The following is a 144,179-nucleotide window of genomic DNA, read 5'->3' on the forward strand; positions in this document are numbered from 1 at the left end:
TATCCCAAAATCAAGACTCGCATGTATCCACAGAATAGGGGATATGTGTCTGATCTCTGAGAACTCCAACAATCAGCTCCATATAAAGAAAATTGGACTTGAGTTGATAGCCAAGAGCTGCACTCCTCAGCTTGCATGACTAACAATATCTATTCAAATACGTGACACAGAAGTCCATTTCAAATGACCCCCAGCAATCAAACCACTTACCACCTATACTGTGGATAGGCAATACATTTTGGCACCGATTCATCAAGATTGGCATTGTTCACACTGGTCTTGACGGGGTGGTGTGCTGGAGTCGGACGAGTGGTGTACATCTGTGTGCTCCTTGCCACAAATTCTACTCCAGTACCCGCTGAAGTAAGTTTTATGGCGTAGTGAACGCCGCCGCTTGTCATGAATTTGCTGAGCGATAATCGCCACACCCCTGTTGGAGGTGGGTGAAAATGGCTTAAGAATGCTAAAAGTGGAAACATTTCAGGGAAGGCTTCAATTGAGCCAAATTTTTGCAACTTTTCAAAGCTTTTTATGCCAGAATACTGCCATCAAAGCTTTGATGAATAGGGGCCTTTGTTTCGGGTAAAACACTTAACTTGATAAATTTCACTTTATATATTAAAAAAAGAAAAAAAACAACTTTAGGAGACTGCACTCATTTTGCACCAGTGTTATGGTGTATATTAAAAAAAATCAAAGTTTGCTGCACAAACATCATGTTTGTGACTTTTTACTCATTGCCAATTTTGAAAACTGCAAAAGTGGGCAGCAGCCATTGTGAAAAATACTGCCGAGACTGGTGCCAAGTGCAGCACACATCCGTGCCCACTCATGGCAGGCATAGTATTACATTTTTGTGCCCCACACTTTATACATTTGGTATATTTTACACCAGCACTAGATCAATATTGGCCTATGAGATGCCAGACTTCTCAATCTTCGATTCCTCATTTTCCAGATCTTTAGTTTGCCTTCAGTGGATTTCCGTATACATCCATAGGCCATCCGTGGTAATGGAAACAAAGTATAGAATGGCTGCACTATCACAATCATATGTGAAACATTTTTCAACTGGTCATAAATGAAAATATTTTAGCTGTCGTGCAGCGAGTGCGAAGAATCGGGGCCAATTCATCTAATCATATTTTTCATCCACATTGGGGCCACATGTTCCAGCCACACGTGTAGCTGGGAAGAGGGGTCTAGATCTCTCTCCTTTTCTGACCCTTTGGTCAAACCCAACTCAGTCTACATGAATGGAAAGTAAATGAATATATCCAGTTAAGTGCACTGGAATAAGGCACACACGGGAAAGAAAAACCTTTTTACTACCTTTATTAAGAACGTCCCTCACAGGTTGCTTTCCCACACTGCAGGACAAGGACACAGGTTTCAGGGCAAGTTGTAGTGCACCAAGCGTGGGCCAGATCATACACAAAAACATACAAATGTTAACACAACCAATACCAAATCTTCTTGAATTGTAAGGTTAATTGAAGAAATCTGATTTCAGACAGGTATTGCAAGGGACAATAGGAATATAAACAGGTCTTGTCTGTTTGGCCACAAAGTCTTATTAAGATCGACCTTAGGAAACTAAAAAGCTTCGACTTTGGCTGCTACCCAGTTTTTCTGCCATGTTATGCAGTAATAATTTGCCACTGAACCAGGTGGCATTCCTTGCATTATCTAATGGCAGCCATGGTACTTACCCAGCCTAGAAAAAACAATGATTGCATATGACAGAGTCTTATGAGTAAGCTAAGGGGTCTGGGAAACAAGGCAGATGATTCCTTCAGTTCTTCTCCTTCAATATTTGCGTAAATGAAGGTGTCAGGAAACATAACTTGATGTGGGACATGGTTGTCGTGCTAGTACGTTACACGTCCATTAGTGGTGAACCAATTAATCAGTTGGGACAACGAATATTCAAAAGGCCTAAAATAACACTGAGCGTTCAGCCTAGGCGATGGCTCCAGTGAGCGCCGATGCCAGATCAAAGAAAACTAATAAATACGCATAATGTTTGGCCTTTCCTTAGTGTTTACATAAGAAAAAGAAAAGCTTTCCCAAATGACAAGGTCTTCATTTACCCCACCTCCGGGATCCAGTGCAGAATATGGAGAAAATAACCACAGAAAAGAAGATACCGCTCAGATGAAGTCTGTGTACGGGCAGCTAGCGTCGGTCAAGTTTACAGTTGCGAAAAGCATGGGCACAGGGGCTCCAGAACCAGAAGTCTATGTCTACTAAGAGGTGCAGAACAGTGTCAGCAGGTTGATCCCTTTTTCAGTGTTCAGTTTCTAAATCTTTTCCTATTCATTCACTGGAGCTAATTAAGGCTGTATGTGATGTCCTGCAAAAAAAAAAAAGTTACCAAACTGATTGTGCCATCCAGTCACTAGGGTGAATACAAATAATGCCCAGTTTACTGTACGAGAACATTGATCTATGCAGAGAAGGCCCATAGAAGAACACGGCAGTCCGTACGTGGGCATTTGCTGTGAATCGGCCATCAGCAATACTCACGGACCCCTAATGACATCTAATGATAGGTAGAACGTGAGGATCGATCTGAGATAGTCTTGAAGGTGCAGGATCTGCTTGATCAGACGTCTTACATGGTACAGTGCATGAGTCTATTTACACATATTACATACAAAATACAAATATTATATAAATATATTTGCAGAGAATCTAGTACTTGGCTGCACTGCTTACACGAGGAAGATTGGACACGGCTCCAGAAAATTTCCTAAGATGCGGCCCTTCAATTCACACAGAACCGGTCATAGATATCTCATAACGTGGGGGATTGTATCAGAAAGTCAGAATCCATAAGACAGGATTTATCAGACGTACTGGGAGAGTAAAAAATTCTAACGTGTCCGACAACGTGATCATGTGCGCAGCGGATCCTCTACAGGGGAAGATGATATGTACATGACAGTCTTCAGCGTCCAGGGAATTTCATTTAAGAACTCGCTCGTACTCAATCCAGAATAAAATTTCCAGCAAAAAGATCATATTTACAACCCAAAGGGAGGAAAAAAAGAATATTAAAAGTCAAATCAAAGAGGAAGCTCAACTTCTACAGCCACGAGTGGACTGTGATGGCCTTTGTAGGAGTAGACCCAACTACAACCACGTAATGCCCCATCCAGCAAAGAAAGAGGCAAGGAACTATAGAACAAGTCTGATCCTCCCGGCACCAGTATGAACGTCATCTGCTCCTGGGCTTTGAGCCTCCTCTTACAGTACAAATCATAGACTAGAGAAAGACCCCAGCACTTGGCACGTTTCATTCCATTCTTCTGTCTATCCAGGCCACAGGTTACAGGGTCTCACCAAAATGATCTTTTCTGTATTCAGCTGCATCCACTTGTCCATCGTTTTCATCATCTACATAAAGCATAAATATATGTTAATTTCCTCCAAAATAAATTAAGTATTAAAATGCTAGAAATGCAAAAGTCCCATGCAAAAACTAATGAAAGCGAACACTATTTTATCTGACCTATAGTAGACTAATAAAGGGCGATGTGTGGGATCAGCGAGGCAGCATGCAAATATGTTTGGGCTACTTACAAGGTGAGGTTTTTGGAGTAGAAACCCTTTAAGGCTTTGCCAACACAACGTCACCCAAAAGCTGGCTGAAAAGTGACCCATAAAATGAACATAATACACAGCAATATCAACATGGCAGTGCTGTGTCTTGAGCCACTTTTTTTTTTTTTTTTTACCGCTTCAGGGTTTGCTGAAACAAATGATCAGGCAGTTGCTTTGTATACTTAACAGTATAGTGTAAAAGCGGACATTGTGGCAGAGCCGCCATTAGAAAGACGACACGGCCGCCGATCCGCCTCAGGAAAGCAATGATCGGTACTGCAGCAAAATGCTGCTGTGCACCTGCCTCAAATCTATAATCAAAACTCAGGTTTTTTCAACACCTTGTTTTTTGGGAGAGTTTTTGCTCCAAAACCTCATGGGGGGGAAAAAGAAAAAAAAAAAAAAATCAGCATGAACATAGTCTAGGAAGCGAGCAACGGTACTGGATCTCCATGCTCCTATAGTCACTAGAATATTTTATACACCAATGGTCCATAGTAAAGATTGACTAGATCATATGTCCCTGCAGATCAGAACTGTCAATGGGATTAGAAATTCCCATGAGACAAAGTGGAAAAGCCTTAGTTCTAGAGACACCATCTCCGGTCCATCTTGGGCATCAGTTGTCGTAGGAGTACATGTATTGTACATTTGCCCAGTTAGCCAGAGCAAGTGACCAGCATGAATGCTACCACTAAGTGCAGATGGCCGCATTTAACAGTAATGCCCAGACCGAACCACGATCAGTCTTAGATGCCATTATAAACAGATGCTCATGTTTTAAGAAAAGGGCTTGTATTCATTGAACAACTATGGGTTATTCAGCATCTCTGAACACAGATCTTTCTCCTCGGTTGCGGTGCAGAACGATGTATGCGCTCAGACACAATATCGCGCTACCCATTTTCTGATTGGATGAAGGAGATTCTTATATATCCAGACTGCATAAGACAAGATGGCTCATGTTATTGTTCACTTCCAACACTCTAAACCTGAGTCTCCACACGCCCCTCAGTCTTTGGATATAAAAGTCAATTGTACGTGACAGGAATGCCTGTGTTCACTACCCATTTTATTTTTACCTTCCAGCCCCCAAGTTTGCCCAACATGTGGCTGCATCAATATTCTTTACACATGCAGCTGAGACTTGGCCCACCTTGATGGCCAATAGCCCCACGAAATTTTTTCTCGATTGTGCGCCCATTATCTGGCCACAGGTGAGCAAAGCTTCTTCCATGCTGTGCCCTCACTTTCTTGCCTTACCCTTAAAGGGAATTGTCAGTACCATCAACCCTCCTAAGCAGTCTATAAGGGCATGCAGGTCGTAGGAAAATTAATAAAATGCTACCTTAAGATCTGCAATCTGATGTCTTACGCCAGAGAAATCCAGGATTTTCTTATATGTAAATGAGCTGTTAAGATCTATGGGTCGGACACTGATCTGCATGAGAATCGGCCTCCAGATATTATTTATAATAAAAAGGGATCGTTACCAGTGTGAGACAAGTGACTAACACAGAACAGGAGAACTGAACTTTGTCTCCTTACATACTCATTTGCTGCAGCTCTCACAGCTCTGCTGTATTACAGCACTGTCTGACTGCGAGCTGGAAGCGGAGAGGAACCTACAGATGTGTCAGGTATAATCACACACAGCTCTGCAGCGAGATCAGGAGAGGAGAGAGCAGCCATTACACATCACACTGGTAACTCCACTTCATGTAAAATAATCTCTGGAGGTAGATTCTCAGGGAGCATGATCTAGGTCCGGCCCATAGCCTGAAACAGCTCATTAACATACAAGAAAATGTGGATTTCTCTGTAATAAGACATTGGATCACAGATATCAAGGTATCATTTTATGCAGTTTCCTATGTATTGCATGCCCATACAGACTGCTCAAGAGCATTGATCTTACAGACAGATTCCCTTTAAATATGAGAAAATCAGGAATTGTCACTTTGGAATTGTCCTATGTAATTTCCTCATGAGCTGTTGGTGATACTTGAAGCTTGGAGTAAAGTGACCCCAACTTTTGCCAATTTTACACATCAGTGCTTCATGGTCCTTTCATCAGCTGCAATGCACAGACTAACCGTGGGCGTCCTGACCTCAACTCAATAGTCTTGTGAGAGACCAGCGGCCAGTCCGTGCATTGCACTCCAAGTGCAGACCGCAAAACACAGATGTGCAAGTCCGGCCTTAGAGGATCTGTGTTTTTCTTATTTACGTACTTATATATGCGAGGGGCTGAACGTCAACTTGGACTTAGAAGTGTCAAATCTGAGAGAGTCAAAAGGCTATAATTCACCCCAAATACCTGGAATATGATGGACTAAACACCCAGCCCATATTAGCCTACACCACCAAACAGAACTTCTTCTCCCTAGGAGCAGCCATATCATGCCTTCCTTTACCTGAATGTATTCCTAACCCACCAGACACCGGCCTGTTGCAGAATATGCTTCACACGGGTTAGTCTGCAATCAGATGAGAATATGGTAGCACTTTATGGGGGACCTAGCCCTCAACTCCTAAAAACTATATTGATTCATTCTTAAGCTGCTTTTATATTCCACAGACCTTTGACCATTGTATGTAAAAGGCTAAAAGTATGCACAATAAAAAAAGAAAAGGTTTACTGGATAAATAAACCTGTCATCAGATTCACGCTCCCCGGGGGAGACGACTGACTAGTCTCAGATCTTTAAAGTATATTTTCCCTGAAATGCCAGTGTCTCTAAAAAGTAAACCGCGCAGCCAGGATTTGATCCATGGTTTAGGCCACATGAATCAGATGACAGGTTCCCTTTAAATGCCACAACTTTCTCAGGTTTAGGCTACTCCTGTCATCTGTGAAACTACCCCTCCTCCATTATGGCTAGGACCACATTAAAGCATGTAATTTTATTTCTTACACCTTCAGAGCTGGACAAATACCGGGAGTTATAAACAGACCCCTTTCCAATTTGAAAAATCTGGAACACTCGGCCAAGCATGCAGGTTTTTGGTGGAGTCGGGAGAAACAGACGGGAAAAATGCAGATGGCCAACACCTATCTTACAGGAGTTTCCAGGCAATAAGCGTCTTCAGCCTATCAGCTTGCACTAGGTGAAATAAATAAACAGCGGTTATTCACCCTCCTCTGCTCCAGTGCGGCTTCTTCGCTGCTGCGCTGGTCTTTGTCGACAGGCTGCAGCGGTGATGTCATGATTATAGCTCAATCACTGAGCACGGTCACTCTGACAATTAAAGCTGTTGAGCTCAGTGATTAGCCGCAGCGGTGATGTGCTAGGCAGATGTAACTTTACTGCTGCAGCCTGTCAACAAAGACCAGAGGAGAGGTGGAGAGGGAGCGGTGGAGAGGGAGCGCTGGAGAGGTAGAGAGGGAGCGGTGGAGAGGGAGCGCTGGAGAGGGAGAGGTGGAGAGGGAGCGGTGGAGAGGGAGCGGTGGAGAGGTAGAGAGGGAGCGCTGGAGAGGGAGCGGTGGAGAGGGAGCGCTGGAGAGGGAGCGCTGGAGAGGGAGAGGTGGAGAGGGAGCGGTGGAGAGGGAGCGGTGGAGAGGGAGCGGTAGAGAGGGAGAGGTGGAGAGGTAGAGAGGGAGCGCTGGAGAGGTAGAGAGGGAGAGGTGGAGAGGGAGCGCTGGAGAGAGCGCTGGAGAGGGAGAGGTGGAGAGGGAGAGGTGGAGAGGGAGAGGTGGAGAGAGCCCTGGAGAGGTGGAGACGGAACGCTGGAGCAGAGGAGGGCAAATATCAACTTTTTATTATTTCAACCAAGCACAAGCAAACAGGATGATGAAACTTATTCTTGTCCTGTGAAACCCCTTTTCAGGATTTCTAAACAAAAAAAAGGCCCCAAATGGCTACAAAGGTGAACATAAACTAAATTTGGTGAACATAACGTTTGGCTCTTTATTATTGCCCCATATAAAAGCTATTTAAAATGACTTGTCCAAACCCATATCCTACGCAAAAAGTAATAATTGGTGACACGTTAGGAAAAGCCTTCTTATTAATTATTGTGCACATTCTCTTTGTAACACTATGGCGAACTGTTATCACAGCAAGCACGCGCAATGCTAAGTAACGCGATTAGCTCCGACGGCAGATACTTCATGCTGTTTCTAATGAAAGCAGAGAAAGATGGAATGGCTCTACCACCACAAACCAGACGAGCCCTTTACACACGACGGATGCCGGGGAGTAAAATACAACATATGGAGATTAGCAGTAATATAGAAAGAGAGAAGAAACATGCAGCCTAATACTAAACGTGCAGAGCAGCACACCTTACAAGGTACACCTAGGCAGCCGGTAGTGGAGAATTCATGCATAGAGATCGGGCATGCAGAACGAAGCACAACACGCCACAGTCATCCAATGTCTCCAGCAATAAATGTATTGAAAGCCATAGCTGTGAAACGGTTATAAATAGCAGACGCTCTTGTGCCGGGAGCCACGTGACGTGGATAATCCGGAGCTCAATTGTATAGAACATGGGGATAATTTGACGCAGGCAGAGCCCACGCTCACCTTGTACGTCTTCTTCTCCCCCATCACCATCCTCTTCCTCATTGTAGGCCAGCTCTGCCTGCTTGTCTGCCTCGTACTCACCCACGTTACCATCATCCCCGTTATAATCTGCCACTTTAGAACCATGTTGACCATCTACGGGGGATTCATTCTCATCAAAAAACCGACCTGGGAAGTCGGGAGTGGGAAGGAGCAAAAGAAAGGGAAAGAAGGGCAGGAGAGAAGAAAGGAAAATGTGAGAAAATTAGGAAACATCAGTAAAGACCGGACAGGACTTTATCCCAAAGAGTCATGTGAAGATCACTGCGCTTGTCGAAGCAATGCCGAGACTAAAAATGAGCAGTAAAGTCCCGTCCCACCGCTTCAGCGAAGAACACTCCACTGGTCCGATAAGGAGAAGGGATAATGTCACTGGGGTCAGCAAGCAGCAGCACTCAAGTTGTTGCGAAACTACAACTCACATCATAATAATCATCTTTATTTTTATATAGCGCTAACATATTCCGCAGCGCTTTACAGTTTGCACACATTATCATTGTTGTCCCCAATAGGGCTCACAGTCTAAATTATCATGTCCTAACAGCCTGCTGGGAGTAGCAATTTTATAAAAATTGGGGTGTCGCTAGTTGCCAGCCTCCCCAAGTTTAGCATAAAATAGCATTCTGAAACTAATTCATTACTTACATGAAATAAGACAAGCACAAAATACTACAATAGTGTAAAATTACACAAAAAAAGTGATCATTCAGTTCCAAAAAAGAAAAAGAAAGAAAAAAATTATATTGAAATCAATTGAAACAGCAAAGAGGTTAGTTGTAGATAGTGGGGACTCTAGATGGGGTGCATGCCCAAACAAAGAAAAAAAAAAAAAAGGACACACGCATGGCAAATTAACATGTGGATCATGCATTAATGGTATGTGCACACGTTTAGGATTTCTTGCAGAAATTTCTTGACAAAAAAAACGGACATTTCTGCCAGAAATCCGCATGCGTTTTTTTGCGTGTTTTTTCCCCGGAGCTTTACCAATGCATAAAATAGCGGGAAAAACGCGAAAAATACGCAAAATTAATGAACATGCTGCTTTTTTTACCGCAATGCGTTTTTTTTCACGGAAAAAAACGCATCATGAGCACAAAAATTGCGGAATACATTCTAAATTAGGATGCATATGTATGCGTTTTTTATGCATTTTTATAGTGAAAAAAACGTGAAAAATCCTGAACGTATGCAGGCTGTGCCGCCACAGACTGCTTAAAGGGGTTGTATCGCAAGAGACTTGGTATAACCGACCACCAGTGAGTGGGGGCTGGTGGAGCATGGGATAGCTCTCTCCATTCACTGCTGTGGGCGTCCTCCTGAATACAGCAACTCCTATAATAATGAATGGAGACCGAGACTGAACGTGCGCTACCACCCTCCACTCAATCCTGGGACGGAGGATCGGGAGACCCCTATTCTGGAAATAAGTGTGAGTAACTGAGATGGAACCAGCCGATATCCGACATTTATGGCAGATCAATCGGATATGCAATAATTGTCTATTGGGAGATGATCCCTAATTAATATATAAAAAGTTCTATTCTAAAATAGCAGTGTATAAATGATGAATGTCAGGCAGCAAGCACTGAGGATCTGTCGGCACTACCAAAATGTTTGTTTTAGTAGATGCTTGTATTCTCCATAACAAGATTTGTGGAGCATCTTTTCTTCGATCTGGATTGTGGGTTCCTCTGTTTATTCACGCCGTGTGTGTCTCCTTGGGGGAGTGTCCCTTACCAGTCTATTGCTGTCCAATCAACACTGTGGGAATGGACACGCCCCTTTGATAAAAAACAGGATTTTTGGTTGCTTACCGTAAAATCTGTTTCTTGAAGCCTCCATTGGGGGACACAGGAACCATGGGTGTATGCTGCTGCCACTAGGAGGCTGACATTATGCAAATAAAAAAGTTAGCTCCTCCTCTGCAGTGTACACCCCACCGACTGGCATTAAACTCTTCAGTTAGTGAGAAAGCAGTAGGAGAAAGAACAAGGTTGAAAAACCATAACCACAAACTTGAGAACTGTAAACGTGAGAACAGTCAGAGAACATATAACAAAAACATTGGGAGGGAGCTGTGTCCCCCAATGGAGGCTTCAAGAAACAGATTTTACGGTAAGCAACCAAAAATCCTGTTTTCTTTATCGCCTCTCATTGGGGGACACAGGAACCATGGGACGTCCCAAAGCAGTCCCAAGGGCGGGAAAAACAGACTTCTATCAGGTCAGAGGACTCACCACTGCCGCCTGCAGGATCCTTCTGCCTAGGCTGGCATCCGCCGATGCGTAGGTATGGATCTTGTAAAATTTGGCGAACGTGTGGATGGAAGACCAAGTTGCCGCTTTGCAAAGCTGTAGGGCGGAAGCCCTGTGGTGCACCGCCCAGGAGGCGCCGACTGCCCGGGTAGAGTGAGCCTTAATCCCAGGAGGGGGCACTCTGTTCTTGACCCGGTAAGCCTCCAAAATTGCCATTCTGATCCAGCGAGCAATAGTCGCTTTAGAAGCCGGCTGGCCTCTGCGCGTGCCATCAGGAATGACGAAAAAGGAATCCGTCTTCCGGAAAGTGGACGTTCTGTCCAGATAGATCCTCACAGCCCTGACAAGGTCCAGCTTGTTCAACGATCGCTCCAGAGGATGAGTCGGAGCTGGACAAAAGGAAGGTAGAACGATGTCTTCGTTGAGGTGGAAGGTGGAAACCACCTTAGGAAGAAAAGAAGGTGGGGGCCGGAAGACCACCTTGCCTGGTGAATGACCAAAAACGGAGGACGGCAAGACAGGGCTGCCAGCTCGGAAACGCGGCGAATGGACGTGATGGCAACAAGAAAGGCCACCTTCCATGATAAAACTGATAGAGGAATCTCCCTAAGAGGTTCAAAGGGAGAAACCTTCAGAACGTCCAGTACCAGGTTTAGGTCCCATGCCTCCACAGGGGCCCTGTACGGTGGGACGGCGTGGGCTACCCCTGAAAGAAGGTCTTAACCTGTGGCCGAGAGGCCAAGGTCTTCTGAAAGAGGATGGAAAGCGCAGAGACCTGACCCTTCAGGGAACTAAGAGCCAGGCCCGAATCCAGTCCTGCCTGAAGGAAGGCCAAAAGAGAAGGCAGGGAAAAAACCATAGGCGGAACGCGGTTGGACTCGCACCAACGGAAGTAGGCCTTCCAGGTGCGGTAGTAGATCCTGGAAGACGAAGGCTTCCGAGCCTGAATCATGGTGTGAATCACCCGGTCCGAAAGGCCGGACACTCTTAGAACCGCGGTCTCAACAGCCACGCCGTTAAACTGAGCGACCGAGAATTCGGGTGGCAGATCGGACCCTGGGACAGCAGATCGGGCCTGTCTGGAAGGCGCCAGGGAGCGTCCGCGTGAAGGTTGACGAGCTCCGCGAACCAAGCTCTCCTGGGCCAATCCGGGGCGATCAGGATGACCGGCACCCCTTCTGCTTTGATCTTCTTCAACAGTTTGGGAAGTAATGGAAGGGGTGGGAACAGGTAGGGCAGCTCGAACTGTGACCAAGGAATGGCCAGAGCATCGACGCCCACTGCGAGAGGATCGCGGGACCTGGAGACGAACTGCGGAACCTTCCTGTTGACTCGAGACGCCGTGAGATCCACATCTGGAGTTCCCCATCGAAGACAAATCTGATGGAATACCTCCGGATGCAAGGACCATTCCCCTGCCGCGAGGCCCTCGCGGCTGAGGAAGTCGGCGGCCCAGTTTTCCATGCCGGGGATATGCACCGCGGATATCACCGGAACCGTTGCCTCTGCCCAAAGGAGGATCTTGGATCCCTCGGCAAGGGCCAAGGAGCTCCGAGTCCCCCCCTGATGGTTGACATATGCCACAGCCGTGGCATTGTCCGTCTGGATCCGGACTGGAAGGCCCCTGAGGATCCTTTCCCAGTGGCGGAGGGACAGAAAGATGGCCCGAATTTCGAGGACGTTGATTGGCAGAGATGATTCCTGCGGCGACCAACGGCCCTGAACCGTCAGGTGGAGAAAAACCGCACCCCAGCCGATCAGGCTGGCGTCCGTTGTCACCACCTGCCAGTGTACTGGAAGGAAGGACCTGCCCTGGGAGATGAGAGGTGACGTCAGCCACCAGTTGAGAGAACGCCTGATCCGAAAGGAGAGTCTGATCCATCGATCCAGGGAGAAGACCGACCTGTCCCACTGAGACAGAATTGCTTGCTGAAGGGGTCGCGAATGGAATTGGGCGAAGGGAATCGCTTCCAATGTAGCTACCATCCTCCCCAGAACCTTCATGGCCGAACGGAGGGAGGGAGGTCGAGGACCCTGGAGCAAGCGTATGTCCCGACAAAGAGTGGATCTCTTGTCTTTGGGAAGGAAGACTCTGCTCTGACGAGTGTCGAAAAGCATGCCCAGAAAGAGGATGCGCTGAGAAGGTTCACCAGCCACCCGAAACGGGCTAAGGTGTCGAGAACAATGGACAGGCTTTCGTGGGCCTGAGCAAAGGACGGAGCCTTGATGAGGATCTCGTCGAGATATGGAAATAGGACCAAGCCTCTAACTCTCAAGATGGCCATCAGCGCCGCCATGATCTTCGTGAACACTCTCAGCGCGGTTGCGAGACCGAACGGCAGGGCGACGAACTGAAAATGATCTCGTTGCACTGCGAAGCGCAGGAAACTGTGATGTCCGGGAAATATCGGGACATGGAGGTAGGCGTCCTGGATATCTATTGAGCATAGAAACTCCTGAGCCTCCATGGAAGCAATTACTGAACGAAGGGATTCCATCCTGAAGTGTCTCAGGCGAACTCTCCTGTTCAGCAATTTGAGGTCCAGAATGGGGCGAACTTTGCCATCTTTTTTCGGTACCACAAAAAGATTCGAGTAGAAACCCGTGAAGCGTTCTTTTTCTGGGACGGGAACGATTACCCCGGATTTGAGCACAGAAGCGATGGCTGAGAAGAAGCCCGGAACTAGAGCGGGGTCTCTTGGAGGACGGGATTGGAAGAAACGATCCCGAGGTCGGGAAGCGAACTCTATTTTGTATCCCGAGGATACAACTTCCCTGACCCATGCATCCTCTACTGCGGAAATCCAGATGTCCCTGAAAAGGAGAAGACGGCCGCCCGATCTGGGAGTTGGGCTGGAGTCTTGCCGAGAGTCATGCCGAGGTGGATCTTCCAGTCCTGGGCCTGGAGGATCTACCCTGGGAGAAACAAGGACGCCAGGACGGAGTGGGCCTAAAGGACACCGCCTTCTTCTCTTGACGTGCCTGTGGCCTCTGTTGCTGCTGGGAAAAGGAGTTTGACGCAGCAAAGCGCCGAAAAGGCCGAAAAGAACGAAACTGTCGTCTAGGAGGAGGGCGACGAGGCTTAGCCTGGGGGAGAATAGAACTTGTACCCCCGGGTGCGTCCTTAATTATTTGGTCCAGCTGGGAACCAAAGAGACGAGAGCCCTGGAAGGGAAGACTAGTGAGGGACTTTTTGGAGGACAAGTCCGCCTGCCAGGCCTTGAGCCAAACGGTCCGGCGGATGGCAACGGCATTGCTGGAAGCTTGAGCCGCACAAGACGCGACATCCAGGGAGGCGGAAACCAGGTATTCACCAGCGTGGGAAATCTGGTTGGCAAGTTCCGCTAATTGCGCGGGAGGCGCCCCGTCCAGGATACCTCGCCGAAGATCCTTGGCCCATTTTGAAATGGATTTTGAAGCCCAAGTAAACGCAAAAGCTGGACATAGAGCCGCTGAAGCCGCTTCAAAAGCAGATTTCGCGAAGGATTCTATAACTATCGTTAGAATCCTTCAGAGATGCTCCGCCGGACAGAGGAAGCACCGTGTTGGTGGACAGCCTGGACACAGGTGGATCCACCGAGGGAGAGACCGTCCAATTGGCGGTAAGTTCTGGAGAAAAAGGATATAGCACACCCAGGCGTTTTCCCCTCTGAAAACGCCTAGTGGGGTTCTCTCTCTCTCTGGACAAGATTTCCTCGTATTCAGGATGAGGAGCGAAAAATTTAGAAGGTGGTTTGGCCCGTCTAAACGAAACCGCCTGATCTGCGGGTTCCGTAGAGGGATCCTTGATGCCACAGGTTTGGTTTATTGCCCCAATGAGGTTCTGTACTGTCTCACTCATGGTGGCGATTTGGTTAGGATCCAGCTCCGAAATATCCTCTGAAGGCGCATCAGATAATGCCTCGCCTGACTCAGGGGAGGAGGATCGGTGGGACACCAATCGCGGGGGAGGGCCAAGCGGCGAAATGGAGCGCGAAGAGGACTCAGACCGACGTTCCTGTCTGGACCTTTTGTGGCTTATCAAGGAGGGCTCGGGCGGCGGTTCCTGCGACCCGCTGGCCACTGCAGGGGTCACCGATCCAGCGCGGACACTAGGGTTTGAGATACCCGTGTTAAATCGGCCACCGATTGTGACAGAGAGGCGGCCCAGCCTGGGATGGGGGGATCACTCTCGGGCGGAACAGCCGGGGGATCCTGGGCGGTGGGAACAATCGGGTTGCTGCAGGACTGACACAGCGGGGAGGACTGACCTGAGGGAAGTTTGCTGTTACAGGACGAACATGCAAAGTACGTGACTAAGGCAGAAGATGAAGAAGTCGGAGGACGAGAGCGGCCCCCTTTAGAGTTAGACATTTTGAAGAGGTCCCTGAAGAAAATGCCAGCAGGTTAGGGGACAGTGGGGCAGAGGAGGGTGTCAGTCTGCAGTGCAGAGCTACTCACGGCAGACGAAAAACCCCGGATACCAGGAGCTGCAGGCCTGGAGGAAGATGCTGTGGATCCCCAGTGCAGATGGCGTGCTGTGTTCCCAGAAAGAGCGCTCTGCGAAGTTCCCCCGGCGCAGGTGCGTGGCATGATGAAGAAAACGCGTGCCCTGAGCGTCCAGCAGCGGCGTGGAGGAAGGGGCGGAGCCAGCCGAGATGGCGCCGGTGGGTGGGGAATGCAGGGCAGAGTTTGTCGGGCGGGAGAAAGCCCGCCCAATGATACCGGAAGTGGGCGGAGCGCATCACCGGAAGTAGGCCCCGGGGAAAGCCGGGGCCTAAATTAGAAGCCGCTGACCGCAGAAAAGGTGGTTATCGGCGGTGCGGCGCAAAAAAAAACAGTGCGGGCGCCGCTCGGCTGATAGGCGCGGCAGCCGCCGCAGGAAAGGGGGAGCGCCGATGCCGGCGCCGGAAGTAGGCCCCGGGAAGAGCCGGGGCCTGTATTAGAAGCCGGCGGCCGCTGGAGAGGACCGCGGCCGCGCGTCACCTCCCAAGGTACGGCCGCCGGGGAAAACGATGCGGCTGCCTGAAGGGGGCCGCGCCGCAAAGATTAAAAGGATGCGGCCGCAGGTGAGGCAGTGCGACTGCCTGTAAAAACGCGCCGCGGTGGGAGACAGCGCAGTCGGTCATCAAGACCACCGCAAAGATAGGGAAGCAATGGGGCCTAAGTGTCGCCCAGTGCTGCGGTGGGTCTGCAGAAAAAGGTGCGGCCGCAGGTTGAGAAGTGCGGCCGCAGAAATAGCGGTGCGGCTGCCAGTAAGGCGCCGCGCTGCTCAGAAGGAAAGCTGCGCAGGAAATGTAGGGAATCCACAGAGCCCCATAGGAGGAGTAGCGACTGATAGGGAGCACAAATACTCACCTAACTTCCCACGCTGTCGGTACTAACCTTAAAAAAGTGGAAGGTATTAGACGTCCGTGTAGGTGGTGACGGACGTCCTCGTCTCCTCCGACCGACAGGCTCTGGTGGGCGAGTGGGTGGGGGACGGAGCCAGGACCTGACTTCTGAGCACGCTTGTGTGCTAGGCTCTTGGTCCTGGAGAGGGATCTATGAGGATACGGGGTGGCAGTACACGCCGTACTCATAGTCCATAATGTGGGACTACAGGAGTGACTGCTCACCCTGTATCCCATCCGGAGAACCTGAAAGAAAAAACGACGCACATTGAGGTAGATAAGGGTTTAATGAAAGACCCGTGTCCACCTCCTACTGACACTAAGCTAAACTGGAGAGTTTAATGCCAGTCGGTGGGGTGTACACTGCAGAGGAGGAGCTAACTTTTTTATTTGCATAGTGTCAGCCTCCTAGTGGCAGCAGCATACACCCATGGTTCCTGTGTCCCCCAATGAGAGGCGATAAAGAAAGAATGATAACACCCAGTTGTCGATGTGTTCATATATGCAGATCTAAGAAAAGATGCTGCAGAATGGTTATAATATGAGGAGTACAGGTATTTATGGAAGGAAAGCGGTCAGGAAAGGGGACGTGTCCTTTTAGGCATTTTAGCAGCAGGATTGTGAGCTAGGAGACGTTCTGTAATGAGAAGCATCATAGGATGACGGCTACAATTGGTTAATTTAGATCAAGAGTAAACAATGGCGAGTATGTACAATACTGGGAAAAGGTGAGAAAAAACCAGCACGTCCTTCATCCCAGATCTCCACTATTACTACGTAATGCAAGGACTACACGGACCAGAGCCTGCACTGTGGTAGAGAATCATCAGGATTGGAGCTCTGCATGAACACGAGCCTCCCGGTAAAATGCCGGTCTCCACTGCCAATCCCACACTGCTGGACGCACCATAGTGTTAATAAGAAATTTTGCTGGTTTACACCCGGGAACCTGTTGGACGACATTCTCATGGAGAGCGGAGGTCCCGCAGTGATATCCACCCCAGTAATGGCCGCTGTGTAGATCATTGCGAAGAGGGTGCAGGAGAGCCGCACACTTCACTCTGGGGGGGGGGGGGGGGGACTGACTACGGGTATTAAACATCCACTGATCGGGCTACATGTTAAAGGCCAATTTACAGAGGCCAACCACATGCGTATACAGAACCATCAGTAACAGATCGATCCATGCACATAGGCTGCCAGGAGTCGGACTGTGCAAACCAAGCACAGGCACTCGGTGCACTCTTGGCAGGGCCAAACATTAAAGTGCGCCTTCCCACCTTCTTGTTTTCCATCTCTCTGCCCTTTTCTGGCTCTGTAAAAGCAATCAAAGCTGTCAAAGAAGAGAGGTTAAAGGTGGGATAGAGGGAAAAGAGCAGGTGGAAAGGTGCAGTTCAATGTTTGGCCCCGCCATGGTGCACAGAGCACCTGTGCTTGGTGTGAACAGTCATTCTGTGCTGATGGTGACTATACAGATCTCAGTAATATAAACCCCATTATCTCAGAGCAGCCTCACCTAGCAGCTTCTTTCTGGTTCTGGTTTCTCAAACCCTCCTCAAGCTGCTGACATGTCAAAAAAATGGAGTTTCTACGTGTCAGCATTCTGCTAGGTGTGAATACTGACCGAGGCCACCACTGCCGGCATTAGTGAATGCACGCTGCCTACATCACCTATATGGAGACCTAGCTTCATTACAATCAAATATCTTATTCATTTTTCTCTTTTTTACGAAGTGGGAGAAAGGATCTGAGAGGGTGGAGGAACTGTATAATTAACAAAAAAAAACGTGGCATAATGAAAGGGCTCATGGATTTATGTGGTGTCTGATCTGGTGAGGACTTCTTCCCATGACAGAATGTCTCCTCACCAGCGACATCCGGAAAAGTCACCTTTTGATTCTGTAGTAAACATGGCATCAGTTTCCATTAATCTGCCATGCTGATAACTGCAGCGTGCCAGCGTAACTCCACACTCCATCTATTATTTCTACACACCTAAATTATTAATGAAGAGAGGCCAAAAGTTTAATTAACCACCTCAAGGCATGTGTTATATAAGTAGCTATCGTCAGGATGTGATGAAAATGAAACAGAGGCGAGGAGCTATGGACTGCATAACAATATACACCCGCAGCCATAACATTACAACCACAGTGTAGGATCCCCCAGGTACGGACCCCTGGAGGTGCCCTGTGGGATCTGACACCATGATCTTAGCTGCAGGGTTTCCTCAACTTCTTAAATGGGCAAAAATTGCAAAGTGCTTGTAAAAACAAACATCTGTGCAATTTAACTCTTATTAAAAATCCAGAAGAGAGGGACTTTACATTGAAGAGTTTAGTGCTCGTTGCCCAGATTCGGCCACCCCGGCAGCCTACCAGAGGTGGGTAGTTGCTTAGGCAACTCCACGTACCCAATGTCACCCTTGCAAGTACCTCAGGTCCTTACACTTGCCTATTTGCATTAAACATTGATCCCAACTTATCAGGACTGGTGTTGTTCAGGCCGGTGTTGAGGAGTTGTGATGGAGTCAGGAGCATCTGACAAGTGGCACGCGCCTCTGTCCTGGACTGGAGTAAGATTTGTCATGAATTGGATGAGCAGGGTCGCCATGCCCTATATGCGCTCACTTTGTCAGAGCTGAGCGAAAATGGTTTGACAACCCCAAAAGTCTCGATATTTAGTGCAACCTTGTGTAGTGCCTAAATTTTGCAATTTTTCAAAAACAGAATTCTGGAGTAAAACCTTTGATGAATTGGCTCAATCTACTTCAATACCGGGCTGTTCACTTGCTGCCTCGTGTGCAACTCCGGCTGCCCTAATAAATGGTATCCCCTTCACCTGGCAGTGGTGTTAATGTCATGGTGGATCAGTGCACATCACATCTTATGTGGATTGTATACAATATTTAGGAAGAGCATGTAACAGGGGGTCACCAATTTGGGGTTTGTTCACCTGCACATATCTTTTTGTATTTTAGCAGGGTGATTTTGTATTTTACTGAGCAAATGTTACACTGTAGTTTTAAAGTTTAAAGTCTGAAGGTAGACAAAGGGGTTTTCCCATTAACAAAGTATATATTAATCAATACATCCTGGAATAAAAATAATTTCAACAATTGGATGTGTTTAAAAATATTGCTCCTGTGCTGAGATAATCTTATAAATGTGCCCCTGCTGTGTACTGTGTAATGGCTGTGTCTGACCGTACAGGGACATGGTCTGATCATACTACATCTCCTGGGCAGGGAGGAGAGAGAAAAAATATAGACAGGACAGCATGGTGATACCGCTGCTGCTTTCTGTGAGCTAAAACATGTCTTTGTCTGTAAGAAATGTTTTACCTCACAGAAAGAATCAGCTGTGATCCGGTGCTGTCCTGTCTGTATATTTTTTTGCCTCCTCCCTGCCCAGGAGCTGTGGTATGATCAGACCATGTCCCTGTACGGTCAGACACAGGCATTACACAGTGCACAGCAGGGACACATTTATAAGATTATCTCAGCACAGGAACATTTTATTTAAACACATCCAATTGTGGAAATTATTATTAATCAAAGATGTATTGATTATAATCAACCCCTGCAAGTCCATCGAGTTCAATCTATAACTTAATGTATTGATCCAGAGCAAGACAGCAAGACACAAATAGCTCCATATTACGGGATGAACTCCTTCATACAGCAATCAGACTAGTTCTCTGGATCAATAGTCCATCACAGAATCTAGTGCCCAGAACATGTATGATATTCGACAAGAAAAGAGTCCAGGCCCTTTATGGACTACTGAATCCACCACAGCAACACTATGTGGCAGAGCTGAACATTCACACTGAGGATATCCAGCTATACATTTCTTTTGTTCTTTTTTTTTTCTTGGTTTCCTACTTAATGGAGTTGTGGTTTTTGCAAACGTTGAGGAATTTGCCTGAGCGATATAACATTATGCCAACACTACCGTGAAGGCCTCCATTCCTATTGTAGACACGACCATTATGACTGACCCCATTTACTTCAGGGCTCCGGGTTTTTTTTACAGCAAGTATGTTGTATAATTCTGCAGTTTATACTATTCCAGCCGGCAACAACATGGGACCCCGCAGTGAGAAAAGCCCTGAACCCGACATGGATAACACTAATTCATAGTGCATCCGAATTCACAAACCTCCAGAGATTAGGAGTTTATGGCTACACATGTATGATAAATACCCGGCCATAAATGGGTGGGTGGGGTTGTCAAGGAAAGCGGCACTTTACTCCATACAGGGAAGGCCCAAATCTGCAATATTATTACATCACTAAGTGGACTTATAGATAATCTAGATATAATTAATTCTTCTCTACATAGAAGATTTGTGCCTGTACCTCCTTTAGGTTCCCAAACCCAGGCAGAGCGCACTTAACTGTTAACTGTTCTGTCGCTTGGGTGCGTTGAAGCACAGTCAGGGTATGTGCACACGTCAGGATTTCTTGCAGAAATTTTCCTGCCAAAAACCGGACATTTCTGCCAGGAATCCGCATGCGTTTTTACCGCGATTTTGACGCGTTTTTTGTGCGTTTTTCCCCAAATGCATAGAATTGCGGGAAAAACCAGAAAATCTGCAAAAATAATGAACATGCTCATTTTTTTACCGCGATGCGTTTTTTTTGCGGAAAAAAACGCATCCATGTGCACATAACATGCAGAATGCATTCTAAATGATAGAATGCATAATGTATGCGCTTTTAATGAGTTTTTATAGCGTTTTTACTGCGAAAAAACCGCGAAAAAACCTGAACGTGTGCACACAGCCTTAGCGTTAAAGGGAACCCGTCACCCCAAAAATCGAAGGTGAGCTAAGCCCACCGGCATCAGGGGCTTATCTACAGCATTCTGTAATGCTATAGATAAGCCCCCAATGTAATCTGAAAGATGGGAAAAAGAGGTTAGATTATACTCACCTGGGTCAGTGGTTCGATCCGATGGGCGTTGCGGTCCGGTCCGGCGCCTCTCATCTTCTTACGATGACGTCCTCTTCTTGTCTTCACGCCGCGGCTCCGGTGCAGGCGTACTTTGTCTGCCCTGTTGGGGGCAGAGCAAAGTATTGCAGTGCGCAGGCGCTGCAGTACTGTGCTCTGCCCTCAACAGGGCAGACAAAGTACGCCTGCGCCGGAGCCGTGGCGTGAAGACAAGAAGAGGACGCCATGGAATGAAGATGGGAGGCCCCAGAATGGACCACGACACCCAGAATTCTGTAGATAAGCCCATGATGCCGGTGGGCTTAGCTCACCTTTGATTTTTGGGGTGACAGGTTCCCTTTAAACTTTTCAAAAACCTGACCTGCACATCCAAACAGACTGAGTGTGAACAGGTGCTGAACCCAGAGTCGCCAACTCGTATATAGTTAAATAAATAGGGCAGCACACTGCAGCGCCAAAACATGCAAACTTGAAAAAACGAAATTTGAACTGCATTACTGCACTAGAAATATGAAAAATGAGAGCTTTTAGCGCACAAAAATGGCCATTTTTATGTGCTAAAAGCTCTCATTTTTCATATTTCTAGTGCAGTAATGCAGTTCAAATTTCGTTTTTTCAAGTTTGCATGTTTTGGCGCTGCAGTGTGCTGCCCTATTTATTTAACTATATACGAGTTGGCGACTCTGGGTTCAGCACCTGTTCACACTCAGTCTATGTTTGGATGTGCAGGTCAGGTTTTTGAAATGCATTCTCTAGCCTTCTGATCGTGCACTCCCCGCCTCCTAGCTTCAGGTGTTTTAATTATAGTAGGTCCAATACCCCTCCACATAGAGAGAGAATTTGAGTCCAAGAAGAGGTTTTTACATGTACCCATTCAGATGGAGACGTTTATTCTCAGTGAGGTAGGTCAAACGTAGGACCTCGTATAAGAGAGATGCCTTAACGTGGCTACGAGGTACACATAAAATTGGCCATTTTTGTGCGCTAAAAGCTCTCATTTTTCATATTTCTAGTGCAGTAATGCAGTTCAAATTTCGTTTTTTCAAGTTTGCATGTTTTGGCGCTGCAGTGTGCTGCCCTATTTATTTAACTAGGTTCCCTTTAAACAGCCGCCATCCACAGAAGGCATCCACCTCTCCCCGCTGTATTCATTTTAATAGATTAAATAAAGGAGTGTTTTAATTTTGATGGTGAGTGCCACCTTTTTTCTTCTTTTTTGGACATTATTTGATTGATTATCCCTGTTTGGTGTGCAACCGTATTCCTATAGTTGTCCGATGTTCAGCAATACAGGTAGAAGTTGAATTACAGCTGTAACAATCACAGAGGGAGGTGCTGGCAATACATTCTCCTTTACAAAGGTGCAGCCGTGGGGACTCTGACAGGTCACTGCTGCATCTGCAATACCCAGTGCTATATAAGTGAGTAAAATAAAGAAATCTCTGTATAAACATTAGGTGTAATACCAGCACACACCACAGGATGGCAGCACATCCCTCTGCCACAACTTGTTAGGTTTCCTACTGTCTTATGAAGCCAATATTTTACATTTCTACTATAGATGACAATGCTGAAGAATAACAATTAAAAACACAATGAATAGCAAAGATTACAAATGACATTGATCGCAATTATTATTATTATTTTTTTTTTTTACGTTTCATTAAACGCTATTGCTGTCCTTTCTGTTATAGATGGCTGGATTGTAGTGATCACATGAGGATTTCCTAAGGAAGCCATGATATACTCACTCTGCTTAATATTGGGGAATATCATGGACTTCTGCTCTTTCAGGATTGGCTTCGGAGGCTGCTGGACCAAGTGCACAGCGATGTCTTCAATGGGGGACACAGAATCCTTATTGGCGCCAGGAGGAAGATACTTAGCTATGGCAGAAGCGAAAACACCAATTACGACCATGCCCCTTGTACCCCAGATAGGTGTGCCATAGGAAACCTGCAGTGATTTCACAAGGAGCGGACAGTTCTCTGGACTTGGTATTCTAATAAATACTTAGTTACAATTCTGCATCAGCTTGCTTTAGATTTCCGACTACGTTTACTCCATTATTCCTCCTGGAAATGTAGAGAGACTAGTTGTTACAATATCCCCTTAGGCCGGTTTCACACGTCAGTGGCTCACTGACACTGACTCACGTAGACACATTGAAATCAATGTGTCTCTGCACATGTCAGCGTGTTTTCACGGACCGTGTGTCCGAGTGCAAAACACGGAGACATGTCAGTGTTCGTGGGAGCGCACGGATTACATGGACCCATTAAAGTAAATGGGTCTGTGTAAAACACGTTGTCCGTGTGCAGTCCATGTGCCGTGCAGGAGACAGCGCTACAGTAAGCGCTGTCCCCCCCACGTGGTGCTGAAGCCGCCATTCATATCTTCTCTCCAGCAGCGTTCGCTGCAGAGAAGATATGAAAAATCCTTTTTTTTTTTTTCTTGTTAAAAATAAAGATCCCTGTCTCCAACCCCCTCCCACCCCCTGTGCGCCCGCCCGCTGTTAATAAAATACTCACCCGCTCCCTCGCAGCGTCCTCTCCGCGCCGCACCTTCTCCTGTATGAGCGGTCACATGGGGCCGCCCATTACAGTCATGAATATGCGGCTCCACCTCCCATAAGGATGGAGCCACATATTCATTACTGTAATGGGCGGCCCCACGTGACCGCTCATACAGGAGAAAGTGCGGCACAGAGAGGACGCTGCGAGGGAGCGGGTGAGTATTTTATTAACAGCAGGCGGGCGCACAGGGGGTGGGAGGGGAAGGCTGACAGGGATCTTTATTTTTAACACGAAAAAAGAGAAAGAAAAAAAAAAGGATTTTTCATATCTTCTCTGCAGCGAACGCTGCTGGAGAGAAGATATGAATGGCGGCTTCAGCACCAGATGCAGGGGACAGCGCTTATCTCTAGCGCTGTCTCCTGCACGCTCCGTGTGGTACCCAGTCGGCACACCGGCAGCACACGTGTGCCACATATACGCACGGACACGGATAATTCCGGTACCAATTTTTCCGGTACCGGAATTATCTGGACGTGTGAGACTGACCTTACAATGAGAATAGTTACACCAAGCTGTCAATGTATTCTAACATTTTCAGGAGGAATAACGGGAATGGCACAATAATAACAGATAGATGTGAGGATCCAGAATAATGATTTTATGGGAAATACACGTTTCTACTAGAGCAGACTTGTCAGAAGAGTGGCCAGGTCTTTCAGCAGTCCTGCAATAAGAATACAGAGCTGAGAGACATTACCAGATTATTTGATTTCTCCCCCTCGGGAATTACTTACAAGTTCTCGTCTTCTTCCACACAAAGCCTAAAATCTGAAATCAACTACGCTTTCACCCCAATTATCCCAATTTAAAAAAAAAAAAAAAAAAAATGGAAATTGCAGATAAGATATAGGTACGACCACGTAACGTATGAACGACTATGGGGGTTTTCGATGTGAAACGTGGCCACACTCATCAGTCCAGTTCACGGGTATCATGGCCCAAGCAAATCCCTACCTTGGTCTTTTGCAATAGCGTCCGGCTGCAATGAAGGTTGTATGTCAGACTCCCCAATTTGATTTACCAGCACACCAAACTCTACTTTCTTCTCTGCTACATAAAGGACATGAATGAATAAGTGACTGCAAAGAGGACAACAGATGGAAACGTCAACCCCCATTTTGTTCTCCTTAGACTCACCGGTGGGGACTGCGTCTGGTTTCGCTGGCTCACTGTCTTCTATTTCTGGCATTCCTGCATCCCCTCCTGCTTTGGCAGCATCTACGGTACAACATTCATAGTCAGAATTAGAGGTGGGCGGATACCTGGATGTTCGGGTTCAGCTGAACAGTTACAAAAAGTTTGGGTTCGGGTACCAGAAAAACTTTCATGGTGCTAGAGGGGATCTCACCGAGGTCACGACATTTCAGCCCAGCTGGGAACTCGGCCTCAGTGACCAGAGGTAATCTCCATGATGTCACCGCCGGTCACTGAGGCTGCACTCGCAGCAGCTCAGTCACCAGTAGTTCTCAGCCTGGACAGTTGCATCTTGGCACCGTCCAGGTTGAAAACTATTTCTCCCCCAGACATGGATTACAGTGTGGGACAGAACAAACGAAAAGGTGAGGGATATTGTTGTTTTTTATTTTCGTTTTATTACAGGAGATGAGGGATTCAGTGGAATCAGTCATTAGATGAGTATAACTGTCTGTTATTTTTAAAGGGAACCCGTCACCCCGTTTTTTCAAGATGATATAAAAATAGCGCTAAATAGGGGCAGAGATGTGCTTTAAATTAGTGTATTTTTGGAGCCTTTATTCTCCACCTATGCTGCCGAAATACCTTTGTAAAGTCGCCGTTTTGGGCTGTCAGTCACGCTGGTCTGGTCATATGGGCGTGGGCGTGCAGATAGTACTTCTCGGCTTCCCGGGCTTCCGGAAAATGGCCGCGGGTTGCCGCGCGTGCGCAGATGGAGATCGCGGCGACCATTTTCCTGAAGCCCCGGGAAGCCGAGAAGTACCATCTGCGCACGCGCGGCCTCACAAAGATCTTTGTGAGGCCGCGCCCACCGATAAACCGCGGAATAGCGCAGATCGCGCTCTTTTCCTTCACTTGCACACTGGATTCGCCTGTTGGGCATGCACACACCACTACGCCACCAACGGAGATCTGGGGGAGAAACAGCGCTGTCACCACGCCCATATGACCAGACCAGCGTGAGTGACAGCCCAAAACGGCGACTTTACAAAGGTATTTCGGCAGCATAGGTGGGGAATAAAAGCTCCAAAAATACACTAATTTAAAGCACAGCTCTGCCCCTATTTAGCGCTATTTTTATATCATCTTGAAAAAACGGGGTGACAGGTTCCCTTTAAATAAAAAAGTAAAACTGTGTTTTGTTTAGATTTCAAATAAAATACTTTATTCTGTCTGAGTCTTTATTTACCATACAACTATAGGATTAGTAATGGATAGGTGTCTTAGGCTATATTCACACTTTGCGGATTTTGCTGCGGATCCGCAGCGGATTTGACCGCTGCGGATCCGCAGCAGTTTCCCATGAGTTTACATTTCAATGTAAACCTATGGGAAACAAAAAACGCTGTGCACATGCTGCAGAAAAATCCGCGCGGAAACGCTGCGGATTACATTCCGCAGCATGTCACTTCTTTTCTGCGGATTTTCAGCTGCTCCAATAGAAAACTGCAGTTGAAAATCCGCAGAAGAAAACGCAGTAAAAACCGCGATAAATCCGCAGTAAAAACCGCGATGGGTTTTCACTGCGGATTTTGCAATTCCGCTGCGGAAAAATCCGCAGTGGAATCTGCAAAGTGTGCACATAGCCTTATAGACGCCTATTGTATTGTCTATAAGACACCCATCCATTACTAACAATACAAAGGTGACATCAACCCCACAAATATGAACCCCACTTGTCACCGCTACAGGGCAAGTTGGAACACCTAGGCAAAGCGCCAGAATTGGCACATCTAATAAATGCTATCTTTATGTTGGGGGGGGGGGGGGGGGACAATATCCATGGCCCCTTACCAGCCTGAGAATACCAGCCCACAGCTGTCTGTTTTAGGAGGACTGGTTGTTAAAAATGGGGGGGACCCCACACTGTTTTTTTAAATTATTTAAACAATTTAAAAAAAAAAAACACAGCCTGGGGACCCCTCTGTTTTTGATAACCAGCCTTGCTGAAGCGGACAGCTGTGAGAGCTTATATTTTGCGGAAGCAGTTGTACTTTTGAACGACATCATTGGTTTTAGCATGTCGTGTACTCGATAATGGGAAAAAATTCCAAGTGAGGTGAAATTGCAAAAAAGTGCAATCCCACACTTGTTTTTTTGTTTGCCTCTTTTTTGCAAGGTTCACTAAATGCTAAAACGGACCTGCCATTATGATTCTCCAGGTCATTACGAGTTCATAGACACCAAACATGACTAGGTTATTTTTTATCTAAGTGCTGGAAAAAAATTCCAAAGTTTGCGAAACAAAAAAAAAAAAAAATTTAACAATTTTCTGATACCCGTAGCTTCATTTTTCATGATCTGGGGTTGGGTGAGGGCTTAGTTTTTGCGCACTGAGCTGACGTTTTTCATTATACCAATTTGGTGCAGATACGTTCTTTTGATCGCCCATTATTGCATTTTAATGCAATGTCGCAGTGACCCCAAAAAAAAATAATAATAATAAATCACTTGCCACCCAGAGGGTTTTTTTTCCAAGATGAAAAGGTGAACATCCCATTTATTTGTGCATCCAGTTCAAAGATTTTAAACGTTTTCGGTCAAATCACAAGACCTTCATCAGAAATATCTTTAACAAAACTGGAAGCATTAAACAAGGGGGTATATGAGCCTAGGCAACCCGGGATGGAGAGCGCACCTGGAACGTCTCAGGGATCCTGAAAGGAGAGAGAAGGCGTATATCCGCCGCTACATATGGCGCTTGAAGACATCAGGTCCGTCGCGCCGTGTGGAGTGTTTCCGGGGGCCGCTTTTGTTAAAGATATTTCTGATGAAGGTCTTGTGATTTGACCAAAAAAGTTTAAAATCTTTGAACTGGATGCACAAATAAATGGGATGTTCACCTTTTCATCTTGGAAAAAAAACCTGAGTGCCAAGTGATTTATAGTTAACGGGCTGGAAACCTGACTTGTGCACCACACAGGATCCTTGAGTGCCGTGTGTTTTGTCTTTACCAAAAAAAAAAAAAAAAGTCATTCTGGCGTTTTGACTTTTTTTTTTTTTTTTTTATCACTACTCCATTTTGCGATCAGGTTAATCCTTTTTTTTTTATTGATAGATCAGGCAATTCTGAACGCGGCGATACCAAATATGTGTAGGTTTGATTTATTTATTTTTTTCATATTTTTAAAAACTTTTTTTTATTTTTTATTTTGGCATGCTTCAATAGTCTCCATGGGAGGCTAGAAGCTGCCACAACTTGATCGGCTCTGCTACATAGAGGCGATGCTTAGATCGCCCCTATGTAGCAGAATTACTGCATTGCTATGAGCGCCGACCACTGGGTGGCGCTCGTAGCAATCCGGCCTCAACAACCATAGAGGTCCCGAGCAGACCTCTGGTTGTTATGCTGCCGCACCGATGACCCCCGATCACGTGACAGGGGTCACCGTTGCGTGCATTTCCGGCCACATGGCTGGAAGCGCTTGTTAAATGCCACTGTCAGTTTGACAGCGGCATCTAACTAGTTAATAGGTGCGGGCAGATCGTGATTCCACCCGCGCCTATTGCGGGCACATGTCAGCTGTTCAAAACAGCTGACATGTCCCGGCTTTGATGCGGGCTCACCACCGGAGCAACATCAAAGCGGGGGTTCTGCCTTCGGATGTTTGATTCCATCCGAGGGCAGAAAGGGGTTAATTATTTACAGCGCAGGTGACTGCTAATGAATGCTCCCATCCGCCGCTCCTGCTCTCACTGTTGTTAGCGGCAGCAGGTGTCGGCTGATGGGAGCAGTAGTCCCATCGGCTGACACCAGTGACCGGAGATAAACTTTATACTTCCGATCACAGCTGAGCGCTCATGCGGTCTTCTGACAGCGTGAGAACTGCAGCTCTCTGACCGGCGTGGAGGATTTCACCGTTGATCAGAAGCGGTGTTTGCCGCTACTTCCTGATGAAGTCTGTGTTCGGTGTCCGTGCCTGAACTGTAGGTGTTCCGTACGGATGATGAACTTTACTGTTCGGGTTTGCCCATGACAAGTTTTTGCTACCTTAGATAATTTCTTAAATTGATTGTCCAGGTTTGGGATCAAAGAGTCCTCACAGTGTGTGCATTGGACACGGTCAGGATTCTCTGGTGCTGACGGCAAGAGCAGAAGGTCATGTGAGCGCAAGTATGTGAACGTCATACATGTGTTCATGCGCTGACTAGAAGTGCTCCGTCTCACTTCATTCACTTGTACTGAGTGAGGTTGAACACATGTAGTCAGAATGTAGAAGAAAATTTTCCGGCTATCGTCGTGGCCACCAGAGAATCCCAACAGCATGGTATGTGCACACGGAGTATTCCTAAGTCTGCAGTCATCCGAAACATGGACAGTCCCTTTAATGCATGGTGTATATTGAGAGATAGTTTAACTAGAGCATCTACAAAGACTCACAAGGACCTAGCACACTGAAATGAGCAGAACTGTGTAATGGTGGTGCTGTGCAAGCTCCAGCAATCCCATGGAGAATGACTGGAGATATCCCAAATATATAGGATATCTTCCAAACTGTGTAGAAACTCTTTAAACACTCACTGTCGGATTCCCTCAAACATGACATCTGCTAGGGCAGGGGTGTCAAACTGCATTCCTCGAGGGCTGCAAACAAGTCATGTTTTCAGGATTTCCTTGTACTGCACAGGTGATAATTTAATCACCTACACAAATAATGAGTTGGTGATTAAATTATCACCTGTGCAGTACAAGGAAATCCTGAAAACATGACCTGTTTGCAGAACTCGAGGAATGCAGTTTGACACCTCTGTGCTAGGGTTCCTGGCAGAACACTGGGATTACTTTATTGATGGGGGACCATTCTAACAGGAAAAGATTGTCCTTTAAATGGGAAACTCAGCAATGAAGGGTATAGCCTATATTCTCCATGCAAAGTAATTGGCTGAATAAATTTGTCCGCAGGAAGGTCAGCAAACTACTCAGTGTTCTATCCCTTACTATTCAGAGTGTACCCCCAATGAATCTCTCCCACTGCTGACATCAGCCATGCAGATGCCCCTGTATTCTGGGTGGCACAGATGCCACGCGAGTACCATGGCCATGTCCTTTTCACCTTCTCAGACCAGATGGAAGAGACTATGTGGGCATAGACTTTACAATTACATATCAGGAGCCTACAAATTCTACCTAGAAATGTTGTGGAGAAAGTATAATAGTATCGCCCAAAGCCAAGAATGATTCCTGCCCACATGGAGGTGTGATAAACCCTCATAAATAAGCAAATCAGGAACTATGCAGGTTATTTTACCTCTGTCAAAGTGTAGGCGGTTACTAGAAGGGTCCTCCATACGGTCTTCTTTGGCTATGCTGGCTATTGTGTGCGCATTGTTCTCAGCCGGGGTGTCACCTGCTGCCGCCTTGTTGGACGACTTCTCTGCCTCCTCCTACAGGGAAGGATACAAGGTTTAGTCTACACCATGGGGCTGATGTATGATCGGTTCACGTTCACAAGTTTCCAGAAAATATTCAATCTAATCTCCAAGTGATTATGAACCTACAAGGAAAATAAATGGGGAGAACGCTTTTTTATTGTTATCTATCGCTTTTTGGAAAGTGGTCACTTAATGAAATACATTTATTGCTCACTGTATTCTCTCTAGTGTTTGTGTTTTATTCCATTTCAAAAGAGGAAAAAATATAATAAAGAGGTTTTTCATTTAAAAATTATCCGATTAAAAATAAAAAAAAAAACTAGAAATTATGCGGAAAAGTCAATAGATGCCACAGATTTATGTACTAGCCCTTCCTGGGGATCCGCACCAGACATTTCCAACATTTGTACAGAACCTGACCTGCAATGTGAGTTTTTAAAGGGAGTCTGTCACCCCTAAAATCATATATGAGCTGTGGCCACCGGCATCAGGGGCTTATCTACAGCATTCTGTAATGCATTCTGTAATGCTGAAGATAAGCCCCCAATGTAACCTGAAAGATGACAAAGGTTATATTATACTCACCCAGGGGTGGTTCGATCCGATGGGCGTCGCGGTCCGGTCCAGCGCCTCCTATCTTCATCAGATGACGTCCTCTTCTGGTCTTCACGACGCGGCTTCGGCGCAGGCGTACTTTGACTGCCCTGTTGAGGGCAGAGTAAAGTACTGCAGTGCGCGGGCGTCGGGCCTCTCTGATCTTTCCCGGCACCTGCGCACTGCAGTACGTTGCTCTGCCCTCAACTGGGCAGATAAAGTACGACTGTGCCGGAGCCGTAGCAAGAAGACAAGAAGAGGACGTCATCTGATGAAGCTAGGAGGCCCCGGACTGCGATGCCCATCAGATCGGACCGCCCCTGGGAGAGTATAATATAACCTATTTTTCTCATCTTTCAGGATACATTGGGGGCTTATCTACAGCATTACAGAATGCATTACAGAATGCTGTAGATAAGCCCCTGATGCCGGTGGCAGCAGCTCATATACGATTTTGGGGTGACACTCCCTTTAAATCTATGTGTCTACTAGTGATGAGTGAACATGCTGAGATAAGGCGTTATCAGGCCATGCTCGTGTGCCGAGTGTCTTCGATGTGCTCGAATATGTTCTGGTCCCCGCGGCTGCATGTCTCGCAGCTAATTTCACATGTGTACAAAAAAAAAAAAAACATCAGTTCCATTCAGAAAGCTTGGATAATTTTTTTTCTCATTTGTCATCTGTGTGCAGTAAGATTTTTCAGCAGCAGTCAATATTTTATAAGACCATTTACAGCTTCCCATGTGAAAGAATTGCAATGTATCTGTAAAAATACTGATGTTATAACTAGTGATGTGCGAGTGTGCTCGTTACTCGGGTTTTCCTCGGGGATTACGTATGTTTGTGTCCCCGCAGCTGCATGATTTGCGGCTGCTAGACACCTTGAATACATGTGTGGATTCCCTAGCAACCAGGCAACCGCTGCATGTGTTCAGGCTGTCTAGCAGCCGCAAATCATGCAGCTGCGGGGACACAAACATAATATACGAGCACGCCCAAAATACTCGGAGAATAACACCTGAGCATGCTCAGAAAACCCGAGTAACGAGTACGCTCGCTCATCACTAGTTATAACCAATTTTGTTTTGGTGCACACAGACTTCAATGGGTGAGTCTCAACACATGGAAGAAAGTCGTGCATGGTGAGATTTTTTTTTTTTTTTTTGCACACACAGATTTGGGCAGTGATAAAAATTGCTCATCTGCCCTGCCCAATTGTATAAAATTGGTCCGAGTTTCTTCATGGTCAGCACTTAGACCAAAAATATGGTTCTGTGAACCTGCCCTTACAGAGGAGAGCACCACGGCTTAGGATATCCATATCATGTAATCGATATAAAGAACAGGGGTGGTCTTCATTGGAAAACTTTCTTAAAGAGGGGTCCACTAATTTTACATTGATGACCTATGCTAAGGATAGGTCATCAATGTCTGATCGCCTGGGGTCCGACACCCAGCACTCCTGCCGCTCAGCCGTGCTCGGTGTCGGCGGCCACCAGTCGGAAGTACTTACTTGCCGAGCTGCAAGGTCATCAATGTCATAGTAGTGGATAACCTCTTTAATAATAGCTGCAATGGAAAACATTTAGCTACTAATATTTCAGCCACTAATAGAATTCTCTAACATTTTATCCAAAGTTAGTGTATGTAAAGAGGACGTCTTTTCTCCAGCAAATTGTGCCTGGAATCCATCTTAACAAAGCACCGTGAAACTGCTGCAAAAATGAACATAATGCACAGCAATGCAAAAGTCACATTGCTGTACACATGCTCAGTCTTTTCGGGTTCAGAAGCAGTTCAAGGGACTGACAGCCCAGAATGACTGTTCACACCAATCATTTATACACACCTTCCCACCTGCTTGTTTTCTGGCTTCATAGAGCTCTAGAAGGGTGGAAATAGATGGAAACCAAGCAGGTGAGGAGGTGTATGGAGATGATCGGCCCTGCCGTGAAGCATCGAGCGCCTGGACTCGGTTTGAACAGTCATTTTGTCCTTTTAAAAGAAGTAGCATGTTCATTCTTCACTAGTTATAGTTGAAGTACAGAGAAGGAAAAAAAAAAGTGTGCCAGCAGCGTCAGGAAAAAAAGGCTGTCAGCTTGTTCCTGGTGCAGAATCACATAGGAAAACCTGATCAGGTTAAAGATGTTGTGTGCACAAAGCCCAAGTTGAATTTCCTTAACCCCTTCATGACCGGGGGATTTTTCATTTTTCCGTGTTCGTTTTTCACTCCCCTCCTTCCCAGAGCCATAACTTTTTTATTTTTCCGTCAATTTGGCCATGTGAGGGCTTATTTTTTGCGGGACGAGTTGTACTTTTGAACGACATCATTGGTTTTAGCATGTCGTGTACTAGAAAACGGGAAAAAAATTCCAAGTGCGGTGAAATTGCAAAAAAAGTGCAATCCCACATTGGTTTTTTGTTTGGCTTTTTTGCTAGGTTCACTAAATGCTAAAACTGACCTGCCATTATGATTCTCCAGGTCAGTACGATTTCATAGACACCTAACATGACTAGGTTATTTTTTATCTAAGTGGTGAAAAAAAATTCCAAACTTTGCTAAAAAAAAAAAAAAAAAAAAAAAAATGGCGCCATTTTCCGATACTCGTAGCGTCTCCATTTTTCGTGCTCTGGGGTCGGTTGAGGGCTTATTTATTGCGTGCCGAGATGACGTTCTTAATGATAGCATTTCGGTGCAGATACGTTCTTTTGATCGCCCGTTATTGCATTTTAATGCAATGTCGCGGCGACCAAAAAAACGTAATTCTGGCGTTTCGAGTTTTTTTCCCGCTACGCTGTTTAGCGATCAGGTTAATACTTTTTTTTATTTGATAGATCGGGCGATTCTGAGCGCGGCGATACCAAATATGCGTAGATTTGATATTTTTTTTATTGATTTATTTTGATTGGGGCGAAAGGGGGGTGATTTAAACTTTTATGTTTTTTTTATTTTTTTCACATTTTTTTAAACTTTTTTTTTTAACTTTTGCCATGCTTCAATAGCCTCCATGAGAGGCTAGAAGCAGGCACAACCCGATCGGCTCTGCTACATAGCAGCGATCTGCTGATCGCTGCTATGTAGCAGAATTGCACGTGTGCTGTGAGCGCCGACCACAGGGTGGCGCTCACAGCGACGGGCAATCAGTAACCATAGAGGTCTCAAGGACTTCTATGGTTACAATATACAAGCATCGCCGACCCCCGATCATGTGACGGGGGTCGGCGATGACGTCATTTCCGGCCGCCCGGCCGAAAGCGGTAGTTAAATGCCGCTGTCTGCGTTTGACAGCGGCATTTAACTAGTTAATAGGTGCGGGCAGATCGCGATTCTGCCCGCGCCTATTACGGGCACATGTCAGCTGTTCAAAACAGCTGACATGTCCCGGCTTTGGTGCGGGCTCACCGCGGAGCCCTGCATCAAAGCAGGGGAGCCGGCATCGGACGGTATAGTACGTCCGATGCCGGTAAGGGGTTAAAGGGAAGCCATCATCATAAAATGACCTATTATTTATATCAGGGGTTATATTTTTACATATCACAATTTGTATGAAAGATAAAAAAAATGTTGCGGTTTTCACATTGGCCAATGGGGCTTTTTTTTTTAACTTCTTTTTGTTTCAGAAAATAACACTTACCACAATGGTCGGATATGTTTTGTACTCAATTGTCTAAATAGACTGTGAAAAGGAGATTGAACGTGCGGGAGCGGGGTCAGCCGGGACATCGCCGACTAAGGATCCTGTGTCACCAGCTGTATATAGAGGGGCTACTTGTCATTGTGGAACTGACTGACCCCTTACGTAGTAGGAATACATGGGTCTACATGTCGTTATCCCGCCGTCCGCCCACCTTGTCTGTGTCCGTCTGCTGCAGTCTCTGGACGCTCTCTTCGTGTTTGCGCTTCTGATCCGCCAGCTGCTTGGCGCACTGTTGACTAATATGAACATCACAGAATGAGTGGATCAGCTAATGCCCAGGACCACCAGCTAACTGCGAGCGCTGCAGAAAAAGCCGCGTGCCAACCTCTCGTCCTTCAGCGCCTTCTGCAGCAGGGTGGTATTGTTCTTGTACTCGTGCAGCTGATCCTCCTGTCGCAGAAAATCTTGACGATGCTCATGTAACTGTCCTGTAAGAGCAGGACCATATTACAGCGGGGAGTGGTAGAAAGACACAATATTCCTATTACAGCAGTTAGCAGGACAGGTCATTAATATCTCTAAAGGGATCCTGACCCAACAGCTGAGCCATGCTGCCCGGCCCATAGGCACTGGCTGTACGATCTCAGCCAGGTATGTCTCACTCTGAAATGGGGCAGCGTTTTGGAGAAAAACCATACTTTAAAAGCCACACGGGAGGCTAGTCAGACAAGTCAGCCGCTCCCTGCCTGTTCCCCTGGAGCGACAGGTCTTTCTCTATACACACATGCATGGAGACACCCGACACTCACACTCATGGGGAGTCCGACTGGTCTCCTGTGCAACTCTGGGGCTTTTAAAGTATCTTTTCCTCTGCAAGCAGTGCCTGATACATGCTGCCTGTGGGAGAAGTAACTGCTGTCAAGTTCCCTTTAAGTCTGGAAAATTCCTTTAAAAGTGTTTTGAAAACTCAATAGGGAATATCAAAAGAAGAGTATTTGCCATCTATTAATAAATTGTGGAGCTTCTGTGTAGCATATACAGGTGTTTCTCACAGAATTAGAATATCATCAATAAGTTAATTTCAGTTCTTCAATACAAAAAGTGAAACTCATTATATAGAGCCACTACAAACAGAGGGATCTATTTCAAGTGTTTATTTCTGTTAATGTTGATGATTATGGCTTACAGCCAATGAAAACCCAAAAGTCATTATCTCATTAAATTGGAATACTTTATAACACCAGCTTGAAACAATGATTTTAAAAATTGAAAATGTTGGCGTACTGAAATATATATTCAGTAAATGCACTCAATACTTGGTTGGGGCTCCTTTGGGATCAATTACTTCATCAGTGTGGTGTGGTATGGAGGCGATCAGCCTGTGGCACTCCTGAGGTGTTATGGAAGCCCAGGTTGCTTTGATAGCAGCCTTCAGCTCGTCTGCATTGTTGGGTCCAGTGTCTCATCTTCCTGTTGATAATCCCTCAGATTCTCTATGGAGTAAAGGTCAGGTGAGTTTGCTGGCCAACCAAGCACAGTGATACTGTTGTTTATAAACCAGGTATTGGTACTTTTGGCAGTGTGGACAGGTGCCAAGCCCTGCTGGAGAATGAAATTTCCATCTCCAAAAAAGCTTGTCAGCAGAGGGAAGCATGAAGTGTTCTAAAATTTCCTGGTAGACGGCTGCGCTGACTTTGGTCTTGATAAAACACAGTGGACCTACACCAGCAGATGACATGGCTCCCCAAACCATCACGGATTGTGGAAACTTCACACTAGACCTCAAGCAGTTTGGATTGTGGCCTCTCCACTCTTCCCCCAGACTCTAGGACCTTGATTTCCAAGGTCTAGTGTGAACTTTCCACAAGCAGTGATGGTTTGGGGAGCCATGTCATCTGCTGGTGTAGGTCCACTGTGTTTTATCAAGACCAAAGTTAGCGCAGACGTCTACCAGGAAATGTTAGAGCACTTCATGCTTCCCTCTGCCGACAAAGCTTTTTGTAGATGGAAATTTAATTCTCCAGCAGGACTTGGCCCCTGTCCACACTGCCAAAAGTACCAATACCTGGTTTAAAAACAACAGTATCACTGTGCTTGATTGGCCAGCAAACTCGCCTGACCTTAACCCCATAGAGAGTCTATGGGGTATTGTCAAGAGGAAGATGAGAGACATCAGACCGAACAATACAGACATGCTGAAGGCTGCTATCAAAGCAACCTGGGCTTCCATAACACCTCAGCAGTGCCACAGGCTGATCGCCTCCATAAGTCAATACTGACCCTTTAACAAGCCTTGCCACATGACATAAGACTTTTAGGGTTGCTACATCTAGTAGGTAGCACTAGAGTTCTAGTCCTCTTCCTCTCTAAAGAGGCTATTTGGCTATATGTAATTTCCCAGAGGAGAATGCATGGCCTTTAAGTCTTGGCACGCTTTGTAATGACCATCATGTAATGCGTCACTTTCTCCTGTGGGGGAGCTGTTGGGTAATGGAGCCCATGCTGCTCGGATCTGTGCAGATTACATCTGATCCCAGGTAGGATACATTGCCCATTTTCTAGAGGTCTAACAAATGCTTTGTCGGAAAGGTCAGCCTTACTTTAGCTTCGTTTCAGCTGATATGAATTCGTGACAAAATGTACAATTGGCGGACAAAGTTGAGCATGATGGACCTAGGACTTTTCTCAACCTTTATAACTATATAATATGTCCTAAGAGTCCCTGTCTGACACCTACAGAACCTTTCCGCGTGATTCTGAGACTAGGCAGGTGGTGAACATTCGATGATGGCACAGTGAAACAGTGTCTGTCCTGTATACCCACACTAGACTGACAGACATTCATATGGCAGTGCCAGGGCATACAAACATCTCTTACCCTTCAGACGAGTGATGTCTGCCATCTGGAGCGACACGTTGGCCAGCAGCTTCTCCTAGAAAACACACAGATAATATTTACACAATGCAGCGGGTGCTGCGCCGTGATTAATCGGCTGCTGAGGGATTCTCCGCGCTGCAGCTCACAAATTAATGCGCTTGTTAAATGTGCGGCAACATGGGAACATACAAAGGCTGATTACTGACAATGGCGTGCATCCAGTTGCGGCACATTAAGCACGGCACACGGCCATGACTGCGCAGATTACGGCTGTATACACACCAAAATCGTGCTCCGTCAGTAGCATAACGTTATCTGCTTCTGACCAAGGAAGGGTTATTGCTTACAGAAACAAGTAGCTGAGTGACCCCCAGCGATACCAAGATTGGGACCCTGCAGCCCGTCTTGAATGGAGCAGAGGAGGCGCACATACTCAACCACTTCTCCATTCATTGCCAATGGGACTGATGGAAAAAGCATGGTGCTTTCTCTGACAATCCTATAGTCAGTGAATGGAGCAATTGCGCATTGACGAAAGAAGGAGATGCATAGAGGCTCCAGAGCCCCAATCATGGAAGGGGGAGGGGGGGGGGGGGGATTGGAAATCAACCCTTACCCATATTTTGGAGCAAAAAATATTATAAGACCATCTTATTGCTGGAGGAACACTGAAGATACATACACACATTTTATTACCGTATATACATTTTACACATATGTATATGTTTTATACACATAGAATAAACAAGAAGTCATCACACTGATATAGGAATATCAAAAAAGTGAACAAAGGCTCTTTGGAGCGGAGACTGCTTTTTTTGCACATATGGGAAATTAAAAGCTTATTCACTTTTTTTTTTTTACATTCCTACCATGTGCTGCCTCATTTACATATAACTGTGTGTGTACATAGAATTTGTGTGTCTATACAGAGATCTAGCCACACACATATAGATCTTAGGGGATCAAAGAGCACAAGGCTTTGTAAGAAAGTAAATGGTGCAGGTTGTGTCTATTGTTGGTCTGCTCACGTGCGGTAAATGTCTGTACGTGGGTAAGGTTCGGGGGACCTTCATGGTCTAATTTTAGCTGCTTCACCTCAAAACACAAAGAAAGCTTGAAAATACGTTTGCATGCGTTTTTTGCCTGTGTTTGCGTTTATGCGCATGTGTTCGATATTTCCAGGAGGGCATGTCTCAATCAGTTCCTGGACATGCGCCGTCCAAAGCACGCAAGCGCATTGAACACATGCATACGCAAGGACACCTGCATGCATGCGTTCCCATAGACAGTAATGCGGTTTTTTAATACACTCATCCGCATGCCTGCGCATATTTGACGCTTCCAAAAATGCAACATGTTGCGTTCGCCGGACCCCGCTGCACACCAAGAAACGACGCATGCGAACTGATGCAAACGCATGTCCCTGCGTACACCATGTTAAAGATAAGTACGCATGCGGATTTGTGCGGATGATACGCTGAGCACAGAGACGCATATGTGAAACCACCCTTACTGAACGGGGCAGATTTATCAATACTAATGCTTTTTGGCCAATACACCTGCCGAAGCATGGCATTAAAAAGACCGCCTATCACAATATACATGCCGGCCAGCGGTCGTTAGAGAACCGGTTTATTACACAGGCCGATGTGATAGGACCTGTGTTGCCAAGAACAATTTACAGAAGGCGACGTGTGGCCAAGAACGATGGTCTTTTAGCCAAAGCAAAAGATCATTTCACCTGATGAATGTGTGATTTGCTCATTGGTTAAGTGATTGGCAGCCTATTTATAATGCCTGATCAAGATAATTGTGCAAATGCACCTCAAGACAGTGATTAGCTGGGTTTACACCACCCGACAATGCTGCACTCCATGACCGCCGATCGGCTACTTGTTTGCTGTCATTAGTTTGATAGCCTGATTACACAGGCAGATCACCTTTACCATGCACACGGAACGATCAGTGAGAGATCATGCTTTCAGCATAAGTCGTCTTTGCTCTCGGCAGCGCATTGTCCTGGTTACACAGGATTACTGTATACCATACTATTATATAACGTGTTGATTGGCAAGGTATGTAATATACAAATACCTATCTATAGCCATCATCGCAACGCTAATTTTACTGCAAATGCAAGGCTATAGAATAATGCAAAGCCAATGAACTTCTGAAAGACCCCGGGTCAGATCTCCATGGAGTGTAGGTTCTTGGTACTGATTTTTAATTAATACAGTCATGGGGATCAGGGCTGTGGAGTCGGGAGCCCATTTTGGTGGCGTCGCAGTCATGGAAATTGAGGAGTCGGAGGTTCGGCTTACCGACTCCACAGCCCTGATGAGAATGGGAGCTTGAAGGGGTTATACACGACTGACATAGGAAATTAGTTGATGTTGTATATCACTGAATCCTTGCCTGAAGGGTAGTTTGCAGCCCAAAACGTTGCACTTTTTTACATTGATGGTAAAATACTTTTGACTGACAATTGAAAACACCCAACGCAGAGGAGAGGGGTTAATAAGGTACAAGCACCATAAGGTATACACACCACACAGATGACCTCTGCGACCCTTGACAATCAGCCCATGTAAAAGGGGAACAGCATATGTAAAAAATAAATCACACTCTTCCATTTCAGGGTGTATGTTTTTTGGAAACAGTAACAGGTTAATAAGATATGGAATATCTGAAGTTACACAATAAGAAATAAGCAGAAATACTGCTTGGAAAAGCAAATCTACAAACCACCCAATCTTCTTACTGAGCGGCTGGGAGAAGGGAGATTACGGGTGAGAAGATGCAGGATCAGCTCCAAGTCATGAACTATTGATGTGAGCATTAATATCAGAAGCCAGGAGACGGCTCTGGGTGGAGTGTGAGCACTGGATGAGGATACTTAGTGGGTTTAGCAATGTCCGCTACATCCACTGCTAGGATGTGCACAAACCTTAGAAAATCAGACTCCTAAGGCTGTGTGCACACGTTGAGGTTTTTTCGCGTTTTTTCCCGATAAAAACGCTATAAAACCGCAAAAAAACCGCATACAATAAGCATCCCATCATTTAGAATGAATTCCGCATGTTTTGTGCACATGATGCGTTTTTTTTCCGCGAAAAAAAAACGCATCGCGGCAAAAAACGCAGCATGTTCATAAATTTTCCGGTTTTTTTTGCGGATTTCTGTTGTGAATTCTGTGGCAGAGCTCCCTCCTGTGGTCATAAGTGGTACTTCGGCTGATTCTCTCTGGGAGCTTCAGTTTGTGGAGGAAACTGGTACTGCTGCTTCTGAGTTTCCTCCCTCAGGTGATCTGGTGAGGTCGTTAGGTGCTTCTCTACTTAACCCCACCTAATGCTTTGATTCATGCTTCCTGTCAATGTTCCAGTGTTGGACTTGTGTTTCTCTGGATCATTCCTGTGGCCTGCTGCTCTGCATAGCTAAGTGCTTCTTTGCTATTTTTTCTGTCCAGCTTGTCTATTTGTTTTGCTGGAAGCTCTGGGACGCAGAGGGTGTACCTCCGTGCCGTTAGTTCGGTACGGAGGGTCTTTTTGCCCCTTTGCGTGGTTTTCTTTAGGGTTTTGTGTAGACCGCAAAGTTATCTTTCCTATCCTCGTTCTGTCTAGAATATCGGGCCTCACTTTGCTGAATCTATTTCATCCCTACGTTTGTCTTTTCATCTTACTCACAGTCATTATATGTGGGGGGCTGCCTTTTCCTTTGGGGTATTTCTCTGAGGCAAGGTAGGCTTATTTTTTCTATCTTCAGGCTAGTTAGTTTCTCAGGCTGTGCCGAGTTGCATAGGTAGCGTTAGGCGCAATCCACGGCTGCCTCTAGTTGTGTTTGGAGAGGATCAGGGATTGCGGTCTGCAGAGTTCCCACGTCTCAGAGCTCGTTCTATTATTTTGGGTTATTGTCAGATCACTGTATGTGCTCTGACCTCCATGTCCATTGTGATACTGAATTGCCTTTCATAACAGTACAGGAAGCCCAAAGTACTAATGATTCTCAATAGAGGGAAAAAAGAAGTTCTGAGACCATTTTTTTTTCTTGGCTTTGTGTTTTGTCTTTTTTTTCCCCTAGACATTTGGGTGGTTCAGTACACAGGTGTAGCGATGGACATTAGAAGTCTGTCTTCATTTGTGGATCAGCTCTCGGCAAGAGTACAAAAGATTCAAGACACTATTGATCAGAAATCTATGTTAGAACCAAGAATTCCTATTCCTGATTTGTTTTTTGGAGATAGAACTAAGTTTCTGAGTTTCAAAATTGTAAGTTATTTCTGGCCTTGAAACCTCGTTCCATTGGTGATCCAGTTCAACAGGTTTTCATTATTATTTCTTTTTTGCGCGGCGACCCTCAGGACTGGGCATTTTCTCTTGCGCCAGGAGATCCTGCATTGAGTAATATCAATGCGTTTTTCCTGGCGCTCGGATTGCTGTACGATGAGCCTAATTCAGTGGATCAGGCAGAAAAGAATTTGCTGGCTCTTTGTCAGGGTCAGGATGAGAGAGGTATATTGCCAGAAATTTAGAAAATGGTCAGTGCTCACTCAATGGAATGAATCTGCGCTGGCAGCTATGTTCAGAAAGGGTCTCTCTGAAGCCCTTAAGGATGTCATGGTGGGATTTCCTATGCCTGCTGGTTTGAATGAGTATGTCTTTGGCTATTCAGATCGGTCGACGCTTGCGTGAGCGTAAATCTGTGCACCATTTGGCGGTATTACCTGAGCTTAAACCTGAGCCTATGCAGTGCGATAGGACTTTGACCAGAGTTGAACGGCAAGAACACAGACGTCTGAATGGGCTGTGTTTCTACTGTGGTGATTCCACTCATGCCATCTCTGATTGTCCTAAGCGCACTAAGCGGTTCGCTAGGTCTGCCACCATTGGTACGGTACAGTCAAAATTTCTTCTGTCCGTTACCTTGATCTGCTCTTTGTGTTCGTATTCTGTCATGGTGTTTGTGGATTCAGGAGCTGCTCTGAATTTGATGGACTTGGAATATGCTAAGCGTTGTGGGTTTTTCTTGGAGCCCTTGCAGTGTCCTATTCCATTGAGAGGTATTGATGCTACGCCTTTGGCCAAGAATAAGCCTCAATACTGGACCCAGCTGACCATGTGCATGGCTCCTGCACATCAGGAGGATATTCGCTTTCTGGTGTTGCATAATCTGCATGATGTGGTCGTGTTGGGGTTGCCATGGCTACAAGCCCATAATCCAGTATTGGATTGGAAATCCATGTCGGTGTCCAGCTGGGGTTGTCAGGGGTTACATGGTGATGTTCCATTTTTGTCAATTTCGTCATCCACCCCTTCTGAGGTTCCAGAGTTCTTGTCTGATTACCGGGATGTATTTGATGAGCCCAAGTCCGATGCCCTACCTCCGCATAGGGATTGTGATTGTGCTATCAATTTGATTCCTGGTGGTAAATTCCCAAAAGGTCGACTGTTTAATTTATCCGTGCCTGAGCACACCGCTATGCGCAGTTATGTGAAGGAATCCCTGGAGAAGGGGCATATTCGCCCGTCATCGTCGCCATTAGGAGCAGGGTTCTTTTTTGTAGCCAAAAAGGATGGTTCGCTGAGACCTTGTATAGATTATCGCCTTCTTAATAAGATCACTGTTAAATTTCAGTACCCCTTGCCTTTGTTATCCGATTTGTTTGCTCGGATTAAGGGGGCTAGTTGGTTCACCAAGATTGATCTTCGTGGTGCGTATAATCTGGTGCGAATCAGGCGAGGCGATGAATGGAAAACTGCATTTAATACGCCCGAGGGTCATTTTGAGTATCTAGTGATGCCATTCGGACTTGCCAATGCTCCATCAGTGTTTCAGTCCTTTATGCATGACATCTTCCGAGAGTACCTGGATAAATTCCTGATTGTGTACTTGGATGACATTTTGATCTTCTCGGATGATTGGGAGTCTCATGTGAAACAGGTCAGAATGGTTTTTCAGGTCCTGCGTGCTAACTCTTTGTTTGTGAAGGGATCAAAGTGTCTCTTTGGTGTGCAGAAGGTTTCATTTTTGGGGTTCATCTTTTCCCCTTCTACTATCGAGATGGATCCTGTTAAGGTCCAAGCCATCCATGATTGGACTCAGCTGACATCTCTGAAAAGTCTGCAAAAGTTTCTGGGCTTTGCTAATTTTTATCGTCGCTTCATCTGCAATTTTTCTAGTATTGCCAAACCATTGACCGATTTGACCAAGAAGGGTGCTGATTTGGTCAATTGGTCTTCTGCTGCTGTGGAAGCTTTTCAAGAGTTGAAGTGTCGTTTTTCTTCTGCCCCTGTGTTGTGTCAACCTGATGTTTCTCTTCCGTTCCAGGTCGAGGTTGATGCTTCTGAGATTGGAGCAGGGGCTGTTTTGTCGCAGAGAGGTTCTGATTGTTCAGTGATGAAACCGTGCGCTTTTTTTTCCAGGAAGTTTTCGCCTGCTGAGCGGAATTATGATGTGGGCAACCGAGAGTTGCTGGCCATGAAGTGGGCATTCGAGGAGTGGCGTCATTGGCTTGAAGGAGCTAAGCATCACGTGGTGGTATTGACTGATCATAAGAACCTGACTTATCTCGAGTCTGCTAAGCGTTTGAATCCTAGACAGGCTCGTTGGTCGCTGTTTTTCGCCCGTTTTGACTTTGTGATTTCGTACCTTCCGGGCTCTAAAAATGTGAAGGCGGATGCTCTGTCTAGGAGTTTTGTGCCCGACTCTCCGGGTTTATCTGAGCCGGCGGGTATCCTCAAGGAAGGAGTAATTGTGTCTGCCATCTCCCCTGATTTGCGGCGGGTGCTGCAAAAATTTCAGGCTAATAAACCTGATCGTTGTCCAGCGGAGAAACTGTTTGTCCCTGATAGGTGGACAAATAAAGTGATCTCTGAGGTTCATTGTTCGGTGTTGGCTGGTCATCCTGGAATCTTTGGTACCAGAGAGTTAGTGGCTAGATCCTTTTGGTGGCCGTCTCTGTCGCGGGATGTGCGTACTTTTGTGCAGTCCTGTGGGATTTGTGCTCGGGCTAAGCCCTGCTGTTCTCGTGCCAGTGGGTTGCTTTTGCCCTTGCCGGTCCCGAAGAGACCTTGGACACATATCTCTATGGATTTTGTTTCAGATCTTCCCCTCTCTCAAAAGATGTCAGTCATTTGGGTGGTCTGTGATCGCTTTTTTAAGATGGTCCATCTGGTACCCTTGTCCAAGTTGCCTTCCTCCTCTGATTTGGTGCCATTGTTCTTCCAGCATGTGGTTCGTTTGCATGGCATTCCAGAGAATATCGTTTCTGACAGAGGTTCCCAGTTTGTTTCGAGGTTTTGGCGAGCCTTTTGTGGTAGGATGGGCATTGACTTGTCTTTTTCCTCGGCTTTTCATCCTCAGACTAATGGCCAGACCGAACGAACTAATCAGACCTTGGAAACCTATCTGAGATGCTTTGTTTCTGCCGATCAGGATGACTGGGTGTCCTTTTTGCCTTTGGCTGAGTTCGCCCTTAATAATCGGGCCAGCTCGGCTACCTTGGTTTCGCCATTTTTCTGCAATTCTGCGTTCCATCCTCGTTTCTCTTCAGGACAGGTTGAGTCTTCGGACTGTCCTGGTGTGGATACTGTGGTGGACAGGTTGCAGCAGATTTGGACTCATGTAGTGGACAATTTGACCTTGTCCCAGGAGAAGGCTCAACGTTTCGCTAATCGCAGACGCCGTGTGGGTCCCCGACTTCGTGTTGGGGATCTGGTTTGGTTATCTTCTCGTCATATTCCTATGAAGGTTTCCTCTCCGAAGTTTAAACCTCGTTTCATTGGTCCTTATAGGATTTCTGAGGTTATTAATCCTGTGTCTTTTCGTCTGACCCTCCCAGATTCTTTTTTCATACATAACGTCTTCCATAGGTCATTGTTGCGGAGATATGTGGCACCTATGGTTCCATCTGTTGACCCTCCTGCCCCGGTTTTGGTGGAGGGGGAATTGGAGTATATTGTGGAGAAGATTTTGGATTCTCGTGTTTCAAGACGGGAACTCCAGTATCTGGTTAAATGGAAGGGTTATGCTCAGGAGGATAATTCCTGGGTTTTTGCCTCTGATGTCCATGCTCCCGATCTTGTTCGTGCCTTTCATGTGGCTCATCCTGGTCGGCCTGGGGGCTCTGGTGAGGGTTCGGTGACCCCTCCTCAAGGGGGGGGTACTGTTGTGAATTCTGTGGCAGAGCTCCCTCCTGTGGTCATAAGTGGTACTTCGGCTGATTCTCTCTGGGAGCTTCCGTTTGTGGAGGAAACTGGTACTGCTGCTTCTGAGTTTCCTCCCTCAGGTGATCTGGTGAGGTCGTTAGGTGCTTCTCTACTTAACCCCACCTAATGCTTTGATTCATGCTTCCTGTCAATGTTCCAGTGTTGGACTTGTGTTTCTCTGGATCATTCCTGTGGCCTGCTGCTCTGCATAGCTGAGTGCTTCTTTGCCATTTGTTGCTATTTTTTCTGTCCAGCTTGTCTATTTGTTTTGCTGGAAGCTCTGGGACGCAAAGGGTGTACCTCCGTGCCGTTAGTTCGGTACGGAGGGTCTTTTTGCCCCTTTGCGTGGTTTTCTTTAGGGTTTTGTGTAGACCGCAAAGTTATCTTTCCTATCCTCGTTCTGTCTAGAATATCGGGCCTCACTTTGCTGAATCTATTTCATCCCTACGTTTGTCTTTTCATCTTACTCACAGTCATTATATGTGGGGGGCTGCCTTTTCCTTTGGGGTATTTCTCTGAGGCAAGGTAGGCTTATTTTTTCTATCTTCAGGCTAGTTAGTTTCTCAGGCTGTGCCGAGTTGCATAGGTAGCGTTAGGCGCAATCCACGGCTGCCTCTAGTTGTGTTTGGAGAGGATCAGGGATTGCGGTCTGCAGAGTTCCCACGTCTCAGAGCTCGTTCTATTATTTTGGGTTATTGTCAGATCACTGTATGTGCTCTGACCTCCATGTCCATTGTGATACTGAATTGCCTTTCATAACAGATTTCCCACTCCAAAACGCATTGGGAAGTGTCCGGGAAAAAACGCGGCAAAAACCGCGGCAAAAACGCACGCGGTTTTCTTGCGGATTTCTTGCAGAAAATGTCCGGAATTCTCAGGAATTTTCTGCAAGAAATCCTGAACGTGTGCACATAGCCTAAGGGTACGTGTCTACGTTCAGGATGGCCGGCGGTTTTGATGGAGCGGCAAACTCGCTCCGCCCCCTTCTGGAGACGCGATAATGCCGGATGTGTTCATTGCACACATCTTGAATCATTGCACCCCACACATAGGGCCCTGTGTTATACCTTGCAGCGGCGCCGCAAGGTAAACGGACATACTGCAATCTAAAAAGACGCGCCGCATGTCCGGAATCGCAGGGCCACCGGATGCGTGTTACCACGCATAGTGAAGATGGGATTTCATTAAATCCCCTCCACTATGCTGTAACATCTGGACGCTGCGTTTCCTGAACGTGGAAACATACCCCAAGGATCCATCCACTGAAAGATTATCATGCACAAGCCTTCTGTCACAATAATCAGGCTGCCGATCCCTGACAAGCAAAACACCAGCAATGCTCCAAACGCTTGTTTCATGACAATCGTGCAGTCCAAGTCCTGTTTACACAGACAGATTACCGCTACTATACTACCACCAATCAGTAAGCCTATTCTTATCGGCAGTCATTTAATAACCTGTTTACACACGCAGACCGCAAGGACAACAATCTGTAATAGATCATCAGTGCATGTTTACACAGCACCATGCACCGCTGAGAACGAGTGTCTTGTTCATTTATCGGGTGATCAGTGGCCTGTGTACACTGATCAGAGACCATTGTTGCTGTGGTCTGCAATATAAACAGGGAGGCTACTTTCTCAAGATGAGCACCAGGACTTTTAAGGACCAGAATCCCAACCAGCTTCACAATTTTTGTTTTTTGCCCTGTGATTGATCACAGAGCAGTCAAACACAGTGACCAAGTTCTCCCCAGCTGCTTTCTCCTTACTTGTGAGCTACAATTGGAATTTCTTGCTGATCAGGAACGTCTGTATCTGCTGACTAATGTCGATACCTGCTTTGTTTGGCTAATGTTTAGAGAACAAGTCTTGGAGGTCTAGGAGTTGCTGGAGACTCCTTACTTCTGAGATGTGGAAAATGATTTCCAATGAAATTATCACTTCTGGTGGGTCCACCAGTGGCTTCCACTCAACATTGTGGAACTGAATGTGGTCAACTATGACCAGTCTCACCTGGAGCCCCCGCTCTGCAATGCCTCTATCAGATGTCAATGGACTGTTCACATGTCTGTGTATCATGGAGACGTCCATGTTTGTTTGGAGTCAATAATTAAAATTACCCATACAAGTCTAAGGATCGGTGAAAAGTCACCGACCACACAGTGATGGCTTCCCCGTGAAATCAGTGTGCGGTCCATTTTTAACATTGTAATGAGCAGAAGTTCTGCATTTTATGCCCATATGATAAAATCACTGATGGTAAAAACGGACACTGACCAAACACTGACGAAAATCTGATACAAATCAATGATTAACCTTGGTCCGCTCTTTTGCATATCAGAAAAATCACTGATGTCTGAATGAGGCCTCAGGATAATAGAACATTTAATGCATTATTCCCCCCCAAAAAATAAATTATATTGCATCTATAGGATACTAAATTACTGATCGCTGAGTGTCCAACCACTGGGACTCCGAGCAATCCTGAGAGAGGGGCTCTGGAACCCAATCTTGAATGCATGGAGGTGCACATACTCCGCTTCCGATCTATTCAACGTCAATGTTACTGCCAGAGAAAGCAGCGTGCGCTACCCGACTTCCAGCAGTCCAACGGACCATGAATGGAGCAGAAGTTAAGGATGTTCATTCTTGTTGGAGCTGTAACACCCCCTTTCAGGGTTTCACAGTAAAACAACTCGAGATCAATGGAGGTCTCAGCGGTTGGATCCCCAGCAATCACCTTTTTTATTGGAAATAACCCTTTAAAACAGACCCAAACAGGAGGCCACCATTTTGAAGTCTCCGATGACCTCCCCATTGCCCTCAGTTTCATTTCCCCTTGTTATTTTTTGTGAATTGATATGAAAAAAGATGAAAAAAATCCCTTCCAAAGCCAGCCTTGTGAAACAATAAATGCAGCTTCGTATTTGCCTTATCCAGCATTTGTCAAAGCTGCAAGCACGGCATTAGTCATTGTGATGTATTGACCTTTATTGTATGAAAATACAAATTGCCTTTACCTTTTATGAGGCAGCTTAGATACTGCGCCACAGCTGGGAAGTAAATGATCTGTCAACATTTCTGGCACACAAACAAATTTCATTCCAAAAAGTGGATTTTGCAAGTTAAGTTTACCTTAAATTCATATTCAGAATTTTTTTTTGCCGTTTCCCCATTCGTTTCTCTAGATCTATTAGTTTTCCCTTCAACTCCACGGTAAGCAGACACTAGCTATGACATCTATTATACATAGCACTCATAGAAAAATGAAGATGCTATTCCCCCAATCACTCTGTAGTTTACTCTCAGAAGTAACAGTGGCGGACAGTGGACAGAAGTACAGAGCAGTGTAACTGTGAATCCAGCTGTGAGGAGATAAAACACTAGAAAGCAGCAGAAGTATCTGTGTCTCAAGGTGGCGCTATAAATAAAGCTGGGGAGGCAGGGGCTTGGGAAGTGCTCCAAACACACCCAGAGCATTTCAACCTCATGAATATGGAATAAAACGTGGATTTTCAGTTAGGGCTCAGAGGATTAAAGGTACAGATTTGCTTTACCTTTAAAAGGCTACAAGACCATATAAGTGGTGTGAGGTGGTTGATTCAGGATAACTATGATTGATGACAAATATATTGTCAGTTTTCAGTGCCAGGCTGGAGGGTCGCATTAAGCGAACGGATAGGGATGCCCAGGTGAGACGCTGTTACCATATACTACACAATATGAGAATAATTATGGTGCAGGGATAAAGAAAAAATACTTTAGTAAGTGAATAAAAGCTTCTTTGTGCTGCTTGAATGGTAGGAAAAAAAAAAGATGATTGTGAAGCATTATGGCGCTGTACAAAAGGAATTTAATATTTATTCATGAAGTCCTGAGTCCTGTTGTAACCCGGATTACACCAGTGTAATAATACCTGCCGGATAGACACGTTTATCTAGGTACAATCTTAGAGCACTTTTCCCAGGGCTGTAAATGGCTAAATACTGGTTAGAAAACCTGTTATGTTGACCCAGCCACGTCCAACGCATTAGAAAACAGACATGAATCATATTATGGAGCTTTTTATAGAAGCCTTTGCATGTATAATATTCTGTATATATAGATGGGGCAGTTCAGGTGGCACATTCAGTCTCCCCTAGCTTCGGATAAGCACTACATATCTAGCAGCTACACGGCACTTTTAGAAGCACTGTCACTTTATTAACTTTACTAACTCTGTTACCTTTCGACACCATCTCTTCTACTCTCATATTAATACGAGGAACTGGCTGTCAGTATGTGCACCTATATGTATTGTACTAGATGGTGGCCCGATTCTAACACATTGGGTATTCTACAATATGTATGTAGTTTATTTATGAAGTTTTCAGAATAATGCAATTTATACACAGGATTCGGCCGGCCCCGACCAATTAGCGAAGCGTGGTTCAAATTCCGCGCCAATTCGCGGGCGGACTGAGACTGTCGCTGATTGGTAGCGGCCGGGCGTGACCAATCAGTGAAGCCAGGGCCTGGTCCAGGTTTTTGAGGGCCCCGGGAGAAAGTCTCAGTGGGCCCCCCTCTTTAACGCATACCACGATTCATGATGCACAGATACAGCAGATAAATATAGCACAGCCAAGTAGCGTATAACAGCCACGTAGTATATACAGTTGTGGCCAAAAGTATTGACACCTCTGCAATTCTGTCAGATAATACTCAGTTTCTTCCCCAAAATGATTGCAAACAAAAATTCTTTGTTATCATCTTCATTTAATTTGCCTTAACCCCTTCATGACCCAGCCTATTTTGACCTTAAAGACCTTGCCGTTTTTTGCAATTCTGACCAGTGTCCCTTTATGAGGTAATAACTCAGGAACGCTTCAACGGATCCTAGCGGTTCTGAGAATGTTTTTTCGTGACATATTGGGCTTCATGTTAGTGGTAAATTTAGGTCAATAAATTCTGCGTTTATTTGTGATAAAAACGGAAATTTGGCAAAAATTTAGAAAATTTTGCAATTTTCACATTTTGAATTTTTATTCTGTTAAACCAGAGAGTTATGTGACACAAAATAGTTAATAAATAACATTTCCCACATGTATACTTTACATCAGCACAATTTTGGAAATAAATTTTTTTTTTTGCTAAGAAGTTATAAGGGTTAAAATTTGACCAGCGATTTCTCATTTTTACAACGAAATTTACAAAACCATTTTTTTTAGGGACCACCTCACATTTGAAGTCAGTTTGAGGGGTCTATATGGCTGAAAATACCCAAAAGTGACACCATTCTAAAAAATGCACCCCTCAAGGTATTCAAAACCACATTCAAGAAGTTTATTAACCCTTCAGGTACTTCACAGCAGCAAAAGCAACATGGAAGGAAAAAATGAACATTTAACTTTTTAGTCACAAAAATTATCTTTTAGCAACAATTTTTTTTATTTTCCCAATGGTAAAAGGAGAAACTGAACCACAAAAGTTGTTGTCCAATTTGTCCTGAGTACACTGATACCTCATATGTTGGGGTAAACCACTGTTTGGGCGCACGGCAGGGCTTGGAAGGGAAGGAGCGCCATTTGACTTTTTGAATGAAAAATTGGCTCCACTCTTTAGCGGACACCATGTCACGTTTGGAGAGCCCCCGTGTGCCTAAAAATTGGAGCTCCCCCACAAGTGATCCCATTTTGGAAACTAGACGCCCCACGGAACTTATCTAGATGCATATTGAGCACTTTAAACCCCCAGGTGCTTCACAGAAGTTTATAACGCAGAGCCATGAAAATAAAAAATAATTTTTCTTTCCTCAAAAATGATTTTTTAGCCTGGAATTTCCTATTTTGCCAAGGGTAATTGGAGAAATTGGACCCCAAATGTTCTTCTCCAGTTTGTCCTGAGTATGCTGATACCCCATATGTGGGGGTAAACCACTGTTTGGGCGCACGGCAGGGCTCGGAAGGGAAGGCACGCCATTTGGCTTTTTAAATGGAAAATTAGCTCCAATCATTAGCGGACACCATGTCACGTTTGGAGAGCCCCTGTATGCCTAAACATTGGAGATCCCCCACAAATGACCCCATTTTGGAAACTAGACCCCCAAAGGAACTAATCTAGATGTGTGGTGAGGACTTTGAACCCCCAAGTGCTTCACAGAAGTTTATAACGCAGAGCCATGAAAATAAAAAAAAAATATTTTCTCAAAAATGATCTTTTAGCCTGCAATTTTTTATTTTCCCAAGGGTAACAGGAGAAATTTGACCCCAAAAGTTGTCCAGTTTCTCCTGAGTACGCTGATACCCCATATGTGGAGGTAAACCACTGTTTGGGCACATGCCGGGGCTTGGAAGTGAAGTAGTGATGTTTTGAAATGCAGACTTTGATGGAATGCTCTGTGGGCGTCACGTTGCGTTTCCAGAGCCCCTGATGTGGCTAAACAGTAGAAACCCCCCACAAGTGACCCCATTTTAGAAACTAGACCCCCCCAAGGAACTTATCTAGATATGTGGTTAGCACTTTGAACCCCCAAGTGCTTCACAGACGTTTACAACGCAGAGCCGTGAAAATAAAAAATCATTTTTCTTTCCTCAAAAATGATGTTTTAGCAAGCATTTTTTTATTTTCACAAGGGTAATAGGAGAAATTGGACCCCAGTAATTGTTGCGCAGTTTATCCTGAGTATGCTGGTACCCCATATGTGGGGGTAAACCACTGTTTGGGCACACGTCGGGGCTCGGAATTGAGGGAGCACCATTTGACTTTTTGAATACAAGATTGGCTGGAATCAATGGTGGCGCCATGTTGCGTTTGGAGACTCCTGATGTGCCTAAACAGTGGTAACCCCTCAATTCTACCTCCAACACTAACCCCCCCACACCCCTAACCCTAATCCCAACTGTAGCCATAACCCTAATCACAACCCTAACCACAACCCTAATTCCAACCCTAACCCTAAGGCTATGTGCCCACGTTGCGGATTCGTGTGAGATATTTCAGCATCATTTTTGAAAAATCCGCGGGTAAAAGGCACTGCCTTTTACCTGCGGATTTTCCGCGAATTTCCAGTGTTTTTTGTGCGGATTTCATCTGCGGATTCCGCACGGTATTTTCCGCACCATGGGCACAGCGGATTTGGTTTTCCATAGGTTTACATGGTACTGTAAACCTGATGGAACACTGCTGCAAATCCGCAGCGGCCAATCCGCTGCGGATCCGCAGCCAAATCCGCACCGTGTGCACATAGCCTAATTCTAAAGGTATGTGCACACGCTGCGGAAAACGCTGCGGATCCGCAGCAGTTTCCCATGAGTTTACAGTTCAATGTAAACCTATGGGAAACAAAAATCGCTGTACACATGCTGCGGAAAAACTGCACGGAAACGCAGCGGTTTACATTCCGCAGCATGTCACTTCTTTCTGCGGATTCCGCAGCGGTTTTACAACTGCTCCAATAGAAAACCGCAGTTGTAAAACCGCAGTGAAATGCGCAGAAAAAACATGGTAAATCCGCCATAAATCCGCAGCGGTTTAGCACTGCAGATTTATCAAATCCGCAGCGGAAAAATCCGCAGAGGACCAGAATACGTGTGCACATACCGAAACCCTAACCCTAGGCCTAACCCTAGCTCTAACCCTAACCCTATTCTAACATTAGTGGGGAAAAAAAATTCTTTTTTTTTTTAATTGTCCCTACCTATGTGGCTGACAAAGGGGGGGGGGGGGGTCATTTATCATTTTTTTTATTTTGATCACTGGGATAGATTATATCTCAGTGATCAAAATGCACTTTGAACGAATCTGCCGGCCGGCAGATTCGGCGGGCGCACTGCGCATGCGCCCACCATTTTGGAAGATGGCGGCGCCCAGGGAGAAGACGGACGGACCCCGGCAGGATCGGTAAGTATGATGGGGTAGGGGGGGGAGCACGGTGGGGGGGGGGGGGGGGAATCGGAGCATGGGGGGGTGGATCGGAACGCGGGAGGGGGTCGAACGGAGCACGGGGGGTGGAACGGAGCACGGGGGGCGGTGGAACAGAGCACGGGGGGTGGAACGGAGCACGGGGGGGTGGATCGGAGTGCAGGGGGGGTGATTGGAGCACGGGAAGGGTGATTGGAGCACGGGGGTGAGCGGACAAGACCACAGGGGGGAGCGGAGCACAGGACGGAGGGGAGCGGGCAGTGTACCGGACAGATCGGAGGGCTGGGGGGGCGATCGGTGGGGTGGGGTGGGGGCACATTAGTATTTCCAGCCATGGCCGATGATATTGTAGCATCGGCCATGGCTGGATTGTAATATTTCACCCATTATAATAGGTGAAATATTACAAATCGCTCTGATTGGCTGTTGAAAGTGAAACTGCCAATCAGAGCGATCGTAGCCACGGGGGGGTGAAGCCACCCCCCCTGGGCTAAACTACCATTCCCCCTGTCCCTGCAGATCGGGTGAAATGGGAGTTAACCCTTTCACCCGATCTGCAGGGACGCGATCTTTCCATGACGCCACATGGGCGTCATGGGTCGGATTGGCACCGACTTTCATGACGCCTACATGGCGTCATGGGTCGGGAAGGGGTTAAATGAAAAAACACAAAAATAATTGTCCTAAAGCCAAATTGGATAGAATTCCACATCAAACATAAAAAAGGGGGTGGACAAAAGTATAGACACTGTTCGAAAAATCATGTGATGCTTCTCTAATTTGTGTAATTAACAGCACCTGTAACTTACCTGTGGCACCTAACAGGTGTTGGCAATAACGGAAATCACACTTGCAGCCAGTTGACATGGATTAAAGTTGACTCAACCTCTGTCCTGTGTCCTTGTGTGTACCACTGAGCATGGAGAAGAGAAAGAAGACCAAAGAACTGTCTGAGGACTTGAGAAACCAAATTGTGAAGAAGCATGAGCAATCTCAAGGCTACAAGTCCATCTCCAAAGACCTGAATGTTCCTGTGTCTACTGTGCGCAGTGTCATCAAGAAGTTTAAAGCCAATGGCACTGTGGCTAACCTCCCTAGATGTGGACGGAAAAGAAAAATTGACAAGAGATTTCAACGCAAAATTGTGCGGATGTTGGATAAAGAACCTCGACTAACATCCAAACAAGTTCAAGCTGCCCTGCAGTCCGAGGGTACAACAGTGTCAACCCGTACTATCCGTCAGCGTCTGAATGAAAAGGGACTGTATGGTAGGAGACCCAGGAAGACCCCACTTCTTACCCCGAGACATAAAAAAGCCAGGCTGGAGTTTGCCAAAACTTACATGAAAAAGCCTAAAACGTTTTGGAAGAATGTTCTCTGGTCAGATGAGACAAAAGTAGAGCTTTTTGGGCAAAGGCATCAACATAGAGTTTACAGGAGAAAAAAAAGAGGCATTCAAAGAAAAGAACACTGTCCCTACAGTCAAACATGGCGGAGGTTCCCTGATGTTTTGGGGTTGCTTTGCTGCCTCTGGCACTGGACTGCTTGATCGTGCGCATGGCATTATGAAGTCTGAAGACTACCAACTAATTTTGCAGCATAATGTAGGGCCCAGTGCGAGAAAGCTGGGTCTCCCTCAGAGGTCATGGTTCTTCCAGCAGGACAATGACCCAAAACACACTTCAAAAAGCACTAGAAAATGGTTTGAGAGAAAGCACTGGAGCCTTCTAAGGTGGCCAGCAATGAGTCCAGACCTGAATCCCATAGATCACCTGTGGAGAGATCTAAAAATAGAATTATTCTTACCGTTAATTCGGTTTCTAGGAACCTTCCACGACGGCATATGGAGGTTGTCTCTTTGCCCTAATGGGGAACAGGAAACACAGAGAGGTTTAAAAGGACCTCCCACCTGCCAGTGACTTACAACTGAACCCATAGCACCGGTTTACCTTCCGAATCCCAGAACTAATCCAGGAATATATATCGGGTGGGAAATTAGTGCCGTCGTGGAAGGTTCCTAGAAACCGAATTAACGGTAAGAATAATTCTATTTTCTCTAGTCACCTTCCACGACGGCATATGGAGGAATACCAACTAATTTGGCACTAGGGAGGGACAACGGCCTGCAGAACTTTACGGCCGAAGACTAAGTCCTTATTGGACAATACATCTAATCTGTAATGTTTAGAGAAAGTATGAAGTGAAGACCACGTTGCTGCCCTGCAGATCTGCTCTGGGGATGCACCTGCTCTTTCTGCCCAGGAGACTGACGTAGATCTTGTTGAATGGGCCTTGATCCCTACTGGAGGTATTTTGTTTTGAGCAAGGTAGGCTTCCGTTATAGCCTTTTTGATCCATGTAGCAATGGTACTTTTAGCTACTTTTTTACCCTTATTTTGCCCAGAGGGATGGACAAAGAGGTTATGATCGATTCTGAAAGCACGGGTCTGATCTAAATATTGCAGCACAATACGTCGGACGTCCAGAGTGTTGAATCTTCTTTCTTCCGAATTTGCAGGACTATGGCAAAAGGTTGGTAGAACAATCTCTTGGGAACGATGAAAATCAGAGACTACCTTTGGAAGAAAAGAAGGATCTAGACGAAGTACTATTGAGTCATCTCTCACTAGAAGATACGGCTCTCTTATAGATAAGGCTTGTAGTTCACCCACTCTTCTAGCCGAAGTTATGGCTACCAAAAACACAGTTTTGTATGCAAGATTTTGAAGAGAGCAGGAGGAAAAAGGTTCAAAAGGCGGGCCTGTAAGACCTTGAAGCACCACATTCAGATCCCATGGGGGAACTATTATCTGTTTTCTAGGATTCATCCTAGTTGCTGATGTTAAAAATCTTTTGATCCAGCGATGGCCTGCTAGATCTTGATCAAAAAAGGAGCTAAGTGCCGAGACCTGGACTCTGAGAGTACTGGGCCTAAGACCCATTCCTAAGCCTTTTTGCAAAAAATCTAAGATGTTAGGTATATTAGGCTTGAGAGGGTCTGGAAGGTTAGGTAGACAAAAAGACGAAAACTTTTTCCAGATTTTGTTGTAGATGGCGTTGGTTACTGGCTTTCTCGATTTTTGGAGAGTAGCTATGACAGAGTCCGATAGTCCTTTTGCTTTCAAGACCTGGGCTTCAGTAACCACGCCGCTAAATTCCATTTCTGAGGGTCTGCGTGGAGAATAGGACCCTGAGAGAGGAGATCGTTTTTTAGAGGTAACATTACTGGTCCATCCACTTGTAGTTGGATGATCAAGTTGAACCAACTTCTTTTGGGCCAAAAAGGGGCTATCAGGATAGTCGGAGTTCCTTCTATTCGTATCTTCCTTAGAACCTTTGCCAGGATTGGGATTGGTGGAAATGCGTAGACAAGCTGGAAGTGCCAATCTTGGACTAGGGCATCCACTCCTCTGGGATTGCCTCTTGGGTTCAAGGAAAAAAAGGTTTTGACTTTTGCGTTCTGGTGAGAGGCAAAGAGGTCGACTTCTGGAAGACCCCACTTTTGTACTAGCATATTGAACGTTTGAAGGTCCAGGCTCCACTCGCCAGGATGAATGTCCTGGCGACTCAGGTAGTCTGCTTGAATATTTGCAGTCCCTTTTAGATGAATTGCTGTCAGTGACAGTAAGTGTTTCTCGGCCCAATAAAAAATTCGAGCGGAGATCTTTTTCAAACTGAGGAATTTTGTGCCGCCCTGACGCCTGATATGCGCCACCGTGGTCATGTTGTCTGAATAGATCTGGACATGTTGACCGGAAATCTGACGGCTTGCTGCTAACAGGGCCTCTTCCACAGCTTTGAGTTCTCTGAAATTTGACAATTTCTCGCTGATCGACTGGTTCCAAAGACCTTGGTAAGGAACATGATTTACTATGGCTCCCCAGCCTCTCCTGCTGGCATCTGTCTTGATCGTAGTTATCGGGAGCTGAATCCAGCTCACCCCCTTCAGGAGGTTTCTGGAATTCATCCACCATGTTAAGGATGCTTTCACTCGACCTGGTGTGTGAATCCTTCTTGTTAGAGTGCCAGGTTGACCATCCCACCTGTCTAGAATGTGGGTTTGGAGAATTCTGGAGTGAGCTTGAGCCCAAGCCACTGATTGTATACAGGCTGTCATTGAGCCTAAGAGAGACATTCCTTCTCGAAGAGTAGGACATCTCATCTCCTTGAATTTTCTGACTTTTGCTACTAATGGTAGCCTGTGATCGTCTGGGAGAAAGGACATCTGTTTTGTTGAGTCCAGAACCACCCCCAAGAACTTTCTGGTTCTTGAGGGTTGAAGCTGAGACTTCTTCATGTTTGGAATCCAACCCAGAGACTTCAATATCTCCAAAGTGGTTGACACATGGGATATCAGGGTCATCTCGGTGGGGGCAACTACCAGTAGATCGTCCAAGTAGGGCACTATACAGACACCTTGACTCCGGATAAATGACACTGCCTCTGCCATGATCTTGGAGAATACCCTTGGTGCTGAGGAAATGCCGAAGGGAAGGACTCCATACTGATAGTGCTCCACTCGATGACTCCCCCGTATCGCAAACCTGAGGTATTTTCTGTGTCTCGGGTGGATAGGAATGTGAAAATATGCATCCCTTAGGTCGATGGTTGCCATAAAGGACTGATGTCCTATCAGAGGAATTGCAGATCTTACAGACTCCATCTTGAACTTGCGATATTTCACATGTCGGTTTAGACCTTTTAGGTTTATAATAATTCTTACGTCCCCTGAGGGTTTGGGTACTAAGAATAGACGGGAATAATGTCCTTTTCCTTGTTCCAGATGTGGAACTGGTGAGATCACATTTGATTTCATAAGGTCTCTTGAAGACGTAAGGGTAGTAACTTTCAGACCCTGAGGGGGGGAAGAAATTAACTCTATTAATAGGCCCTCCTTGATGACATTGAGGACCCAGTGGGAACTGGTGATATTTTCCCACTGACCCACATATTTTGAGAGTCTCCCCCCTACCGGGTCGGAGTCATTGCTTGTCCTGTTGGGACTGTTGCTGCTGCTGCTGGGGGACAAAAATATTTTTCCCTCTACCTTTGGCGTAACTCCACCTGCCGGTTTTGCCTTTCCCTCTTTGAGGGGGCTGAGACTGTGGGGCACGAAAAAACCGTTTTCTCGGTTGTTTTTGCTCCGGGAGTGCCTTTTTCTTGTCAGTAGCCTTGTCAAGAATATCGTCTAAGGCTGGACCGAAAACATAATCTCCCTTAAAAGGTATAGCACACAACTTGGCTTTTGAAGTGATATCACCGCTCCATATTTTAAGCCAGAGGGCTCTTCTAGCAGAGTTGGAGAGTACGAGAGATCTGGCGGCCACTCTAACAGATTCCAGAGAAGCGTCAGCCAGAAACCCAGAGGCTCTATGCAGGATGGGAAGTGAATCTAATAATTCACCTCTCGGGGTACCCTGAGATATATGAGACTCTAATTTCTCCAACCAGCAGGAGAGGGCCCTGGCAACACAAGTGGAAGCGACATTGGCCTTAAGGATAGACGTTGAAGTTTCCCAAGACTTTTTTAGGAGGCTTTCAATCTTTCTGTCCATAGGATCCTTTAATTGTGAGGAATCCTCAAAAGGGAGTGCTGTTCTTTTGGCGACTCTAGCCACCTGCACATCCACCTTTGGAATGTCCAATTTGATTACTTCACCCTCTAGAGGAAATCTATGCTTCATTTCTGCAGGGGTAGTGAGGCGTTTCTCAGGCTGTTCCCATTCCTGATTAACCATACTAACAATGTTAGCGTGCACCGGGAACCCCACTCTTTTCTCCGATCTGAGTCCGCCAAACATCTGATCCTGTACGGACTGTGGCTCATATTCCTCTTCTATGCCCATAGTATTACGGACAGCAGATACTAAATCCTCAATGTAATCTGAGGAAAAGAGGTATTTCCTGACCTCAGCTTTAGGTGATACAGGATCTTCCCAGCCCACAGATGAAGTATGGGAGAGGTCTGAATCAGAGTCTGATTCGACCGCCTGAATTTTTCTCTTTTTAGCTGGGGAATGCGGCGGCGGAGGTGGAGGTGGAGGAGTAGTAAAAGCTGCTAACGAAGATTGCACCTCCTGTTTTACTAAGGAGCGAATTTCATCCAGCAGAGATGGTTGCTCAGCTTTTACAATCTTGTCAGTACATGGCTGGCAGAGTCTTTTGTCCCAGTTAAGAGGGAATTTAGTAGAACAGACTGGGCACTTCTTTTTAATAGCGGCTTTAGGGGCAGACTTCTCTCCCTGAAATGACAAGGGAGAGGGGAGTGAGGACATTAAACCCCCTATAGGTACTACCTCCCGGATCCTATCCCTGCAAAACACTTACTGTAGCAGGGGTAGCGCTGGGCTCCGCAGATGCAGGGCACAAGGAACCATCCATACTGGGAAAATTAGTCTTACCTCAGTGGTGGTTCAGCAGGGTTTAAGAACGCTGTCCGCACCTGCCTCCAGCAATCAGCAGTTCACCCTCCCCCTCCGGGATCCATGTGAGGGGACGCCATCAGTCCGACACGCCGGCCGGCGAACCCGGAAGAAGCGGCTTCCAGGAGAACGAGGGACCGGAAGTGACGCGCGAGACCGCCGACGTCACATCCAGAACGCCGAGCCGGCAATGGAGGGGGAGAACGCCGAGCAGCTCATGGAGGAGCCCGGCGAGGGATCCCAGGCCTGCTTTGCCCTCGTGGGGGCGCGGGAAGGCCGGGAGGGGGTCCCTGAGGCACCTGCATAGCAGGACGACGGGAGCAGCAGGGGAGGAGGCGGAACGCGACCACCAGCTCCCCGGCTACAACAGGCAGAGCCTGCACAAAGGTACCGCAGTCGCCGGCCACAACAGCACCTGGAGACCTCTCCCTGTCCCATGGGGAACAGGAAAGACACTGGCAGGTGGGAGGTGGGAGGTCCTTTTAAACCTCTCTGTGTTTCCTGTTCCCCATTGGGGCAAAGAGACAACCTCCATATGCCGTCGTGGAAGGTGACTAGAGAAAATGGCAGTTTGGAGAAGGCACCCTTCAAATATCAGGGACCTGAAGCAGTTTGCCAAAGAAGAATGGTCTAAAATTCCAGCAGAGCATTGTAAGAAACTCATTGATGGTTACCGGAAGCGGTTGGTCGCAGTTATTTTGGCTAAAGGTTGTGCAACCAAGTATTAGGCTGAGGGTGCCAATACTTTTGTCTGGCCCATTTTTGGAGTGGTGTGTGCAATGATCAATGTTTTGCTTTTTGCTTCATTCTCTTTTGTGTTTTTTCATTTAAGGCAAATTAAATGAAGATAATAATACCAAAGAATTTGTGATTGTAATCATTTTCAGGAAGAAACCGAGCATTATCTGACAGAATTGCAGGGGTGTTAATACTTTTGTCCACAACTGTAGCACAGCCCACATAGTACATAGCACAGCCCACATAGTACATAGCACAGCGATGTAGTATATAACACAGCCCACGTAGTATATAGCAATGTGAGCACTATATCCCTGTTAAAAAAAGAATTCAAATAAAAAAAAATAGTTATATACTCACCCTCCGTCGGCTCCCGGATCCAGCCGAGGTGTTTACCGATGCTCCTCGCGACGGTCCAGTCCCAAGAGTGCATTGCGGTCTCGCGAGATGATGACGTAGTGGTCTCGTGAGACCGCTACGTCATCATCTCGCGAGACCGCAATGCATGGACTGGACTGTCGCGAGGAGTGGGAAAGGCGCTGGAAGGTGAGTATATGATGATTTTTTATTTTTATTATGTTTAACATTAGATCTTTTTACTATTGATGCTGCATAGGCAGCATCAATAGTAAAAAGTTTGTCACACAGGGTTAATAGCAGCGTTAACGGACTGCGTTACACCACGGCATAACGCGGTCCATTAGCGCTGCCATTAACCCTGTGTGAGCGCTGACTGGAGGGGAGTACGGAGCGGGCACTGACGGCAGGGGAGTAGGGAGTGGCCATTTTGTGGCTGCACTGTGCCCGTCGCTGATTGGTCGCGGTCAAACGGCCACGACCAATCAGCGACTTGGGATTTCCGTGACAGACAGACAGAAGTGACCCTTAGACAATTATATAGTAGATGAGGGTCTCATGCTTTTTCTCCCCTTGTTAGACCTGATCACTTCTTTATTTGCTGTGGAACTTTTTAATTATTTCTCCAATAAAAAGGTGATTTTATTCTACTCCATTGTATAGTGGTAATTGATTTTCTTTCTCGCTTCATTGGGGGACACAGGTACCCATGGGTGTATGCTGCTGTCGCTAGGAGGCTGACACTATGCAAATAAAGAAAAATAACTCCTCTCCGACAGTATACGCCCTCCGACAGGCACCTCTCAGTTTTTGCTTAGTGTCTGTAGGAGGCGGCCCTAGATCTAACACCAGATCCGCATTTCTTTTTCTTTCAGAGATTGTGTGCGTTTATTAATCTTTTTCCCTTTCGTTTCAGATACACTTCTGGGGGTTACAGGGTGCAGTTCTTCTCACCCCGATTCCCAGCATTAAGCGACCGAGAGAGCAGTGTGGTATCACCCACATCGCACACTCTCGGATCCGCTGGGCAGGACTTTGTTTCATGTCACCCTGGGGTGTTCATGTTTACTTTCGGTGGACAGTCCTTGCCTTTTTCCCCCCCTCATCTCTCTCCTCGGAGTGGGCTGAGGGGAAGACAGTGGTCACCTGCGGTGACCTCCCCCCTTTTAAGGGGTTGACACAGTCTTCTGCCCGGTTGATATAGCGCGGGAAGGAGGACCACATCTCCCAGGACCCTTGCTAACATCAAGGGATCCTGATGCGTTCCTCATCTTCAGGTAGGTAGATCTTCAAGCAACAGTAGCCCCCCCCCCCCCCCCCCCCCCATCGTCGCAATCTCCATGAAGGGGCACTTAACTTTATCTGACAGCACTTGCCGCTGCACGGGCACTCTTACCAGGCTAGGGGATTCAGGGGCCATCGGGCGCTTTTATTTAAATCTCGCGACTTTCCTCGCAGCGCGCTTTTTCCACCCTATTCCTCGTCCCCAGCACTGGACACCTCGCTTGCAGCCCAGTGCTGGTACTGGCCGCGCTCCGGCAGGCCACACTCCCCTTTCCCTGCCGGCCTATCGGGCGATTGGTTTCTCTTCATTGGCCACGCCCCACGATTTGGCACATTCTCTGCACGAGCAGACGCTCGCAGCCTGCGCTTTCCCGGCCAGCTGCCTCCTGTGCATTGCGTACCCTGGAATTCCTCTCCATAGGTGGGGGACACAGTAACTGCGCTTTCTCCAGGTCTGTAGATTTTTTTTTGCTATTCTCCATCCCCGGCTGATTTTTCTCCAGGCATCATAGCCTGCTTGGATATTGCTTCAGGTACCTTTTTCACTCTACCTATGCCCAACTCCGCAGGGGCCCCGGCTATATCCCTATGGTAATTCAATACGCTTGTGCCCGCTGTAAGAAAAAGTGGGCTTCAGGCCAGCCGTCGCCTTTCTTTTTTTTTTTTTTTTTGAAATTCTTTATTTATAATTTCAATAAACATAAGAAAGAACAAATTGAAATAAACAAACTCTCATGTCATAAGTACATATGTTTTGTTGCATTACAACAAGTCGTAAGATAATCAAGAGAGATTTTATAACCGATATACACTCGTTAGATAATAACATTTGAGTATGCAAAACAAAGAACAAATTTCAGGTCCATGAAAATCAGCCTTAGATATCACAATGAGCTGTAAAAGAAAATTGTAAGGCTAGGGGGTGCAACAAAGGTGACTAACATCTTAAATGAAGTTGTTATTAAATGAGAGAGAGGAGGAGTGGACGGCAGAAAAAGTGGTTGGAGTGTGTTAAAATGTTGGTGCAGACGCGGAGGCGGATCGGTCATCGCATCCTATTCAACAAGACCTAGAAGTGGGAGATGAAAAGGAAATCCAAGGGCGCCAAGTGGCACAAAATTTCTCATGGGATCGCGTTTCCCAACTGGACAGTTCCTCTAAGCGGTATAAGTCTTGGACTTTCAGGCTCCACTCATTAAACGATGGAGGGGTTGTTTTCTTCCAGTGTATTGATATCAAATGTTTTGCAGCTGCTAATAGAATAGGTAGTAAATCGTGCTTCTTTGGTGTAAAGGAGAAAGATGGAAGGGAGAGTAAGACATCTTGGGGCGTTAGGTCTCGATCCATTAGCTCCATGCTGTGTAGAGATTTGTTTATGTCCGTCCAGAATTGTTTTAAGTCCGGACAAAACCAGAATATATGAGCTAAGGAACCCACGGATCGAGAGCATCTCCAACACATCGGGGAATCCGTTAATCCCCAATGAAACAATCTTTCTGGGGTTCGATACCACCTAGAAAGGATTTTAATTGAGTTTTCTTGTAATAGGATGCATCTGGAGAACCCGTGAGAATTGGCGAGTATCTGTTGGGCCTCCCGGGGGGACAATGTCACTCCTAACTCCGTTTCCCAAGAAGAGAGATATAAAGGTTTGAATTGAGTTGAGTTATTGAGGAGATTCGCATAAAGTTTAGAGACTATTTTGGTGATTGGGGGTTTTAGCCTCACCAGCAAATCGAGCCAGAGCCAGTCTGAAGAGTGACTAACCTTAGTTCTGAAATTTGTCAATATTCGATGTATGTGGTATTTTTGGAGGAAATTAGTGGGTTGTTTAGTAGCATTAATCGGCCAGTTATCTTTGCAGGGTGTTTGATTTGACAGGAAATGAGAAATTGGGGTGTCTGGGAGTGATGCCCAGAGTCCATCGATGTCTTCATATGTGGGGTCTACCAACCATGGAATGATCCCAATCGGAATGCTATCAAGAAAGTAACAGAATGGGAGCTGATTTGGTATAAGGGAGCGTCTTATAGATAAGGTGTTATGTAGGATCTCATCAAGTTTTTTACGTGGGCAATTGTAGGATGACCAGAGGTAAAGATCAACTTCCTCGCCTAACAGGGTAAGTTCTAGTTTTGTGTTAAAATTTTCCGGATTAGGTTTTAGTAAGTTTAACCATCTAGCGAGGTGTATAGCTTTATAATAAGTTTTGACATCTGGGAGGCCGAGACCTCCCTTGCCTTTGGGAAGGGAGAGAATTTTAAAAGGGAGTCTGGCTTTTTTATATTTCCAAATAAATTGTGAGATCAGTTGGTTGGCCAGCCGTCGGCTTTCTGTACGTCCTGCAGTCCTTCCATCATGTCCGTCTCTCAGGAGGCCCCTAATGCTCGGGATGAGTGCACTCCCCCTCCCCCGGAGTGGGCTGACCTGACTAAAGTGTCTCAGTCCCTGGTTCAGGTACTAGAACGTATTCCACTGCTGACTACAGCCACCAGTCTCACAGCGATTCGCTCGCACCTGTCCAAGACCCTCACAGGGGCAGACTTGAGAAAGGAACCAGAAAGCGTTTTCTGTCTAGTTCTTCATCCACTTCTCCGGATCCAACTGCGTCAGCCGGAATACCGCTCTCTACCCGTTCCCCCTCTTCGCAGGCAGACGTCAGGTCAGATGTATCCTCAGTCGGATTCTGACTCAGATGCAGATCAGACTTCCGCAACGCAGGATATGATTGACAGCCTTATCTCAGCCATTATTCAAACACTTGAGCTTAAGGAGGAAGAGACAGCTTCTCAGGACATCTCCGTTTCTTTCAAAACGTCCTTTCGAAGCGTCCTTCTAGAGTTTTTCCCAATCATAAGGAATTTGATAACACTACGTCTAGACACTGGGAACACCCTGGTAAATGTTTTCCAGGGAGGAAAAGTTTAGACATTTTATACCCGTTTGCTGCAGACCTTGTTAGCAAATGGTCCGAATCTCCTAAGGTAGATCCACCTGACGTGGCATCTCTAAAGGACCCCACGGACAGACAAATTGAGGCTCTAACCAAAATCAGCTTTTGAAGCTTCTGGTACCTCTCTCTGCCCCAATTTCGCCTCTACCTGGGTGGCAAAAGTGGTGTCGGCCTGGGCCAAAACCCTCACAGGTTTGCCTTTCCAGGCTCTTTGGAGCGCAGCTAGACCAAATGATCTCAGACGCCACGGGCGGTAAGAGAACTTCTCTTCCACAATCTAAGCCTAGGCATCCCTTCAATAGAAAGGGACCCCATTCCTTTCGCCCCTATGCCTCCTCAGGCAGTGCCTCTCAGAATGACCGGTCTTCCACTCAAAGGGACCAAAGGAAGTCTTCTTTCAGGCCTATCCCTCACTGGAGAGTTAAAGGCCACTCTTCCAAATCTTCCGGTTCTCGCGACCACAGATTTTCTTCCAAATGACGGGTAACCCCCACCTGGAAATCTTTCCAGGGCGGGAGGCAGGCTTCTGTTCACAGAGCCTTGGTTATCGGTGGTCGACGACGTCTGGGTCAGGGAGACTGTCACATCAGGTTACAAAATAGAATTTTCGTCGCCCCCAGGAAGACTGTTTTTCCTCTCCCACCCACCCAAACAGCCCTCCCATGTCCCAGGGCTTTTTCAGGCTGTCGATTCCCTTCTCGTCTCAGGGGTAATCGGCCCAGTACCTTCCAACCAGCGGTTTTCCGGTTTTTACTCAAATCTATTTGTAGTTACGAAAAAAGATGGCTTTTTTCGCCCGATTTTGGACCTCAAACGGTTGAACCGCCACCTCCGGATTCGGCACTTCAAGATGGAATCCTTGCGCTCGGTGATCGCCTCCATGGAACCGGGAGAATTAGAGATGCATATCTGCACATTCCGATTTGTGTTCAGCATCAGAGGTTCCTTCGTTTCGCGATTCCAGGACCAACATTTCCAATTCACGGCTCTTCCTTTTGGCTTGGCGTCTGCCCCCAGTCTTTACGAAGGTAATGGCGGCGGTCATGGCCATCCTTCGGTCGAAGGGTATTCTCGTAATCCCCTATTTCGACGATCTCCTCGTAAAGGGTCCGTCTCGCCGCGACTGCGGTCGTAGTCTCCAGATCACTCTGGACACGTTAACCCGCCTCGGTTGGATAATCAACGAACAAAAGTCCACCTTGATTCCGACCCCGTGTCTAGAATTCCTGGGCATGGAATTCGACATCATTCAGGCTCAGGTCTTCCTTCCAAGGGAGAAATTCCTCTCCCTTCGGAAGGGCATCAAAGCCCTAAAGCGTCCTACCCCTCTACGGCTCGGCATGAGGGTTCTGGGCAAGATGGTCGCTTCCATGGAAGCGGTCCCTTATGCTCAGTTCCACTCTTGCCCTCTCCAGCTAGCCCTTCTGTCAGTTTGGGACAGGAATCCACTCTCCTTAGACCACCCACTTCGCCTCCCTCTCGATGTGACAGTCTCTCACTTGGTGGACGCTATCCACTTCCATTCTGCGCGGGAGATAATTTCTCCCCCTCCTCTGGCAGGTCATCACCACCAATGCCAGTCTCCAGGGGTGGGGTGCAGTCTTTCTCCACCTCACAGCCCATGGGCACTGGACTGCACGCCTCGCAATCAATCTCTTGGAAATCAGGGGTATTTTTGTAGCCCTCCTCCGCTGGCAGCCCCTCCTCTCGGGAAAACCGGTCCGCATTCAGTCGGACAACGCCACAGCTGTGGCTTACATAAACCATCAGGGAGGGACTCGCAGCTAGCAAGTCATGACGGAGGTGGCAAAAATTCTGCAGTGGGCGAAAAACCAGGTTCCCTCCATATCAGCTGTCCACATCCCAGGAGTGGACAATTGGGAAGCAGACTCTCTCAGCAGTTAGGGGCTCACGTCAGGTTAGTGGGCTCTTCTCCCCGCTGTGTTCGACCAGATTTGCCAAAGGTGGGGCGTGCCGGACGTCGACCTAATGGCCTCCCGAGCAAACCACAAGGTTCCCCAGTACGTATCCAGATCCCGGGATCCGAGGGCCACCGGCTGCGACGCTCTCGTGGGCCCAGTTTCAGATGCCTTACCTGTTCCTGCCTCTTTACTTGCTTCCAAGGGTCGTAAAGAAGATTAAGTCAGAGGGGGTTCCCGTTCTCTTAATAGCTCCAGATTGGCCCCGCAGGGCCTGGTATGCGGAGCTAGTGAACATGTTATCGGACGTACCTTGGAGGCTCCCAGACCGTCCGGATTTTCTATCGCAGCATCCCCTCTTCCACCCGAGTTCTCTGTCTCTGAATTTAATGGTATGGCTGTTGAGGCTGCGATCCTGAAGGATGCAGGTTTTTCTCAACGTGTCATACAAACCATGATAAGAGTTAGGAAACCGGCATCTTCCCGTATCTACCATAGATGTTGGAAGGCCTTTTTGCGATGGTGTGACGTCAACGGTCTATCCCCTATGGTTTTTTCCCTTCCTCCGCTTCTCAGATTTCTTCAGTCGGGTCTAGATTCGAACCTCTCCCTTGAGCATGTTAAAGGGTCAGGCTTCTGCCTTGTCAATTTTCTTTCAAAGAGACCTTCCTTCAGGGGGTTGCTCATGTTGCACCTCCTTACCATCTACCGGTCGCTCCTTGGGACCTCAACCTTGTGCTCGGCGTCCTCCAGTGTACACCTTTTGAACCGATTCGGGACATCTCTTTTTCGCTTCTTTCCTGGAAAGTAGCTTTTATGATCGCCATCACCTCGATCAGGAGAGTTTCCGAGTTGGCAGCGTTGTCCTCCCTTTCTGGTCCTTCATCAGGACAAAGTTGTCCTTCGGCCTGTCCCTTCTTTTCTGCCAAAGGTGGTTTCGGCTTTTCACATCAATGAAGACATCGTCCTTCCTTCTTTGTGCCTTTCCCCAGTTCATCCTTTGGAGAAATCTCTCCACAACTTGGATGTGGTCAGGGCTATCAGAGTCTACCTTGCCAGAACTGCTTCTCTTCGTCAGTCCGACTCTCTGTCGTCTCGGAAGGTTGTCAGAAGGGGCTCCCCGACTCTAAGTCCACAATTGCTTGGTGGATCCGTTCGGCGGTCCTGGAGGCATACCGTGTTCAAGATAGACAGCCTCCCCCAGGGGTGAGGGCTCACTCTACCCGGGTTGTGGGAGCTTCTTGGGCAGTTCGTCACCAAGCTACGGCCTCGCAGGTTTATGTTGTACCGTACTGTGCCGTTGTTGTGGGTTGGTACATAGGTTGAGTTGTTTATACTTGTTCCTACTACTGCTTTTGCACCAACTGAGTTGCCTCGTGCCTGTCGGAGGGTGTGTACTGTCGGGGAGGAGTTATTTTCCTTTATTAGCATAGTGTCAGCCTCCTAGCAACAGCAGCATACACCCATGGTTACCTGTGTCCCCCAATGAAGGCTCCAAGAAAGATTTTACGGTAAGAACCAAAAATCCCTCTTTTCCACTTTTTCCTGTTTCTGGTTCATTAATATTATGAGGAGTACGTCACTAGTTATTTGGTTTACTTAGGGGGGGATTGTACATCAATTATCCCCAACCTACATCTATAATGTGTTTTTTTTAACAACTTCGTACGGATCTCAGAATGGACATGTGTCCGTCAGTCATAGTCAAATACATCTTCGAGCACTCGGATATAATTCCGCATGGCTGACAACCACAGAATAACGTAGGGATTATTATTAGGTTGTGTTAGTAGTCAGTATGGCCACAAGCCTTAATGACCCTTGTAGGGCATTACAAGAAATTTACAGTTAAAGTAATCCTGACAACCTTCCGCTCCTCCAGACCTGACAATTGTAGCAGATCCATCATCTGAAAGTAGGACACCGCCAAATCCTTCCATAGCGCCTAGTAACTGAATACTATGTCCGAGTCCCCGCCGCTGTTTGATAGCCGCAGCTCATGCAGGGACTTCCTGTCTGTTAGGCAATCCCTGCATGTGTTACGGCTGTCAAACAGGACTCGGACATAGTATTAGAGCGCGCCGAAGATACCGAGGAAGATGATGGCGCAATACAAGTATAAATACATCTAATTGCTAGGAGATAACTTAGGATTTGGGAAAGGGTTTTGTCAGGAACAACATTCATTGCCTACACACAGGACAGGAGATAAATGTCTAAAGGCCAAGACCCCAAAGATCAGGAGGGTCCAGTCCCTGCTCCTCCTTACGGTGGTCGGGATTGACTAGACCATGACCCCTGCTCCTCCAGTTATTGTCTATGGGACAGACGTGGCAGCAGAATACAACACTCAGCCATCAGTCAGTCCCACAGATACTGATGGGCGGCAGCAGTCCGGCAGAACCTCCACGTCATTCACTGCCAACCACAATGAAGAGAACCGGGAGATCAGACCCAAATGATTGTGGGGGCTCAGTGATCATCCATTAACCATCCTGTGGAGAGTTGACCAGGTCCCTGAATTGATGCCTTCTCCATGTACACAGAGTTGTTGGCTATTCGCCATATATCACAGACCTCACACCAGTACGGCTCCGTCCCAATTACGGCGGCTCTTATGTATTCCTAAGGTGTGTCCAGGATCCTGATCATTAAAAGTGACTAATGCCAAAATAATGGTCACTTATTTCTGCAATAAATCCACCGGTGAGATTGCTTTAATGACGTAATCTGCTTTGTACTTTGATTTACTCACCCTATACTCATCACAAGTGGCAGCGTGTGTTACAGCCCACAGCTGCATTCATAATTCTGCTCTTTGCTACAGCTGAGCTCCTATATTATAATTCTTTCTGCTGTACTTCAGTCTGGAAAACGGTGTTGGGTTGAGCGACTTCTCCAGAAAACATACGACCAGCTGTGAAATATGTGCTCCGCAGCTTTAAGAGAATTCTGCTTTCAGCAAATAAATGTTATTCTTGGAATACGAAGAGGATTTCCAATATACCGTAGTTCTATACTGTAGTTCTATACTGTAGTTCTTTTTTCTCAAGATCTCTGCCCGGTGGCTGTTTGACAGCTGCAACACATACACAACAAACAGACTATCCCTGCATATGTAGAACAGCCATGAGACATGCAACCGCGGGGGACTCGGACATATTTTTCGAGCATGAGGAAGACACTCGGTTACCACCCGAGCATGCTCAGATAACACCTTACCTTAGTACGTTTGCTCATCACTAATCAGCAGCATAAACTGACAATCTCGGAGCATATTCTGTAATATGCGGTGGATTCTCAAAATGGAAAATCGCTCATCCGTCACGTGAGGATCACAGAGGTGCACAACCATGACTAGGATAGGGAATTATACAATAAATCACATTTACTGCAACTTCCCCCGTTACAGAATTGTGAATCCAGCTCTGGGGCGAGAACAATGGAAATAGAGTTGAGCCACTCTGTAATAATGTATATAAGTTACAAAAGGTGACCCTGCACGCTAGGCCTCATTCAGATGACGCTTTCTCATGCACGTATGCTACCCAGGGTTTCCACAGACAGAACACGCAGCCATCGTAGTCTATGAGGCAGCTCACATGTGACAGGCCGTGTGTCTGTAAATAAAATCAGATATGTACGGTTAGGATCAGAGATTATCCATATAAGTCTATGGGGCCGAGAAACCGTCATGAGAAGTCTGGTGCAGACACTATATGCAAATCAGGAAGTGCTCTGGAGGCGTGTCAGTGCACTTGGGAGAAGCAGTCTGAGTGCAGTGACACTCCCCCAGTGCACTTTCAGCCTGATCCGCATATATGCTAACATCTACACTAAATATCTTTTGTGGGCGGCACGGTGGCGCAGTGGTTAGCACAGCAGCCTTGCAGCGCTGGAGTCCTGGGTTCAAACCCCACCAAGGACAACATCTGTAAGGAGTTTGTATGTTCTCTCCATGTTTGCGTGGGTTTCCTCCGGGTTCTCCAGTTTCCTCCCACATTCCAAAGACATACTGATAGGGAATTTAGATTGTGAGCCCCATCGGGGACAGTGATGATGATGTGTGCAAAACTGTAAAGCTCTGCAGAATATGTTAGCACTATATAAAAATAAAGATTATTATTATTATTATTATTATTATTGACTGGCACCAATAGATTGTGAGCCCCATCGGGGACAGTGATGATGATGTGTGCAAAACTGTAAAGCTCTGCAGAATATGTTAGCACATATAAAAATAAAGATTATTATTATTATTATTATTGATTTATTACTGCTCTGGTAATAAATCAAAACAGATTTACTATTACTCTGGCAATCTGGCCACAAAGATCAGCCAGCCATCACCGGAAACCTCAACTGGCCGACAACCATCAATCCCACCCTCCCTATGAGCATATATGATCAATGCGATTGTGATCATTTTAGGAGGGGGAAAAAAAAAATACAATGTCAGAGACACCTCTGGGCTTCTCTCCCTGGATAGAATAACGAAAATATGCAATGGGCCCCAAAATGCCCTATTCTTTTTAGATGGCAGGGGAGAATCAAGAGGCCCAAAAATACATCAGATAGTTGTTGGCTGAATTTGCTGATTTTGGTGGAACCCGAATTTAGATAAACGTTGGCTGAATCCTCTGATTTTGGCTGATTACCTAACAATATATGGGGTTCTCCCGATTCTGCCCTTAGGCCGGGGTCACAAAAGCGGCCGTCCGTCAGTGTGATCGGAGGATCAGCTTAGTGTGATCTGATTCTCAGGGAGAAAATTGTATCACAGGTAGATGCAGAACAAGATTTCTCCATTCTGTGAGTCCACAGAAGTCAGACTGCACTCGGATGGGTGAGTGCGATCTGATTTGCACAGCAACTCTAAGCATGCTGCAATTTATGCCGAATCAGAATTGTTGAATTTCAATGGCTGATGCTTTTTTTTCTTCATGAAATAAGCAGCTTTCTCATAGAGAACACTGGAGCGATCGGCCGAGCCAAGCCTTCCCATGTCTGGGGGACTCGGGAGATATAGCGGTCAGCTGAACGATCGTTAGGTCGGGAGCCATCTACTAAGGAGACCAACTTCAGACATTTTGGGGTGAGCCATCGGTAGGATTCTTCAATGTGATAACTCACAGGACGGAATCTTTTTTTTTTTTTTTTTTTTTTACAGGACAAAATTATTTTGAGATACATAATTACAAAAGGTCTAAGAAGCATCTTATGAAGTCAGCTGTATTTGAGTATTTCACAGTGACTCAAGATAATAAACATTTTGTGTGTCAGTGTATAAGTGACCCCAATGAAAAAAAATGCTGTGATGCCAAAACCAGTGCATACTCAGGCAGTGGTAAAAATGCTCCTTCAAGAGCTTCCAATCTAAAAAGACATTTACAACGCTGTCACCCAGAAGTTTACAAAGCTGTGACTGAAAAAGATCACAGCAGCACCAAGAAACCAGAGACCAGCACTTCCCGCTAGGCAAAGGAGGAGGAAAGAGCGTCTCAAACGTCAATTACAATATATTTTGTAAGTGACAAAGTTACTGTAACAATGACAGAAGATGTGTTTAAAAGACAGCTCATCAAGCTTGTTGTGAAGGACTGTGTCCCATTATCATTGTCCCATTATCCTTATTTGCACGACCAGCTTTTACACTCTTAATGGAGAAATGGTCCACAAACTTGGTGTTTCTCTGGAAAGAGAAAGTATTAGAAAATTAGTGATTGAAGAAGCCCTTAACCAAAGGGAAGATCTTAAAAAGACTCAAGAGATGCTTCGTATTTCTTAAAATGGATGCCTGCACACATCACAGAGTGAACTATTTTGCGACAACAAAAAAATTGTTACTAAGACACTGGCAGTAAAATATACTAAAGCTCTTCACAGCAGCCTGTTTCTCCACTCCTTAGTGGAAAAAGTTCTGCAAGATTATGAACTTTATAAAAAAAAAATAAAAAAAAACACAGGTTCTTGCTATTGTAACTGATAATGCTTCAAACATGATCATTACAATTAAACTGATGAATGAGAATAATGAAGGTGAACAGCAACACTTCACATTCAGTATGTTGGAGATTGTAGTCCACGGTCCTGTTTCCATAATGGAGAAACAAACAGAAATTACTACAGAAGAACAGCAAAATGATTCTTTACAATTAGATCTTGTTGAAGCTGCTTCACACCTCTTTCCTATTCATCACATGCGCTGTGCTGTGCACATGCTGCAGCTGGCAATAAGAGATAGTCTGCAAGAGGGACATGCTGGAACTCTGATTAGCAAAGTGAGGAAACTGGCTATTGCTGCCAGAACCCCTAAAATTGATTCCATCTTGAAGAGACGTGCTGGAAAAGGGGCAATTGTGGATCAAGCCACTCGGTGGGTCAGCACATATTTAATGATTGATTGCTTGAGCTGAAACCCTTCCTTGTAGATATGGCCAACCCTCAGGGATCACTACATGAAGGTCAATGGACACAGGTGGCTGAATTGAAGGAATTTCTTCATCACCCATTTAAGCAATGTGCACACGTCAGGATTTCTTGCAGAAATTTCCTGAGCAAAACCGGACATTTTCTGCAAGAAATCCGCATCCGTTTTTCTCGCGTTTTTTGCAGAGATTTCCTAATGCAATAAAATAGTGGGAAATCCGCAAAATTAATGAACATGCTGGGTTTACCGCGATGCGTTTTTTTTTTTTTTTTTCCGGTGGGAAAAAACGCATCATGTGCACAAAAATTGTGGAGTGCATTCTAAATGATGGGATGCATATGTATGCGTTTTTATAGCGAAAAAAACGCGAAAAATCCGCAATGTGTGCACACAACCTTACAGTGACTAAAAAGTTACAAGCTGAGGATTTACCTCCTGGCATTTTTATAAAAGAGTGGAAGAACTTGTTGTTTTGCCTGTCCCAAAAAGGAGGTTTAATCACAGATGGCATTGCTGCTTCAATGAAACGGAGACACTGCAATTAGAAAATAAAATTCTTATGGCAGCTGTTTATGTGGACCCGAGTCATCATACATTGCTGGATGATCAACAGCTTACTAAAGGAAAAGAAGCTCTGAGGTAGCAGTTAGCATGAGTGGGCTACAGGATGGCCAAGAGCACTCAGGTGCTGCTGCCGTTCCTTCATCCCCATCAGATGGGGAGTTTGATTTTTGACAAGTATTTGGACGAAATGGAGCAGGCAAAGCGTTGCTGCAGGGATAAAGATTCCACTCCCATAGAAAACAGATTGGCCATATTTCAGCAACATTTTTTACTTGCTCTCAAAGAAGTAGAAGAGTTCAATCGTTCATCAACACTGACTGTGCACGAGGCAATTCCTTTATACCCTGAAATGGTTAGAGATGTCGCCCATGTGGTTACCGCTTTACCATCAACCCAAGTTAGTTAGTGTAGAGAGGTTGTTCTCTAGCCTTGAAAGAATTAGGTCAGATGTGACGTCATCTATAAAGGAGGATCTGATGGAGGCGAGTTGCATCTCGGCTTCGGGAAAATGGCCGCCGCGATCTCCATCTGCGCACGCGCGGCATCCCGCGGCCATTTTCCTGAAGCCCCGTGCAGCAGAGCACTCCATCTGCGCACACGCGGCCTCAGGAAGATGGCCGCCCCCACCGATGACAAGGGTAATAGCGCAGATCGCACGCTTTTTCTTCACCTGCGCGCAGTGGATTCGGCACTTGGACATGTGCACACCACTACGCCACTAACGGAAAGCTGGGGAAGAAACAGCGATGTCACCACGCCCACCCGACCTGACCAGCCTGATTGACAGGCGAAAACGGCGACTTTGGTAATGTATTGCGCAGCATAGGTGGGGAATCAGGGTACACTACATACACTATTGTAACGCACAGCGCAGGCCCTATTTAACAGTATTTTTATCTCAATCTGAAAAAACGGGGTGACAGGTTCCCTTTAAATATTCTGCCACAGTTGTGTGGCTGCCGTGAACCAGACTCCCACAATCACCCCCATTTCTAGGAATTGGTGAAGTCCTAGTCCAACGTTTCACCTATGTAGGGGGTAGATAATAAATGCTTAAGGCTGGAAAATCCCTTTATTATTGTATACAGTTTGTACTGTAAAATATCACATTTGTTTATAGAGGCCTGCTGCTACTAAAGGGGGTTTCACCTAAAAATGTCTCACCCAATAACACATGAAATAACAGAACACTGGGGCCTGACGCCGCCACCGCCAGTAATCACAGGATCGGAGCAATCATCTCCTTATGGCTGATCACTACAGAACGCTCTCTGATCTTACTAATCGGTGATTTATTGCACATTGCTCATTATGGGATGTCAACGTGATAAAATGTCTATGACTGCGACGCTCTCTATGGCTCATAAATCTGTTGGCAGTCGTCATTGCCTTTAAGTGTGCTTTCACGTGGACACATTTTTGTTTCATGTATTTCTTGGCATTTACTTCTATTTGTTCAGGAATAATATAAAATTACACTACAATGGAAGGAAAAGAACCAACGACCGTGCACAAGGCTCTCAGGCCACAGGAAATAACGGCAGTATATATATATATATATATATATATATATATTATGTATCTATATAGCACCATTAATTCCATGGTGATGTACATGAGAAGGGGTTACATCAAAATACAAATATCACTTACAGTAAACAAAACTAACAATGACAGACTGATACAGAGGGGAGATGACCCTGCCCTTGCGGGCTTACATTCTACAGGATTATGGGGAAGGAGACAGTAGGTCGGGGGTTGCAGTAGCTCCGATGGTGTTGAGGTGGCCGTGTGGTCATTACAGGCTGTAAGCTTCTTTGAAGAGATGGGTTTTCAGGTTCCGTTTGAAGCATCCAGATGTGGTGGATAACCGGATATGTTGGGGCACAGAATTCCAGATGATGGGGGATATTCGGGAGAAGTCTTGGATGCTGTTGGGTGAGGAGCGAATAAGCGTGGAGAAGAGGAGAAGGTCTTGGGAGGACTGGAGATTACGTGAGGGAAGATATTGAGAGATTAGTATGGAAATATATGGATGAGAAAGGTTATGGATGGCTTTGTAGGTCAGTGTTAGTAGTTTAAACTGGATACGCTGGGAAAGTGGGAGCCAGTGAAGGGATTTGCAAAGAGGGGAAGCAGGAGTGTAGCGAAGAGAGAGATTAATTAGTCGGGCAGCAGAGTTAAGGATGGACTGGAGGGGCATGAGAGTGTTAGAAGGTAGACCACAGAGGAGGATGTTGCAGTAGTCGAGGCGGGAGATGATTAGGGCATGCACAAGCATTTTGGTAGAGTGAGGGTTGAGGAAAGGACGGATTCTGGAAATATTTTTGAGCTGGAGGCGACAGGAGGTGGCGAGAGCTTGGATGTGCGGTTTGAAGGACAGGGCAGAGTCAAGGGTTACTCCGAGGCAGCGGATTTTTTTGGGACAGGGGAAAGTGTGATTTCATTTATTTTGATAGATAGATCAGGTAGGGAAGATATGCGAGATGGAGGAAAGATAATTAGTTCAGATTTGTCCACATTGAGCTTGAGGAAGCGAGAGGAGAATAAGGAGGATATGGCTGATAGACACTCTGGGACTATGGAGAGCAGAGAGGTAGATGTGAGTATCATCAGCATATAGATGGCACTGGAAGCCATAGGACCTTATGAGTTGTCCCAGGCCAAGGGTATAGATTGAGAAGAGTAAGGGCCCAAGGACAGAGCCTTGCGGGACACCAACAGAGAGGGGGCAAGATGAAGAATGTGCGGTTGGTAGGGTATGAGGAGATCCAAGATAGGGCGAGGTCTTTGACCCCAAAGGAAGAAAGGATCTGTAGTAGGTGGTGAGTGGTCAACTGTGTCAAAGGCAGAGGACAGGTCTAGGAGTACAGAGAATTGTCTGTTAGCTTTGGCTGTAAGTAGTTAGTAATTTTGGTCAGGGCAGCCTCAGTGGAATGGTGGGGACGGAAGCCAGATTGTAGGTTGTTGAAGAGAGAGTTAGATGCAAAGTGAGAGGAAAGTTCAGCATGGACGTGCTGCTCAAGGAGTTTGGATGCAAATGGGAGCAAAGATATGGGGCGATAGCTGGACATAGCGCTTGGGTCAAGGGATGGCTTTTTGAGGATAGGTGTGATTGTGGCATGTTTGAAGGCAAAGATGAAGGTAGCATAAGTTAGTGATAGGTTGAAGAGATGGGTTAGGGATGGGATTAGTGTGGTGATGAGGTTTGGGGAGGAGGTGGGATGGGATCGGGTCAAGTGCACAAGTGGTGAGGCGTGATTTGGAGAGAATATGAGCAAGCTCCCCTTCAATGATTTTGGAGAGGGAAGTTATGGGGTTTGGGCATTGGTCTGGTATACAAAGGGGTTGTGGTGGTTTGACAACAAAAATTTGCCTTGTTTGGTCGATCTTATTTTTGAAGTGCGTGGCAAAGTCCTCGGCAACGATTAGGGAACTCGGAGGGGCAATGGTGGGCGGAGGAGGGAGTTAAAAGTGTTAAACAACTGTTTGGGGTTAGGGATAAGGAAGATACAAGGGATGTAAAGTAGGCCTGTTCAGCAGAGGTGAGAGCTGATTCAATTACATATAGAACAAGGCTCCTAATACACAGGAAATAACGGCGGCCTACATATAGAACAAGGCTCCTAATACACAGGAAATAACGGCGGCCTACATATAGAACAAGGCTCCTAATACACAGGAAATAACGGCGGCCTACATATAGAACAAGGCTCCTAATACACAGGAAATAACGGCGGCCTACATATAGAACAAGGCTCCTAATACACAGGAAATAACGGCGGCCTACATATAGAACAAGGCTCCTAATACACAGGAAATAACGGCGGCCTACATATAGAACAAGGCTCCTAATACACAGGAAATAACGGCGGCCTACATATAGAACAAGGAAAACAAGTAACACAACTATGCGAAAGTCACCCGTCACAAGGAAGAAAAAAAACTAACAAGTCTCTGTTCATTGTGTATTCAGTGTAAGTGGTCCGGTAAGATCCCAGTGCAAACGTGGGTGTCCAGTTAAAACAAAATGATCACCTATCCCAGCATAGGCAACAACTTGTGAACTGGTGGGGGTCCGACTGCTGGGACCTGCACTGATCGGCAGATCTGTCCCCTTTTACCCTACTAGAATGGAGCAGCAGTGCTCATGTGCGGCCATTCATTCTCTATGGGGTCGCTCAGCTTTTTCTGGGAGCCCCATAGAGAATGAATGGAGCGGCCATCCAACCTGCTGCGTCATGTCGTAACGGTGATAAACATTATCAGTCAGGGTAAAAAGTTCCCCAATCCGTCCATCAGTGCAGATTTCAGTGGCTGGACACCCACACGTCAAAGTTATAACCTGCCCTCTGGATAGGTGAGCACATCCCACATACAATCTCTTGCCCGCTCGTGCCGCTTACACCTAAAGAACATCTCGAGAATGCGTCCTTTTCTCACCATGGAAACAAAAACCCTCACTGTTGCCCTGATCCACTCCTGCCTGGACTACTGTAATGCTCTACTAATTGCCCTCCCCCTTACTCGACTTCCCCCTCTCCAGTCTATCCTTAATGCAGCAGCCAGGGTCGTCCATCTGGCTAATTGTTACTCGGACGCGTCCGCTCTTCGCCAGTCATTACATTGGCTGCTCATTCATTATAGAATCCAATTCAAAGTACTTGTTCTCACCCACAAAGCTCTCCACAGTGCGGCACCCCCTTACATCTCCTCCCTCATTTCTGTCTATCGGCCTAACCGACCTCTGCAAATGACTTTCGACTAACCTCTGCACTAATCCGTACCTCCCACTCCCGACTCAAAGACTTCTCCCGCGCTGCGCCAATCCTCTGAAATGCTCTACCCCAAGATATTAGGACCATCCACAACTTGCATAGTTGTAGGCACTCGCTCAAAACACATTTGTTCAGAGCGGCCTATCATGTTCCCTAATCAAAGTCATTTTAGGTGTGTGTGTGTGTGTGTGTGTGTGTGTGTGTGTGTGTGTGTGTGTGTGTGTGTGTGTGTGTGTGTGTGTGTGTGTGTAGCCCATTCACTACTTCCATCTATCTCCCACCCCCTGAAGATGGCTGGACCATGATTGTAAATACATCATTGTAAATACACACCTGTGCTTTGTATCTCCCCCACCTCATTGTAGATTGTAAGCTCTCACGAGCAGGGTCGTCTTGTGTTGCTTTAATTATTGTATTGTTAACGTTGTTACTTATGACTGTTGTGTTTGAAACTGTTAAACTGTAAAGCGCTGCGGATGTTGGCGCTATGTAAATGATTATTATTTTTTTTTTTTATATGCTTGGCATTGTGGTTTGGATAACCAGATCTTTTATCCTAATTCATCATATGTAAATTTTCGAAATGCTAAAGAACAGCACAACAGACTCCATGCAGAGAAAGCCAGCAAAAGAATAACGGTTCACCCACACTGTCACAGGTACAAGAAGAACGATGGGCATCTCTGATTAGCGCCAGCAGTTACAGCGTACTGATCAGGAAGCACACCGATCTACTGGCCCCTAATCATGCCTTTAACCCCTTCCTGACATAGGATGTAATAGCAATTTTACCCAGAACATCAACTGGACCTGGCTCCAATTGCTGCCATTTAACCATTTCTATGCCACAATTAATCACCGGCATTTAAAAAAAAGTCTCCGCTGCCGATGGATTGTCTCCCACTGGCCCCAACGCGATCATGGAATGCCAAAAGCACATTACAAAAAAAACATTAAATGTTTCAATGACGCCCTTCCCTCGATTAAAAATAAAATTAAATTAATAGACCCTTGTCATAATCCCTATAAAGTGAAAGAAAAGAAAAACACAAAGCAGTGAAATGCAAGAATTGTTACTTTTGAATTGCCAACCCACCATAGAAAAACAACATAGAAAGCGATCAAAACAGAGATCATACCGAGGCTTTACTCATCAGTATTTCTACACCAAAACCAGGAGAATCTCCGCAACCCGGGAGCGGTGTCAGACTGTCTATTAGGCCGGGGTCACACTTGTGTGCGCAATGGGAGAGACTCGCGCATCAATACCCGGCACTGCCGCCAGCACTCGGGACCGCAGCGCTCAGCTGCATAGAAATACATGAGTGCCGGCGGCAGTGCCGGGTATTGCGAGTCTCTCACATCGCACTCGCAAGTGTGACCCGGAGTGTTTCTCCGTAAGATCCACTTCTGGCATATAACACTGATATAAAATACTGACATGTGAATAAGCCCTAAAAATGGTACTAATTACAAAAAAAATAAAAAGTTACAAATCAGAAACGAAGCACTGCCTCCCACATCCCTCAGACTGCCCAGCTGCTGCTGCCCCCCCACATCCCCCCTCGGCTGCTGCCCCCCCACATCCCCCCCCGGCTGCTGCCCCCCCACATCCCCCCCCCGGCTGCTGCTGCCCCCACATCCCCCCCCGGCTGCTGCTGCCCCCACATCCCCCCCCGGCTGCTGCTGCCCCCCACATCCCCCCCCCCCGGCTGCTGCTGCCCCCACATCCCCCGGCTGCTGCTGCCCCCACATCCCCCGGCTGCTGCCCCCCCACATCCCCCCCCCCGGCTGCTGCTGCCCCCCCACATCCCCCGGCTGCTGCTGCCCCCCACATCCCCCGGCTGCTGCCCCCCCACATCCCCCCCCCCGGCTGCTGCTGCCCCCACATCCCCCCCCGGCTGCTGCTGCCCCCCACATCCCCCGGCTGCTGCTGCCCCCCACATCCCCCCCCCCCGGCTGCTGCTGCCCCCACATCCCCCGGCTGCTGCCCCCCCACATCCCCCCCCCCGGCTGCTGCTGCCCCCCCACATCCCCCGGCTGCTGCTGCCCCCCACATCCCCCGGCTGCTGCCCCCCCACATCCCCCCCCCCGGCTGCTGCTGCCCCCACATCCCCCCCCGGCTGCTGCTGCCCCCCACATCCCCCGGCTGCTGCTGCCCCCCACATCCCCCCCCCCCCGGCTGCTGCTGCCCCCACATCCCCCGGCTGCTGCTGCCCCCCACATCCCCCCCCCCCCGGCTGCTGCTGCCCCCACATCCCCCGGCTGCTGCTGCCCCCACATCCCCGGCTGCTGCCCCCACACTCACCCTGTCCGCCTCGCAGCGCTGAGCCTCCACGTCCCGGGCCTGCAGTCGGTCGCCCACGTTCTGGTACTCGCCCAGCCGCTGCTCCAGCTGCCGCCGGTTGCTCTCCGCCTGCACCATCAGCTCGGAGTGCCGCTTCTCCAGCCGGCTGCGGGCCACCTCCGTGCGCTGGACCTGCTCCTGCAGAGCCGCGATGTCCTCCTGCAGGGCCGCCTGCCGGCCGGACACGCTCCAGTAGTTGAAGGCCAGGAGGGCGATCACCACTAACAACGCCACCAACACGAAGGGAGGCAGCCGCCCCGTGCGCCGCGGGGCTCCGAATCCCACCATGGTCGCCCCCTCGGCCTAGCCCTGTCCGCTTCACACCGTCTTTCTCTCTTCTCCGCCGCTGCCAAACCTGCTGCGCTGTGACAGCTAATGCATGACCCGAGACCATGCTCCAATAGGAAGAAGGCCGTCCGGAGACCGGAGAGCGGTGATTGGGTGACGAGATGCGGTGACCCCGCCCACACTGTAGGGTTGAACTGAAATGGAAGAGATAAGTATTGAGAAAAAAAAGAGTCATCGGTGTACGCATGCGCAACTCAGTTCCGCATTCGTTGTCATGGCCGCGTTGCCTGTCTCCGGGAGGCGTGGTTCACACATCCGGTTACCATGGGGATGTGACAGCTCAGTAAAGTTTTTCTGACTGTATTGTCAATGCTCCGGAGTGTTGTGAGCTCTCCTGTCACTGCTGTCCAAGTTACCACAGTGGCGACAGCATCGTGCAGTCAGCGCTGGGCACACAGAGGGCTCACCTTCATGGTGGAACATTTCTGGTTTATAACAATTATCAATTTTATCAGGAAAATAAAAAATCTACCTGTCTGATGTCCCCACCCCCCTTCTCTGTTATCGGGGAAAGTCAGGGGACCTCGTTATAGAGATGAATGACAGCTGAGGAAAACCAAGCTGTTAGCTACCGACTGCCCCAGCGATGTGCGTGCGCGTCCTTACCCCAATACGGAGGAAAGACAGATTGGACATGTTAAACGCCAACATGCCTGATCTAGATTTCTGGAGAGATGAGCCTCCTCCAGAGCTGTCTGCCAGCGTTTTTTTTTATCAGCCTTCGGGCTCCTACTCACTTGCGCGAGTGCGGCGAGTCTCGGATGAGTCTCGCACATCAATACCCGGCACTGCACCCAGCACTCAGGAGCGGAGTGTGCGGCTCAATGTTTTCCTAAGCGGCTGCACACTCCGATCTGAGTGCCGGATTTTAAACATGCGAGACTCATCCGAATTACTCGCAAGTGAGTAGGAGCCCTTCAGCTCAATCTCCAACCATGGCGATTTAATGGATGAGCGCTCTGGAGGAAGATCCATCTTGTGTAAGTCCAGATAGGTCCACCAGGGTCTTCTCCGGTTTCTCCATAGCATCAATGCAACACCCCAGGTAGCCGGTTGCTGCAGTGATGTTGCCTTCCCTTCAGGGAGGGTGATGTCTCACTTGGAGGCAAGGGGGATTCTCTCTATCAGGTAAGGCACTCGCATTCAACACATCTGAATCTAGGCCAGGAGGGGGAGCTCAGGACCTGGATTCAGGGGAGCTTCCCTTAGCTATAGGCTTCCTGGTCTGGAGGAGGAGCTGGGCAGTCTGAGGGAGACAGAGGAGGGAGACAGTTGGTCTCCAGGAGAGGAGAAGGATGTCTGGAGCAGGTGGAGCGCCCCCAGACGGGTTACTCGGTACCAGTCCTCTGCTGGCTCAGTTCTGGGGTTGTCACGGTGGCTGGTGTTGTGAATTCTGCTCTTGGGTTCCCTCCAGTGGTTTTAGGTGGGAATGCAGTTGTCTCTGACTCGCAGTCCTGGCCAGGTGTATCGGATGATTACAATTCTGACTGGGATATTTAGGTGTGCAGGATCCTTTAGCCCTGGCCAGTTGTCAATGTTCCTTGTGAAGTGTTGGATCACTTTCTGGCTTCTCCTGTTTGCTGCCAAATTAAGCAAAGATAAGTGTTTGGTTTTTGTATCTGTGGCACTGCTGTGTGCTTGTTTCAGTTTTATTCCTGCTCTGATTGTAGGATTCACTGGAGTTGCAGATTTACGCTCCTACATCTTTTAGTAGATGTAGGAAGTTTTTTGCATATTCTGCTGTGTATGTTTTGAAGGGTTTTAATACTGACCGCACAGAACTCTGTCCTATCCTGTCCTATCTAGCTAGAGTGGCCTCCTGTGCTAAATCCTGTTTTTCTGCCTGTGTGTGTTTTTTCCTCTCCGACTCACTATTTGTGGGGGGCTGTCTATCCTTCGGGGATTTTCTCTGAGGCAAGATAGTATTCCAATTTCCATATTTAGGGGTATTTAGTCCTCCGGCTGTGACGAGGTGTCTAGGTGTGTTAGGTACACTCCACGGCTACTTCTAGTGGCGCTGTTAAGTTCAGGATTGCGATCAGTATAGTGGACACCTTCTCCAGTGAAAGTTCTCATGCAGCTCCTGGGTCACCGGATCATAACAGGCTGGACCTGGTCCGTGACCCTGCTAAGGGGGGCCCAATGAAAGGTGATACGAGTCTGTCAAGGTTTAGTGATGCCACCTGTGGTATTCGGTCAGGGTGACTGACGCTGCTTGGGGTCCACTGGGGTGATGTGATGGCAGCTAGATGGTATACCTTCCCACAGGTGAAGTATGTCCCCAGGGCTTCCCAGTATGATGGATGGTGATGGTGTGGGGTGCAGACAATAACGAGGACACAAGGTTTTGTATTTTCTCGAGGGTAACAGGAGAAATTGGACCCCAAAATTTGTTGTACAATTTGTCCTGAGTGCGCTGATACCCCATATGTGGGGGGGAACCACTGTTTGGCCGCATGGGAGGGCTCGGAAGGGAAGGAGTGCCATTTGGAATGCAGACTTAGATGGAATGGTCTGCAGGTGTCACATTGCGTTTGCAGAGCCCCTAATGTACCTAAACAGTAGAAACCCCCCACAAGTGACACCATTTTGGAAAGTAGACCCCCTAAGGAACTTATCTAGATGTGTGGTGAGCGCTTTGACCCACCAAGGGCTCCACAGAAGTTTATAATGCAGAGCCGTAAAAATAAAACAAACATTTTTTCCCACAAAAATTATTTTTTAGCCCCCAGTTTTGTATTTTCCCGAGGGTAACAGGAGAAATTGAACCCCAAAATTTGTTGTTCAATTTGTCCTGAGTACGCTGATACCCCATATGTGGGGGGGAACCACTGTTTGGCCGCATGGGAGGGCTCGGAAGGGAAGGAGCGCCATTTGGAATGCAGACTTAGATGGAATGGTCTGCAGGTGTCACATTGCGTTTGCAGAGCCCCTTATGTACCTAAACAGTAGAAACCCCCCACAAGTGACCCCATATTGGAAACTAGACCCCCCAGGGAACTCATCTAGATGTGTTGTGAGAACTTTGAACCCCTAAGTGTTTCACTACAGTTTATAACGCAGAGCCGTGAAAATAAAAAATATTTTTTTTCCCACAAAAATTATTTTTTAGCCCCCAGTTTTATATTTTCCAAATGGTAACAGGAGAAATTGGACCCCAAAAGTTGTTGTCCTATTTGTCCTGAGTACGCTGATACCCCATATATTGGGGTAAACCCCTGTTTGGGCACACGGGAGAGCTCGGAAGGGAAGGAGCACTGTTTTACTTTTTCAACGCAGAATTGGCTGGAATTGAGATCGGACGCCATGTCGCGTTTGGAGAGCCCCTGATGTGCCTAAACAGTGGAAACCCCTCAATTATAACTGAAACCCTAATCCAAACACACCCCTAACCCTAATCCCAACAGTAACCCTAACCACACCTCTAACCCTGACACACCTCTAACCCTAATCCCAACCCTATTCCCAACTGTAAATGTAATCTAAACCCTAACCGTAACTTTAGCCCCAACCCTAACCCTAACTTCAGCCCCAACCCTAACTGTAGCCTTAACCCTAACTCTAACCCTAGCCCTAACCCTAGCCCTAACCCTAGCCCTAACCCTAGCCCTAACCCTAGCCCTAACCCTAGCCCTAACCCTAGCCTTAACCCTAGCCTTAACCCTAGCACTAACCCTAGCCCTAACCCTAATGGGAAAATGGAAATAAATACATTTTTTAAATTTTTCCCTAACTAACGGGGTGATGAAGGAGGGTTTGATTTACTTTTATAGCGGGTTTTTTAGCGGATTTTTATGATTGGCAGCCGTCACACACTGAAAGACGCTTTTTATTGCAAAAAATATTTTTTGCGTCACCACATTTTGAGAGCTATAATTTTTCCATATTTTGGTCCACAGAGTCATGTGAAGTCTTGTTTTTTGTGGGACGAGTTGACGTTTTTATTGGTAACATTTTCGGGCACGTGACATTTTTTTTTTTTTTTAAATCTGTTTATTGATTTTCTCAACATAAAACAAACAATCATATAACAGTAGTTAATTCAACAGTAACTCCCTTCCCTTAAGCCCACCCATAACCCTCCCACCTAACCTCTGTGTGCGCATCAGTAGCCATAAGATTATGGAATTGGTGAATGACCACTTATCCGCTGCAGTAAATACCATTGCGTGTTTTCAAATTGGGCTCGCATCCTCTCCCTGATTTCTATAGGAAGCGAGGGAATAAAAAGAGACCATGTATTCAAAAATTTGCTCGATAACCTCTCCTTATTAGACTGAGCCTCCAACCACTCAATTTTAAACAAAAAGTTGACCTTTGTGTGTATAAGAGAGAGCGAAGGGGCCACTGGGTTCTGCCAATGTTGCAGTATGCTTTTCCTGGTGGCCGAGGCCCAGAACACCAAAGTTGCCTTAATGTGTTTAGGCCAATTCTGATTTGCCTCGTCTATGATGTTAAAGATGGCCCATTGCGGCGTGAGTGTGAAGCTGATCCCACATAGTCTTTGTAGCTCAGAGTGTACATTGACCCATATATCCCGGATCTTAGAGCAGCCCCATAGATGATGGAAAATGTCAGTGTTACGCGCTTTACATTTCGAACATGAGTACACACCTGAGGGAGACATTCTTGATTGCAAGTAGGGAGTGATATAGGCTCTATGTAGGATTAGAAGGGCCATGTCAGTGTAGCTACTGTACGTGATAAATTTCCTTTGTGTCATGGTTGCTTCAAGAAAGTCTCCTGCTTGGTAACCTGTGAGATCCCCAGACCACCTTGCGACCCCTGTGGTCAAACCTTCCCATGACCACTTCCTTCTTAATACTGAATAAATGGAGCTTATTGACGTCGGTTGAGACTTTGTGTTTCTAATAAAGCCATCTAGACTAGTCCTCCCTCCCTCTGTCCCCCCTATAGGAAGGCATTTTTGAACTAGACTGCGTGCCTGAAGAAACAAGAAGGGATTGTTACCAAACGATGAGAATCGGAGCGATGCAGAATCAAAAGAAAACACAAAAAAATTAAGGTCTAGCAGATCTATTGCCTGTCTGCATCCCTGAGTCGCCAATTGAGTGTAAATTAAAGGAGCCTTGCCCCCCAAAAATCTTGGGTTCTTAAGGAATGGTTGAAAAGGAGAGGTTCCATCACTCAGTCCACATAGTCTCCTGCATCGTCTCCAAGTCAACACCGTCTGCCACAGCGTTGGGTATTCCTGTATTTCCGCCGGAATCTCCTTCCCCCTCAAATGTAGTAATGCCGTTAGCGAGATATTTGGGCACATCTGTTGTTCTAAACTCACGTTGGCAAAATGAGAGACACCCCTTATCCAATCTGTGGCGAATCTGAAGTTAGCCGCAAGGTTGTACCTGCCTATGTCTGGAAAGTTTACTCCTCCATCTTTTTTTGTCGCCTGCAGTCTAGCAAGGCCAATACGCGTTCTACCTCCCACCCCCCAAATGAATTTCCTAAACCTGGAGTTAAGTAAGTTAAGGTCTGTCTTGGACAACAGAAGGGGCAGGGTCTGAAAGGCATATAGCAGTTTAGGGAACACTATCATTTTAATTAAGTGGCATCTGCCTGAGAATGATAGTGTGAAGTGTTTCCATGAGTGGAGGAGATTGATAATTGAAGATATTAATGGTTTATAACTGGCTGTGTATAAATTAGATATTTCTGCTGTCAACCAAATCCCCAGATATTTTATAGACCCATGACTCCAATGAAACGGGAACTCTGGATCATGCAACCTCCCAGTTCTAAAAATTGCCAGGGCCTCTGATTTATTATAATTAACTTTAAAACCCGAACACGAACCAAAATTTTCTAGTATTCTCATAATAGCCGGGATTGCACGGGTAGGATTGGCGATAAATAAAAGAATATCATCCGCAAATGCTGAAAGTTTAACAGAGTTTGTTCCCACCCTAACCCCTTCAAAGGACTTTTCATTCTGCAATGTTTTCAGGAGCGGGTCCAATGCCAAATTAAATAGCAGAGGGGATAAAGGGCAACCTTGGCGAGTTCCCCGTAGAATTTCGAATGGTTTAGATAAAATGTTATTCACTGACAACCTAGACATTGGATTTTTATAAATTGTTATAACTGCTTCACAAAACCAGGGGCCAAAATTACGGAATGCTAGTAGGTCGTGTAAGTAGTCCCATGCCACTCTATCAAAAGCCTTATCAGCGTCCAGGCTTACCACGATTGATTTGGTATGTTTTTGTGCTCTACAATAAGATATAGCTCCTATGGCCGTTCTGATGTTGTATGTGATAGATTTTCCGTGAACAAATCCCGTTTGTCGTGGTGAGATTAAGTTAGGGATGATCCTTTGAAGTCTGTCAGCCAGAATTTTGGTAAATATCTTAAAGTCGGAGTTTAGTAGGGATATTGGCCTGTATCCTTCCACCTGCATATGGTCTTTGCCCGGCTTTGGCAGTACTATAACTATCGCCTCGTTGAATCGGTCTGGGAGACATCCTCCCCTAACCGCTTCATTGTATAGATTACAAAGGTGGGGTGCCAAGCTAGGTCCCAGCATCTTGTAATGCTCGTTGCTAAACCCATCTGGGCCCGGCGCCTTGGAAACCTTGAGGTTGTTGATAACCTGCAAGATTTCCGTAGTGGATATGCGGGCGTTGATCGCCTCCCTCTCGTCCTCAGTTAATGTTGGTGCTAAATGACTTTCGAGGAAGTTTTCCTTTCCTTCTCTCCCCCCAGAGTCTGCTTTATATAATTCACTGAAAAAAGATCTAAATTCTTCCACTATTTCTGCATCATTAGTTATTTGATGTCCGTTGCGGTGTTGTATTTTGTGTATTTTTGCTCTATTCCTGTACGGCTTTGTAAGTGAAGCCAGTACCCTACCTGGTTTGTTGCCCCACTTATAAAATTTGTGTTTCTGGTAATCCAGATTTAACATGGCCCTCTCATGCGCTAATGCATCGGCCCCCTCTCTGGCCTCTAAGAACTGTGCTTTTGTTAATGGGTTACTGTTGGACTTAAATGCCTTGTAGGCCTGGGTCAGCGAGATTTGAGCTTCTATGGTTCTTTTCGCTAGTTCTTTCTTTTTATGACTGACATAGGAGATAATCTGACCTCTTATTACTGCTTTCGACGCCATCCAAAATAGATGTGAGTCATTTAAATGAACATGGTTATCCTGTTTATAAGCTTCCCAAGACATCTGTAAGTGTTTCTTGAAGTACGTGACATTTTTTGATCGCTTTTTAATACGATTTTTGTGAGGCAGAATGACCAAAAACCAGCTATTCATGAATTTCTTTTGGGGGAGGCGTTTATACCGCTCCGTGTTTGGTAAAATTGATAAGGCAGTTTTATTCTTCGGGTCAGTACGATTACAGCGATACCTCATTTATATCATTTTTTTATGTTTTGGCGCTTTTATACGACAAAAACTATTTTATAGAAAAAAATAATTATTTTTGCATCGCTTTATTCTCAGGACTATAACTTTTTTATTTTTTTGCTGATGATGCTGTATGGCAGCTCGTTTTTTGCGGGACAAGATGACGTTTTCAGCAGTATCATGGTTATTTATATCTGTCTTTTTGATCGCGTGTTATTCCACTTTTTGTTCGGCAGTATGATAATAAAGCGCTGTTTTGTTGCCTCGTTTTTTTTTTTTTCCTTACGGTGTTTAATGAAGGGTTTAACTAGTGGGCAAGTTTTATAGGTGGGGTCGTTACGGACGCGGCGATACTAAATATGTGTACTTTTATTGTGTTTTTTTATTATTTAGATAAAGAAATGTATTTATGGGAATAATATTTTTTTTTTCATTATTTAGGAATATTTTTTTTTATTTTTTTTTACACATTTGGAAAAAAATTTTTTTTACTTTTTTACTTTGTCCCAGGGGGGGACATCACAGATCGGTGATCTGACAGTTTGCACAGCACTCTGTCAGATCACCGATCTGACATGCAGCACTGCAGGCTTCACAGTGCCTGCTCTGAGCAGGCTCTGTGAAGCCACCTCCCTCCCTGCAGGACCCGGATGCTGCGGCCATCTTGGATCCGGGGCCTGCAGCAAGGAAGGAGGTAGGAGACCCTCGCAGCAACGCGATCACATCGCGTTGCTGCGGGGGTCTCAGGGAAGCCCGCACGGAGCCCCCTCCCTGCGTGATGCTTCCCTGTACCGCCGGCATATCGCGATCATGTTTGATCGCGGTGTGCCGGGGGTTAATGTGCTGGGGGCAGCCCGTGACCGCTCCAGGCACATAGTGCCGGATGTCAGCTGCGATAGGCAGCTGACACCTGGCCGCGATCGGCGGCGCTCCCCCCGTGAGCGCTGCCGATCGCATATGACGTACTATCCCGTCGAGGGTCAGATAGGCCCAGGGCACCTCGAGGGGATAGTACGTCTAAGGTCAGAAAGGGGTTAAGACCGGCCCCGGTACCGAGTACCACACAGCCCTGGCAGGGCGCTCCGTCAAGCCATCGGATTGCTGGCCTTGCTCTTCGTCTTGTTCCTCATATCCTTCCCACCATCATGTCCTTCTCCAGTGATTGCTTTCTTCGTATGAAGTGTTCAAAGTAGGCAAAGTCATAGTTGGTGATCCTTGCTTAGTAGTGCAGCGCCCCAGAGACCTGGTCGTTCCAGTATGGCACTCTGCCGCTAAGGGGAGTAGCGGTACGTCTGATGGCACTAAGGAGTTCTCCTGACCAGGTATCACCAGAACACATTACACTTCACACTCCGGCCACTAGGGGGAGAAAAAGGCTTTATTTATTGGGCCACTCCTCACACTGGTAAAACTAGGGGCTGGGGAGGAAGTTAGTCAGAAGCTGACTGGGTTGGAACCAGGCAACATCCCGTGGCAGGGGGTGTTGCAGGGAGAAGGCACAGAGGGGCCCCTGTCGGGCGTGGGAACCTGGCAGGTGCCTAGCGAACAGAATAGAACGTAACGGAACCGCGCCTGCACACCCTGCGGCGGTATCCTAAGAAAGAGACACGAAGGGAAGGATATTGTGGAACCGTGTAAACGAGATCAAGCACAAAGGAGAGCCAGTAAGAGTCGTGCCGAGAGAGAGAGAGGCAACATCTTACTGAGGCGCGTAGTCGATGGCCGGAACACCGTAGGAGTAACTGACTTCAGGCCTTACTTCAAACTCCTCTGGACAGCTAGTCATAGGTTGGCTGTCTACCTTACTACACCTACGAAGACATAGGGGGCAACATCGGGAGACCTCCAAGCCTTCCCGTCATACGGGTGGCGTCCTAGCCATAACATACCTGGGAGACGTTAGAAACTAGTAACATCTGGAACCAAAGAACGAGAGAGAGAGCTGTAGAGAACGAACGAATGAGAACAGCAGTTGTGAGGACTATTCCGAATGCTCAGCAGGATATGACTACAACACACAGGCGCTATTGGTAGGCAATGATTTCCATCTGTGAAGGAAACACTGGATGTGCCCATCGGACCGGCCGGTCTCTGAGAGCCCTGTTAAACGTACTCTGGATTGAGGATCCTGAAGCCTTCAGTAAAGAGGTAAAGAGACTGCAACCTTGTGTCCTCATTATTGACTGCACCTCACACCATCGCCACCTACACCACTGGGAAGCCCTGGGAACATACTTCACCTGTGGGAAGTTATACCATCCGGCTGCCATTCCATCACCCCAGCGGACCCCATAGCAGCGTCGGTCACCCTGACCGAACACCACAGGTGGCGTCACGAACCCCTGACAGACTGTTCCACTACTTTCATTGGACGCCCCTTAGCAGGGTCGCGGACCGTGTCTAGTCACCGTGACAGCCTCAGAACCGAACCAGAGAGGCCCGGTACTGAAACACGTGGCCCTGTGCCTGGGGGCGATCCAACTTGGCGTCATGAACAGGATCGTACTTAAGCCTGAAGAATTGGGTCATGTGTGCCTTGGAACTGTGATTGAAACGTGTTGGACTGTGATTTATTGCAAAGACTGTGTGTTGCTATTTGCCGCAAGATTCCCGTCAAAACTGCCGCCATTATAGCACCACGAGAAGCGCAAGAGAAGAAGAAGGGCGTGGAAGTGGGCGTGAGTAAGCTGGAGAGTGCGAAAGATTTGGCCGCCCAGTCTAAATACTTCTGCACCTTTGAGGACGTGTCCGTCAGCAGCAGAGATCCTCAATGGGGGGCTGAGGAACAAGAAACGAAACCGCCCACGAAGGAGAGAGCTTGAAAGAGACCAGGAAGCGACCCACGTGGAGGACGCCATGGCTGACCGCTCAGACCCAGACTGCGGGGGTCGAAGCAGAGGGCTCCCCCAGCTACCCGGACGAGCACAGCAGCCAGAGCCTCACATCTGGGACCGGTCTCCTGCAGGGTGAGATGGAGGATCTTGTGGAGCAGTTTCTCCAATGGCGGCTTGAGACCGAGGCCTCGTGCGAAGAGGTACCCGCAGAGGAACTCCCGACTCTGGAACCTTCACCACCATTGGAGTCGGTCGCACCGGAGGAAGCCGAATCGACCGGTGAGTCCGCCGACCCCACCTCGGCCGCGGAAGACCTGCTGATAGGCCCGGTCGCGGCGCCCCCTCTCCCTGGGACCCATAGACTCCAGCGCCTTCCCCAATGGGACCAACCCACGGGCATGGAGCGCTTCCTCAATGCCCCGATCTCGCCGCTTACCATGCCAGGCGAGGTCTACGCGGAGCGTACGGTGTGCCGCTGGGTGAACCCGGGGTCGAACATTATGGGGTTCCCCGGGGTGCATACACAGGAGGGAGAGATGGTGGAGGCCCTTAGCTGGGAGCAGTACCAGGCCCAGCTGGATCGGCAATGGGAGGAGACGGAGAGACAGCACCAGGCCCGGCGGGAAGCCCACTACCGGTGAGACCTTGAAGTGAAGGACCGGGCCCGCAAGGACCGTACCACCCACCAGGCCCCGCGCAGGCAGGGCACCGTTGTTGAGTTCCGGCTCCGTGGAGGATGGGGCTTCATCAAGGAGCCGGACCTATATTCCGAGGTTTTCGTAAACCGGAGGGATGTGGAGTCCCATCTCAAAGAGGGCCACCCGCACCGGGATCTGTACAAAGGGGACAAAGTTACCTACACCCGGCACTTCGCGGAGAGGGGTTGGTTCGCCATGAATGTGCGCAAGCGACCAACCCCCATGACCTCATCGACCAAAGCGGCGGCGAAGCCGTCCCCCATAGCGAGGGTGCCCCCTTGTGACCGGACCATGACTGTTACCAAGACCACGGTGGTGACCCCTACATGCACTGTTGTGAAAACCACCACTTGTACTGTGGACACTGTTACTACGGTGGTGGCGGAGAGCTCGACCTCGGGAGTGGTTGGCGCCTCGGTTGTTGCGAGGTCCAGGACAATCGCCACACAGACCCCTGACTGGAGCCCGGGATCTCCTGTGACCACACCGAGTGCCCGCGAGTACCCGGCGGGGTGGCCCCGCCCACTGCTGCTGGTGGAGTTGTCGCAGCCACTAACGCCGAGGAAATAAACCTCGGAGACCTGAAAGATGTACATAGTTAACTGTTTCCTGCTGTTGCTGTTACTTTAAACCTGTCCAGGGTTAACTCCTAGGGATCCCTTTGTTTACCCGGGATCCCTAATGTTTTCTATTTCTTTTCTACGTTTGCACAAGTTATCACTGTTTAAAAGACTGCCGGGTCATGGACGGTGAATGATTCAAAACTGTTTTTGTATATAGTTTGCACCTTCTTAAAGGTGCTCCCTACTGGTTTTACAAGCGAGAGAAGACTTTGCGAAGATGATGCTTCCAGGGTTAGAGAGTCCTCCTGAGAGATGTAGAAAGATGGTCGGCACAATGGCAGTAGGCCCAGCCAAGGAGCTAGGCGGTCCTGCATTGGTGAAGTTGGAACGGAAAGAGAAGTTGAGTTACTTAGTATTTTATGGTAGGCCTTTAGTGGGTTCAGCGTATACGCCCTTAACGGAAAGTTAACTTATTGTTCAAAAGTTTGCACTTAGTAGAATACCCGGCTGGGTACTGAGAGTTATTTAGGGTATGTGTCCACGTTTAGGATTGCATCAGGATTTGGTCAGGATTTTATGTCAGTATTTGTAGCCAAAACCAGGAGAGGAACAATTAGAGGAAAAGTATAATAGAAACATCTGCACCACTTCTGTATTTATCAGCCACTCCTGGTTTTGGCTACAAATACTGACATAAAATCCTGACCAAATCCTGATGCAATCCTGAACGTGGACACATACCCTTATAGTCAAAATGTTATTTAAAAATATTTAACCTTGTTTTTGTTTGTAATGTTCAAGTGTCCTTACCTCCCATAAAGGGAAGCACCTTTTCTATTTACTTGTTCTAAGCATTCCAAAAATTTGTATGTCTTTTGCTGTATTATATTGTTGTTCTTCTTCCCAGTCCAGGAGTACTGGATTTAACCGGGGGGGAGTGCAGCGCCCCAGAGACCTGGTCGTTACAGTATGGCACTCTGCCGCTAAGGGGAGTAGCGGTACGTCTGATAGCACTAAGGAGTTCTCCTGACCAGGTATCACCAGAACACATTACACTTCACACTCCGGCCACTAGGGGGAGAAAAAGGCTTTATTTATTGGGCCACTCCTCACACTGGTAAAACTAGGGGCTGGGGAGGAAGTTAGTCAGAAGCTGACTGGGTTGGAACCAGGCAACATCCCGTGGCAGGGGTGTTGCAGGGAGAAGGCACAGGGGGGCCCCTGTCGGGCATGGGAACCTGGCAGGTGCCTAGCGAACAGAACGTAACGGAACCGCGCCTGCACACCCTGCGGCGGTATCCTAAGAAAGAGACACGAAGGGAAGGATATTGTGGAACCGTGTAAACGAGATCAAGCACAAAGGAGAGCCAGTAAGAGTCGTGCCGAGAGAGAGAGGCAACATCTTACTGAGGTGCGTAGTCGGTGGCCGGAACACCGTAGGAGTAACTGACTTCAGGCCTTACTTCAAACTCCGCTGGACAGCTAGTCATAGGTTGGCTGTCTACCTTACTACACTTACGAAGACATAGGGGGCAACATTGGGAGAGGGACGTCTCTAGGGTCCCGGAAGACCTCCAAGCCTTCCCGTCATACAGGTGGCGTCCTAGCCATAACATACCTGGGGGACGTTAGAAACTAGTAACATCTGGAACCAAAGAACGAGAGAGAGAGCTGTAGAGAACGAACGAAGGAGAACAGCAGTTGTGAGGACTATTCTGAATGCTCAGCAGGATAGGACTACAACACACAGGCGCTATTGGTAGGCAACGATTTCCATCTGTGAAGGAAACTCTGGATGTGCCCATCGGACCGGCCGGTCTCTGAGAGCCCTGTTAAACGTACTCTGGATTGAGGATCCTGAAGCCTTCAGTAAAGAGGTAAAGAGACTGCAACCTTGTGCCCTCATTATTGACTGCACCTCACACCATCGCCACCTACACCACTGGGAAGCCATGGGGACATACTTCACCTGTGGGAAGTTATACCATCCGGCTGCCATTCCATCACCCCAGCGGACCTCATAGCAGCGTCGGTCACCCTGATCGAACACCACAGGTGGCGTCACGAACCCCTGACAGACTGTTCCACTACTTTCATTGGACGCCCCTTAGCAGGGTCGCGGACCGGGTCTAGCCACCGTGACAGCCTCAGAACCGAACCAGAGAGGCCCGGTACCGAAACACGTGGCCCTGTGTCTGGGGGCGATCCAGTTACATGTTGGCTTGATTTGTTTGTTCTTGCCATCCATCCATATGTTACCACAGAAAAGACCTCACTATGTACGAGCCATATCTTCATCGCCAGTGAAATGTTCCTTGATTTGAAGACCTTGTCCAGAGACTTCATTGTTGAATTGCCTACAGCTATTCTCCAATGGACTTCTGGTGCCATCGCTGAATCTTAGGTAATCATCAATCAGAGTAGGGTGATGTCTTTTACAACTTTCAGTTCACAGCCATCCATCTCAAATGTGTCCCAGTTGTGCCTGGCAGTAGACAATGTCTTTTTTGTGTTGAGTAGGAGTCCCAGGTTCGAGCTTTCCATCTCGTCCTTCATTTTATCTACGCTTGTTCCTAGCAATGTTGTATCGTCTGTGTATTTAAGATTGTTGATGATTCGTCCAGAAATTTTTAATCCTTCTTTTTCAATAAGTCCAGACTTCCTGAAAACAGCTTCTGCATATAAACTGAAGAGAAATGGTGACAGAATGCATCCTTGTCTGATGCCTCCTCTACTTTGTACCATGCCATGTCTCCGAGTTCTGTTCGAACTGTTGATTTTGGTCAATGTAAAAGTTCCTAGTGATGCTGATGAGATGGTTCTGCACATCCATTTCCTTCATGGAATTCCAAAGTTTCTGATGATCAACACAGTTGTCACGCACGCGCCCAGACTGGTTGGCGCGGGCATACGGGGGTGTGGCCCCACTGGACCACAGACCAAACTTCCCTGGAAGGGGCGTAACTAAGTAGCTTCCTAGGTGTTCGCTGGAGCCTCTGATGGTGAGGTCAGACTTGTGCAATAGGAAGCTACCAGGTGCCACTCCAGGGTGATGTCTGGCTGTGGCTGCTGATCCCACTAAGGAACAGAGCGGGCACGGCTGGCACTCTGGCTGATAGGCGGGCATGGCTGGGACACAGGCAGGCAGACGGGTACAACAGAGACACTGGCGGGCAGGCGGACACGGCTGGCTCTCTGGTAGGCAGGCGGGTACGGCTGGAACATAGGAAGAACCGGTAGGGACCAGTCTGCAGGCAGGTATGTGAAACAGGTTGGAACCTGTTCAGACAGGAGGACTAAGTAACAAGTAGAAGGAGGAACTAAGAGAAGAGAAGGAGAAGGCAGAGCCGCAAGAGGAGGAGCCAAGGGCGGAGACGCTGGAGGCGGAGCCAAGAGCAGAGACGCTGGAGGCGGAGCCAAGAGCGGAGACGGTGGAGGCGGAGCCAAGAGCGGAGACGGAGCCAAGTGCAGAAACACAGGAGGCGGAGCCAGATAGAACCACAAAGAGCGGAGCCAGATAGAACCGCAAAGAGCGGAGCCACAGAGCAAAGCCAGAGAGTGCGAAGCAAGGTCTGAGTGCAGAGCCGCAAGTGTTGTGAATTCTGTGGTCAAGCTCCCTCCTGTGGTCATGAGTGGTACTTCGGCTGGTTCTGTCTGTGAGCTTCCGCTGGTATATGTGAGTGGGGCTGCGGCTTCTGAGTTTCCTTCCTCAGGTGACAAGGTTAAGTCGTTAGGTGCTGCTCTATTTAACTCCACCTAGTTCTTTGTTCCTGGCCTCCAGTCAATGTTCCAGTATTGGTCTTGCTCTCTCCTGGATCGTTCTTGTGGCCTGTCTGCACTGCATAAGCTAAGTTCTGCTTGTGTTACTTTTGTTTGCTATATTTTCTGTCCAGCTTGCTATTTTGGTTTGTCTTGCTTGCTGGAAGCTCTGAGACGCAGAGGGAGCACCTCCGTACCGTTAGTCGGTGCGGAGGGTCTTTTTGCCCCTCTGCGTGGTTGTTTGTAGGTTTTTGTGTTGACCGCAAAGCTATCTTTCCTATCCTCGGTCTATTCAGTAAGTCGGGCCTCACTTTGCTAAATCTATTTCATCTCTGTGTTTGTATTTTCATCTTTACTCACAGTTATTATATGTGGGGGGCTGCCTTTTCCTTTGGGGAATTTCTCTGAGGCAAGGTAGGCTTATTTTTCTATCTTCAGGGCTAGTTAGTTTCTCAGGCTGTGCCGAGTTGCATAGGGAGCGTTAGGCGCAATCCATGGCTACCTCTAGTGTGGTATGATAGGATTAGGGATTGCGGTCAGCAGAGTTTCCACGTCTCAGAGCTCGTCCTATGTTAGTAACTATAAGGTCACTTTGTGTGCTCTTAACCACTAGGTCCATTGTGGTTCTGAATCACCTGTTCATAACAGTACTGGAGGCCCAAAGTACTAAAGCTTCTCAATAGAGGGAAAAGAGAAGTTCTGAGACCATTTTTTTTTCTTTGCACTGTGTTTTGTCTTTCTTTTCCCCTTTACATCAGGGTGGTTCAGAACACAGGTGTAGACATGGACATTCAAGGTCTGTCCTCTTTGATGGATAATCTCGCTATAAGTGTTCAGAACATTCAAGATTTAGTGGTTCAGAATCCTATGTTAGAACCAAAAATTCCTATTCCTGAGTTATTTTCTGGAGATAGAGCTAAGTTTCTGAATTTCAAAAATAATTGTAAACTATTTCTGGCTTTGAAACCCCGCTCCTCTGGTGACCCAGTTCAACAAGTAAAGATCATTATTTCTTTATTATGTGGCGACCCTCAAGACTGGGCATTTTCCCTTGCGCCAGGGGATCCGGCATTGCGTGATGTTGATGCGTTTTTCCTGGCGCTTGGATTGCTTTATGACGAACCTAATTCAGTGGATCAGGCAGAGAAAATCTTGCTGGCTCTGTGTCAGGATCAGGATGAGGTAGAGATATATTGTCAGAAATTTAGGAAGTGGTCTGTGCTCACTCAATGGAATGAATGTGCTCTGGCAGCAATTTTCAGAAAGGGTCTCTCTGAAGCCCTTAAGGATGTCATGGTGGGATTTCCTATGCCTGCTGGTCTGAATGAGTCTATGTCTTTGGCCATTCAGATCGATCGACGCTTACGTGAGCGTAAAACTGTGCACCATTTGGCGGTATTATCTGAGCATAAACCTGAGCCTATGCAATGCAATAGGACTTTGACCAGAGCTGAACGGCAAGAACACAGACGACGGAATGGGCTGTGTTTTTACTGTGGTGATTCCACTCATGCTATCTCCGATTGTCCTAAGCGCACTAAGCGGTTCGCTAGCTCTGCCACCATTGGTACGGTACAGTCGAAATTTCTTTTGTCCGTTACTTTGATCTGCTCTTTGTCATCCTATTCTGTCATGGCATTTGTGGATTCAGGCGCTGCCCTGAATTTGATGGACTTGGAGTATGCTAGGCGTTGTGGGTTTTTCTTGGAACCCTTGCAGTATCCTATTCCATTGAGAGGAATTGATGCTACGCCTTTGGCCAAGAATAAGCCTCAGTACTGGACCCAATTGACCATGTGCATGGCTCCTGCGTACCAGGAGGATATTCGCTTTTTGGTGTTGCATAATCTGCATGATGTGGTCGTGTTGGGGTTGCCATGGCTACAAGTCCATAACCCAGTATTGGATTGGAAATCAATGTCTGTGTCCAGCTGGGGTTGTCAGGGGGTACATGGTGATGTTCCATTTCTGTCTATTTCATCATCCACCTCTTCTGAGGTCCCAGAGTTCTTGTCGGATTACCGGGATGTATTTGATGAGCCCAAGTCCAGAGCCCTACCTCCGCATAGGGATTGTGATTGCGCTATCGATTTGATTCCTGGTAGTAAGTTTCCTAAAGGTCGACTGTTTAATTTGTCTGTGCCTGAGCACGCCGCTATGCGGAGTTACGTAAAGGAATCCTTGGAGAAGGGTCATATTCGCCCGTCGTCGTCGCCATTGGGAGCAGGGTTCTTTTTTGTGGCCAAGAAGGAAGGTTCGCTGAGACCTTGTATTGATTACCGCCTTCTAAATAAAATCACAGTCAAATTTCAGTACCCCTTGCCGCTGCTGTCTGATTTGTTTGCTCGGATTAAGGGGGCTAGTTGGTTCACCAAGATAGATCTTCGTGGTGCGTATAATCTTGTGCGCATTAAACAGGGCGATGAATGGAAAACAGCATTTAATACGCCCGAGGGCCATTTTGAGTACCTGGTTATGCCATTCGGGCTTTCTAATGCTCCATCAGTGTTTCAGTCCTTTATGCATGACATCTTCCGAGAGTACCTGGATAAATTCCTGATTGTATACTTGGATGATATTTTGGTGTTCTCGGATGATTGGGAGTGTCACGTGCGGCAGGTCAGAATGGTGTTCCAGGTCTTGCGTGCGAATTCTTTGTTTGTGAAGGGGTCAAAGTGTCTCTTTGGTTTTCAGAAGGTTTCATTATTGGGTTTCATTTTTTCCCCTTCTACTATCGAGATGGACCCTGTTAAAGTTCAGGCCATTTATGATTGGACTCAGCCGACATCTCTGAAGAGTCTGCAAAAGTTCCTGGGCTTTGCTAATTTTTATCGTCGCTTCATCAATAATTTTTCTAGTATTGCTAAACCGTTGACTGATTTAACCAAGAAGGGTGCTGATGTGGTCAATTGGTCTTCTGCTGCTGTGGAAGCTTTTCAAGAGTTGAAGCGTCGTTTTTCTTCTGCCCCTGTGTTGTGTCAACCAGATGTTTCGCTCCCGTTCCAGGTCGAGGTTGATGCTTCTGAGATTGGAGCAGGGGCTGTTTTGTCGCAAAGAAGTTCTGATGGCTCGGTGATGAAACCATGCGCCTTCTTTTCCAGGAAGTTTTCGCCTGGAGGTTTTTGAGCGTAATTATGATGTTGGCAATCGAGAGTTGCTGGCCATGAAGTGGGCATTCGAGGAGTGGCGTCATTGGCTTGAAGGAGCTAAGCATCGCGTGGTGGTCTTGACTGATCATAAGAACTTGACTTATCTCGAGTCGGCCAAACGGTTGAATCCTAGACAGGCTCGTTGGTCGCTGTTTTTCTCCCGTTTTGACTTTGTGGTTTCGTACCTTCCGGGCTCTAAAAATGTGAAGGCGGATGCCCTGTCTAGGAGTTTTGTGCCCGACTCTCCGGGTTTGTCTGAGCCGGCGGATGTTCTCAGGGAGGGGGTAATTTTGTCTGCCATCTCCCCTGATTTGCGGCGGGTGCTGCAAAAATTTCAGGCTAATAGACCTGACCGTTGCCCAGCGGAGAAACTGTTTGTCCCTGATAAATGGACGAGTAGAGTTATCTCTGAGGTTCATGGTTCGGTGTTGGCTGGTCATCCTGGAATCTTTGGTACCAGAGATTTGGTGGCTAGATCCTTTTGGTGGCCGTCTCTGTCGCGGGATGTGCATTCATTTGTGCAGTCCTGTGGGATTTGTGCTCGGGCTAAGCCCTGCTGTTCTCGTGCCAGTGGGTTGCTTTTGCCCTTGCCAGTCCCAAAGAGGCCCTGGACACATATCTCTATGGATTTTATTTCGGATCTCCCCGTCTCTCAAAAAATGTCGGTCATTTGGGTTGTTTGTGATCGCTTCTCGAAGATGGTCCATTTGGTACCCTTGTCTAAATTGCCTTCCTCCTCTGATTTGGTACCATTGTTCTTCCAGCATGTGGTTCGTTTACATGGCATTCCGGAGAACATAGTTTCTGACAGAGGTTCCCAGTTTGTTTCGAGGTTTTGGCAAGCCTTTTGTGCTAGGATGGGCATTGATTTGTCTTTTTCCTCGGCTTTCCATCCTCAGACAAATGGCCAGACTGAACGAACCAATCAGACCTTGGAAACATATCTGAGATGTTTTGTTTCTGCCGATCAGGATGATTGGGTGTCTTTTTTGCCTTTGGCTGAGTTCGCCCTTAATAATCGGGCCAGCTCGGCTACTTTGGTTTCGCCATTTTTCTGCAATTCTGGTTTCCATCCTCGTTTCTCTTCAGGGCAGGTTGAGTCTTCTGACTGTCCTGGTGTGGATACTGTGGTGGATAGGTTGCAGCAGATTTGGACTCATGTGGTGGACAATTTGACATTGTCTCAGGAGAAGGCTCAACGTTTCGCTAACCGCAGGCGCTGTGTGGGTCCCTGACTTCGTGTTGGGGATTTGGTTTGGTTGTCATCTCGTTATATTCCTATGAAAGTTTCCTCTCCTAAGTTTAAGCCTCGTTTCATTGGTCCGTATAGGATTTCTGAGGTTCTTAATCCTGTGTCTTTTCGTTTGACCCTTCCAGCTTCTTTTTCCATCCATAACGTATTCCATAGGTCATTGTTGCGGAGATACGTGGCACCTGTGGTTCCATCCGTTGATCCTCCTGCCCCGGTTTTGGTTGAGGGGGAGTTGGAGTATATAGTGGAGAAGATTTTGGATTCTCGTATTTCGAGACGGAAACTTCAGTACCTGGTTAAGTGGAAGGGTTATGGTCAGGAAGATAATTCCTGGGTCTTTGCCTCTGATGTTCATGCTGCCGATCTGGTTCGTGCCTTTCATTTGGCTCATCCTGGTCGGCCTGGGGGGTCTGGTGAGGGTTCCGTGACCCCTCCTCAAGGGGGGGGTACTGTTGTGAATTCTGTGGTCAAGCTCCCTCCTGTGGTCATGAGTGGTACTTCGGCTGGTTCTGTCTGTGAGCTTCCGCTGGTATATATGAGTGGGGCTGCGGCTTCTGAGTTTCCTTCCTCAGGTGACGAGGTTAAGTCGTTAGGTGCTGCTCTATTTAACTCCACCTAGTTCTTTGTTCCTGGCCTCCAGTCAATGTTCCAGTATTGGTCTTGCTCTCTCCTGGATCGTTCTTGTGGCCTGTCTGCACTGCATAAGCTAAGTTCTGCTTGTGTTATTTTTGTTTGCTATATTTTCTGTCCAGCTTGCTATTTTGGTTTGTCTTGCTTGCTGGAAGCTCTGAGACGCAGAGAGAGCACCTCCGTACCGTTAGTCGGTGCGGAGGGTCTTTTTGCCCCTCTGCGTGGTTGTTTGTAGGTTTTTGTGTTGACCGCAAAGCTATCTTTCCTATCCTCGGTCTATTCAGTAAGTCGGGCCTCACTTTGCTAAATCTATTTCATCTCTGTGTTTGTATTTTCATCTTTACTCACAGTTATTATATGTGGGGGGCTGCCTTTTCCTTTGGGGAATTTCTCTGAGGCAAGGTAGGCTTATTTTTCTATCTTCAGGGCTAGTTAGTTTCTCAGGCTGTGCCGAGTTGCATAGGGAGCGTTAGGCGCAATCCACGGCTACCTCTAGTGTGGTATGATAGGATTAGGGATTGCGGTCAGCAGAGTTTCCACGTCTCAGAGCTCGTCCTATGTTAGTAACTATCAGGTCACTTTGTGTGCTCTTAACCACTAGGTCCATTGTGGTTCTGAATCACCTGTTCATAACACGCAAGAGTGCGGAGTGTAAGCAGACTGAGAACACAAGGAAAGACAAAGCAGGGAAGGAAGCCACAGACAAGGAGACCGAGAAAAGACAAAGTACAGACAAGGCAATGGAACAAGACACAGGGACAAAGACACAGGGACCAGGATATTCTGCCTCCTGGAGGGCGGACTACAAGATCAAGGCAATAGCACAGAGAAAAGCCTCCAGAGAGGGAGTAACTCAGAGCAAGGCCAGGCAAACTCAGCAGCTAAACACTAACTGAGCTAACACATTGCACAGGCCCAGACAACAGGGTGGAGCTGCACTATATACAGGAGGCCTCTTGATAATTGGTCAGGAACTGATTAGACAGATGCACCTGATTCCTATAAGAACCAGAGAGTTCAGGCGCCGGCCCCCTATACACATAGCCATGAAGCATGCAAAGAGCAGAGACACAGAACATGGAGCTGGCATGAAACAGAAACCACATCATGGCCTGGAGCAGTGGGTAAGATTGTGTGAGAGATGTGAGGCCATGCTGTGATGCCAGCAGAGTTGTTACAACAGTCTAAGGCTTTTCTGTAGTAGATGAAACGAAAATAAATCTCCTTGTTCTTTGGCCTTTTCCATTATCCATCTAATCACAACTCTCGTTCTTTTGCCTTTTCTGAATCCTGCTTGTTACTCAGGCAGCTCTGTCAAAGTAAAGTTGTAACTGTCTTTGTAAGATCTTCAGTAGTATTTTGATGGCGGCGGAATAACAACCTCGGTCACAGAGGTTGTGGATCGCCCCGAAGAGCTAGGGGAACTCGGTTCTGGGTCCTTTGGTTCTCAAGGGGAATGTCACGGTGGCTGACCCGGTCCGTGGCCCTCGGGACGTCCGTTGTAATTGGGGAAAGGTCTTTAAAGGGATATGTTCATGACGCCACCTGTGGTATTCGGTCAGGGTGACCGACACTGCTTAGGGGTCCGCTGGGGTGATGTTATGGCAGCTAGATGTATACCATCCCACAGGTGAAGTGTGTCCCCAGGGCTTCCCAGTGTGTAAGATGGTGAATGGTGAAAGGTGCAGTGAAGAACGAGGACACAAGGGTGCAGTCTCTTTACCTTTACTGAAGGCTTCAGCGTCCACAGTCCAGAGCAGCAGACCACAGGGCAGGCAAAGTCCGGCCGGTCTGAAGGCAAATCCAGAGTCCCCTTATACAGGTGGAAATCAGAAGCCTTCCTCTAGCGCCTGGGTGTTGTAGTACTTTCCTGCTGAGCCTCTCATAAGGTCCTCACAACTGATGTTGGTGTTCTAGATGTTATGTCTTTCTCTCTGTCCCCCAGCTGGATAGGAACAACCCGTATGACTGGTGGCCTGAGGCTTTTTACAGGGACTCGAGCACGCCCCAGCCCCCACAAGTTGCCACCATGCCTCCTGGGTATGGGTCGAGCAGGTAACGTGGAATTAGCTGTCCTGCCGGTCTCTGAAGCAAGGCATAGAGACTGTTGCTCCCTCGGTATTCTGGCTACAGGATCCTGCGCCTCAGAAGGAGGCAGCCTGTGCAGGGAAAAACTCCTTCTGGTTTCCTCTCCTTTTGCTATGACTTCGTTTCTCACCCTCTACAATACAATTCGCTGTTCGTGTCTCTTTCTTAGGATGCTGCCGCACGTGTGGCAGACGCAGCTCCGTGGCCTTCTGTCTAGGCCTCTGAGAGGATCCCACCCCTTTCAGGGACCTCTCTGTCGGCAACTGCTACATGTTCCTCCTTCCTCTCTGTCTGCCTGACAGGAACTCACTGAGCGAAGCCCAGCCAGCTTCTGACTAACTTCCTATCCAGACCACCAGTTTTACCTAATTGTGAAGAGTGCCCTAATAAATAGGAGCATAGCTCCCCCTGGTGGACTGGAGTGTGAAGTGTGTTGCATGGTTTGTGATACCTGGTAAAGTGATCTCCTTTATTGCCTTCAGACGTAACATCACTCCCCCCTAGAGGAGAATGATATTACTGCAACAACCAGGACCCTGGGGCGCTGCACCATCCCCCCCCCCCCCTCCAATCCAGTACTCCGGGACTGGGAAGAGAAAACAACAATACATTAGCAAAAAGACATGCAATTTTTAAAATGCTATAAAACAAATTAATTTAACTGTGCTTCCCTTTATGGCAGGTGAGAAGACTTGAACGTTGCAAACAATAACATATTTACATTGTGCGCACGACTTTAAGTCAAGTAGAAAACAGTTATTAACTAGCTATGAAACACAATTACCCGTATAGGTATACTATCTATTAAGTGCAAGTACCCTCTACTAATATAGAACCTCAAAGTGCAAATCAACATTTTTCTTTATTCTTCTACACATGCAGGACTATCTATCAACCCCCACGGGCTCACTGCATTTTCTTTCAATTTATTCACAAGTACATCAAAGGTCAGATTCAAATTAATTCTCAGTTCCTTCTTTCTACCAGGAGCTACAGACTCTCACATCTGTCCAGCTATTCTCCTATCGTACCAACTCCGCCTAGCTGATGTTCCGCGAGAAACTCCCTTTTAGTATTTATTTTATTCAAATGTGCATTATCAAACATTTTCCTATTATCTAGACTTCTGGCTACATGCTATCAACTATGTAAACTTAATTCTATCTATTGCATTAACTCTATTCTGGCAAAGTGCAACAATTTAACATTCCCTTTAAGGGCAAACTCCTCAAGTCTTTCAATGATGAAATGCAAACAATCACATCAAGATTCAAGTCAGTTTTAGCAATATGAGTGACGTGATGCGAGGGACCAGTGACGAACCCCCAACGTTGGTCTTGGGTGGGCTACAAGACGTGTATCCTGACCCGGAATTCTGCCACACCAACAGGTTTTTCTTCAGGTCTGAAAAGCAAAGAAATTCTTACAACAAGATTAGCAGTGGTCTCAATTGGTGGCAATCTCTGTAAAAGCCTCCTTTGTAAAACCAGTAGGAAGCACCTTTAAGAAGGTGCAAACTATTTACAATGGACAGTTTTGATGATGCGCAGTTCATGATTCACAGTTCTTAAAGCAATGATGAACTTTGTGCAAAACTGGTGCAAACTGAGGATCCCTTTAAACATGGGACCCCTTTAAGAAATAACCCTAGACGGGTTTAAAGTAAGAAAATAGTTAAAGAACTATGTACAATCTTGTCAGATTTCAGTTATTGCAATTCTGGAGGTAGCACTGGTGGAGGTAGCCCTTTTGGGTACTGGCAGCTACCAGGTGCTACATAGGGGGCTCCCTCACTCCAGATGGGGGTTTGATTACCCAATGAGTTCTGTTCAGGGGTAACCTTAGCACAGGTTACCATTGGAGTTGGTTCCGTAGCCACAACAGTTTCTGTGGTAGTAACAGTGCTCACTGTGGTCCTTGTGAAAGTACAGGTAGGAGCGACAGTAGTAGTGGTTGTAGTGGCAGTGGTCTTGACACATGGAGGTGCTGTTGTCACAGGATGTGGCATAGCAAGGGTTTTAGCGTAGTGTGTCATTGGGCTTCTTTGCTTATGGACATTCAGGGCAAACCATCCCTTTTAACCAAAGTGCCTGGTGTAGGTAACTTTATCCCCTGGATACAGATCTCTATCTGGATGTCCTTCCCAGAGATGAGATTCTACGTCTCAGCGGTTGACAAATATTTCGGCATATAGTCCTTGTTCTTTGATAAAGCCCCATCCTCCCTGTAGTTTAAAGGTGACTACTGTGCCCTGCTCACGCGGGGCCTGGTTAGCAGTGCGGTCCTTGCGGGCCTGGGCTTTAACTTGTAAGTCACGTTTGTCAAAGGCTCTGCGTTGGGCCTGATGTTTCTCTTCCGTTTCCTCCCACTTGCGGGCGAGCTAGGCCTGGTAGTCCTCCCAACTTAAGACTTCCACGGTTTTTCCCTTGTGCTTTTCCGCCCGGGGAACCCCATAAAGTCTGATCCGGGATTCACCCAACGGTATACAGTCCGCTCTGCATATAACTCACCTGGCAGGGTGGTGGGTGTAATTGGAGCCTTCATGAATTGCTCCATTCCCGTGGCCTGGTCCCAAGGCTCGAGACGCTGGAGCCGATGGGTACCGCGGGGAGGTGGCGCTGCTACGGGGCCTATCAGCAGTCCCTCGGTCACCGGGGCAGGGTCAGCGTCCTTACCTGCTGCATCGGTGCCTTCGGTGCCAGTCGGTTCTGCTGGCAGCGGTGTCTGCAGCGGTGCTTGCAACGGCTCGGTGAGCGGTGCAGGGAGCGGTGTCAGAGGCGCTGCCGGTGGGTCATCCGCAGGTGTTGTCCGGTATGCAGCCTTGGTGTTCGGCCGCAGCTGCAGGAGCTGGTCGATTAGCTCTTCCACTCCGGCCTGCAGGAAGTCAGCGCCAACTGTGGATGCCTGGTCACGGCGCCTCTCCAGGTGGCTGGGGGAGTCCTCGGCCTCTACCCCACGGTCTAGTTCCAGACGGCTGGCCTTGGCATCTTCCACGTGGCTGGCTCCTTCCTCATCCTTTTCCAGCTCTCTTCTCCGGGGGCGGTTTCTGTTTCTTTGTCTCCGCCCGCCATTGAGGATCAAGAGGTGGATCTCGGCTGCAGACGGACACGTCCTCAAGGTACAGAGATATTTAGACTGGGCGGCCATTATTTTTTGCGCTTCTCAATCAGTTCACACCCACGTTGGCACGCCCTTCTTCTTCTTCTGCACTCCTCGTGGCGCGGTAATGGTGGCGGTTTTGGCAGGAATTTTGGCGGTATTTTGCAATACACAGTCTTAAGCAAATCACAGTTCAAGTACAATTCTGGCACAGTTCTTAGGCGCACATAACCTGATTTTCAGGCTTAAGTTGGATCGCCCCCAAGGGCTAGGGGAACTCGGTACCGGGTCCTTCGGTTCTCAAGGGGAATGTCACGGTGGCTGACCCGGTCCGTGGCCCTCGGGACGTCCGTTGTAAATGGGGAAAGGTCTTTAAAGGGATATGTTCATGACGGCACCTGTGGTATTCGGTCAGGGTGACCGACGCTGCTTAGGAGTCCGCTGGGGTGATGTTATGGCAGCTAGATGGTATACCTTCCCACAGATGAAGTATATACCCAGGGCTTCCCAGTGTGTAAGATGGTGAAAGGTGAAAGGCGCAGTGAAGAACGAGGACACAAGGTTGCAGTCTCTTTACTTTTTTACTGAAGGCTTCAGCATCCACAGTCCAGAGCACCAGATCACAGGGCAGGCAGAGTCCGGCCAGTCTGAAGGCAAATCCAGAGTCCCCTTATCCAGGTGGAAATCAGAAGCCTTCCTCTCGCGTCTGGGTGTTGTAGTACTTTCCTGCTCAGCTTCTCGGTAAGGTCCTCACAACTGATGTTGGTGTTCTAGATGTTATGTCTTTCTCTCTGTCCCCCAGATGGATAGGAAAAACCCGTATGACTGGTGGTCTGAGGCTTTTTACAGGGACTCTAGCACGCCCCAGCCCCCACAAGTTGCCACCGTGCCTCCTGGGTATAGGTCGGGCAGGTAACGTGGAACTAGCTGTCCTGCCGGTCTCTGGAGCAAGGCGTAGAGACTGTTACTCCCTCGGTGTTCCAGCTACCGGGTCCTGCGCCTCAAAAGTAGGCAGCCTGTGCAGGGCAGAACTCCTTCTGGTTTCCTCTCCTTTTGCTATGACTTCGTTTCTCACCCTCTACAATACAATTCGCTGTTCGTGCCTCTTTCTTAGGATGCTGCCGCACGTGTGGCATACGCAGCTCCGTGGCCTTCTGTCTAGGCCTCTGAGAGGATCCCACCCCTTTCAGGGACTACTCTGTCGGCAACTGCTACATGTTCCTCCTTCCTCTCTGTCTGCCTGACAGGAACTCACTGAGCGAAGCCCAGCCAGCTTCTGACTAACTTCCTATCTAGACCACCAGTTTTACCTAATTGTGAAGAGTGCCCTAATAAATAGGAGTGTAGCTCCCCCTGGTGGACTGGAGTGTGAAGTGTGTTGCATGGTTTGTGATACCTGGTAAAGTGATCTCCTTTATTGCCTTCATATGTAACATCACTCCCCCCTAGAGGAGAATTATATTACTGCAACGACCAGGACCCTGGGGCGCTGCAGTTGCAACCGGGCTCTTTTGGGTGAGGACCTCTGACACCAGCACAATTTTCAACTAGATGTGCGTCCTGGTCCAGGGACTTGAGCTATTAGTCATATGAGCCTGAACATTGACTCTTGTTGTAGATTGAATTGATGTTTGTTGATTTGTTGAATGGCTGCTGAGTACCTATTGTATTAGCCCTCTACAGCTCATTGTTCTGCTATCCTTGAGGAACAAAGGTACAGGTTAATTGAACAATCAATTTGTTAATTTTTGTGAATGCCTGCTGACTACCTATTGTATCAGTTTGTTGTTGTTCAAACATTGAAGGACTAAATATGCAGGTTAATTGAACACTCAAACAATGAAAGATGACCTCCCCTCACCTCACCCCAGTACTGCAGAAGAATGCTCTGAATAAGAACTGTGGACAGAGTATAAAAGAAGGATCTGCCTTTGTTTTCCAAAGAGACTCTAGAGCAGGGGTCCCCAACTCCAGTCCTCAAGGCCCACCAACATGTCATGTTTTCAGGATTTCCTTAGTCTTGCCCAGGTAATAATTGCATCACCTGTGCAATGCAAAGGAAATCCTGAAAACATGACCTGTTGGTGGGCCTTGAGGACTGGAGTTGGGGACCCCTGCTCTAGAGGGCTGCAGCCAAGGCACCTTGGCTCTAAAGTCTCCATTCTTTTTAATCTGGGGCTGGGTGAGGGCTTATTTTTTTGTCTGGTGAGCTGATGTTTTTATCAATACAATTGTCACGGGGTGACAGTGACAGTGTGGAGCAAGAAGACCACAGCATCTGATTGCTCCTACTCCGACGCTGAGAAGCAGCACTTCTCCTTCATTTTAAATGTGTTTATTTTTTTCTGGCAAAACGGGTGAGTCGGCCATGTTGGAAATCTCTCTGCTCGCAGCTGAGCTCGACTAGTCACTCCCTTCCCCTTTATAATCTGGGCTCTCTTTCAAATCCTTGTCAGAGCTAGCATTTGCTGCATGGCTAATGGAGGGAGAGGAGTACATATCTGATGGAGAGTTGGAGGAGTTACCTGTGAATGTTATTTGGTTTGTGTGGTTGGTAATTCCTTATCCTTCTCTATTTTGGTTTATTTCCATACCTCCACACCCCGATGCATTCCTCTATTATTCGTGAGTGAATATTTTGTATGTCTGGAGTTTTTTGTGAATCCTTGTCTGTGTTGCCTTGTTTGTCAGGTTGGTGTACTACAGTGCACAGTAGCGCCCCTCTTCCCTGGGTGGGGGAAGAGAACAGACGGAGGGCTAACTCACGAGATAAGGCAAGGGCGGAGGCTCTGGCATCTTTGCCATCTGAAGTATTCCGGGGAACAGGGTGAGCTAGGGTGCCCCCTAGTGTTAGGGACTGGGAAGGAGCCCCTGGTCCCGGGTCACCTGACAGCTGTGTTGTGACAACAATTTTGGGGTAGATACGATCTTTTGAACGCCTGTTATTGCATTTTATTGCAATGTTGAGGCGTCCAAGAAGACGTAATTCTGGCATTTTGATTCTTTTTCTCATTACACCATTTACCTATCTAATTAATTGTTTTTATTTTTTATAGATCAGACATTTCTGAACTCGGCGATACTAAATATGTGTATTTTTTTTATTTATTATTGTTTTATTTTGAATGGGGCAAAAGAAGGTGATTTAAACTTTTATATATTTTTTTAATATTTAAATATTTTTAAAAATATATTTTTTTTACTTTTTCACTTGCTTCAATAGTTTCCTTAGGAGACTTGAAGCTGAGATCTTCTGATTGCTTCTGCTACACATAGCAGGGTTTCAGAGGCGGCGCTCATAGCAGATCTGCAATAACAAGCATGGGGGTTTTCTGCAGATCCTTGGTTATGCCAACGCATCAGAGTCTCTCAATCATTTGACAGAGGCACAGATGTGTGGGGTTTGTGCCGCACTCCCAGCACGCATGTTAAATGCCACTGTCAGAGATGGACAGTGGCTCTCAACATGTTAACAGGTGCTGGTGGATCTATGGACTTCTATGACAGTCATGTGCCGGAAAAGATGTGGGCTCAGCGCCAGAGCCCGCAACAATGAGGGGAAGTGACCTATTAGGCTACGTTCACATTTGCGTTGTGCGCCGCTGCGCAAATAAAAACGCACCAAAACGCACGCAAATACGCTGCGTTTTACGACGCATGCGTCCTTTTTTGCCGAAATTTGGACGCAAGAAAAATGAAACTTGTTGCGTTTTCTGCGCCCGATGCTTGCGGCAAAAAAAACGCATGCGTCGCACAACGCAGCACAACGCATGTCCATGCATCCCCCATGTTAAATATAGGGGCGCATGACGCATGCGTCGCCGCTGCGTCGCCCGACGCAAACACGCAAAACGCTAACGTGAACGTAGCCTTACGTACCTATATGTCATAAGTCGTAAAGGGGTTAAACTCTACAAGGCTGCCAGAAAAGTACAGCACAGCAATCTGCAGCCTCAACAGAATGAATGGAGCTCAGTTCATACATGTTCACTGCCGCTTCATTCTAACTTTGATAAAAGTACTCCTTTCTTCTGATCAGTGAGGATTACCAGCAGTCAAACACCCATCGAGCAACAAGTTATCACCTATCCTGAGGATAGGCAACATTGTGGGTGAGACCATACCCTTGGATGAATGAAGATTGCTGTATTTTCATGTTGGGTGTTTGAACCTTGTGTCAGAGTGTTTGACTTCTTACACATATATATAACATTTGTAACGTCACTCTAGTGTCATTGCACCTGATGAAAAGACGGCTTCGCTCTTCAATTGTATAGTCCGGAATAAAGGTTTGGTATCCCATTGTCACTGACGGAGTCCTCATCTCTCCCACTGGCATCAAATCCAATTTCAATAACTTTTTCCTTGGATCTTGTAAATCAGCAGCTGGACTGTATAGGAGATTGTCAGTTTCACAATACACCACTATTAAAGGGGTTGTTCACAAGTCTGACAACCCCTTCTCAAATACTATACAACCCATGTAAAATAATAAGAGCCTGTGCTCATCTCCAGTGCCGGTGTAAAGTGCCCAAGCGAGGTAGTGGTAGACAAGCTGCTTGTAACGCTCAGGCCCAGACTGGTTGGTGCGGGCGTGCGGGGATGTGGCCCCACTGGACCACTGACCAGACTTCCCTGGAAGGGGCGTAACTAAGTAGCTTCCTAGGTGTTCACTGGAGCCTCTGATGGTGAGGTCAGGCTTGTGCGGCAGGTAGCTACCTGGTTCCACTCCAGGGTGGAGTCTGGCTGTGGCTGCTGATCCCACTGGGGAATGGAGCACTCGGACTGGTGCGGGCGAGTGTCGACAGGACTGACCGGCAGGCATGGGTGACCCTCAGGTAGGACAGGCGGGCACGACTGGCACACTGGCAGGACAAGCAGGTAGCGGAATACAGGCAGGTATATGGAAACTGGCAGGAACCTGTTCAGGCAGGAGAGAATATAGGAACAGATAGGAACCTGTTCAGACAAAAGAATAGGGACCTGTTCAGACTGGAAGGACAAAGACCCGTGAGGTATGGAACAAGAGCGGGGCAGAACCGCTAGGAGCGGAGCAGGGCAGAACCGCAAGGAGCAGGGCAGAACAGCAAAGAGCGGAGCAGGGCAGAACCGCAAGGAGCAGGGGAGAACCGCAAGGACAGCAAGGTGCGGAGCAAAGAGCTGAGCAGAGCCGCAGGGTGCGGAGCAAAGAGCTGAGCAGAGCCGCAGGGTGCGTAGCAAAGTGCAGAGCAAGGTCGCAGAGTGCGGAGCCGAGAACAGAGCGAAGCCACAGAGTGCAGAGCTATGAGCAGAGCAAAACCACAGAGTGCAGAGTAAAGAGCAGAGCAAGGTCGCAGAGTGCGGAGCCAAGAGCAGAGCAAAGCCACAGAGTGCAGAGCTGAGATCAGAGCAAGACCAGAGAGTGCAGAGCTGAGACCAGAGCAAGACCAGAGAGTGCAGAGCCAAGAGCAGAGCAAGACCAGAGAGTGCAGAGCCGAGAGAGCAAAATCACAGAGTGCAGAGCCAAGAGCAGAGCAAGACCAGAGAGTGCATAGTCAAAAGCAGAGCAATACCAGAGAGTGCAGAGGAGAGCAAAATCACAGAGTACAGAGCCGAGAGCAGAGCAAAGCCACAGATTGCGGCGAACAGAGCAGAGAGACGCAGAGTCACAGGTGGAGCAGAGTAGGAGGGAGTGAACATAAAGGTACACACAGTAGAGTGGGAAAGACCAACAGGCGAGCAACAACAGGAACAGACTTAAACCAGAGCACAGACAGGGACAGATACGGACACAAGAACTGGACACAGATATAGGCCTGGGTATTGTAGCCCCCAGAAGCAGAGACAGGACATGACCTGGCAGCTCAGTAGCAAGATACTAACTGAGGGAAATAGTTTGCTCAGGCGTCCTGCAATGGGTGAGGATGCCTTAAGTATCAGAGGCTTCTAGGCAATTGGCCGGGGACACCTTAGGGAGGTGCACACAGTCTTAATAAGAATCTGGATTTGCCCACAGCAAAGAAGCGTGCACAGAGCAAGCAGACATGAGCATGGCCCGGAGTAAGTAAGTTGATATATCAGAGGTGGGGGATGGGAGGCCATGCAGTGATGCCGGCAGGGTTGTTACACTGCTGCTCCCACTGGCTCTGACACTCTACAGACAACACATGTCCCCGTCCCGGGGTGCTTCCGGGTATGGGATGAATCACACTTACTTCTGGCCCGCATGCCTCCACTGGCTCCAGGTTTTCCTCTTCTGAAACCTTGGCAGCAATCAATCCAGTGGACACAGGTTTTGTAAAAACAATCAAAGTTTTACTTCACAACTGGAAATCTTTACAAACAGGAATAAAGAATAAGGCCCAACAGGTTGTCGTCTTTTCCACTGGTGCCGGACACAACTTCAGACCTGGTTCTTGGTATGGATAGAGCATCCCTCTTGGTAACTTTTCTAGAACTAGGAATTCTTCTCCACCTCTAGCGGTGCATCTGGATTGCGTCACCTCTCGCCTCTTAGAGCTTGAGTCCATCTTTCCCTGTACCTTCCCAGGCTGAGTGCGCCTAAGGGACCACACGCCTTTCTCGAGGTTCCCAGGCCTGCAGATGTATTCACACCAGGCTCGGACTGGCCCACAGGGTAGCGGGAATCCCCCGGTGGGCCCCTGTGTAGATCTGGGCCCCCAACCTCACTGTATGGGCAGAACTTGGCATAATTCACTTGATTCACTCTGTACAGAAAAAATGCAGCATCTCATCATTCAATTACCAAACTAGTCAGTTTATTATTATATAGAGATATGTGTAAATTTGTGAACAAAGATAGTATATTTGCATGCACTTGAAAAGTCGGCCACCCCAAAGTCAATGTTATTGGTGGGCCCTTAGCACCCCAGCCCGACTCTGGTTGTAGTGCTTGCACAAGTGCTGTGACTCATTCTAACAGCCCTTGTGCTGATCTTTATGGGGTGTGAAGAGTCCCACTGATCTGATAATACTGGCCTATTCTAAGTATCAATAATCTAAACCTCAAGGCCATGAGTCAGATATGACTGCTGGCAGATTACTGCTCTTTATTCTGTAAAATTGTGAATGCAGCTGTTGGCTATTAACAGCCTGTGATCGATGATGAGTATAAGATAGAGTAAAGAAATATTAGATCATTTTCACTCATCCAATATTCTCATAGTGTTCTATCCATTATAAACAAGTACTCATTATAGTCTATGGGCATGCTCACATGTCCAGCTTTTTTACAGATAAATTGACGCTATCCGTGTGGCATCATAATGCTGTCCACTTTTCACTGTCAAATAGGTAGAAGTTGGAAAATGTTGATCTTTTTCTATCCTTTCAAACAAAAACCACAGTTATGGTAAAAATATACATTGTGACCAAAAAAAAATGACAAAAAAACGCTGAAAAATCATTGACCAAAATGTATCCATATAAGGGGATAGATATAATTTCTCATTGCAGTTCTTGAAGAGAAACACATCTTATGAGCCCAGTTTTCTACATGAACCAGACACCTAAATAAACACTAGATGAAAAGCTATAATATCTGACGGCATCACAAAATGTGTTTGCAGCGCCCCAGAGACCTGGTCGTTGCAGTATGACGCTCTGCCACTAAGGGGAGTGATGGTACGTCTGATGGCACTAAGGAGTTCTCCTGACCAGGTATCACTAAGCACACATTACACTTCACACTCCGGCCACTAGGGGGAGAAAAAGGCCTTATTTATTGGGCCACTCCTCACACTGGTAAAACTAGGGGTTGGGGAGGAAGTTAGTCAGAAGCTGACTGGGTTGGATTCAGGCAACATCCCGTGGCAGGGGGTGTTGCAGGGAGAAGACACAGGGGGGTCCCTGTCAGGCGTGGGAACCTGGCAGGTGCCTAGCGAACAGAACAGAACGTAACGGAACCGCACCTGCACTACCTTGCGGCGGTATCATAAGAAAGAGACACGAAGGGAAGGATATTGTGGAACAGTGTAAACGAGATCAGGCACAAAGGAGAGCCAGTAGGAGTCGTGCCGTGAGACCGAGGCAACATCCTACTGAGGCGCGTAGCCGGTGGCCGGAACACCGTGGAAGTAACTGACTCCAGGCCTTACTTCGAACTCCGCAGGACAGTTAATTATAGGTTGGCTGTCTACCTTAAATTTCCTACGAAGACAAAGGGGGCAACAGTGGGAGAGGGGCGTCTCTAGGGTCCCGGAAGACCTCCAGGCCTTCCTGTCATACGCGTGCGTCCTAGCCATAACATATCTGGGGGACGAGAAACTAGCAACATCTGGAACTAAAAAGAGAGAGAGCTGTAGAGAACGACGAACGAGAACAGCAGTTGTAAGGACTATTCCGAATGCTCAGCAGGGTAGGACTACAACACACAGGCGCTAGTGGTGGGCAACGATTTCCATCTGCGAAGGAAACTCTGGAAGTGCCCATTGGACCGGCCGGTCTCAGATAGCCCTGTTAAATGTGCTCTGGATTAAGGATCCTGAAGTCTTCAGTAAAGAGGTAAAGAGACTGCAACCTTGTGTCCTCGTTATTGTCTGCACCTCACACCATCACCATCCACCTATCTGGGAAGCCCTGGGGACATACTTCACCTGTGGGAAGGTAGGAAGGTATACTATCCAGCTGCCATTCCATCGCCCCAGAGGACCCCACCGCAGCGTCTGTCACCCTGACCGAACACCACAGGTGGCGTCACTAACCCCTGACAGACTGCACCACCTTTATTGGATGCCCCTTAGCAGGGTCGCGGACCGGGTCTAGCCACCGTGACAGCCTCAGAACCGAAGCAGAGAGGCCCGGTACCGAGAACTCGCGGCCCTGTGTCTGGGGGCGATCCAACTTAACTAAAGGAAACTAAATTTTAAAACGCACTCCTCTTAATATATTGCAAGCATCATATTATGCGACACTGTGTACTTACAATTGCTCATTTTTCCCTTCTTCCTAGTTAATTATTTTCCTTTCTATTAGGTCTATGACATCATGTGAATAAAAACAAACTAGATGAATCCTTCTAAGCCTCACTTCCCTGCATGAGTCATCATTAGAACTACGATTCTACATCACGTGATATAGAGCTAATGGAAAAGAGAAGAATTAGCTGGGTAGAAAAGCAAAATGAGCAATTGTAAGTACACAGTGATATACAATATGATGATTGCAATATTGAGAGGAAAAAAACTTTCAAAAAAGTTTCTTGAATAAGTAAGATTTCATGCTGTCAGCATAGCATTTTTCGGTGCCATCAGGACACTATGTAGGTCTGTTACTGTTTATCAAATTGCATTTCTTGCATCAATGAAGTAACTCCGGATGGGTGCTTTATGTACCTGATTGAAATGCATGGAGTAATTAAATTCTCCTGTGTTACACCCTTCCCAATTTGCTGTCCAGGAAGGAGGTGCTGATGCCTCTTGCCCACAACCTGCAGTTGCACAGACACAACAGTCAGCAACCACGTCCAGTCCAGCATTCAGTTGTCCCTTGTCAGCATATATGTCTGTTCACAAATTGTTAGTTAGGGCATATATATTCGTTAGCACTTTACATTGTCCGGTGCTGGACAAAGACCATTGCTGGCTTTTAAAGGCTCCTAAAGGAGACTTGTGTCTCTTTATTAAACTGTTGCTTCCCTTGAATTTTCTAAATTTTGGTTAAAAAAAATCGTGATGGGGTATTGGCCAGTTTCTGTACATTTTAAGCAGCTCTAAGAGTCTGGGTTAGCCACTAGAGGGGGCATTATAGCACACTGAGATTAGAGATAGGAACTCAGGAACAGTAAGTTAACTTAGGAGGGGCCAACTGTGGGTAAGACAGGAGGATTTCCTGGTTTTTGGTCAGTCAGGTCAGGGAGCCCAGGCAGGTCAGCTGGGCCTAAGGGCCCCCAGCTAAGCAGTGGGCCACATAACGTTAAGGCTGTGTGCACACGTTGCGGTTATTTCGCGGTTTTTCCAGATAAAAACGCTATAAAACCGCAAAAAAAAACGCATACAATAAGCATCCCATCATTTAGAATGAATTCTGCATGTTTTGTGCACATGATGCGTTTTTTTCTGCGAAAAAAACGCATCGCGGTAAAAACCGCAGCATGTTCATTAATTTTCCGTTTTTTTTGCGGATTTCCCACTCCAAAATGCATTGGGAAGTGTCCGGAAAAAACCACGGCAAAAACGTGGCAAAACTGCGGCAAAAACGCGGCAAAACCGTGGCAAAATCGCAGCAAAAATGCACGTTTTCTTGCGGATTTCTTGCAGAAAATGTCCGGAATTCTCAGGAATTTTCTGCAAGAAATCCTGAACGTGTGCACATAGCCTAAGTGTGAAGCCTAGTCGTCCAGAACAGCAGAAGTGAGAGCAGCAGGAGAGTAGAAGTGAGAGCAGCAGAACAGCAGAAATGAGAGCAGCAGAAACAGCAGAAGTGAGAGCAGAGGCGATAGCAGAAGTCACCGCAGAACAGAAACGCAGGTCGCTCCAAAATTTGGCAGCTTTCTACTTGGGCAGATGCCCTTATATCTGGTGCAAAACAGACGAGGGAACTGCTGAACGTAGCGAAGCTGAACAGGGAGGACGCTGCAGTAGCGGTCGAGACGGGACAAACTGCGTACAACCTAGGACATAGGGAAGAGCACAGGGAAAGCGAAGGATGTGAACTGTGCAGAACTCTGTGTTGATGCTGTAACTGATGTGGATGTGCTGCGATTGGAAACAAGCAAAGTTCTACGTTTTAAGTTGAAATTGGACTCTGTCTCTTTATGTGAAGAAGTGTCCCTGCATCTAAGGGAGGCCTCTGAGAAACAGGCAAGTGAGACAGTGGGACTGTATATATGTGATGTGGGTGGTCAGGGCACGCTAAATCAGACACCTATGTGGGCCATGACTACGGCCCTGGCTGCTGCCCACAATACAGTGCTTATTCATATCCGTGGATTGTCAGTTACTGCAGGGTATAACAGCCATCCTGAGGCAAAAGAAAGACATGTTCTCTGTAACCACACTGTCCACGAGGATCATGAACAAAGAACGCCCCTATATTCCTTAGTATTCTTCAAGATACCATATGAAAATGTTTTATTTTGGGTTTTTTTGTGCACTTTTTTCTTAGCTGGACAATCTCATAATTTAGATCACAAATTCTCTCCCATTGGCAACAGATTTGTCCCTCATCTCCCGTCTCACAATCAGTGAAATTACCCTTTAAGGCTATGGTTCTGCGATGAGTATTTGGCGAGATTTTGACACTGTAGATTTCTTGCAGAATTTCATTCTTCAACTTGCCAGATTAGGTTATTTGGGTTTCTTCGTTGCCTTTTGAGTGTTTTTTTTTACATATTTTTATTGTATTTTATTTCAGTTTCGCTCTTGCTTCTTTTGGAATATAATTTTTTAATTAAAATGACTTTGTTATGTAAACTTCCTGTTTGCTGTGAGCTTTGATAATGCTTTATTGATACGTGTGCATGTGGGTTACATCAATTTTTTTGCTGCTGAAATGTAATTAAAACCCATATGAATTTTTTATATGCGAATATTCGGCATCAAATTAAAGTGTATGGGGAAATCCCGCAAATAAAACACATATAATTCGCAAGATTTCAAAAATTCAACACACCTTAATTTTTGTAGTAAAGAAGTCCAAGAACGGTAAAGGATCCAGCTTCCAGAATATAATTTTTTAATTTAATCCATTAAAAAAGTGAAAAATATACAAACTTTGCAAACGGTTGAAGTGAACACTTTCTATAAGAACTAACGAGTTTCAAAACGTTACAACGTTCTTAGTCCTGGTTCGAAATGCGTCAGGTTTTATGAAGGGTATTCAGAAAGTGAAATCTCTGTTCTTTACACACTCTCCCCTGCTCCAGGGCTGAACCTCTGGTGCCACCATGGTATCTGTTATTGTCTGTAGCGCTGACTTCACATCGACAGCGCTGCAGACAATTAGTGAGCTCAGCAGCTTATGATGTCAACTCAAGCAGAGTCACTGAGCTAAGTTACTGACTGCAGCACTGTCATCGATGTGATGATGAAGTCAGTAAGGATTTAAAGCACTTTTACATGCCGATATTTTGCATCAGTTTTTAACTGTCTCCAGGAGTGGTGTTGTGAATTCTGTTGTCGAACTCCCTCCTGTGGTCATGAATGGTACTTCGGCGAGTTCTGTCTATGGGCTCCCTCTGGTGGCTGTGAGTGGAGCTGCTGCTGCTGAGGTTCCTTACACAGGTGACGTGGTTTATCCTTTGGTTGGCTGCTCTATTTAACTCCTCTCAGATCGTTACTCCATGCCAGCTGTCAATGTTCTTGCATTGGTTCAGTTCGCTCCTAGATCTCTCTGGTGACCTGCCTTCTCCTGCAGAAGCTAAGTTCCTGATAGTCATTATTTGTTCACTGTTTTCTTGTCCAGCTGGTTATCTTGATTTTGTCTTGCTAGCTGGAAGCTATGTGATGCAGAGTGGCCCCTCCGCACCGTGAGTCGGTGCAGAGGTCTTTTTTGCACACTCTGCGTGGTCTTTTGTAGGTTTTTGTGCTGATCGCAAAGTTACCTTTCCTATCCTCTGTCTATTTAGTAAGTCTGGCCTCCCTTTGCTGAAACCTGTTTCATTTCTGCGTTTGTGACTTTCATCTTTACTCACAGTCATTATATGTGGGGGGCTGCCTATTCCTTTGGGGAATTTCTCTGAGGCAAGGTAGGCTTTATTTTCTATCTCTAGGGCTAGCTAGTCTTAGGCTGTGACGAGGCGCCTAGGGAGCGTCAGGAGCGCTCCACGGCTATTTTTAGTGTGTGCGACAGGATTAGGGCTTGCGGTCAGCAGAGCTCCCACATCCCAGAGCTTGTCCTGTATGAGTTTAACTATTAGGTCGGGTGCTCCTAACCACTAGGTCATAACAGTACAGCTGGCCATGAAGTGGGCATTCGAGGAGTGGCGACATTGGCTTGAGGGAGCTAAACATCGCGTGGTGGTCTTGACGGATCACAAGAATTTGACTTATCTCGAGTCTGCCAAACGGTTGAATCCTAGACAGGCTCGATGGTCGCTTTTTCTCCCGTTTTGATTTTGTGGTTTCATACCTTCCGGGATCTAAGAATGTGAAGGCTGACGCCCTGTCAAGGAGTTTTGTGCCTGACTCTCCGGGTGTTCCGGAGCCGGCGGGTATTCTTAAAGAAGGGGTAATTTTGTCTGCCATTTCCCCTGATTTGCGGCGTGTGCTGCAAAAGTTTCAGGCTGATAGACCTGACCGTTGTCCTACGGAGAAACTGTTTGTCCCTGATAGATGGACTAGTAGAGTTATCTCTGAGATTCATTGTTCAGTGTTGGCTGGTCATCCTGGAATCTTTGGTACCAGAGATTTGGTGGCTAGATCCTTTTGGTGGCCTTCTTTGTCACGGGATGTGCGTTCTTTTGTGCAGTCCTGTGGGACTTGTGCTCGGGCTAAGCCCTGCTGTTCTCGTGCCAGTGGGTTGCTTTTGCCCTTGCCGGTCCCGAAGAGGCCCTGGACGCATATTTCCATGGATTTTATTTCTGATCTCCCTGTTTCTCAAAAGATGTCGGTCATTTGGGTGGTTTGTGATCGCTTCTCTAAGATGGTCCATTTGGTACCCTTATCTAAATTGCCTTCCTCCTCTGATTTGGTGCCATTGTTTTTCCAGCATGTGGTTCGTTTGCATGGCATTCCAGAGAACATCGTCTCGGACAGAGGTTCCCAGTTTGTTTCGAGGTTTTGGCAGTCCTTTTGCGCTAAGATGGGCATTGATTTGTCTTTTTCTTCGGCTTTCCATCCTCAGACTAATGGCCAAACCGAACGAACTAATCAGACTTTGGAGACATATCTGAGATGCTTTGTTTCTGCTGATCAGGATGATTGGGTGTCCTTCTTGCCTTTGGCTGAGTTCGCCCTTAATAATCGGGCCAGCTCGGCTACTTTAGTTTCTCCTTTTTTCTGTAATTCTGGTTTCCATCCTCGTTTCTCTTCAGGGCAGGTTGAGTCTTCGGACTGTCCTGGTGTGGATGCGGTGGTGGGCAGGTTGCAGCAGATTTGGACTCGTGGTGGACAATTTGACATTGTCCCAGGAGAAGGCTCAACGTTTCGCTAACCGCCGGCGTTGTGTTGGTCCCCGACTTCGTGTTGGGGATTTGGTTTGGTTGTCATCTCGTCACGTTCCTATGAAGGTTTCCTCTCCTAAGTTTAAGCCTCATTTCATTGGGCCATATAAGATTTCTGAAGTTCTTAATCCTGTGTCATTTCGTTTGGACCTTCCAGCTTCTTTTGCCATCCATAATGTGTTCCATAGGTCGTTGTTGCGGAGATACGTGGCACCTATGGTTCCCTCCGTTGATCCTCCTGCCCCGGTGTTGGTCGAGGGGGAGTTGGAGTATGTGGTGGAGAAGATTTTGGATTCTCGTGTTTCGAGACGGAAACTCCAGTACCTGGTCAAGTGGAAGGGTTATGATCAGGAAGATAATTCCTGGGTTTTTGCCTCTGATGTTAATGCTGCCGATCTTGTTCGTGCCTTTCATTTGGCTCATCCTGATCGGCCTGGGGGCTCTGGTGAGGGTTCGGTGACCCCTCCTCAAGGGGGGGGTACTGTTGTGAATTCTGTTGTCGAACTCCCTCCTGTGGTCGTGAATGGTACTTCGGCGAGTTCTGTCTATGGGCTCCCTCTGGTGGCTGTGAGTGGAGCTGCTGCTGCTGAGGTTCCTTACGCAGGTGACGTGGTTTATCCTTTGGTTGGCTGCTCTATTTAACTCCTCTCAGATCGTTACTCCATGCCAGCTGTCAATGTTCTTGCATTGGTTCAGTTCGCTCCTGGATCTCTCTGGTGACCTGCCTTCTCCTGCAGAAGCTAAGTTCCTGATAGTCATTATTTGTTCTCTGTTTTCTTGTCCAGCTGGTTATCTTGATTTTGTCTTGCTAGCTGGAAGCTCTGTGATGCAGAGTGGCCCCTCCGCACCGTGAGTCGGTGTGGAGGTCTTTTTTGCACACTCTGCGTGGTCTTTTGTAGGTTTTTGTGCTGATCGCAAAGTTACCTTTCCTATCCTCTGTCTATTTAGTAAGTCTGGCCTCCCTTTGCTGAAACCTGTTTCATTTCTGCATTTGTGACTTTCATCTTTACTCACAGTCATTATATGTGGGGGGCTGCCTATTCCTTTGGGGAATTTCTCTGAGGCAAGGTAGGCTTTATTTTCTATCTCTAGGGCTAGCTAGTCTTAGGCTGTGACGAGGCGCCTAGGGAGCGTCAGGAGCGCTCCACGGCTATTTTTAGTGTGTGCGATAGGATTAGGGCTTGCGGTCAGCAGAGCTCCCACATCCCAGAGCTTGTCCTGTATGAGTTTAACTATCAGGTCGGGTGCTCCTAACCACTAGGTCATAACAGAGTGGATCCAAAACACTGAAGAGGTGAAAGTCATTCAGTTATTATTTTTCTCAGTGTTTGCTCCTGTCTGTTTTTTTTAGCTGACAAATACTGATGTAATATACTGGCCAAAATACTCACTGTGTGAATGAGGCGAGGAAGCTGCTTGTTATCCTGCTGTAATATAAGTCCTTATTCCAATGATGAGTGCACACTTGCTTGTCTTCTCTACGCCATGATATTCAGCAGAGCAGGAGCAACACCTGGGGCAAAACTGTGGCCGGCAGATGTCCGGCACTATGACACAGTGACATGTGATGCACCCTGACTCCCAAACAAAATGAATCACACAGATGCACACAAAATAAATACACAAAGCATTGTAATTAGGTGTCAAACGTTCTCAATTTTATTTACATTCACATGACACCAAAAATGGCACAACCCCTGACTCACGAAGAGTCACCCTTCAGCACTCAGGAGAGGAGAAACCCCCTGTGGTGGAAACCTCTAGAAAACCATGGCTGGTGGATCGCCCTTTCCTTGGGCTTAGAGAGTTAGTGCCGATATATAACACATGTAGCAAGTTTTAACATTTGTACATTTTACCAGATTTACAGAGAACGACATAACCAATATAGGCTATAAATGTGATCTGGCTGCGATATCGGTCACCACATTGGTTGTTAGACCTAATTTAGTTGATCTGATTGCCCAGATGGATGAACCATTTCTTCCTTACAGATCCAGGTCCACATCTCATAAATTTAGACTTTTGGTTACAGGGATTGATCATAATGGATAACCCCTAATAGGAGAAATACCCCCTCCCTCCTTCCCCCATCCCAATTTATCACCCATTAAAGTCATAGGTGCTTCCATTAACTCCCAAAGGAGAGCAGCTCTTTGTAGAGGGTAACAGAAGGGGATCCTGTGCTGGGGACCCCCTCGGTTACCTTCCCATGCCCTGGGGTGTCTAAAGCAGACAACCCCATTTCCCTGCTAGAACCTCCAAATTTCACCAAGGTCAGCACATTACATGGGGTGGTCAAGCTCAACGTCCTCAGGCGCATCAGTAATGGCGCTGATGTGACAGCGCGGACTTCTTTTATGGAATCTTCTTTATCACACTTGTTTATGACCTCATAACAGTTGCCATGGTTACTGCAGGGGCTATTACCAAAGCAGGACCCAAGTATTAACCCTTTCATCATTGGTAATTCAGTTCATTATAGAGGCAAATAACTGCACTTGTTACCAAGCAGGCGCCTATCATTATGGCTTCCCTTAGGCACCATAAGACATACAGATTAAACGTGCAAGTGTTTCAGGAGTGTTTTGCACTTTTTTAAATCCAGAGAAAGCTAGCACTTTACACAGAAAAAATAAGGGGAAATTACTTGTAAAATAATATTATAGGGAATTACATTTAAAGCATTTTCCTAATGTACAGTTCACATAATTGCTTAGGTTGGAAAAAGACCGAGGACCATCAAGTTCAACCTATCTTCAAAGTTATATATTTTATATTGCTACATTATTTATAACTCACAATGTCATGGTTTGTTAAAAAAAAACATCCAGACCTTTTTTAAATGTTGTTATTGTAACTGCCATTACTAGCTCTTGTGGTCGGCATTCCAGTCTGACTGCTCTTAATGTAAAGACCCCTTTCCTATTTAGCTGCCATAATTGTCTTTCCTCCACGTGTAACAAACAGGCTCGGACTGGCCCACAGGGTAACGGGAATCCCCCAGTGGGCCCCTGTACAGATCTGGGCCCCAAACTCCACTGTATGGGCAGTACTTGGCATAATTCACTTGATTCACTCTGTACAGAAAAAAGCAGCATCTCATCATTCATTAACCACACTACCCAGTTTATTATTATATAGTGATATAGCTAAATTTGTGAACGAAGGTAGTATAATATTTGCATGCAGGTGAAAAGTGGGCCCACCCAAAGTCAGTGTTACTGGTGGGCCCTTGTCACCCCAGTCCGACACTGATTCACACGGAAGAGTTCTTTGGCAATCCACTGTTCTGAGTATTTGGCCCACGTTTCCCTAGCAGCCTATTGCCTGCGACTGCTGCTATCACTTCTCACTACTTCTCTCAACTGCACACTACTTCATGTTCTAACCTGAGATTAGGGAACATGGCAGCTTGTCCATCTCCTTACACCAGTACCACTCTAACAATGTCACCTCTGGGTCTTTCAGGGCTTGCAGGACATTATTATGTCACTTGAGCCCAGTGACATCAGGAAGAAATGAGAACTTCTGCTGGGCTTTGACTTCCACTGGATGTTAGTTATGTGTGAAGGAAATGAGTATGAAGCAACTGCAGTACTCAAATGACAGAATGTCACGGGAGCCTCGGTGCCAACATTGCTGGAATGGCGTCGGCACTGGAGGCTATTATTTTAGATGGGAAAGTATAACAATTGAGAAGAGGTTGTCCAATTAGCGGATAACCTCTTTAATGTTTTGCAGTGTACTGAATAGGGGATCGAGAGACCACAGGTCCAAGTCCCCAATTAATGATGATGATGAGTAGTGATGAGCGAGTATACTTGTTACTTGGATTTTCCAGACCACGCTCGGGTGATCTCCGAGTATTTGTTAGTGTTCGGAGATTTAGTTTTCATCGCCGCAGCTAAATGTTTTACAGTTACTAGCCAGGCTGAGTACATGTGGGGGTTGCCTGGTTGCTAGGGAATCCCCACATATAATCAAGCTGGCCAATAGCTGTAAATCATTCAGCTGCGGCGATGAAAACTAAATCTCCGAACACTAACAAATACTCGGAGACCACCTGAGTGTGCTCGGGAAAACCCGAGCAATGAGTGCACTCGCTCATCACTAATGATGAGTCATCAGAAAATTACATTTATTTTTTATCACAATCTGCATAAAAAAATAGACTTTTAACTTTCACACTTGAATTTTAGATTCATATGGTACAGTATATCTATACTAAAAACTTATTTAAAACAGTAAATCAATTTCTGATTACGCATTTCCTTTAGAAACGTTAAAAAAAATTGCAAAAAATATACAAAAAAATCCAAAATTTAAATATTTTTTAAAAATCCCACCCACTTCCTTTTTTTTCTCAACTGTAAATAGCAAAATGTACAAAACATTAGCTCAACTTGCAAAAAAAACAAGCTCACAATCCTGGCCAGCTCAATTCTGCAGAGGAAAAGTGCCTACTGTGGCCCAGACAGACAGTGCACAGTTTGGACCAACTGTGCAACCATGAACTTGTTCTGTCCCCACATGAGGCGAATGAAGGTGTCGCAGACTAATAAGAGTTGTGAGAGAGATAATCGTACCTTCGTATTTCCTCGATATGAGGCAGACAGGACCAATGCTGCTCAGCGTCCAGAGAGATGATGCACTCCAGGGATTGTGTAATCCAGACTTGTTTATTTTGTTGATCTGGACATACAGCGTATAACTGGTAATACAGAACTTCTCCAGAAATGCAGGGTAGACAGGGTACAATAAGATATAGCACCAAGTGTGTCTGCAAGTGTGAGCAGCATGAGAGAGTGGTCGAAAGACTGATGCCTTCCTAAGCCCAGTTCAAAAGCACGTCCTCTCACAACAGAAAGTAAACTGGAAATGGCTGCCAGAGGAAGAGAAGATTTGACCCCTGAACCGGATGTAAGACATGCCCACAAGAAATACATGAAAAACAAGCTGCCATACAGAAAAAGGCCATTGGGTGGCAGCAGAGTAAAATATAACAACATACATGGAAACTGAGGAATATACATGGAACAGCACACTCCCCGTCTGAAATTCCGTAAGGGATTTCACTATATCAATGTCCTTAAAAAGTCCAACAACCTAGAAAGTGAAACCAAACATGCATGTAATGCAATAATAACTTTAAACAAGACATTAAGTCAGTTCCTGAGATAATCCAATGGAAAACCCATCTTCAGATCAGAGAAGCCGCACTAGGCCAAACTATCTCTGACCCACTGTAATCCAATGGACAAATAGTAGTGCAGTGTTCTGTTCATAGTTTATCCTACCGGAATGTCCTCGATTGGTAGTACCAGTACGAGCTCGTGGATAGGCCTCTGAAATGACTTAGGTTCACCTTTCCTAAGGACTTTCAGCTCCACCTTCCGGACCTTACCGTCTTCACTAGGGAAAGTCTTTGTAATGATTCCCATAGGCCAGTCAATCCTTTGAGCTTGTTGTTCCTTCATTAACACAATATATCCTTCCTTCAAGTTTGGTTTACTCTGTTGCCATTTTCTTCTTCCTTGCAGAACCACAAGATACTCCTTTCTCCATCGGTTCCAGAAGTAATTGGCGAGGTACTGTACGCGTTTCCACTGCTTCTGGTAGGAGTTTGCGTGAGTAAACTCTCCACTGACTGTTAGCGGGTTCCCGATCTTTTGGGTAAGAAGAGTAGCCGGCGTAAGAATAGTTGGCCTTTCAGGATCCATTGACACTGGGACAAGGGGTCTTGAGTTGATTATGGCAGAAACTTCAGCCAGAAGAGTAACCAAGGTCTCATGCGTAAGTCTTGAAGAGTTTATGTCCATAAGCATAGAGTTCAAGATGTTGCGTGAGATCCCGATCATCCTTTCCCAGGAACCTCCCATGTGAGAGCTATGCGGAGGATTGAAGATCCAGGTGCAACCTTTTTCTGCCAGTTGATCCTGAATTGGCTTGATGTCAATATCCAGCTCTCGACATGCACCGATGAAGTTGCTTCCGCGGTCGGACCTTAACTGTTTCACTGGTCCTCTGATCGCTAGAAACCGCCGAAGAGCGTTAATCAGGCTGGATGTGTCCATAGATTCTATCACTTCTATGTGAACGGCACGGACACTCATGCAAGTGAATAGTACGGCCCAACGTTTACTGTTGGCATGACCTCCACGAGTCCTGCGTGCAGATACCATCCATGGCCCAAAGACGTCTAGGCCAACGTAGGTAAAAGGCGGTTCGGTGCTCAGTCTGTCGAAGGGTAGGTCGGCCATTTGTTGATGTACCTGTTTTCCTCTAGTTTTGCGACATTGCACACAGCGATGTATTGATCCCGCTACACGTCTTTTCATGCCTATGATCCAAAGTCCCGCAGACCGTATCTTGCCCTCTGTGATCTGCCTGCCTTGGTGTTCAGTTTTTTCATGGAAGTGCCGAATCAGTAGATCGGTGATGTGATGTCTACTGGGAATGATGCAAGGATGTTGCTCTGAAAACTCTAGCTTGGCTCGACTTAATCGACCTCCGACTCTCAGCAAACCGAAGCTGTCCATTAGTGGATTCAAATGGGCAATGGGGCTTTTCGGAGGGATCTGCTGTTTGTGGTATAAGCATTCCCATTCGGTACTGAATACACTCTGCTGGACATAAAGTATTATAAGAGACTCACAGTGAGAAATGTCCTCAGCAGAGAGTGGTTTTTGACAGACGTGCCAACCATGACAGTCTTTGTCTCCATGTGAATTGTGATAAGATCTCGCAATGTGGACTAACCTTGCAATAGTCCTGACGAGTTTCATCCAATTGGAGAAGCGTTCGAAGCGCTGACAACCGAGGGTGGAGGTTGGTTTTGCATTCGTGGCCAGAGCACTGACCTCGGAGCGGACTTCTGGATCATCGTCCGGATACTGGATGCTGAAGAATTCCTGAACACATTCACTTCCCTTCTGTTCCAGCAGAAACTTTGGACCTGAAAGCCAAGAAGAGTTAGCAAAGGAATTTATAGACATAGGTCTAGTGGCATGGTCGGCTGGATTAAGTTCAGATGGGATATAGTGCCACTGTTCAGGTTTGGAAGACCTTCTTATTCTCTCAATGCGGTTACTGACGTACACGTAGAAGCGCCTTGTTTGGTTGTAGATGTAACCTAAGACAACTTTACTGTCACTGTAGTATTGTACGTCATCTATGTGAGTGTCCAGCTCATGCTGAATAAAGTCTGCGACTTCTACTGCAAGCACAGCCCCACAGAGTTCCAGCCTGGGAATAGTGTGGTCAGGCTTGGGAGCCAACTTAGCTTTGCCGAAAACGAACCCAACATGATCTTGATTGTCAGATCCCGTTACCTTCAGGTAGACAACAGCTGCAATGGCCTCCGTGGATGCATCCGAGAACACATGGAGTTCCGTCCTAGTGCTAGCAGCAAGTGAGATTCCAGCGTAGCATCTCGTTATATGGATTTTATCCAAGGCACACAAAGACTGCTTCCAGGTTTCCCATTTTGGTTCCTTATCAGGAGGTAGAGGGGTATCCCAGTCCTTGACAGTTTCGGACAGCTGTCTCAGAAGGGATTTACCTTGTATGGTAATTGGTGCTACGAATCCCAGTGGGTCATACAGGCTATTTACCACTGACAGGACACCACGTTTAGTGAATGGTTTGTCTGCACAGTTGATTTGGAATCCGAAGGTGTCGGCTGACAGGTTCCACCTCAGGCCTAAGCTTCTCTGCACAGGCGGACGGTCTGGTCCCAGGTCTATGTCCTTGAATCCAGGTGCGTGGTCGCTTGACTCAAAGGCTCTCATGACAGCCGGGCTGTTTGAAGCAATTTTGTGCAGTCTAAGCTTAGCTCGGTACAGCATATGTTGGGTCCTTTTGAGTAGGTCGATTGCAGCTTCTTCTGTAGGTAGAGATTTTAGTCCATCATCTACGTAGAAGTCTTTCTCTACAAAGTCTCTGGCGTCTGTTCCATACTCGGACTCTCCTTCTTGTGCGGTTCTCCGCAGGCCATATGTTGCCACAGCGGGTGAAGGGCTGTTCCCGAATACGTGCACCCGCATGCGATACTCCACCATCTCTTTGCTGGGGTCATTGTCCTTGTACCACAGGAACCTGAGGAAATTCCTGTGGTCCTCTCGGACTATGAAACAGTGGAACATCTGTTCAATGTCGGCGGTGATGGCAATGGGCTCTTTCCTGAACCTCATCAACACTCCTACTAAGTTGTTTGTCAGATTAGGACCTGTGAGGAGGACATCATTGAGAGATACGCCTTGATGTTTGGCGCTTGAATCAAAGACAACTCTAATTTGTTTAGGTTTCTTCGGGTGATATACTCCAAATGAGGGTAGGTACCAGCACTCCTCATTTTCCTTTAAGGGAGACGCTGGCTCCGCATGGTTGTTATGGAATATTTTGCCCATAAAGGTGACAATGTGTTCTTTCATCTCCGGTTTATTGCTTAGCGTGCGCTGGAGAGAGTTAAATCTGGACAAGGCTTGTTCACGATTGTTCGGGAGCCTTACCCTGGTAGCTCGGAAGGGTAAGGGGAAAACCCAGTGATTGGTTTCGTCCTTAAGGAACTCATTGTCCATTATCCTGACAAATTCCTTGTCTTCCATAGATGGGGCTACTTTGTTGTCATCCTTAGTGGTATGAAACACCAATTTTCCCAAGTCGTCTGCATAGGGAGAAGGGATAACATCAGGCAGCTCTACGGAATCTGGAAGCTTTTCCTTCACCTCATAGTGATGAGGACATGGTTTGCAGAAGGTAGTGCGCCCGTCTCGGCGTACGTATGTCTTAAAGGAGTGGACTCCTGTTTGGTCCAAGCATACATTTCCTATGACTACCCACCCCAAGTCAAGTCTCTGGGCGTAGGGGGCGTAGTCAGGACCATTACACTGTTGGCGGACCTTATGTATCCTCAAATTGTCTCTGCCGAGCAGAAGTAGGATTTCAGCATCTGTGTCCAAAGGTGGGATAACGCTGGCTAGGTGCCTTAAGTGTGGTTGGTGGAAAGCAGCTTCCGGGGTAGGGATCTCATCCCTTTGGTCTGGTATTTGATCGCATTCAATTAGCGTAGGTAGGGGTATTTCTACGTCTTGACAGGAGAAGCGATGAAACCTTGTGCTCTTCTGCCGCTAGTCTCTATGCGCCCCGAGCAAGTATTCAGAGTGTAGGGCGTTGCTGGTCCCTTGATTCTAAAGGCTTCAAAGAACTTAGGTCCAGCTAGGGATCGATTGCTCTGATCGTCAATGATGGCATACATTTTTACAGCCTTCTCTGGTTGCCCTTCTGGATAGACTCTGATTAGGCATATCCTGGCACAGCATTTAGCACTTTGATTCTCCCCACATACCTCTGAGCATGAGCAGGACACAGCTGTGGTGGACTTGGCGTGATTCTGTGGCTCTCCGCCATGGTTTGTAGCGGGACCAGAGGTAACTGCGACTGCTGGATCGCTGGTGGCTGAGCCTGGGTGCAAGGCTGATGGGTGTCTGTCGCTATGACACTCTTCACACTTAATGGCAGATTTACAGTCCTTGGCCATGTGTTCTGATGAAGCGCAGCACTTGAAACATACCCCAAGTTCGTTGAGGATTTTCTTGCGCTCCTGCATGGTTTTGGACCTGAAGCCTCTACATTTGTTCAGTGAGTGTGGTTTTTTGTGAATGGGACACTCACGATTGAAAGACTTACCCCTCGACGGAATAGTGTACTGCTTGTCGGCAGGTACTGCAGGTGATGGCAGGTTAGTCTTTCTGACGCTTACACTGTTCCTTGAGTCCTTGCGTCTATGTGCGACGCTTTCATACCTTGATGAAGGTGTTGCTGGAGCTGCAGTGTTAGACTCCAGGAAGTCGAGGCTAGGGTCGTTCCTCATTTGGGCTTGTTCGTCAATGAACTTGCAGAACTGAATGAACGGAGGAAAGGTGACGTCATGTGACCTTTTATACCTGGAGACGCACACTGCCCACTTCTCTTGCAGACTGTGTGGCAGCTTTGAGATGATCGGGTTCACCCCGTGGGCAGTGTCCAGGTAGCACAGTCCAGACAGACGAGGGTCTCTTTTAGCAAGTTCCAGCTCCATAAGCAGGTCACTTAAATCCAGAAGCTTGTGGGCTTCCTTAAGGTTGATCCTTGGAACGTTCTGCAGTCTCTTGAATAGGGACTTTTCTATGGCTTCAGCGCTGCCGTAGGTTCTTTCAAGTCTCTGCCAGGCCGCAGCGAGACCTGCTTCAACTTGCCCCACATAGACGGTCCTAAGACTCTTGATACGGTTTGTGGATTCAGGACCCAACCATTTTACCATGAGGTCGAGCTCCTGCTCCGCGGATAGGTTGAGATCAGCAATGGCGGCCTTGAAGGTTGCTTTCCAGGCTCTGTAGTTCTCTGCACGGTCGTCGAATTTTGAGAGGCTAGTGCTGATTAGCTCCCTGCTCACCATGAACCTGGCAAACTCGGACATGTCTGATCCTTCACTCCTTGTTACCATATTAGCTTGTGGTGCCCCTCGGGCGTATAAGCTGTGTGGCGTGGAAGGGTGAATTGTTCCCGGGTAGAATGATGTCGCTGCAGGGTTGAGCTGTGGTTTAACCTCTAGAGATTCCGATGACTGCTGCTTGAACTGTGGAGGCGGGCTGGAGTGTGCCTTGTGGTCGTCTTGCGATGATGATTGCTCCTGAGGGGGTACATCACGGCGTTGGTCTTGGGTCTCTGTAGGGGCTGTGGGCGATACTGGCACCATAGGTTGGGCTGACTTGGACGTTTCCGCAATGTTGGGTTGAACGTCACTGGAGAAGGTGTGCGCTGCAGGTATCTGTTTCTACACGTAGTCTCTGGTACGAACAGCTGGGTCGTCTTCTTCCTGTGGTGGCAGGCAAATTGGGTCGAGGTTTTGCTTCAATGCTTGCTCGAGTATTTTTACTTCGGCTAATGCAATTTCTTCCTCCATTTCTGTTTGAAGAATCCTTGCTTGAGCCTCTGCTTCTGCTCTCTTCGCTTCTGCTTCTGTTTGAAGAATCTTTGCTCGAGCCTCTGCTTCTGCTCTCTTCGCTTCTGCTTCTGTTTGAAGAATCTTTGCTCGAGCCTCTGCTTCTGCTTTCTTTTCGGTGTATGAACGTCTTAGTTTGGACCGCTCTGCATTTAAACGGGCCTCTAGGATTCTGTCGCTGAGGGCTGAAGTTCTTGAGCAGGATGATTTGTACGACCGAGCAGAGTGTTTAGACGAGGCTGACCTGTGCGATCTAGTTTCTTGCAGATGGGTGATACGAAGCTCCGCTTTATCTTTGGCGTCTTGCACGGCGGCGTCCCTTTCTCTGTCTGTGGAATCTGCCTTGCTTAACTCTGATAGGGCTTCGTCGATTTTAGATTCTTTAAGGAAGGCAGCATACTTTGTGGACAGTCTCTTGTATCTGCCGTGGGCCACGTCTAGCTGTCTTATAGTGTCCTGTAAACCCGCTGCATCATTTTTATGGCGTTGGACGCTTGACATAAGGGAGGCGACTCGTTCCCATAGGTCGTCCAAGTTGTCATTGAACTCATCCCTTGTGGAACAGTAATTCTCGAGGACCTTTAATGTTGGCTTGATGGAACGTACTGGTCGTGCATCTGGGTCTGCTGTGGAAGCGGGCTCTGCTTCCTGGTCTTCATAATGGACAGTATCAGGTTGTATTTGCTCTGTTTCAGCATTGGGGAACTGTGGAAGGTCCTTTTCGGCCATTTTGATTTAAGGTGCGCTGTCCCTTTAAGAAACTGAACCTTTAAATTGGGGGCTGGAAATTGCGGTGCAGCTTAGTTGCGACCCCCTGATAAGATTCCCAAGGTGTTGTTGAAGAATTGTGGGGTTCTGCGGTCCGACGATCTGCAGCAGTGCGGTATAATACACAGAGAGTCTTTATGTACAATGCAGTCTGAGGTGATGCTGCAGGAGATTTCTTAGCAGAGCAGGGCTGCAGTATGTGAGCGGGCAGAGAGCGGGCACGTGAATAGTGATATAAGGGTGATTCTGGCCGGGCTTCAAGGCAGTCTTTCGACTGTTCTGTCCCCACATGAGGCGAATGAAGGTGTCGCAGACTAATAAGAGTTGTGAGAGAGATAATCGTACCTTCGTATTTCCTCGATATGAGGCAGACAGGACCAATGCTGCTCAGCGTCCAGAGAGATGATGCACTCCAGGGATTGTGTAATCCAGACTTGTTTATTTTGTAGATCTGGACATACAGCGTATAACTGGTAATACAGAACTTCTCCAGAAATGCAGGGTAGACAGGGTACAGTAAGATGTAGCACCAAGTGTGTCTGCAAGTGTGAGCAGCATGAGAGAGTGGTCGAAAGACTGATGCCTTCCTAAGCCCAGTTCAAAAGCACGTCCTCTCACAACAGAAAGTAAACTGGAAATGGCTGCCAGAGGAAGAGAAGATTTGACCCCTGAACCGGATGTAAGACATGCCCACAAGAAATACATGAAAAACAAGCTGCCATACAGAAAAAGGCCATTGGGTGGCACCAGAGTAAAATATAACAACATACATGGAAACTGAGGAATATACATGGAACAGCACAGAACTGTCAATGTGGAGCACATTGCACCCTAGCAAGCAGGAAGCTGGGAGGCTGGGAAGCTGTGCACTTGGGAAGACAAATGATGAGAACAACCCTTTCTAGGATACAGCAATGATTTCATAGTAAAATGTTCTCATTTAAAAGTGTTCTTGTAATTTTATATAATTTAATAACGTACATGTGTTAGACAAGATCCACAAATGTCCACCAATGTCCGTGTTTCACCGTCATACCTCTACTGGACCGTGCATGACACGCAGGAAATGACTGCTAAGCCAATTACAGGCCGAGGTGGTTCATTTCTGCATCCAGTGATTGGCTGAGCAGTCATTTCCAATATCTCAAAAAGAGAAGAAGAAACCCGTGAGGATCTAGAAAGCAATGTAATGGGGAGATGAGGATCACTTAGGAATCGCAAAATAGGATTTTACCTTCAAAATGTATTAAAGGGCTTGTCTAGGACTAACATTGATGACCAGTGATATGAGGTCGGCGGGGGTCTGACACCCAGCACCCCACCGATCAGGTGCTCTGGCAGCAGCTCAATGAAATTGATGCTGTACTGGGCAAAACATAGGAGCGCCATATCTTGTTTAGTGGCTGCTGCTGAGTATTGTAGTTTATCTCACATTCACTTGAATGTTGAACCTGTTAGATTGCCCACCAAGCTGAAGGTCTGGGTGAACACATGGACCAGTGGTGATGACACAGCAGCAAAGAGCTGCACAACAGGTACTGATGGATGGCAAGTAAACAGGTAGAGCAGAACACCGTATGAGCCAGGGATCCAGGAAGGACAATCACAGGAAAGCCAATGTCAATGGCATGTCTGAATGAAATTATTGATGCAGATTATTGAAACCATAGGAGATGACTAAAGTGATGCTCGCTAAGTAATTTGACCAGTTTCTAAGCAGCAGTGCAGCAGACGATGGGTAAATCAACAGGCAGCAGTGAGTGGGTAAACCAGCAGGTCTGAAAATCAATCCTTCAATCAATCAACGGAGTCAATCTATCAAATCAATCAAAGGATCAATCAAAGGAGTTTACAAATATGAATGCAGAAAAATATAAGCACTAAGCAGTCAAACAGAAGCAATTCATGATGCTTACAGCAATGTGTAGTCCAGCAGGTCTGTAGGAGCATTAGGTGCAAATTGTAGAAATCACAAGAGTCTGAGAAGATGACAACAGAAGACACTGAATGCTGGTAAAGTAACAGCAACCGAACACATCACAGTCTCAATACTCAGCAAAGGGGTGTCCCTAAGGGGCCCATGAAAGGCTTTGGGAGATGAGAAACTCTGGGTCACTTGTAAGGCCCAACCTGGGGTACAGCTAATGACGGCAGCCATAGGGGAAGATGAGACAGGTGTGTAACTGTACCTCTGAGATAAGCCATTGACACTGCGTATAGCTATCATGTGCATGGCAAAACTGTCACAGGGAAAATCTTAATTGAAAGTGGGTTAGTGTAACATTTTTGCCGGTCAGTTTTCTAGAAGAACAACTTTGCTATGACGGAGAGGGCAATGGGAGTAACGGTGCTGAATAGCGTAGGCCCATTCATTTCAATAGGACAGTGCTATAATGATGACACAATACACTGGCCTATTCAGAAGGTGATGTGCAGATTGGTGCACGTTTTACAGCTGTTTCAAGGGACCATGGTACCAAGTGCTGCAGAGTCTTTGGCGTCACATTGCTCCATGATACATGGTTCCTTGAAAACAGCTGTCAAGAGTCAGACTCCATCGATCTGCACATCATCTACTGAATACAACTCATTCTCTCACCAAGACTAATGACTCGCTCTCCCTTTTCTGCTTTTGCATTGCCAGGGATTGAGAAGAATTAAGGGCCGGTACTACTTTGTCTGCTACTGCAGTAAAGGGACAGTTTTCCAGCCAGCACCACTGACCCTTACTTCTGCTTATTGGCATGGGTCTTAGGATTGGGGCCTGTCATGATCCCAATGGCAGGGGATCACAAAAGGACAAGCAGAAAAACAAAAACAAGCTCTAGGGTGATGGAACCTGAGCTGACCGCGATCCTGAACCTACACACACAACTAGCAGTAGCCGGGGAACGTGCCTACGATGATTCCTAGACGTCTCGCACCAGCCGAAGGACTAGCTTCCCCTATAAGAAGAAACACAGACCTCACTTGCCTCCAGAGAAACACCCCACAGAAATAGCAGCCCCCCACATGTAATAACGGTGAAATGAGAGGAAAGCACAAACGTAGAAATGAAAACAGAATCAGCAAAATGAGGCCCGCTAAAGCTAGATAGCAGAGGATACAAAAGTGAACTGCGCGGTCAGCGAAAAACCCTTCAAAAAACCATCCTGAAATTACTTGAACTCATGTGCCAACTCATGGAACATGAGGAGTAATTTCAGCCCACTAGAGCAACCAGCAGCAAGGAGTCACATAACAGCAAGCTGGACTAAGACAAAAAGTAAGCAAAACATAGAACAGGAAAATCAAAACTTAGCTTGTCCAGAAGATAACAGACGCAGGGAGCAAAGGCAAACAGACACGCTGATTACATTGATAGCCGGCGAGGAAATGACAAAACAGCCAGGTTAAATAGGAAACACCCATAACCTGATGGAACAGGTGGACACCAGAGACCGCAGAGAACACAAGTCACCCAGTACCATCAGTAACCACCAGAGGGAGCCCAAAAACAGAACTCACAACAGTACCCCCCCTTGAGGAGGGGTCACCGAACCCTCACGAGAACCACCAGGGCGACCAGGATGAGCCCTATGAAACGCACTGACCAAATCGGCAGCATGAACATCAGAGGCAATCACCCAAGAATTATCCTCCTGACCATAACCCTTCCACTTGACCAAATACTGGAGTTTCCGTCTGGAAACACGAGAATCCAATATCTTCTCCACAACATACTCCAATTCACCCTCTACCAGCACCGGAGCAGGAGGCTCAAGCGAAGGAACGACAGGTACCTCATACTTCCGCAACAACGATCGATGGAACACATTATGAATAGCAAACGATGCCGGGAGATCCAAACGAAACGACACAGGGTTAAGAATTTCCAAGATCTTATAGGGACCGATGAACCGAGGCTTGAACTTAGGAGAAGAGACCTTCATAGGAACAAAACGAGAAGACAACCACACCAAGTCCCCAACAAGAAGTCGAGGACCCACGCGGCGACGGCGATTAGCAAACTGCTGAGCCTTCTCCTGGGACAACTTCAAATTGTCCACCACATGACTCCAAATCCGATGTAACCTTTCCACCACCATGTCCACTCCAGGACAATCAGAAGGCTCCACCTGACCAGAGGAAAAACGAGGATGAAACCCCGAATTACAAAAGAAAGGAGAAACCAAGGTAGCAGAACTAGCCCGATTATTAAGGGCAAACTCGGCAAGCGGCAAAAAGGAAACCCAGTCATCCTGATCAGCCGAAACAAAACACCTTAAATAAGTTTCTAAAGACTGATTAGTTCGTTCCGTCTGGCCATTCGTCTGGGGATGGAATGCAGACGAAAAGGACAAATCAATGCCCATCTTAGCACAGAACGTCCGCCAAAATCTAGACACAAACTGGGATCCCCTGTCAGAAACGATGTTCTCCGGAATGCCATGCAAACGGACCACGTTTTGAAAAAACAGAGGGACCAACTCAGAGGATGAAGGTAACTTAGGCAAGGGTACCAGATGAACCATCTTAGAAAAGCGGTCACACACAACCCATATGACGGACATTTTTTGAGAGACAGGGAGATCCGAAATAAAGTCCATGGAAATGTGCGTCCAAGGCCTCTTCGGGATAGGCAAAAGTAACAACAATCCACTGGCCCGAGAGCAGCAAGGCTTAGCCCGAGCACAAACTCCACAAGACTGCACGAAAGAACGCACATCCCTCGACAAGGAAGGCCACCAAAAAGACCTGGCCACCAAGTCTCTAGTACCAAATATTCCAGGATGACCTGCCAACACAGAAGAATGGACCTCGGAGATGACTCTACTGGTCCAATTATCCGGAACAAACAGTCTTTCCGGCGGACAACGATCAGGTTTATCCGCCTGAAACTCCTGCAAAGCACGTCGCAAGTCTGGGGAGACTTCCCCATCCCCATCCCTAAGGATACCAGTGGGCTCAGAATTTCCAGGGGAGTCAGGCACAAAACTCCTAGAAAGAGCATCCGCCTTCACATTCTTTGAACCTGGCAGGTAGGAAACCACAAAATTGAAACGGGAGAAAAACAGTGACCAACGAGCCTGTCTAGGATTCAGACGCTTGGCAGACTCAAGATACATCAGATTTTTGTGATCAGTCAAGACCACCACACGATGTCTAGCACCCTCAAGCCAATGACGCCTCTCCCCAAATGCCCACATCATGGCCAAAAGCTCCCGATTACCAACATCATAATTCCGTTCAGCGGGCGAAAATTTTCTAGAAAAGAACGCACATGGCTTCATCACTGAGCCATCGGAGCTTCTCTGTGACAAAACCGCCCCCGCTCCGATCTCGGAAGCATCAACCTCAACCTGAAAAGGAAGCGACGTATCTGGCTGACGCAACACAGGAGCAGAAGAAAACCGGCGCTTAAGTTCCTGAAAGGCCTCCACAGCCGCAGGAGACCAATCAGTAACATCAGCACCCTTTTTAGTCAAATCCGTCAAAGGTTTAGCAACACTAGAAAAATTAGTTATGAAGCGACGATAAAAATTAGCAAAGCCCAAGAACTTCTGTAAACTCTTAAGAGATGTAGGCTGCGTCCAGTCACAAATAGCCTGAACCTTGACGGGATCCATCTCAATAGTAGAAGGGGAAAAAATATACCCCAAAAAATAAATCTTCTGGACTCCAAAGAGACATTTAGAACCCTTTACAAACAAAGAATTGGCCCGCAGGACCTGAAACACCCTCCTGACCTGCTGAACATGAGACTCCCAGTCATCAGAAAAAACCAAAACATCATCCAGATACACGATAATAAATTTATCCAGATATTCACGGAAAATATCGTGCATAAAGGACTGGAAGACCGAAGGAGCATTAGAAAGTCCAAAAGGCATCACCAAATACTCGAAATGGCCCTCAGGCGTATTAAATGCGGTTTTCCACTCATCACCCTGCCTTATCCGCACAAGATTATACGCACCCCTAAGATCAATCTTAGTGAACCATTTAGCCCCCTTAATGCGAGCAAATAAATCAGTCAACAATGGCAAAGGATACTGATATTTGACTGTAATCTTATTCAAAAGACGATAATCTATGCAAGGCCTCAAGGAACCATCTTTTTTAGCCACAAAAAAAAAAACCTGGTCCCAAAGGGGACGAAGATGGACAGATATGTCCCTTTTCCAAGGACTCCGTAATATAATTCCGCATAGCAGTATGCTCTGGCACTGACAGATTGAACAAACGACCTTTCGGGAACTTACTGCCAGGAATCAAATCTATAGCACAATCGCAATCCCTGTGAGGAGGAAGCGAACTGAGCTTAGGCTCCTCAAAAACATCCCGATAACCAGACAAAAATACCGGAACCTCAGAAGGAGTAGATGAAGCGATAGAAATCGAAGATGCATCATCATTAACCCCCTGACATCCCCAGCTTAACACAGACATTGTTTTCCAGTCCAGGACTGGGTTATGAGTTTGTAACCATGGCAGACCAAGCACTAAGACATCATGTAAATTATACAGCACCAGGAAGCGAATCACCTCCTGATGAACGTGAGTCATACGCATGGTCACTTGTGTCCAGTACTGAGGTTTATTCATAGCCAAAGGTGTAGAGTCAATTCCTTTTAAAGGAATAGGAACTTCCAGAGGTTCCAGACTAAACCCACAGCGATTGGCAAATGACCAATCCATAAGACTCAGGGTAGCGCCTGAATCCACATAGGCATCGACGGAAATGGATGATAATGAACAAATCAGCGTCACAGACAGAATGAACTTAGACTGTAAAGTACCAATGGCAACAGACTTACAGTGGGGCAAAAAAGTATTTAGTCAGTCAGCAATAGTGCAAGTTCCACCACTTAAAAAGATGAGAGGCGTCTGTAATTTACATGATAGGTAGACCTCAACTATGGGAGACAAACTGAGAAAAAAAAATCCAGAAAATCACATTGTCTGTTTTTTTAACATTTTATTTGCATATTATGGTGGAAAATAAGTATTTGGTCAGAAACAAAATTTCATCTCAATACTTTGTAATATATCCTTTGTTGGCAATGACAGAGGTCAAACGTTTTCTGTAAGTCTTCACAAGGTTGCCACACACTGTTGTTGGTATGTTGGCCCATTCCTCCATGCAGATCTCCTCTAGAGCAGTGATGTTTTTGGCTTTTCGCTTGGCAACACGGACTTTCAACTCCCTCCAAAGGTTTTCTATAGGGTTGAGATCTGGAGACTGGCTAGGCCACTCCAGGACCTTGAAATGCTTCTTATGAAGCCACTCCTTCGTTGCCCTGGCAGTGTGCTTTGGATCATTGTCATGTTGAAAGACCCAGCCACGTTTCATCTTCAATGCCCTTGCTGATGGAAGGAGGTTTGCACTCAAAATCTCACGATACATGGCCCCATTCATTCTTTCATGTACCCGGATCAGTCGTCCTGGCCCCTTTGCAGAGAAACAGCCCCAAAGCATGATGTTTCCACCACCATGCTTTACAGTAGGTATGGTGTTTGATGGATGCAACTCAGTATTCTTTTTCCCCCAAACACGACAAGTTGTGTTTCTACCAAACCATTCCAGTTTGGTTTCATCAGACCATAGGACATTCTCCGAAAACTCCTCTGGATCATCCAAATGCTCTCTAGCAAACTTCAGACGGGCCCGGACATGTACTGGCTTAAGCAGTGGGACACGTCTGGCACTGCAGGATCTGAGTCCATGGTGGCGTAGTGTGTTACTTATGGTAGGCCTTGTTACATTGGTCCCAGCTCTCTGCAGTTCATTCACTAGGTCCCCCCGCGTGGTTCTGGGATTTTTGCTCACCGTTCTTGTGATCATTCTGACCCCACGGGGTGGGATTTTGCGTGGCGCCCCAGATCGAGGGAGATTATCAGTGGTCTTGTATGTCTTCCATTTTCTAATTATTGCTCCCACTGTTGATTTCTTCACTCCAAGCTGGTTGGCTATTGCAGATTCAGTCTTCCCAGCCTGGTGCAGGGCTACAATTTTGTTTCTGGTGTCCTTTGACAGCTCTTTGGTCTTCACCATAGTGGAGTTTAGAGTCAGACTGTTTGAGGGTGTGCACATGTGTCTTTTTATACTGATAACAAGTTTAAACAGGTGCCATTACTACAGGTAATGAGTGGAGGAAAGAGGAGACACTTAAAGAAGAAGTTACAGGTCTGTGAGAACCAGAAATCTTGATTGTTTGTTTCTGACCAAATACTTATTTTCCACCATAATATGCAAAAAAAATGATAAAAAAACAGACAATGTGATTTTCTGGATTTTTTTTTCTCAGTTTGTCTCCCATAGTTGAGGTCTACCTGTGATGTAAATTACAGACGCCTCTCATCTTTTTAAGTGGTGGAACTTGCACTATTGCTGACTGACTAAATACTTTTTTGCCCCACTGTATCAACCTTTTTTGTGCGTTTAGAGCATGCTGATATAACATGAGCTGAATCACCACAATAAAAACACAAACCATTTTTCCGCCTATAATTTTGCCGTTCACTTCTGGACTGAATTCTATCACATTGCATTATCTCAGGTACCTGTTCAGAAGACACCGCAAAATGGTGCACAGGTTTGCGCTCCCGTAAACGCCGATCAATCTGAATAGCCATAGTCTTGGACTCATTCAGACCTGTAGGCGCCGGGAACCCCACCATAACATCTTTAATGGCCTCAGAAAGACCATCTCTGAATTTTGCAGCCAGAGCGCACTCATTCCACTGAGTAAGGACCGACCATTTCCGAAATTTCTGACAATATATTTCTGCTTCATCTTGCCCCTGAGAAAGAGCCAATAAAGCTTTTTCAGCCTGAATCTCTAGGTTAGGTTCCTCATAGAGCAAACCCAATGCCAGAAAAAACGCATCCACATTGAGCAACGCAGGATCCCCTGGTGCCAATGCAAATGCCCAATTCTGAGGATCACCCCGCAGGAAAGATATTACAATCTTGACCTGCTGAGCAGGGTCTCCAGAGGAGCGAGATTTAAAGGAAAGAAACAACTTACAATTATTCCTGAAATTCAGAAAACTAGATCTATCTCCAGAAAAAAACTCTGGGACAGGAATTCTAGGTTCAGACATAGGCGTATGTACAACAAAATCTTGTATATTTTGAACCTTAGCAGCAAGATTATTCAGGCTGGAAGCCAAACTCTGGACGTCCATGATTAACAGCTAAAGTCAGAGCCATTCAAGGATTAAGAGGAGGAAAGAAGAAAAAAAAAAAATAACCTCAGACTACTTTTCCTCCTACTTCAGCCAAAACGATGACCAATTTTTATTTTTTATGGCCGGCTATACTGTCATGATCCCAATGGCAGGGGATCACAAAAGGACAAGCAGAAAAACAAAAACAAGCTCTAGGGTAATGGAACCTGAGCTGTCCGCGATCCTGAACCTACACACACAACTAGCAGTAGCCGGGGAACGTGCCTACGATGATTCCTAGACGTCTCGCACCAGCCGAAGGACTAGCTTCCCCTATAAGAAGAAACACAGACCTCACTTGCCTCCAGAGAAACACCCCACAGAAATAGCAGCCCCCCACATGTAATAACGGTGAAATGAGAGGAAAGCACAAACGTAGAAATGAAAACAGAATCAGCAAAATGAGGCCCGCTAAAGCTAGATAGCAGAGGATACAAAAGTGAACTGCGCGGTCAGCGAAAAACCCTTCAAAAAACCATCCTGAAATTACTTGAACTCATGTGCCAACTCATGGAACATGAGGAGTAATTTCAGCCCACTAGAGCAACCAGCAGCAAGGAGTCACATAACAGCAAGCTGGACTAAGACAAAAAGTAAGCAAAACATAGAACAGGAAAATCAAAACTTAGCTTGTCCAGAAGATAACAGACGCAGGGAGCAAAGGCAAACAGACACGCTGATTACATTGATAGCCGGCGAGGAAATGACAAAACAGCCAGGTTAAATAGGAAACACCCATAACCTGATGGAACAGGTGGACATCAGAGACCGCAGAGAACACAAGTCACCCAGTACCATCAGTAACCACCAGAGGGAGCCCAAAAACAGAACTCACAACAGGGGCCCAAACAAACACTGCAGTTTCCAATGCGGTTTACAGTACCATGTAAGCCTATGGAAAACCCAATCCACTGTGCACATGCTGTGGAAAAAAATGCGCGGAAACGCACTCTCACTTGTCGCACTGCTGTGTGGGAAAATTCCCACGCAGCTTTGCCATAAAGTGAGACCAATTAGTTCAGGTAACCTCTTCAGTGATGCACTGCAGATGCCATTGTCTCCTGTCAGTGTGTCACTGGAGGCCCTATAAAGCAGTGACATCACCCGATGTCACTGTTCTATAGGGGAGATCGTTGTGGGACACTCGTTATTAATTGGACTATGGCGGAAAGTGAGTATACGGTTGGTTTATTATTTTTAATTTTTTACAGGCGATCAAGTATGGTAAGTATGGTGAAATTAAGAATACTAAAATACTTTTTTCTGCCTGTGTCTTTTTTTTAAAACTCTTTCACTACTATAGGATTAGTAATGGAGAGGCGTCTTATTGACGCCTCTCCATTACTAACTGGGCTTAATGTCACCTTACAATAGCAAGGTGACATTAACCCCTTATTACCCCATATCCCACCGCTACAGGGGAGTGGGAAGAGAGGGGCTAAGTGCTGGAATTGGCGCATCTAAGGCTACGTTCACATTAGCGTTGTGCGGTGCTGTGTCGGGCGCTGCCGCGGCGACGCATGCATCATGCGCCCCTATATTTAACATGGGGGGCGCATGGACATGCGTTGTCTTGCGTTTTGTGACGCATGCGTCATTTTGGCGCAACCTCAGGGCACAGAGGACTCTGCATGATGCAGTTTTTCTGCGGCAAAAATCACGCAAAAATGAACGCATGCGTCACAAGAGCTGACAGAGCACCGCATAACGCAAATGTGAACGTAGCCTTACAGATGTGCCATTTCTGGGGTGGCTGGGGGTTGGTATTTGTAGCCGGGGGGGGGGGGGGAATATCCACGGCCCCTCTCTAGGCTATGAATATCAGCCCGCTGTCTGCGTAGTCTTTCTGGCTATAAAATATAGGGGGACCCCACGTAATTTTTTTTGGGTGGGTCCCCTATTTTAATAGCCAGTAAAGGCTACGCAGACAGCTGCGGGCTGATATTCAGGGCCTTGGAAGGAGCCATTGGTATTACCCTCTTCCCAGGCTACAAATATTGGCCCCCGGCCTTCGGCTTTCCCCTTCTGGCGCAGAAAATTGAGCGGGAGCCCACGCCATTTTTTTCATTTTTTTTTTAATTAAACATGTTCATTAATCAACATTGGCCTTGCTATTATATATCTATGGATATATCTATGGATGAATCTATATATCTATAGATGGATATCTATGGATATATCTATAGATATGCAGTATGTATAGATATAACTATGGATATATCTATAGATATATTTATAGATAGATAGTTATATCTATAGATACATAGATATATCTATCCATATATCAGGCTTCTTTCACACATCAGGTTTTTACCGTCAGGCACAATCCGGCGAGTTTTGAAAAAAACGGATCAGTTTTTTTTTCCGCCGGATCCGTTTTTTTTTTCTCATAGAGTTG

The 144,179-nt window shown here is 46.9% G+C and overlaps 1 protein-coding gene across 6 annotated transcripts; it reads right to left on the minus strand.

Annotated features, from left to right (window-relative positions):
• Nucleotides 1-1,318: 1,318 nt before the first annotated feature.
• GOLM2 (golgi membrane protein 2) lies at nt 1,319-81,312 on the minus strand. 6 transcript variants are annotated; one of them, XM_069766464.1, is made up of 11 exons: nt 80,882-81,311; nt 37,021-37,075; nt 34,528-34,630; nt 34,354-34,438; nt 29,787-29,922; nt 24,481-24,561; nt 24,298-24,393; nt 22,519-22,653; nt 8,142-8,309; nt 3,349-3,402; nt 1,319-2,356 (listed from the first exon to the last, which is right to left on the minus strand). In XM_069766464.1, exons 1-11 carry the CDS (start codon nt 81,206-81,208, stop codon nt 2,337-2,339), a joined length of 1,260 nt encoding a protein of 419 aa, XP_069622565.1. In that variant the 5' UTR covers nt 81,209-81,311; the 3' UTR covers nt 1,319-2,336. The 6 variants fall into 6 exon arrangements, with proteins under 6 accessions (XP_069622565.1, XP_069622569.1, XP_069622566.1 ...); XM_069766465.1 differs by having other exon boundaries at nt 2,194-2,356; nt 24,298-24,390; XM_069766468.1 differs by lacking the exon at nt 8,142-8,309.
• Between the last annotated feature and the right edge of the window lie 62,867 nt (nt 81,313-144,179).

Source organism: Ranitomeya imitator, chromosome 4 (assembly GCF_032444005.1).
Source record: "Ranitomeya imitator isolate aRanImi1 chromosome 4, aRanImi1.pri, whole genome shotgun sequence".
NCBI classification, from domain to species: Eukaryota; Metazoa; Chordata; class Amphibia; order Anura; family Dendrobatidae; genus Ranitomeya; species Ranitomeya imitator.

Coding starts and splice junctions, on each gene's coding strand:
- GOLM2 (XM_069766464.1), bottom strand. CDS start 81,208: ATGGTGGGATTCGGAGCCCCGCGGCGCACGGGGCGGCTGCCTCCCTTC. Junction 22,654..24,297: donor CGCTATTGCAAAAGACCAAG/GTAGGGATTTGC, acceptor CTTCTGCCATAG/CTAAGTATCTTCCTCCTGGC. Junction 3,403..8,141: donor GGGAGAAGAAGACGTACAAG/GTGAGCGTGGGC, acceptor TGCTTTATGTAG/ATGATGAAAACGATGGACAA.